This window comes from Poecile atricapillus, chromosome 3 (assembly GCF_030490865.1).
Source record: "Poecile atricapillus isolate bPoeAtr1 chromosome 3, bPoeAtr1.hap1, whole genome shotgun sequence".
Classification (NCBI taxonomy): Eukaryota; Metazoa; Chordata; class Aves; order Passeriformes; family Paridae; genus Poecile; species Poecile atricapillus.
The window spans coordinates 57,697,344-57,828,443 of NC_081251.1; the positions used below are offsets into that span (position 1 = coordinate 57,697,344).

Genomic DNA, 131,100 nt, shown 5'->3' on the forward strand with positions numbered 1-131,100 from the left:
AAAAATTTCAGTATTTGACCTCTGTTATGTTGAATGAAGATGGGAAAACATCATCAGTGTTTTGAGTGATGTCTTATCAAGGGACCAGGGATTCTGGAAAAATCGAAAGAAAATGTGTATTGAATGGATGTATATAAAAAAGTTTTCCATAGTTTCATGGTTTAACTGATTTCCAGGTCTTCTGTCTTTAATAAATGGCTTCATTTCATTGCAATTCCCCCTATGAGATCATCTGCATTTGAATCAAAGTACTGAAATATGTTTTGACCAACATGACTATTTTGAGATATATTTACAGAGTACATTGACAGAGGCATGTTCTTAACTTGGGTTTTGGCACTATAACATGTTCATAGAGAGGAGAGAAGCAGAAAAGTTTCCACACCATTATTGGCAAGGGGAAGATAGAAGGAAAAAGGGCTAAAGTATCTCCTCACAAATGAATAACTTCAGGCAGAGCTTTGGGACTTGACTGGCCCTGCCAGTCTTTTTGTGCTGGGATATGATTTGGGATCCCTGATCCTCAAAAGAAGGTGCTTGTAGCTGGACCATTGTCTATACACTGCTACAGTGGCTCTGTAGCATAAAGAAAAGTTCTCCCTGATGGCAGGATGTTTTCTCCTTGAGGAGAAAACATAGAGAGGTTAGGCAACTTGTCTAAGACTTAGGAATATCTTCAACAGGTCCAGAACTAGCTGACATCTGTAAAATAAGAGAGAGTGAGAGCATCTGCAATGTACTGGTCTTGTCTGTAGGAAAGGGTTCAGCCTCAGCAGATAATGATTTGACATGAGCAGCCTTGTGGACTCCCTGTTTTGTTTGTGCTCTCTGAGCCTGTAGAGTGTCTTCTGGACCTGGTCACCTTCCCTCTGCAGCCCAGCCTGGCCCCAACGGGACCCTCCATCGCCTTATCTTCCTGGTATGAAGTTAGCTGCATCGCAGACTGCTCAGGCTTGTTGATAACCATGTGGAAAAAATCAACTGCTACAAGCAGCCTTTGGCACAGCAAGAGCTGCTGTTCAATACACAAACTAAAACCAGCTTTCCTTGTGAGAAATGCTTAGGGCTCAGCCCTTACCAAACTAGGCTTAAGATGAGTGCAGCAAAGGGCAGAGTTACTTGTAGGTGATGAGAAATAGTGCTGTGACACCTTTTTCTCTCTGGCACGTAGCCAGTCAGAGACTAAAGTGGCTTCCAGCACTAATCAGGGGGCTGGCAAACCTCTGCTCATACATCTGCTATCTCCCCTCTCTGTGAGCCTGCTTGAAGTTGCAGCTGCTGAGGCGCACCTGGTTCTGCCAGCCATCATCATTTGCCATTTATGAACCACCTGCAGCCATCCCTTAGCACAGGGTTTCTGCTTTCAATCCAGGATAGAGACCTTGGTCTTCCTCTGTACCAGGGCTTCATGAAGATTTTAGCTGTCCTGCCTCCCTTGTACAAGAACGCAATCTGATTCCTGGAGAAAGAGCTACCAGTCCAGTTAGAAAATGTCAAAGGGAGGTGGCACACCATCACACTATATTAGAGGGGGGAGCCACACAGTCTGTATTTAGAAATTTTTTGAGTAAATTTCAAAACCTAAAGGTGTTTCACTAATAGGTGCCAAAGTCCCGACTCATTCACACAGTGCCTTAAATCAATAATTGTTTCCTGTGGGCAGAATGTGTCATATGAAGGTCACCATTGCTTCACTGAGTTTCAAAGTCCTATATAAGCTCATATATGGGCAAGCAGAAAAGAAGTAATTTGAATGGCAATTTCTGTCCAAATAATTCAGGGCTCTGGGAAAAAGTGCTGTGGGAAGACATCTATGTTCTTTTGTGTTGCTTTCTGTTAACACAGAAAACTGAAATTTACGGCACTGCGTGCAAACACATGCTTGCCAACATTTGTTTTTCAGAAAGCAACAGTCTGATTTTAGTCAGTTTTGGTCCATCACTGAGGCACATCTCACTCCTCAGGTGTACTAGGAACAGTATATCCCATGTGGAGTTGCACAAAGGAGAAAGGAGAGGCACAAGCAAGAGCTCCTTGGTGCTGTAGTTTTGGAGGTGTGAACCAGTCAGTCTGTAGGAAGTGGCACACGGGGCCTCAGGGTCCTGAAGAGACACAGGCAGGGGAGAGATACAATAATGAACTTTCCTCTGTCACCTCTGCAAGGAGAAGATTTAGGGCAGAGGTGACCATATGAAGAGAGTGTTTTAAGCAATCTGGGGAGCAGAGCTCCCCACATGTTATGCCCCAGAGCATGGGGAGGGAGGGTAAAAAAGTGGAGGAAGAGGGAGAGGGGCGAGGGCCAAGTGGCTTGTGGAGGCAGCTGGCACCTCCAAAAGGGCTAGAGCTGGCAGGTCAGCAGGTTTATTAGGACTCCATCTCCCTAAGGGTGAGCTTTGATCCCATGCTGTTAATTTATGTACTCTTGTGAAAACATTTACGCAGACCAGTTTTCATTCTTCCTTCTTGGAAATATGTTGGACCAGACCCCTTCAATTTAGACAGCATTTCCATTCCTGAGGCATCCTGTGATGGGGAGTATCAGCTCTCTTGGTCTCATGAGACCAAGGGTTAGCTGTGTTTTGCTGCTTAAAGAGAGCCAAGTTCTATAGCTTGCTTTTTCCTTTCAGCTCTGTACACAAAGAGCAGATACAGATGGGTTCTGACATATCAGTCCCAGCTGTTGTGCATGATAGGCAGGAGAAGGAAGGGACCAGCAATCATTCTGCCAGCAAGGAGTTTCTACATAAGAAAATCTTACTTCTAGAGCACTAGGAATTGTAGTTTTTCCCACTACAGTAGGAAAACGGAGTGTTTTTCTTTCTTGTACAAAAGCGGGAAGGAGAGAAAGGAACATATTTTGTCACATATCCCAAAGCTGAGGGTTAAATTGTGATCTTCATGGTATTTCCCACACGTACAATCCTGTTGATAGGACAAACCACGTGATTACTGCAGCACTTATGAAGACTGGATGACTGCACCCAACCCTTGGGTTGCATACTGGATATTTCAGTATTGTCTTCATGGAGGAAGATATATTTAAGTGTCCCAGCCTGGGGCATACGAGAGGCTCCCACAGTAAGGCAACATTTAAGAAGAGCAGACATTATTTCTACCAGTATGCTAAAGGAAAGAGCATTTTGGGAAACACTTGAGGAAAGTGATCTTGTGTTGTAGGAGTCCTCTGATACAGCAAAGCCAAATAAAACAGATGAGGACAGGTACAGCTGTTACTGAATAAGTGGGGCTTCTGGTGAATGAAGAGTTTTCATTGCTATTGTTCATCAAGAAAACATTACTCATGATTGTATGACATGTTTTAATCAGAAATGAGAGATTTTGGGGGGGGCAGTGTGGCACTATATTAATTACAGAAAAAACTGCTGAAATCTTTAGAAGTTCAGCTTCTGCATGGAATACAGCATAGAAGTTTTGCACTTTCATCTGTTTAATCAAGTATCTACTTGCTCTTTTGAATATCTCTAAAAACATAGCAACACATTCCTCAGTGTTAGAAAAAAAAATTGACTTAATCTATCCCAGAAAGTTTACTTTGGGGCTTCTTCAAATGATTTAGAACAAACTGAGTCTATTTCTTGACCAAGATGCTCAGTACTTAACTAGGAAAAGACATTAGGAATAACTTTTCAGCATAATGGACAGTGAAGCTTTGGAACACATTTCCCAGGGAGCCCATAGAGTTTCCATGACTTCAGGTCTGTAGGAAGGGGCTGGACAAGTGCCAGTCAGCCATTACTTAGCTCCTCTACCCAAGGGTATGGGAATGGAATGGTCATTCTGCTCTCCTTCTACAAGGGCCACACGTGTTCGTCCAGAAACAAATAGGACAGAGCTTTCATGTGTTGTTCTCATCAATGATCTCATTGCTGAAAAGGTCCTGAATAAGCAAGAGGATTATTTTAATGAGTGTAAAACATAACTTTAACGTAGCTGAGCTAAGTCAATAAGTATTCTTTAAAAGTTGCTAGAATTCATTCTGTGTGATGGGATCCTTAGGGAAATTTTGCTCACATGCTTGATCAAGCATCATAGAGTCTAAACAGGCTTTTGAGTGGGTTCAGTTGAAAATCGTGAAATATAGTGAGGTTAGAAGAGACTTGGGGCCATATTTTATGAAATGAGCCTGAAGTTTATGTAAGTGGCCAACAAATCTGAGGGAGTAATTCATCAGGTTTTCCCTTTGCCTGTTTTCTGTGTCCTCATGTGAGGGGAAAAAAACTGACGTGATCCAGATGGATTGAACATGCTACTCAGATTATCCCTGTGGATGCCCTTCATCTGCTTACACTGCTTAGTCAAAAAAAAAACATCTGGCACATCATATCACATTCAGAAAAGCAGGAAAATGTATACAGGTCAGCTATAATTGAATCTTTTTTCTGAACCAAAAATATGCAGGGTAGGTGACTTTTCAGGTAAACATACTGTTCAAATATTGGCTGTGATGTCTAAAGAGGAAAGGTTTCTAATTCTCTATTATTTTAAAATACCTGATCTATTAAAAAATTACATTTAAAAATAACTTATAGTTAGTTTATTTTATTTATTCTCTTCTCTCTTCATCCCTCCAATCAAAATTGTAGACAAGTCTCTGAAGGGAGTCACCCTAAAGAAATCTTTGTTTGAAGATTTCATATGGCCCCACATATCAGATTTTATCTTGCTCTTACCTGGGAGCTAGGTTGTTTTTTCCTGTATCACCTCTAAGAAATCCTGATCAATGAGAGAGATATGAGGATTTTTTCTTAATATTTATATTCTTATTTTACTAGTATTTATACCCAGAAATCAATCTTGGGGACAAGAAACCAGCTGTTGGCCTTTTATACGTTTATACTACTTTAGCTGCTGAATTTAATTTTAAAGTGCCAACAGAATAATGTCATAACCTGTACTGAATGAATTGTTGCCTCTTTCAGAAGGGCCGGTTTAGACCATTGGATCTTCAAATGATGGAAAATTAAGCACCTCTATAGCTTAGATCATAGTTTTAGTATTTTCCACCAACAAAGAAGGTAGTGCAGTTTATGCTATATAAAAATAAAGATAAAAATAAAAACTAAACAATTTGTATTTGTATTTGAATATCTGTTTCACAATGGATGAAACCATGAGAACATGAAACTCTCCAAGATCACCAGAAAGGGTGCATTTTTCCCCACTTGATTGCTGGATCTGAGCAGAGAGGTTTGTCTGCTCCTCTGGGAAGGCAGCTGGTCTGCCTCTGCTGGGGCAAAGACCAGTTTGGCCCATCCAATCTCCTTACAGAGAAGATTCCCCTGGAAATGATGGGTGTTGACCTAAGATTGCATATGTCTGTTCTGCCATTTTTGGCTTGGCATTCATTGAGGACTGTCAAGAAGAGTTGCTCCAGACTTGATAGGACCCTTGGTGGACATGCTGAATTGCTGTATGTTTCTGGGGGATAGAAGAAGTCTAACCAAATGCAACAGCTATTATTGAAGTTAATAGCTTTTCCTTCCTGTGTAGTTATACAGAACATGTGTCTGTACATCAGGTTTAAGAGTTTAACTCTTCCATTAGCACTGCATGGCTTAAAGATAAAAGGACTTTCTGGTCCAGTGAAACTGCATGTGTGGCTTTTCATTAAAACCTAAGAGGATGGCCAGCAGAAGGCTGGCTAACTCATTGGCATAGTTTTATGATAAGGACTTGCATCCTTATGGCCAGTTTTATGATATGGATTTGCTAGAATGCTGTGGTCTCTGGGAGAGTGATCACAACAGGTTGTAGGAGAATGAATTAATGGGAGTGCTCAAAGTTGAGCGCTGGAAGGTATAGATCACTGAATATTCTCTCTGAGGCCTCTAGAGACAGGAGGAGACTGCAAAGCAGAGACATTTACTCCAAGGAAGTGGCCTGGACAGTAGAGTTGAGCATCATCAGTTTGCAGAGCAATGAACGCTTTAGAGTTCAAAAGCTGTGCAGTCCTGAGCAGCATCCAGACCCTCATAGGGATAAGGTGAGACTGCCATATCTTAAACACATGCTTAATTTTAAGAATGTGAACAATCCCACTGACTATGTGGTTAGAGTGTACTCCAGTTTGCTGTGTTCTGCCTGCTGAACAGGCAAACCAGAGGGGAGCAGTGCATTTCCACCCCTGCTACTCACTGGAGAGTGGCACATCTGTCTATGGCTGGGCTGGCACCAATATTGTGCACCAGTTGTGCCTCCCTGTCTGCACACACAGCAGTTTACAGGAGCATCGCTGCAACAACACAGTGGTTTAGTTTAAAAAGCAACCCTGCTGGCAAGCTGAAGGGGTAATCTCCTCTCTCTCTCCCATTTGTCTTTCAGCTGGAGGGAACCATGCCAGTCAGTATGTTGTAGATTATTCAGATCCTGGCAGGAACATTCAAAATGAAAAGGCAAGTGAATAGGGGTGGAATGGGAAGGCTTTGATTTGAATATACTCTGTCCTTTTTACTATGTGCCAAGAGCTCTTGTGATCTGAGTGAAAGCTGTTATTACTCATACCCTTACTCCAAGTCCTCCAGACCTTTCTCTACACCTGGTAATAGGATGGGTGGAGGTTTATCTACCAAAAATTAGCCATCTAAACCCAGGTCAGTTCCCTCTAGTCTCTTGGGAAGAAAATGCCTCCTCAAGGTATAATTCCTCATGCCTTTAAGGCACCTGGATACCCATTTTTCCTCACTGGGTGTAGAAGAATGCTTGGGGGAATAGAGGTTTGGGTGTTTAGTGTCTCAGACCACTGTACTTTTAAGTGTCTGAAGTTAATAAAACATTTTCCTTAACAAACTGTGGTTTTAACAAACATGCTGGATCAGACCCAAATTTCACCTCACAGATAGACTATTATGTGCCTATGCCCAATGTCAGTGGCTGGGAAGGACACAGAAGCAGGGTGAGAGTTCAGAATACTTTCATTTCACTGTAATTTTTCACTTAGCACTTTATGTCAGCAGGATCCTGAATCTAATCTTTCATCAAGAAGTTAAAAATCAATAACCCCAAGACAGAAACTGTTTGCTCCCAATTTGCTTTCAAGTACCTGTTTCTGATATTAATCCAGAGGTCCATAAGTAGCTTTGCATGTACCCTGAAAGAAACTGGCAACTCCAGTGATAGTGCTAAACCACATGTTGCTTTTTGATTCATTTGGTTTTAAAGATTAATTAGGAAATGAAGATAAAAGTTGTATAGTTAAAATATGAACAAACTGAAAAAAATATATTAAAAAAGGGTACAGCCAGTAGTGTTAAATTTACAAGGCTGTTTAAAAAGGTCAATTCCAGACATCATGTGCACAGATGCATCCCTGTTCAATTATGCTAATTTAAAGGAGACTTGAATTTAATCCTGCATGATCCTGATCCTTGCATTTCCCTTCCATGTCACTAAGCAGCTCCATATTCCACTGCTTATACACCATGAACATTTACCACCTGTGCACTCCATCTTCATGCTGTGTGACTCTGCACTGCTGCTTGAACCTTCCCAACATCTGCAGGAAGGGGATTTTACTTCCCCCACCTCGACTTTGTGCTAATGCTTTGAGCAGTATCTGCTGCTCTCCCTTGCTCTCTGCGGGTGAGCCCAAGAGCTGGAGAAGGGGGGCAGCAGAGAAGGGAGGCAGACAGAATCTCACTGATGGTTGGGTTGATCTCATGCTGCTCTGTCTAAAGGGAAACTTGGCTACAAGTTCTGTTAGTGTGACTTGTCAGCATCCAAGTGGTTCAGATATAAGAATGAACATTATCTTCTTCTTATCTCCCAGAGTCAACACAGGACTTTTTAAGGGTTTTGTTTTCCAGAACTCCCCAGGTTTCAGCACATAGCCAGACGTGGACTTTATTTTTACTTGATTTTTCTAATATACTAGGAGCTGATCTCTTCATCTACAATTTTTTTTATTACATCTTGCCTCCTCTGTTTCCTCATTAAGACTCTAAAATCTGTTTAATTTGAAAAGAACCCACATTTCTTGTTGGATGACATTTCTTCAAGCTAAGTAAAGAAACAGTGTTATATTCAAGAGAATCATCTAAAGGTTGATCCAGTATAGCAGAGTTTGTCAGCTGACACAGAAGTGGTTGTGTCAGGTTTGCTCACAGAACTGCTGGAGCAACACAAGCCAACTCTCCTTTTATCTGTTTAACTTTGCCTTTCTAAGCTGAAGATGCTTACGTGCAATGTAAGTGTATATGTGCATTATAAACATTCAGACATCTGCTGGGAAAAACAATTGTACTGAAAATTACTATAATATGTTTGGGATTTCCAGTTTTCATTTTATCAAGAAAACTGCAGTCTTCAAAGCAAGGACCTCTGTATGAAGGTTTTATGCAGTGTTCAGAATCGAGTGTCTGGAAAACAGAAGTCAGGACACCATGAACAGATAATTCCAATGTACTAATTCATTAGCCTCTGTTCAATGAAAATCAATGGTCCCTTAATTTCACACAGATTTATTCATCTGGAGTTCTTCTCCTCATCTTGTTTAAGTCTTTTTTGCCAAGAATTATAGGGAAAAGACAGAAAATCTAACGAGGTCCAAAAAATTTATCCTGAAACAAAAACAAACTTTTCTTTCCCACATTCCTCATCCCCCCAGAAAATTCAGCTATCCATTACAAAATTAAGTAAACTATCTTTTTCTGGTTTTGCTCCTGCAAAAATAAGAACAGTGTGAGGGGTAGAGGAAGGGTAGAGGGTATCTACATGTAAATGGAGGAGTGGACAAAGAAACTTAGGCCATATGTCTGGAAAGAGTTTTTCACTCTTCCAGGGAGAGATGTGTAAAAGAGGCTTTTCCAAGACCAAGAACAGCGGGGTGTTCTCATCTGTGAAGGATCTTCTCCAGTGTGGTGTTAGTGCAGAGCAGGGTTCTCTGTGTGTGGGCTGGACTGCCTTCCCACACCCCAAGTCCCCCAGCAGGGTGTGCAGCCAGGCCTCCCAGGCTCTCTGATGGGGCAGGGGATGGTGGCCGTAAGGGCAACGTGACTTTTGGCACAGGCTCTACAAGTCTGCCTGAAGCCTCTGTGCCTTCTTGGGGGGTCCTCAGGCTCTGCCCCCCAACTCACTCTTCTCTACAGTGAGCTGGACTAAAGTTGCCTCTCTGGGACACAGGGACACTTAGGTGTATGTCCAAAGCCAATAGTCCCAAGCACAAATGGAGCTTGGGACTGCTGGAATGAAGCCTTTGCTGCATTAGAGGGAGGGTAAGATCCACCTCACCAAAGAGCTGAACTTGCAGCCAAGTTGCCCTTTAGACAGAGCAGCATGAGATCAACCATCAGTGAGATGCTGTCTGCCTCCCTTCTCTGCTGCCTCCCTTCTCCAGCTCTTGGGCTCACCCACAGAGAGCAAGGGAGAGCAGCAGAGATAGGGCTCAAAGCATTGGCACAAAGCTGGTCAGGCTGCCTTCACACAGAGAGAAATGGGCACAGCTTAAGTCCTCCTAAAACAGAGATGATTGGCTCTGGGAAAATGCACTGTGGACATCTAAGGCAAGGGGAAACAAACACAGGTCAAGAAGTCCAGCTTTTCACATCTGTTTCCTAAACTGTAGCTGGAGTTTGCACACACTGATCCATGTTACACTGGATTCAGTCCATCTATTTTCAACCACCACAGACTCCAAGGGGAGGAAATGTGTTACAAACAACCCAGTCCAACATGCTTTGCTCATTCTTATTCTCAACCACTTCAGATTTTTACACTGTTATTTAAAATTCTAAGCATGGAAGAGTAGGAAACTTGAGTGTCACTTCAAGTACATGAGATCACAAGAGCAACAGCAAAGATCGCTGGAAACCTTACTGGTGTCTGAAACTAGGTGCATGTTTCTCTGTAATTAACAGGTTTGTCTGTAAACAAGGTATCTCTGTTTACATACAATCTCTAAAAAAATCATAAATCTATTTAGATTATATTTAATTGATTCTATGTAGCTAGGATCTCTCTGTCCTTTTCAGTTAAAAGCCGCGAGTTCCTCTCTTTGAGCTGTATATAAACTCATCTCAAATAATTAAGTCCCCTTCACAAGGCATCTGCCTTAGCTTCACATGTATGTACCACATGAACAAAACCAGTAATCATGAAATTCACTTGGAGATTGATAATTTTTCATAAAAACACACATCTAAAATAAACAGTAAATATTTGTCTTGTGGAAGAAGTTTACATTCTTATTTTCTTAAGTATAAATAAATTGGGTCGAAAGAGGCTATTACATTAACAACTGGCAAGCTGTTCTCTTAGTCCCTCATGCTTCCATAACTGCAGATCCCATAAAGCAAGGGCAGACACAGGGCACTAACAGCCCTTCCTCTCTCAGTTGGGATCTTATGTGCAAATGTCTGTGGATATAACCCTTGTGTAAAGCATATTTTATCTACAGAGCTTGCTTAGCCCCCTGGGCAAAGCCAAAGTCTGCTCTGGGGCATAATGTACATGTTCTATATCACATCCCTTTTATCAATGGACTTGCATGGGATATTCACCCAAGTCAGGGGGGCAAAAAATCTCCACTGACCACAGTTCAGGTCAGAGCTCTAAGTTCTGCTGGGTATGGTGAAACATAACTTCTTGACTTTTCCCTCTCTGAATTTTTATTGTTTTAATTCATTGTTGCATCTTACAAAAGCCATGTATCCAAACATGTTTGTGGCAGCAATGTTTTTATAAATACTGCCCATAACGTGTTAACATGGCACTAAACAACAAGGACTAAATTTGCCTTTGAAAGGCTTGGTCAAAAACCTCTTTTCCACATTTTGTCTGTTACATCTTCACAGGTTCATTGCAGATCTTAATTCAGGAGGCGTTTGCTCCATTTGTTCTGTTTTGAAATATGTGGAACAAACATTCCAGTGAGAATTCAAGCCAAACAGTAGAAATACAGCTCATGGTTTTAATTTTTCAGAGCTTTCACCTTCACACCCAAAGGGTGTTGCAAGATGAACTGAGGTCCTTGAGGCTGACAACCTTCTTTAACTTAGGTCTTAAATCTTTTATCTTTTTGCATAGTTGAAGCAAGAAAAATCTGAAAATCTATAGTGCTGGTGGAGGTACATACCACCACTAGTGAGTCCTTGCTTTGGAAAAGGAAGCCACACCTAGATTGGGCAGCTCACTTGAAAACTATGAACAGGGGTTTTCATATGCATTGCACATGTCTTTATCCTCTGAGAAGTTTGCAGAATCCTCAGGCAGAAAGCACAGGAACAACACTGCCTGAAAAACTAACAGGAAGGAAACAAGTATTTTGATAAATGAAAAGGGCAATAAGTGCATGTTATAATGAACAAAAAAAAATGTTTTGCAGTTTAGTCTCCTCTAAGTCAACACCACACTTCAGCTCTTTCAGCTGATAAGTTATATATAATTAGGCTTTGTCTTCCATCACTGAGTATAATTATCTCATAGATAGTACTTGCATGTCTTATTTTCTAGTGGGATTAGCACCATCCTGTCAGTGAACAGAAATGATCCTCCAAGTGCTGCTCAGTCCTCATATCTGTTAGCAAACACCTCCTAGAGAATGCTATTCCAATGGCATTTGTTTTGGAAGCGCCTGCACAGAAATACTTCTGCCTGTCAAAGGGTTAGGGCTTGAATTTGCACAAAAAATTGATACTTGGTGGCCAGTATTTTTTTATCTTTTGAGGTTTTCATCAACAAAGATACACAATGGATTTATTTAGATTGTGTATCATTTGATTTTTATATAATAAATAGAAACCACATAGACACCTTCATATACACTCTGAAATTCCCTTTTGTTTTGGCCTAAAACCGATCAGTAAGCAATGCAAAGAAGTTCTCGGGCCAAGTTAGGAGATCTGAACCACCAGGTTCGGCTCAGCCAGGATCCTGTGTTGTGAGATGTTGGGCACCTTCCACCAGCACCTTCCTGCGCAGCATCCCACCAGCCAAGCCTCTTGGCCAGACCTGCGCAGCAAGGCTCCTGCTCGGGACACCGCCGCAGGCAGCAGGAGATGGCACGAGGCTCGTGCTGTCCCTCTGTCCGTCCTCCAGCCACTGGCAGCCATGGCACAACAGGAGCCAGGGCTTGCAAACACAGCCCGGCAGCACCGCAGAGCAGAGAAGGCAGGCAGGGTGCCAAGAGCCCGCGCTCTCCATGCCATTATCCCAAATACCCTATTCCCATCTGCCGGCAGATGGCACTCAGTGCATGCTCGGCTGGTCCGCAGCCCAGGTGCACTTCCCAGAGCTCAGTGAACAAAGGTGGCACGGACACTCGCTGTCCTCTCAGGTCTCACGGGCCGCTTGTCACCTTTCACTCATTTATCTCATAGCAAGGGCCATGATTTCAGCAGGGCCCGTACTCCAAGGGAAGCTAGAAAGGGGAGGAAATGATGGACAGAAATGTCCCTTGGTGGCTGTGGCATGGGCTGCAGGGAGGCTGGGACAACCATTTGCCTGTGTGTCAGGAGCTGCCAGCCATGGCACACCACCTCCAAGCTCTATACACCCATCCCACAGCTGAAGTAGCCCTGGGAAAGTGGCCATGGGGCGAGAGGTGACCAGTGTGGCACGTATTGGTGAAGGAAGGCTGCTCCTCCCAAGAAGGGTCTGTACCAGCCCAGTGACACTGCTTACTACTGGGCTTGAACCATCTGCACACACAGGTGGCATAAATATCTTGATTTATCCTGCATCAAAGCACAGCTCTTAGAAAAACACCCAATCTCTTCTTCAAGAAGCTGGGCAATAAAAAAGCTGCACTGTAGTTACCTTCCTGCTTCAAAAAGTAGGAACTTCTTTACTTCAAATATGAATTAGTCGGCTTCCAACTTCCAGCCACTGGTTTTTGTTACGCCCCACCAGAAAGGCAGAATACGCTCATCTCCCATCACAGGGATCACATCCAGCCTTCAGACTTCTGTGGCTATCTACACTGTTCCTGCTTCCTTCTCTCAGGAATGCTTTGGATGCATGCAGAGCTCAGGGCATTGCACTGCCATGGACCACCTGCTGTCTATCCCCATGGCACTGCTCTGGCAGGGTCACCTGGATGCACTTGTCTCCACTGGCCCTTCAATGTTGTTTATGGAGAGGACTGCCCACTCACTCTTGGTTTCTGAAGCAGGGAACTTCTTGTTCAGTTTTCACAAGAAACATCCTGAGTGGAGGGACATTGATAAGAACATCTGATCCCCATGAAAAGAAAATTTTAAAACACAAACCGGAAAGTTTTCTGGATCTCCTCAAGGAAAACTGGAGAAATTGCACCTTTTACAAAACAAAGTACTGAAGACCTAAATCACTTCAACTCCTTTCCTACAGGAATTGCTGTACCAGAAGGTACTTTTTGCTATATGCAGCAGTTGGTTGGAGAAGGAGCAGATCATACAGCTATCTGGGACAGCAAGCCCTGTATGATGTGTGCTAATCCTTGCCAATATTTTTAGGAGCTACAGGAATCCTGGTATTTAGAAAGGTGCTGGTTAATTGTAGCTAGACTTGAGGCAACAGGAGACTTGTGTCCATCCCTACAGCTTACATTTTGCTTCCCAAGTTGTTCCCCTTTTCCATCAGTTCACACCTCTGCTCCAAGTTGTTAAGATCATTTTGAACTCTTACCCTGTCTTGAAGTATTTTTGAAAGTTGGCATCAGATATAAATTTAATAAGCACGCTCTTTCTTTCACTCTTTCTTTCATCTTTCTGGTCATTGACAAAAGCAGTGAATACTGCATTAGAACCCAGCTTCTAACGCAGTGTTGCACCACTGACAGCTACTCCTTGTATATGGCTTCCAAACCAGTTTTGAAACCGCTTGGCTCCTGCTTTCCAAGCTGTCTTATGTCTTGCAAAACACGGGGAGAGAACCATACAAAGCCATGATGTCTTGCATCTGTGCTTCACCTCCTTCTCAAGACCTGCTATTCTGTCCTTGAAAGGATGAGGGGTGGTTTGAAATTGTCTTTGAGTTATCTGTATTAATCGCTCATGTACCCCATATAGGAGATAGAAAAGTGCTTTCCTTCCATTTTCTTTACCAGACCTCTTCAAAGTTCAATAAGCTGACCCAAGTCATTGTGCTAATGCTTCAGAATTTTTTTATCTGGACAACCAGCTCTCTTGGTGGTCTGTGGATTCCATGCTGTCTATTCCCATCTGCTGCTTTGTTTGTCAGTTAAGCACACCCACTTCCTTGCTGTGGGGCTCCCCAGCTGAAGGGCTACCAGCATATTCCACACACTGTGTGCTGGCAGGGAGCACAAGGGAATTACAATCTTGCAACAGCTAGAGTGGCTTTTTACTGAAGGAAAAAATGTCTGTAGATGCTATGAACAAGATAGCACACAGAGCAAGTACATGAAAGCTGACTTCCTATTTCCCAATAAATCAATCCCATTTTGATTCCATGCAAGCTGTTGTGCTCTAGAGGCACTCAGAAACCCAGGTCAGAGTGTCCTCCAGTTGGGGGTGGCCTAATATTGAGGTTCCTTGGTTTAAACCAGCTCATCTGGTATTTGACTCCATTTCACAGCATCCATCTTTGCATGGCTGAGAGAGTTTGTGCACAGGAACCAAGACAGTCCTCATAAATCATATTATTTGTTAAGGAAATACTCAGTAGCTTCAGAGTTGTACAGACAGTTATGAAGGGAGCTTGTGAAGCTGACGCCTAAATAAATAGCCCTCTTAAATACTTCACTCAGTCAGTTCCTTGGGATGGCTCAGGTTCAGCAGTGAGTAGTTTTACAGCCACTTCATAAGAGAGGAGGGAGGAAAACAGTAATTAAACCACCTCCTTTTGGCAGCACAGCCTCTGTCCCTCAAAGTAACGAGGATGTTTGGTGCCAGACAGGAAAGCACATTGGAGCACAGGCTCTGCAGCACTCCCCTGGCATGCCCTGCCTTCAGATACCTTTAAAGGACAGGCTGTACCTGAACTGAATTCAGTCTCACATCTCTCCTGCCGAGCCTGAGGAGGAAGCAGGTGTTGGGGCTCTGAAGGAGAGAAAAGTCATGCATACATGCATACACACACACTTCCAGTTTTCTGGGAAAAAGCTCTGTGCAGTTCATTTTGGCTGGACTCTCCAATCTCACAATTATTTTATATCATTTAGAAATTTTTGAGGCTTAGTAATTTGTGTTTTTCTCAGAGAGCTGCCATCGTACTGAGAAATCTTGATCAGGTTTCCAAGAGCTGATGTTTCACTGACACTCTTCTAGCCCCCTCACAGCCTGCTTCCCAATCAGCCATACCCCTGGCCAGCTCTGGGTTACAGGAGTGTTTTGGTGGCTACACAAACCAGTAGACAGGGAGATGTTGGACTGGGACACCCGTAGAGGCAAACCAGTGCATGGACAGCCACTGGGGCTCTCCAGGAGCACAGGACACTACCACTTGGACAGTGTTTGGCTGAAGGGTGTTTGTTTGAGCTGTATGGGGCCCATGCCTGGGACCACAGTCACCATCCATCACAGTAATGCTGACAGCACTCCCACAAGAATTTCCTATTTGACTTTCCTTAGTTTACTAGTTGTGCCTGGAAGGGTTTTGTCTTTTGTCTTCACCCAGAAGTGTACGCTGAGCTCAGGTCTGCTCCTTCCACTGGCATAAGTAACACCATGTACCAGCAGGGTGTTACTTATGCCAGTAACACCATTCTGGGTGTTGTTTGCTTTCTGTTTGTCTTAGCAGCCAAGCCAGCTCTGCTGGAACTTCAGCGAGGGAACTGAACCACCTCCTGCCACCTCTTCTTGCTGTTTCTCCGATCTGCAGCCAAGCCCCAATGCCCAGGTCTGATCAGTTTAGGAGATGATAGGAATTCAGAAATAATATATATGGTGGTTTGCTTTTGTTTCCTTGCCTCAAGGTTTTTGAGTCTTCAAGACTGTATTTTACTAGCCTGCATTGATCTGGATCACCTTTTAATGAAGATCTAGGCCAGAATTCCCTCTCATGGAACAGTGTCTTGAAAAAAATTACATCGTATATCGCACTAAAGTAGTAAAGTGCTCTTGCTGCCTCCTCTACTCATTTTTCACTGTGGAGTTGTGGGACATATTTGTGGAAGGTTAGTCACATTCTTCTAGTCAGATGAAACCTCTGATATTTGTCATCATTGGCATGAATAAAGTTGGCCAAAAGGAAAACCTTTGTTCTGAGGTCTTCACCCAGCAAACCTGCCTAATTTACTGCAACTGGCAGTCCTGCTAAAACAAAAGACAAAGAAGACAAAGAGGTTTCTAACATTTCAGTAACAAGTTTATCCAAAAAGCACAAACTAGTTTTCATTTTATGAGACATTAACTTGTCTGTGACTAGTCCAGCACCCTCTATCATTGCAACAGCCTGGTCAACACCCATGAATCCCAAATGACTCCTGTTTAAATCCACACAGAGTGGGAATACTGGTTTTTTTCTTGGCTCCAGTCACAAGCTGCATGGTTTTAGAGACACTTGAGTACCAATGTTTGTTTTCAGTTTTGCTGTTAATGTTTTTCAGAGTGCATATACAGTTAAAGTGCCAATAAATGTAATATTTTTCAAGTCTGTCTTTCTCATTACACAGTAAGATACAAGCTGAAACCATATCATCTATGAGAAGGCCATGTGTCTTCTGGTATTGGGTGATGAAGCATGCTGAAGGTACTTGCGTGTTGCCAAAAACAGCAGCAAAACTAAGAGACAGTGTGTCACATATCCCATATATACTGATCCAACGTTCTGGAAAATCACAAGCATGAGCAGCCACAATAGTTAGTTTCATCAATGCTACTAATTTGAACCAGCCCATATGAACCTTTGATAGCTCTGTTTTACAGGCAGGGAAATGAGAAGTGGCCTAAACTGTCTTGAAGAGTGCACGGTTTGTCTCCCACCTGACCCAGCCCTCTTGCATGAAAACAAGAGCAGGAAGGAGGTGGCATCCATTCATTTTGCCCCAGGCTGGCCCCACCTGGGGAGTGCTTTTGGACTTTTCCAGTGAAGAATAACATGTGGTGGGCTGAGCATCCTGGTGGTGTTCTCACCTCTGTTCCATATCCCAAATTCCTTTTATCCTTCAAGGGGAAGATCTTTCAAAGGGCTTCTCATTTCATGGATGGCCATGAATTTTGGCAACATCCATGAACTGCAGAATCTTCTGCCCTCCTACCCCAAGGCTCTTGTTGCCAGCAACATTTTTTTATTTACAGTGATTCTGCAGCCAACCAGCATCCTGACACCTACAGTTGACTATTTTTATTACATGGCTACATGAGTTTTGTCCTTCACAACACAAAAAACATCAACAGAAACTTGAGAAATGTACTGAGGAAAGTAGGGTCTCCCTGGCTGGGCAACAGCTACTGCTGGCAGAGCAAGTGGTGCAGCCTGCCAAGAAGTCCCAGCCAGGCTCCTGTTAGAGAGAAGCTTCCATGGAAAGCACAAGGTAAGGATGTTCCTACTTAAACTGAACAGCCACTTTGTGATCAACTGTGAGTTGCCACGGTTTGGCAAACCTATGCAATATCATTAGCATTATTTGGACATGCTTCAATCTCCTGCTCTTACTAATTTCCTTCCCAAGTTTTGAGAGACTTCACCAAGAACCTGTCAACCAGCACAGGTCAAGAAAAGTAACATGCTTACCACACTCTTGAGAAAAGATAAAATTGAACAAACTCATGCATAGTTACTAATACATCAAGAAGAGGTATATGTGTTGGAGCTTTTTAAAAGAAAAGCTCTGCAACCCAGATTAGCCAGTTCTCCATTTATTTTCAATTAGAGTTGGAAACCAATTCAGACTAAACATTTTAATTGATGAATATAGTCCCTTCATGCCAGAAATTGCCTGTAAACAGACTATGACTTCTCCAGAAATACGTACTATTAGCTGGAAGTTTTCCACAAGTAAACATCTGTCTGTGACTGGCTCACAAGTTGTTCACCACAGCTATTTGTTCATACATCTGAGCTCCAATATTTGAGTGACCCGATTAGTCAGCCAAAGTCACATGGCATCGTGTGTCTCATCAGCCAATGCTTATTGAAAATATTTCAACATATATTCAACATATCATATTTACATGATTAATCAGCACTGGCTTGCAGCAACTGCTGTTAAAAACAAAAGCTCACCCCACCAGTGACTACAATATTAGGGAACATAGTAAAATCGTAATAGATGAAGCATTGACCAAAATCTTAGAATTCTTCACTCAATTGGTTTCAGCCTAATTTTCCAGGCTTTTAACCTATGTTCATAAATAAGTAAGGCTCCTGTAGTCATAGCAAATTAGGAGCATACCTTTGCATATGTATCCCTAATAAACCTTGAATCCCCTAGCCAGTTTTTTTCAGATTTGATAGAGGAGAGATGCAGACATAAATTTAATATTTCAGGGAAAGACATGACTGTACCAGAGCTGCTGAATTTATTAGTGCCACCAAAAAAGGACAAGACTTAAGTATAGCCCTTCTGTTACTAGAAAGAGCCCAGAAACTCCAAGTTTGAGCCTCAGCAATTTGAAGCAAATCAAGTTTCACTGGTGCTATTACCCACCAACTCATGGATTATCTTCATTTGTAGCATACAAACTAAATGCAAACTTGGACTTAATTTAGAAAAGGGAAATATGTTCTGTTTCAGATTATTTATTTTTTTTTTTATAATGTCCCAGCCTTTACATATTCTTTTTCTAGTTAACCTTCTTTGCCAATATCACATGCATCCTCTCATCCATGGGCTTTCAGCAATACACCTTGAGCAACCTTGTAATAAAAGCCTTTATGAAGAATGGAGACTTGTCTTTCTTGTCCTTTCAAGTGCCGCAAGCAGAAGATGAAGGAGCAGGGGTATGAAACTCCTGTGGTCTTGCAGTATTGGTGAGATGAGGTTATGTTTCAGAAATTGTGTTTAAGTTTGAAGTAAAATGCTGAGTAATTATCATCTGAGCATTTTTTTCCATCCAGCATCCACTTTAGTGATAGGAAGTGCAAGATAACATTTCTTTTCAGCCAAAATAGGCTTGCTTTCAATCAGCATGATTAAAATACATGATTTTACATTCTGTAGATAAGAAAGTGTATTATTTTCCTACTTGGGAGCACTGAAACTAAAGGCTAGAGAAAAGATGAAGGACTTTTCAAAATCCTTGTCTGGCTCTGACGTGTTTTGCATCAAAATGCAATGCAATACAGGAAGGAACTCTGCTAAGCCCTGTTCAAGTATTTTTGAAAACCTCACCCACATTTTTATAGTGTTAGTTTATATTACTCCAGTTTGCCTAAAAACTTAAAACAACTTTTTGGTAATTACACAAGTCTCAGGACATCCTGACCTATGAAATGAACTATTGAACCTCCTTCGTTGTTAAATACTGCCTTTAAAGATTTTTTAAATTTCACGTTGGAATCTGCTGTCCCAGTTTCCCAGCCTTCTCTAAATGGTTTTACCATGCCTATGGTGATAATAAGGCATACACTTATTTGGACAGGACCCTTGGGTGGTTTTCTTGAACTGCTGGAACTGCCAATAGGACAGACTGGCATTTCTCTGTTCTTCAAAGTCTATGTTCTGAAAACAAGAGTTTAATTTGGTTTGCAGGGGGCAGACCTGTGCCCATTGCAGCCTATCAAAATTAGTAGAACAGATGATGATATAAATAGAGAAGAACTTGGCCCAGAAACTGTTTCAAGAAGGTAGAATGATAGAATGATTAAGACTGGAGAAGACTTTTAAGACATACAAGTCCAACCATCAATCTAACACCACCACTATATTCACCATTAAACCATGTCCTTAAGTGCCATATCCATTAATTTTTGAACAATTCCAGGGATAGTGACTCCACCACATCCCTGATCCAATGCTTTACAACCTTTTTCAGAAAAAATCTTTTCCTAATATCCTCTCCTGATGCAACTTTAGGCCATTTCTTCTTGTCCTGTCACTAGTTACCTCAGTGAAGAGACTGACACACACCTTTCAGGTAGTTGCGGAGAGCAACAACATCTTCCCTGAGCCTCCTTTTCTCCAGGCTAAACAACCTCAGCTGCCTCAGCCACTCCTCATAAGACTTGTGCTTCAGACCCCTCCCCAGCTTTGTTGTCCTGCTCTGGACTCACACCAGTGCCTCAGTGAGGAGCCCAGAAGTGGACACAGGAGATGAGGTGTGGTCTCAGTAGTGCATAATCAGTGCCCTGTTCCTGCTGGTCACACTATTTCTGTCACAGACCAGGATACCATTGGCCTTTTGGCCACCTGAGCATGCACCAGCTCATGTTCAGCCATCTGCCAACTAGCACTCCCAGGTCCTTTTCCCCCAGGCAGGTTTCCAGCCATCCATCCCCCAGCCTGTAGTGCTTCACAGGATTGCTGTGACCCAAGTGCAGGACTCAGCTAATTCTATAATTTAACCTCCTACACTTGGCCCTGGCTCATTGATCCAGCCTTCCAGATCCCTCTGCAGAGACTTCCTACCCTCCAGCAGATGGACACTCCCACCAACCATGGTGTTGTCTGTGAACTTGCTGAAGGTGCACACAATCCCCTCATCAGGGTCATCAATGAAGATGTTAAACAGGACTGGCCCCAGTACACAGCCTCAGGGAGCCCCTCTGGGGACTGCCCACCAGCTGGATTTAGCTCCATCCACAATCTCTGGGCCCAGCTATGTACTGAGAGAAGAATACATCCATCTATAACATCTCCTGTCTCCAGGAGAATGGTGTGGGAAATGGTGTCAAGTGCTTTACTAAAGTCCAGGCTGATAACAGCCACAGCCTTTCCCTCATCCACTAGGTGGGTCACCTGGCTGTAAAAGGAGAGCAGGTCAGCCAAGCAGGACCTGCCTTTCACAAGCCCATGCTGGCTGGGCCTGACCTCCTGGTTGTCCTGTATTTGTTGCATGACGGCACTTGACATGATTTGCTCTGTGACCTTATCTGGCATCGAGATCAGGCTGACAGGACTGTAGTGCTATGGATCCTTCTTCCAATACCTCTAATAGACAGGCATCACATTTGCCAGCTTCCACTCACATGGGACCTACATGGTTGACCGGGACTGCTAGCAAATGATTGAAAGTGGCTTAGTGAGCTCTTCTGCCAGCTCTCTCAGTACTCTTGGTGAATCCCATCCAGCCCTGTGGACTTGTGCTGGTCTAAGTTGCATAGCAGTTCACTTCTCTCCTGGATTACGAAGGCGTCATTTTGCTCCCTGTCTGTCTTGCAGCTCAGGGAGCTGAGTATCTTGATGATGATGGGCCTTATTATTATATGCTGATGTTAGCACCTGAGGGCAAAGGTTTTGTAACAGTTTCAGGACAATGTTTATAGAAACCTCCAAGCATAAATTGGACCTCCAGCTTCTTCATGACTAAGTAATTATGAGTGAACATCAGTAAAATTACTGTTTGAAAGATCAGCAATTTTATTTTGAATGTGCTCCTCATTTTAGTATTCCTCTTGGAAAGACACTGGATTAATTTCATCTGCATCAGAGAATCTATTAATCAAGAAAATCTTAGAGAACTCTGTGGAGACGTGTCTCCAGGAGCCCTCAGTACCAGAATTTGACACCCCTAGAGACATCTTATTTGTTTTGTTTTTGTTTTCTCTAGGTTCTGTTCCCATTCTCTCCACACCCATGAAGGCATTTGCTTCTGAGTCATTTTGAAAAGTCTGGATTTCAGTTATTAAACATTTCTGGTTTTTATCCTCTGAGACATTTGCCAAGGTGCTGGCAGCCTGAAAGCCAGTCATTCAACTTCACTGTTCAGCCTCATCAAACAACAAGTGACAGAGAGTATTTTCCAGCTATAAGCCTTTGGGAGTCCAAACTTCTCTTGCTCATGTCTTGTTCTGTGCTGAATGGGAAAGCAGTCCTGTCCAGTCTGGAGTGTCCCCATCTACAGATCTGGTATATTCTGCTCCCCTTGGTCTGAGAGAAGGACACAGGCAGAACCTGGGCAGAAAGGCATGCTCTCACAGCCCCATCCAAATACATTTAGTCATTCCAGCTCCTCCAGGAGCCCCAGTGGGACAGGAAGGGAAAGTCACCTGAGGGACAACCTTACTGCTTGGAAAGAGAGGGCAGAGGCCAGTGGGCCAGCCCCAGCCCCACTGCACCTCACTTTCCTTCTTATCATGGGGACCAGGAGCATGCTGAGCCTTCCCCACGGCTCAGGATGTACAGTGCTGAGTTGGATAAGTGTGCTGTACTGGGATGACTCAGAGAACATGTCATCTGTGGCATGAAAAATTGTGTTTACTGAGAGACACTGCCCAAGACAGCATCCATCTGGAGAGAACTCACCAGTTTGGAAGGACACTCACAGAATGCTTGGGATGCCACACAAGAACGTGTTAAGATCCTCTCTGATGTTCATTTAAGCTGTGGCTTTTTGCTGAAGTAAAGAGCAGTCATGCTCTGGGTTTTATTAATTTTCTGGTGCAGGATACAGCCACATGCATTGTTCTATCCCCTCCTGCTCTTCTGGCAGGTGCTTCACAACCATCTGTTGTCTTAGACCCAGAGGACCCAGACCCCTTCATCAAAGGACAGCAGTGGGAAGCAGACAATTATATGCTCTTTCCATGACTCAGACATCAGCATGATGTCCATTGCACCACGGTTGTTAACAAAACAATTAATAAGGGTGGAAAGAGAATGATGGGATATAAAAGCATCAGCATGACCTTGTCAAGAACCGCCTGCCTCAGACCAATCCAGTTTCCTCCTCTGAAGGGATAAACCATCTGGAGAATAAAGGGGAAACAAGCAAAATTTTCTTCCTTTGAGGTTTTTACACCCTCCACCCTGATTTGTTTTTGTGAAAAAAAGTGAGATAGTCTCTGTTGAACCACCATGCACAACCAGTTTTAGAACCATGTGCAAGGAGCAGTCATCTGTGTATCATGCTGTCCAATGAAAGAGATATCTTCAAAAAGGAAATCCTAAGGTCTGATCTGTATATTTTTCTATTTTCTATTTGGATCTTTGCATAGAGAGAACTGCTGTGAAATTTATTCACAAGACAGACAAGAGCAGGCAACAAATCTAAAATTATTTTTATAAAAAAGAGAGACTACCAAAATTGCTTTAGACTCTTGTTTTTTGGGTTTTTTTTGGTTGTGTGTAGCTATTTGACCTTTCTCTGTTACATTCTTGCCTGGATGAATGCATTCTTCTGTGTATCTGTGCCTTTCACTTCTGCCTCATAACACTTTCTCTTTCACAAGTTCTCTATATTACTTAAAGAGTAGGACAAGAAGAAATCCACTTGATTTGTGGCAAAGGAGGTTTTGGGTCAATATGAGAGAAGATTGTGATGGAGAGATGGTGGGATCTTGTCTACTGGAAGCTCTGAAGAGCAGATGTGATGAACATCTGTCAGGCTTGATCTCCCAGGGCTAAATCAGTCCCACATTCCAATGGGTAACATTAAGAGAACAGCTGCGGATCCAACAGTTGCAGCAAGGACATGTGTCTCTTGAAGCTGCAAAGCTATTGACTGTATTATAAAATCAACAGCTGGATTTTATTGAAAAAAAAGACAATATTCCCCTTCTCTCCTTGCACAGAGGCAAACAAATCATGCTGCATCTGTGCTTCTGTAAAAGAGAAAAGCTTCTGCTATTAGAAATTCTTCACAGGCATATTCATGTCTATACATGGCTCTAGGTATATTTCTAATTGACATTTAAAGATAAAATAATAAAAGTGGATGTTTTGCACACCCCACTGACCTTCTCAGGACAGCTGTAGAGGTGGAGCAAATCAGCTTAGACAGTGTTTTCACTAGCTGAACTATTCATGCCAAAGCTTGTGCTGGGCTTCCTAGCAGTGGAGGAAAATTCAAAGCGGTTGCCACAAGAAGGAGGGGCAGGTCTGGAGACCTTATCATGACTGTTACAGGAGAGAAAAAGGGAAGGAGAAGGAATGGCAAACAATTATCCCCACATCTGTTACATTCCCATCCCTCCTCTCACATCCCCTCAGAGGTGGCAGACTCAGCACTGAAAAAAATACACAATGGAGCCTTGACCACTTGGCTGCAGTCTTCACTTGACTGCTGCACTCCATTACTTGTGTCCAGAGTCTGACTTGTCCCACTTTCTTGTTTGGTGAATTATGAGTTATCCCAATTAAAACCTACTGGAACATTTGTATGACCAGAGCCCAGCTGCAGGCTACAGTGCCAAGTGCTGGCTCTCTGAAAGCTCCCAATGGGACACCAGAAACAAATGCTGCAAATAGCATGATTCTCTGTGTGAGATGCCTGGCTGAGTAGCTTCCAAGTGCTGTATCCCACTCTGAAGGAATGGTGTCTCTTCATTGGGCTGTCAGCGTCCTCAAATAGGAAATTCTGCTACAGCAGGTTTTGGCAACTTGCGTCCTGGGTAGTGGCAAGAGCCCTGCCATGCAGGACAGACACCATAGCTTTAACCTTTAACTGTAGAAACTAGGAATTCCTTTATTTCCTGATGAGGAAAACTCCAACTGTCAGCTTGTGGTGGCTCAGAAGAGATTAATACAACTCATTGTCATTTTACCTCTCTTAATGGTAAACCATTCCCATGCTGCTAGGACTGGTGCTGTATAAAACTCCACAGAACTGAATCATTACAGCAACACAAATAAGGCTGTGAAGACCATTTATCTATTTCATTAAGTTTATAGCACAAGAAAGCAAGCTTTACCTATATAAATCTCTGTGTTCTTAAATTAACAAAAGTTTAATTTATTTTGTGGGCCTTTATGGATCTGGCGATAATACTCCTTTAGTATTAATCTTTCCTTGTCTGCCAGTAAAATATTCAAAAAGCATTTTAAAAATGAGAGCAAACTGGCTGAAGGAAAGCACATCAGGCCAATCTCACCTGTTAAAAAGGTTTCTTTACAACTTGAATGTGTCCAATACTGTGCAATCCATTTTTGATATCTGAAGATGCTTGTTCATTAATTCAGAGCTAAGTTTTTCGAGTTTATATAAAACTTGGCAGCACACTAAAATACTCTAATTTAATGGCATTTATTTCCTGGTCTGCCAGCTTGAAATTTAAAGAGGGTGGCATCTCCATGGCTGTGCCTTCAGGTGGCTGAGTGTCTCAAGGAACTTGCCAGGAGATGACACAAACTCCTCATGTCTGGAGCTCAGCTCATCACTGAAGCTGGAGTTACAGGAGAACCATTCGGTGGCTGTCACTAGCTGGAGGAGCACCAAAGATGTTGTAATGTGGGTTTGCAGGAAATCATGTGGGATTTGGTCAACATTCGCTCTAAGATAAGCTATGGAGGAGATGCTAATTACTGTTTATGCAGCCTCTTGGCAAACTTGGCAGACTGCTCTGAACCAGTCCTGCAAGCTGACCGCTCCTGATAGAGGCAGTACAAGCCCAGCCTGAGTCAGACACAGCATGTGTTCCCTCCCTTTGAGACCACGCTGGTGCCTCTGCTCCTGCCTGGCCAGGTGGTGGTTGCTGTGCACTGCTTGTCACCATCTGCTTTGGATTTTGGAGCCCCACATGCTTGTCTTCCTTAGTCTGAGGATTTTCAAGCTGAGACCAGCAGGGACACCCGCAGGAAAAGCTGTAGCCTGTGAGCCCTAGACGGGGGAGAAAATTGCAGAACTTTCTTCTGAAACAACCATCATCTGCCCTTTCACTCCGTGGTCCTTTGCATATGGACTGCAGGGGCTTATTGCCAAAAGGAAGGCACTTCTCATACCCAGCTAGGCCACCTCCAGCACATCTTAACACTCCACCTCAGCTGCACACTTCTCCTCCGTTATTCTGCTGGTATCAGCAAATGGAGAGGTTTACAGAGAGATGATTGTCGCTGACCCAACACACAAACCAGTGTATTTTAGAGGGCTGCTATTAACTCTGTGGTTCAACATTGGCGGCCAGAAAGGCAGACAAAAAAATGAAGAGGATTATTTCCAAGTGAATTCCCAAGAGCACATTCAATTAGAGATGTTGTTTTTTGACCTTTCACAGGCTTCATTAAAGCCCCTATCACTTTTCCAGAAAAAACAATCTTGGAAATAGATGGGACTAAATGAAAAATTTATTCCTGCAATGCCACACAGCCCAAAATGAGCAGTCTTGAGTGATCTCTGCTGAGTACCAGTGCTCAATTAAAAGGATGCTTATGAAGTCTTCATACTGTGAAACACAAATACTTGCCTACAACCTACTGGGAGCTGCCTCATGAGAAAAAATACATGCACTCTATTAACTCAGCTGGTATGAAGTTTAGCATGTAGGCTATAAAGAAAGGGGAGTTTATGGACACTGGTATTAATCACTATGTGATGACACAAAGTGAGAGAAAACAGGAAAGAATTATTCCTTAGAAACAGCTTTAAAATACAAAGGAAAATTCCAAGAAAAAGTAGGAATTAGGTTTGGAAAAGACCTGAAAATTTATTTCAAGGGCCTAAAATCTGAGAAGTTCTGGGGGAAAAAGACAGTTTCCAGGTCAGTAGTGCAGGCTGGTACTCAGAAGGGCTCCCATTACTTACAAAACTGAAATACTCCTTAATAGGAACATACAATCCTGTGTTGGTTTTTAGCCCATGAGTGACTTTGTTTAAATCCTTTTTGGATCTAGCCTAGAGGGCTTTCTGATATCAGGAAGAGTTGTTTTCCAGTTCAAAGAGCTGGAATATTTTCTTGGAAGCACTCTACATCCCACCTGTGTGGTGTTGTTGCTGCACCTGTCACACATTGACAGCCTTCTGATATCCAGAAGAGTTGTTTTCTAGCTTGGAGAGCTGGAATGCTTCTTTGGAAGCACTCTACATCCCACCTGTGTAATGCTGGCTGTTGTGGCTGTCACACATTGATGGCTGGGCAACACTCCTCAGTGTATGCCACGACAAGCTGTCCCCACTAAAAATTACTGCAGCCCAGTTCTACATCTTCGTTTTGAGACAAATGTAACTAAACACTTTAGACCAGGGAATAAATTTAGATTAGGTTCCTTTAATTAATGGTATCTCTATTTCTGTCATATGCTTAATACCCTATTTTTGTAATAAGCTGTGGCAGAAATAATTACAGTAATTTGAACCAGCTCTCCTGACAAACTTTCTCTAAGCTATTTGAAAGGTGAGAGAGTGAAAATGCTTACAGTCTGTTGCATTTCAGCTAACTACTGAAGAGCTTTTGCACATCAGAGCAGGAGCAAAATGCAGTTCTCCTTGTGGAAATCAGTGTGATCAGACTGATATAAACTGCAGGTGACCTGCAGTCAGTGCTCACTGAGCAAGCTCAGAAGTTCAGCTCTCTGGAAAACATATGAACCGATTTCCTTGTAATCAGCTGCTTGCTTTATTTCTCTGCAAATATTCTTTTGGAGACATTAGTGCCCATATGATGGAAGGCTCAGCTAACATTATGACTTAAACTGAGTTTCATCTGGAATGAGAATAGCTGTGGTTATTTTATCAGGCCAGTCGCAGTTCATTTCTATTGGGTGAGATGTGTTTACTGGTTCTGTCATGACCAACATTACTTCACACAGTCCTGAAACTCTTGACATTTTCAGCTGTGTATACTTCTAAATGTCTGTTCTAAATAAATAAATAAGCCCAAACCATGTCTTCCTATGGAAAAAGATACCTCTTAAAGATTGCATTTTTAAAGCTCTTCACTTTGTTTAATGTGTGAACACTTGAAAAGCATTTTCTGACCTATGACTTTGTGTTCTTTACAAAAATTTCTTAAATAAATTTTAGTGAGAACAAGAGAATAGGGCTTAGAGTTGATCCAAGCACCTTATTTTACTGCTTATATGAGGTGAATCACACCAAATGAACACACACTCATCTCTGCTTATAAACATCCACTTTTAACTGAAAGGCAGTGACAGGAAAGAGGGAAGGAGGAATATTTGAAGCTGCTTGTGGAGACTGACGATTTCAAGCAAAGCTTTTAAGCTTATAATAATTTCCTGCTGCTTCTAAATATCTCCTTATAAATTATCCTTTAAAAGGAAACAAACAACAATAACAACATAAGTTTATAATTGACACCATCAGTGAAATCTGCTCCTCTGGAGATGCTACAGGCATGCTCTCCCTTCCTCAGCTCTGCAAGTACTCAGGCACTTTCAGCCTCTCTAATCTGATCCCAGGATGCTGACACAGGGCTGCTCAGGCATAAGGTGTGCTACAGCTGGAGGTGCTTTGGTTGCATCTCAAACTAAATTCATAGAATCATAGAATGGCTTGGATTGGGAGTGATCTTAGTGATCCTTAGTGATCAGCTAGTGTCAACCCCACCGCTATGGTCGGGGTTCCACTAGACCAGGCTGCTCAGAGCCGCATCCAACTTGACCTTGAACACTTCCAGGGACATCCACAACCTCTCCAGGCAACCTGCTCCAGTGCTTCACTACCCTCACAGTGGAAGAATTCCCAAGATCTTCCTCAACCACTGTGTCTCTGGTTCCAGGAGTTTACCCCAAGGAGAAAAATCTGCATCTGGGCAGAGCAGACCTAGAAGAACACCCTTGTTGTTCTCAATGGATCTATCCAGAGGCTTGACACTTCAAAACTTTTTCCAGCATGTTCCTCGTTAGGCCTTTGTGTGTCAGAAGCCATCCAGCAGACAGAAAATATGAAGAAAATCATTAAAAGATGTACCCAAGGTCTTAGAGGAAAGCCAAGTCAGTATTAAAATTTACACAACCAAGCAACTTCCTACTCCATCCCCATTGCTTTTCAGAACAATATGTGTTGCAGTTTAAGAAGGAACAGCAGCCACTACAGAGCAAGAAAAGGAAATTGCTTGTTGGTAGATGAAATGAGCAATTGAAATTGCAGGAAGGTGGAAGGACGAAACATGAATTGTCTCTGGTGAGATCAAATCCCCCTCAACTGCAGCAAGTTCCCACTGAAGCAGGAAATGTACCCTTGCCCACAGCTGAAGCTGCTTGCAGTGATGTTCACTTCTGTAGCCTTTAGAAACCACTAGCCCAGTCTCTTCTCCTGGAGGAAAGCATGTGTAGCCAGCAGAGATGCAAAGCTATTTAAAGAAACACTTTAAATAAAAAAAATGAGGAAAAAGATGAGGAAAACATTTATTCTGTGCATCTAACCATTCAGCCTCTTCTGTTTACATTAGCCAGGACTTTGGGGAAATACATAAAAATGGGGATTTATAGCTGCATTAAGTCCAACAGTGCATCAGTGAGCAGCATAAAGTTAGTAACACTTCATACCACTGTTCCCCTCCTTCAAATGTTTCTTCCTGGTGATCCAGAAGCTTTGGGACAATCACTGCATTTCCGTTTTCAAAGAAATGATAGGTTATATAGTTCTTATTACACTGGTACTGCTTACTGTTGATTCACTTAGTAATTCTTGTGTTGAACTGAAACAGATGGAATTAGCCCAAATATGGTGTTGTCAAGGTTCGGCATTTGGCAAACTAAGGTGGTTTGTTGCTAGGGAGCAACTTCTAACAGCACATTTTTGAAACAAAAATTAATGTTTTACCCTTCACATGTTGATATCCAGTGTCATGTGTCTCTAGTAATCCACTTCTTTCCTCACAGCAAAATATTCCACTCCCAGAGTCCAAACTTTCCTGTCTGCTTGGGAGCTATGAGAATACAGCATACAGGAAAAAGCGATGCTCATCCAGAAACCAGCCATTCCTCAATGTTAAGGCTGGATATTGATTGTCCTCATGCTGAAACAACTCTACAAAAACCAGCATCCTTTGTTAGTGAGGAATCCAAGCCCCATGTCTCTGATCCAAGGGTGTCTTGCTGGGATAACTATTGGCCCATAATTGAATGTGTCCAACAAAAGATACTTGTGAGAAGAACTGGAAGAAGTAATGTCACTCTCCTGTGGGCTCTTTGGAAAACAGCCATGAAAAACTGACAGATCAAATCTAATTATGCTCCCCAGAACTGAGATCAGTGAATCTGCTGACAGGACATGATGAAGGCAGGAAAGTGCTTACCATGTACCAGCTAGGCTGAGGAGAAAATGGGTTAAACAGACATACCCATGCATGGATTTATCTCAGAAACCAGAGATCTGACTCCAGGACTGCCACCGAAGGCCATGTGGTCACGCAGCACTGAGAGAGTATGAGTTCTGCAACAAGCACCTTAAACAGCTTTGTGATAAATGGCTGACACTAGCAGGCAAAGCTAGTCACTCAAACACTTCTGGAAACAAGTCCTGCTGACAAATAACAATATACCTGTCAACAAAATGAAATCAGGGAGGAAAATCGTCTCCCATAACACACATGCAATAATGCCCAAGGGGCAGTACAGCTTTCAGAGCTGAGCTGTTCCCTGGCCATGGCAAGTGGGAGTGCAAAGCATCTCACTGAACTGGGCTTCAGCATCAGCCACAGCTCAGCCCCTGCTGGGAGATTACTGGGGCTGGCTTTTCTCCCCTGAACACCTCTGTGCCAGAGCACCTCAGCTACAAGCAGATTTAAACTAGAGGCAACCTCCTGCTGCCCCTCAAAGTATGTCCCCCATCTCCATTTTCCTGGGAGTAATAACAGGACAGCTGTTCATATGGAGAACTGCTAGAACACCTGCTTGCTGGAGCTGGCGAAACCGAGGCCCAGGGGTTTGGTCCAAATCTGCCTTGCATGGGGCAGCTCCAGCCTGCAGTGCCACTGCCGTGCAAGCAAAGAGCAAACTCATGGTTTTAACATGAGAACAGAGGGTACTTCACCCACCAAGGTGGAACAGGGCAGGCATGGAAAAGCCTTGTTACCACAAGTGTGTTCTGTTCCTGGTCTGCAGGATGGCTGACACCTTCAAACTTAGGCACTAGCCCAGGGAAACATCCACACAAGCCCAAACGGCAATAGAAACAGCCACCCTGTCAATAGCACAGGTCATGGCACAGGAGTGGAATCCTGTCTGCCTTGTACTGCCAGGTCTGTGTGTGATGCTGCCCATAAAATGCCTTGCCAAGTGACATAGCTGGTTAAGCCCCTTTCCACACTCCCTCTTCTCCTCAGCTCCTAGTTTGTCTCTGTTCTTTGAAGTCCTGGGGGCTTGAACAACATTAACTCTGCACCTGTCAGCTCAGCTGGTACCTTTCATCTCAAAGGCTCCAGAGCATCCTCCTTGCTCTGAAACTGTGAGAGCTTATAATGCAAAAGTCAGACCCTACAGGGATATTTTCGTTACACTGTTATTATACAAAAGGCCCAGAAGGAAAAATAAAAATTAGGCACCTGCACAAGCCTAGCTTAGCCTGGTAGACAGGCTGGAAGTCTCGGAAGATCTGTGTCAAGCAGTGCATTTGCAATCATTATGGTGCAATTCAGTGTACCTGAGCAAACAAACCATCAACAGGTCTCAGCACTGAGACTGCCAGGGCCTGATTGAACAAAGAAATTTGCAGAGTTCCTTAAAATGTTGTCTTGCCCAGTAAATTACAGCACTAGGCCATTGGGACGGGAGCAGAAAGCAGCATTTCCCAAAATGCAACCAGCAACATGACTGTCGCTCTAAAAACTAAAGCCTTCTGATAATGTTTTCATAGTTTTAGTTACTTTCCCATGAAAGTTCTATAAACATGGGTTGTTTATCACATTCCTTCTAAGAAACATCTTTTGATGGATGTTTCACATGACCAGTGTGCTTGGGAAGGTGGTAACATGATTGTCCAATCCCTGGTCATTGTCGAGGATCTATAAGTACTGGAGTAAGAGAATAAAGGTTACTTCTTTCCTGTTCTAACGCTGAAAGGTGTTCATGTGAATCGTTTTGTGTCCTTTAGCAACATGTGACCAGTAGCACACCAGCCCACCATGAAAGCTGTGGGTGCTCTGTGGCCTCTGATGGCAGAGGAGAACCCTGTGTTCAGCTCTGCCTACCATGCTGTGCCTCAGCACTGCCCCAGCTGCTTTCCTGAGGGCTTTTGATGCAAGACAGCCCCAAACCAGACACAGACCTGCTTCTCACTTTGCCAGAGCACAGTAAAGCATAGTTTGGCAGTTGACCCTGCATATGAAATTATCTTTTCTGCTCTGATAACCTGCTTCAAGCAGAATTAATTTTTTTCTTTTCTGTGAGGAATTCTCTCTTCTAAAAATCATTTCAGGGCAAATAAACCCCATGAGGGAATGGGCCTGATGTAGAAGTAGACTGATATCAACACATAGTCATGCAAGTCCTCGTAGTTGGCAGATTTTCTCTAAGACCATATCCAGAACATCACAAGTTTTGTGAAAGTTGGCTCCATTTTGCTGAGACATCTTTCTTTTCTGTCATGAAGTGGCAGAGTTTGAGGCTCTGACACAGCAGAGCACTTAATCACTTCTCTGACTTGAAGTACCTTTGTAATGGCTTCACTGAGCTGAAACTGTGCTCTGCACTTGGAAAGGCTCCTGGCCTTCCTTGGGCTGCTGCTTAACAGCACAAGTCTTCTCTGCTATGGAACTGTGCCTGTGTAATTCAGTCAGATTGAAAAATGAAAGCAATTTAAAAATCTCCTCAGCCTGACATCTCCCGTTTGGCTGACCTGGCTCTGCAGACAGGGCTATTGGCCCCAGTACGGCCAGTGCCCAGCTCCCACTGCATGCCCTGGGCTGGGGCTGTGCTGCGAGGGCAGTGCACCAGGCACGGAGGGAGATGGCATCTGGTACCACTAGGAAAGAGTGTAGGGGAAATTTGGCATTATGGGAGGCAGGGGCAAGGAGAGCCATATGGAGCTCTGCAGGAGGGTGAGGTGGAGCCTGCAGCCGATGAGAAGTAGAAGAAAGTCACAGTTGAGACGCTGTGGGAGAGGAAGAGGGAGGTTGATCTGACAGGCAATATAAAGACCTCTTCTTTTCCTATCCAATTACTGGCTGCTTCTACAGTCCAAAATGAACAACTGTAGTCCATAACAATTACAGGCCTCATTAAAGCCAGGGAAGAATGAGCTGTCAGACCGAAGAGCTGTCAAGCCCTTTCGTCTAAGGGAAAGAGTCAGGGGCCCAGGCTGGTGCAAACCACACCACAGACAGCCTCAGCTAACAGGCAGAGATTTTCTCTGGAAACAGGCCCGGGGTGTGTATTGGAAAGGCAAAGCCAGGGGGATTTGTGCCCAATGTGGGTGGCAGCTTGAGTTTGACAAGCTGCCGTGCTAGCAAGTTTGGGAACGGCTGAGTTGGAAGCGCTTCTACTACTCCTGCCTCTTTGGGAAATGGGGCTGCCATACTTCCCTATGGGGACTGTGATGGGGGCGTGTTGGGTATCCTCCATTTGTATAACTGGTTCTTGCCCTAAGAGAAACTGTCCTCCAAGTGACTTCCTTCAGTCACATCAACTGGACAGTGTCTCTGGCTGGGCCATGCAATGCAATGCCCTTCAGATGTGTTCATTCATTCATTCATTCATTCATTCATTCATTCAGATGTGTTTCAGCCTACAAGAATATAGATGGTATGTACCTTGGAGTGTGGAAAGGAAGGCAAGACTGCTCACATATGCTATGCCAAGGCTGCCATGTACAAATGGTTCTGCATGCTGGCATGAACACAGTTGCTTCAGAATTCAGCCCCACGGCCTGTGCCTGCCAGATAAGAAGTTAAACAGCGTGTACTCAACACAGTATCTCTGATCACTGTGCAAAGGTCTCCTTGCAACCAGATTGCAAGTCACCAGTTCCATCTCCTCCATCTTCCCAGCATTTGGCCTGTTTATATTTCCTCTTTTCTGGGAGATGGAATGAGATTTGAAGATTATTTAATGCTTAAAAAATCTATGCAGCAGTATGCTACTTAACAGAGAAGTTTTATATGGAAAATGTGTTGTTTTTTCCATTATGTTAACTTCTCACAGCTCTGCCTGCCAGTGGTAGCTCTTTGCTTTCAAGCTACTGATGAGCCTCAGCATCTGTTCTTCTGGCCATCCAGACCATTTGCAGAGTCTTAAAAGCAGAAGCCGTGACATGCTCTTCTTAGAAATGCCTGGATGTCTTCCAGGGTTGGAATCAATCAGTGAAACAGGCCCTCAATCTATTGCTGATATGATATTGCAAGAAGAGTAGGTTGACACCTTGTCCATTCACTCTAAGGCTACTACTAGTTGAAAAAATAATTCTGAGTAGTGCTGACAGCCTAGATGCTCTCAGACCTGCATTAGAACAAGGCCTTCTGACTCAGAAGACAAATCAAACTTAGGCAAAACTGCAAACAAAATCTCTGCATAAAACCTTGATGGCATTTCCTAGCTGATAGAACTAGAACCTTACATTTTATGTCTGGAAAGGAAAGTTTTCTTCTTTCTGTATGGGAATGAAGCCTAAGTTTTGTTAGTAACAAAGATTGTTACTCCTTCACTGTCCAGCCAAGTTTTACCCATGGAGCTTTTTGACAATATAATTTAGTAATTTAGTAATTTTTAGTAGTATTATTTTTAGCAAATCTCGCACAGAAAGAGCACACCTTATCCATTGCTATTAATATCCAGGCAAGCAGTAGAGTCCACAATGAGAGATTGTCTTTTGCTAATCTTCTCCAAATGAAGGCTCAGAATTTCTCCTAAGAAAAGACAGCAGAATTTTACTAAGCAATGCACAGAGCTCTGCACTGTTGTCACTGCTGAGGTGTTGTTTTTTCATTCTACTTCCAAGTCTGGAAAAGAGACAGTATGATGCCTAAATGTGAGTGAGAAGCAGCTTTCTGTGACTGCAAAGTTTTCACTTCATTACTTGCTGTAATAGTTTTGACTGCTCATCCTGGGCCATAGTCACTTTAGGGGTACAAGAAACTGGAAACTAGTGTGACAGGAATAGAGACGTAGCACAAAAATTTATCAGTCTGCTTCCCATCCCTGTCCAGATCCTTCTTGAGAGAGTCAAGGAAAGAGAGAGGGCAAGGCAACATGAGTCTGTGTAAATCTCATCACTGCTGGTGCAGTGTCAGTGTGCACGTGGTGTAAGCCAGCCAAGCTCTACCTCAGTGTGCCTCAAAATGGGAAAGGGACAGGAATAAGCCACTTGACCTAGATGCAAGTCCATTAGTCAGGCTCCTTTTTGATCTTTTTTTTCCCCCTTTTCATCAAGCTGGTCTTCCAATGACATTTTGTCTCTTTCCCCCTTTTAATCATGCTAACAACAGTGCTAAGATGGATGTGTTTACAGCCTAGGGCTGGGCAGGTATCTCAAATTCCTCTGTGCTGCAGACAATTGCATGACTTTACCCACCAGTCACACAGCAGAAGGCCAAGGGGCTGCCAGGCAGCAATGTCCAGCAGCGTGCAGGAGTGGCTGTTCCCAGTTCACTGGCACCTGAAGAGATGAAATGCAGCAAGGGATAGAGAGGCAGCATACCTCTGGCAAGAGGAAAACCAGAGGGAGCAGGTTGGGGATGGACTGTGCCTGTGTGTTACTCCAGCCCCTCAGTTCATCCATCTGGGGAGACTAAGCAGGCTGAGATGCACGTGGGTGAATTTGCACTACACCTGGCTAACCACAGTCTGGCACATGTGTGCACTCACAGTGTGTGTCACACCCTGCCCCAGGGCAGTTTAATGTGGAGTTAAGTCTTGCTCCTGTCTCTGCAGGACAGCCCTAGCAACTATTTCTGATGTCTGAGGCAAAGAGAGGGAAAAAAGCCCCATTCTGAGCAGAGCACTGTGGGGCCAGCTCGGTGAGCATCAGTATCACAGCCTTGCTTTCCCCAGGTTTGACATTTAGATGCGGCAGAAGGGTAACTCCAGTTGTTTTACAGACTGTTTCGTTGCAACTATGGAGAAAGGTGAAATGCTCATCTTCATTTTAACTTCATAAATTCTCTGCTGTTAAATGGGCTAAGGACATTGACAGTATCTGATCTTGGCTTCTCCTTTCCTGGGGCATATGATGAATTTCTGGCTTTACCTGCTGAAGGTCTGATATTTGCTGTAAGGTGTTGGACAGTACTCTGTGGCTACCAGCACTCCGTGTTTGGGGTCTGCTACCTATCCCAGCACACACAGCCCAACCCTGGTCACCAGCCAGTCCCAGAGACAGGACCCAGAGGCCCAGGTGTTTCCTCACCCAACACTTGTCCCAGATAACAGCAGAGGTGGGTTTTAGTGTTTCAGAGTCCTCCAGAGATTTAGCAAGGCAAATCAAGTTGACTACTGCCATCCCAGTTTGGGAAAATGAAGACAATTTTATAAAGGGCATCATTTTTCTCCCACATCTTTCTTTAGAAATGTCCTCTAAAGCAATTTCACATTTCAAGTAGTTTAGGAATGCTCAGATTTCATCTCTGTTTTCAGACTTGCCACACTGAGGGAATATGGTGAAGGGTGGTTTGCAATGAGCCAAACTCAGACAGCTGAGGTGGGGATTTTTGCTGCCTTAAATAGACTTCCCCATCCCAAATTTCCCTGTGGAAATTTCCCTGTTTCCAAGCAAATCTTCTCTATGATGCATGATCTTGAGACAGGTTGTTTTTTTTTGCTTGGCTTTTTCCTGGTGATTTTGTGATTCGATGTGTGGACTGGTTGTGTGTTTCACCACAGTATTTAGTAGTTCATTTAGTATGAACTGCCACCTCAGGAGCACACTACTCAGGAGCTGCTCCCATAACTGACTTTTTGGATATTTTTCTCTTTTTCTCTTCCTGAAGCAGAGTTGGAACTCTTGCAGCGCCCACTTCTTAGACAGTCCCAGGCCAAATGCACATTTTAATGGATGTCACACAAATGCAGAAGGTAAACCATGTCATTATCAAGTGGCTCAATGTGTACTCTTTCCAACACTAGTTCTAATGCTGAATGTGGTGTGTGAAAATATGAAACAACCACAGAGAACAGAAACCAAAGCTCCGTGCAGATGTATGCTAGTAAAGGGGCCAAAACCAAGAAGCAACTTTGAACACCCTTCTCTCTCAACTTCTGTTACAACACTTAACTTCTTAACTTCTGTTACAGTACTTTAAATAACAGGAGAAACTCCTGTGATTTCACCTGATAAATTTCATCCTTTGTCCTGAGGATTTAAAGTGGTCACAGCTTGCATGGAAGAAGGATGTTCTAACAGGTATTATGAAAGAGATCTTTCCTACTCTGTTGTTTCCCAACAGGAAAGCTGTTGCAAATGGGTAATAAAGGAAAACTGAAACTTTGCATAAATAGGTGGAAAGGAAAGGAAAGGAAAGGAAAGGAAAGGAAAGGAAAGGAAAGGAAAGGAAAGGAAAGGAAAGGAAAGGAAAGGAAAGGAAAGGAAAGGAAAGGAAAGGAAAGGAAAGGAAAGGAAAGGAAAGGAAAGGAAAGGAAAGGAAAGGAAAGGAAAGGAAAGGAAAGGAAAGGAAAGGAAAGGAAAGGAAAGGAAAGGAAAGGAAAGGAAAGGAAAGGAAAGGAAAGGAAAGGAAAGGAAAGGAAAGGAAAGGAAAGGAAAGGAAAGGAAAGGAAAGGAAAGGAAAGGAAAGGAAAGGAAAGGAAAGGAAAGGAAAGGAAAGGAAAGGAAAGGAAAGGAAAGGAAAGGGGTGCCTGGAGTCAAAGAGCTACAGGGCTACATGGCTTTTCATAGATTTTTCCTCCACTATTGTGCAGAACCATCACCTCCACCACCCCTGAGGGCAGCTAAAATTGTTTATAAGCCATTTTGGTACTAGGGAACACAGAACTCTCACACAGAAGAGGTCAAATCCCAGCACGAAAATCCTTGATAGCACACTGTGATTAAAGTAAGCATCTATATTAAAATGTGCATAATTCCAAATTGTTGTACATGTCAACAAATTATAGACACCCTGCTGATAATGTCTCTCTAATGCCCCTGTAACAAATTGTAATTTGTAATTCAAAAGAACACTGTCATTTCTAATCTGATCTCTTCCAAGTTTTCTTTTCATATCCAGAGCATAAAATGAGAAGAATTAAATCTGGGAGAGATGAGGGTCTTTTTTTTTTTTTTGTGCACTTTATCATCTTTTCTTTAGATACCCAAATCATAGCTGCTTTGCAAATTGAGCTTTTTGCATCATTAAAATAAGTGGGACCCATAACACAGTGAGCTAAACAGTGCTGTTTCTAGTGGGAATGCCACAAAAAAATGAGAGGTGATGATCAATATTTTAAGGTTCAGATGAGCTAGGCAAAACAACAGTCCCAGCAGCAAAGAACTTCACTGCTGTGTTTGCATCCTGTAATTACAACCCTTCCCAGGGACCTTTGCACAGAAAAGTCTGGTGTCCACACCTCAGCCTCTGCTTTTGGGGAAGGGGCTGATGGGACTGAAGTGGAGTATGTTTGCACCAGAGGTCATGGGGAAGGGGGAGACAGCCACCTTCACCTCAGCTGAGCCAGGCATCTCCAAAGCAATTGATGGCAACCTTTGTGCTGCAGTGGCTGCCCTGTTTCTGGTATTCAGGTCACCTTGCTCAAGATAATCTTTTGTATCTCTGTACTTACTCTGTTATAGAATCATTATTCAACCACAGCATGCCCTAAGTTGGAAGGGACCCACAAGGAACACTAATTGAGTCCAGCTCCTGGCCTGCACAGAACAATCCCAGGAATCACACCATGTTCCTGACAGCTTCTTGAAAAACTTCTTGAACTCTGTCAGGTTTGGTGCTATAACCATATCCCCAGGGAGCCTATTCAGTGCCAAAGCACCTTCTGGGTGAAGAACCTTTTCCTAACGTCCCCTGACAGAGTTTCATATCATTCCCTCAGGTCTTACAGCTGGTGGCTGGAGAGAAGGAGACCTACCCCCTCTTCCCCTTGTGAGGAAGCTGTAGACTGGTATGAGTTTTCCCCTTAATCTTCTCTTCTCTAGGCTGAATAAACCAAGGTCTATGTAGACATTCTCATGGATATCTAATTTTCTGACTTAGGAGAACAAAAACAGAAGCCAGACTTAAACTTTTCTGAAATTTACTCCCTCCTGAATTAGTTTTGCAAACACTCATCTGAATCTGCAGTTACACTCCATGACCCCTCCAAGGAAAGAAAACCAAACCAGAAAAACTATCCTTTGAAATTTCTGCCTCCTTCAAGGGTTTGGCAGGGCTAGGTCTTGCTTGTGAAATGTACCAGTCTCCCAGTGTAGGACCACTCATTTGTTACCACCTTCTCCTCTAGGACTGTGGAAGGTTTAAAAAGATCAGGGAAGTCCATCAATATAACTTTTTCTCCCCAGCATTAATTTCCTGTTCTCTTTTCATGTGAAAAGTTACCTAAACAAAGGACAGTGAATGATCTGTGTGCCTTTCCACATTATTGTGGAAAATTTAATCAGATCAGAAGCTATTTAGGGTGGATTAATACCAAGCAAAAACTAAGGTTTACTGTGGAGAGCATCCAATAGAAATTTCCTTCTTCTCACCACAATTTTATATGGGATTAAAATCATATTCATCAGCACTTTTGCATATATTTTTCACTGACATTGCAACTGATGTTTTCTCTTACTATTTTAAACAGCTTAATCAATTACCAAGCACAGTAAGTTCCTAGTAATCCCATCTGTGTTATAAGAAGGAAGGTGTTTTACTAAGGTTTGGACATTTCTGTTTACCACAGACATATGTTCAACACAGCCCTTCCAAGAGTTTTGGAGCCACAGTCGTTCATTTTCTTCTTCCTTGGAAGGATGCCTGGTCATAACTGAGGTTCTTTTGCTTGTTGCAGTGTTGTTGCATGTAAGAATGAACACTTCTTGTATAGATTTGTGAAAAAATAAAGTTTGGAAAGGAATGGGAGGAGAGTGAGGTGGTGAGCAGGAGCAGGGTATCCATTGCAAGGAAAGGGAGAAAGCTCAGCTACTTTTTTAATGCAAAAATGTTCTGGTCCTTCCCCTGTAGAGCTTGTTTCTAAGCATCTGAAGTCGTCTCTCTGGGACTGTTGCTTCTCAGTGGCCACATGGGTAAAATGTGAAAGCAAATGACATTATTTCCACTTACCAGCAGCATCAGCAAATGCCTGGTTTCACTTCAGCTGTTCAGATGGAGGGGTGGGAGCCAAGTTTTCCCTCCACTTCTGTGCACCAGACTATCTGGTAAGGGAGAGAGTTACACTGGGCATCTGAAGGTGTCACACTGTCCTCCTGTCTTCTAGTTTGTGTGAGATGATACAGTTGGGTCAGGCTTCAGGACAACTTCACTGTGAGACAAATTTATGACAGCAGGTTTGAATGCATGCTGGGCTTCTGGCTTCCCTCCACATTCTCCTGGATGTTGAAATATTTATGGGGAAAACAATCTTATGAGTTGAAAGAAGGAGATAATAAGCTACAAGACTGCTGATTGCTATAAGTACTCATCCTCCTCTGCTGGACTTGAGTTTCTCCTGCTTACTTGCAGAGATAAGCTTTCTGGAATGGAAATGACTGCAGTCCAGTACTTCACTTGTTTGAAATGGAAATAAACACCTCATAGCCAGTAGCTCTTTCCAAAATTCATTCTGTCATTATTGTCCTTTCCAGTTCAGAAGGGTGAAGTATTGTGACATAAACTGGGTGAGATTTTCCTTAAATCTCCAATCTATACTTGCTTTCAAAGTCACAAAACTTTCCAAATTTTACTGTTATCCCCTATTTTTTACCGTTTATATTCCCTTTTCATCTTCTTTTTTTCTTTCCCTTTTCCATTTCTCTTCTTTCCTTTTCTTTTTCTTGTTTTTCACAATAGCAGTAAAATATTCCTTTGATTGATAGCAGAACTCAGACTCCATCAAGGTTCAAGCCACAGATTCCCTGTGGCAGCCAAAACCACTAAGTAAGGGAGCCCAGCTTGGAAGGATTTAAGGGAGAGCAGTTCTGGGAACTCAGATTTGGGATGCCTGGAAGATGCTGGGAATGCGATGCAACTCAATTTAGGGCTTTCAAGATGTCATGAATTGTACTTCAGAGGAGGCAGGCTGGAGAGCCATTGATTCTGGTAGGCAGGTGGATAAAAACAATGAAATTGTTCTACATATCTTTCTGAGATGCAATCCTAAAGCTAAGAAATCCCATTCTAGGATCAGTTCAGAAAGCCTTTCATATCATTAAAACCCTTCAGGTACCTACTTTTCCCTGAGAACCAAGAATATTTCCCTGGCAGCTTTACATGGTTCTGCTGGCTGCCAGGCCATTCTGCCCCAATTTTCTCTGAAATTCTACAATGGCAGGCAGTGTGAGCAGAGAAGCCCCCATCCCTACAGAGAGTGAACATGTGGGTTGTGTCTGAAAAGAACAGGATGTAACACCTGTCTTTTAAGAGGGATTGATGTGGTCAAAAGCAAACTGGAACAAAATGGGGCTGTTGAAGACTGTAAGTGTCTCCAGCTGTCCTTGCTGACACAGCTGCTGGAAGGAAGACAAATCTTTAATAGCTTTAGGGCAAAACCTCACTCATACATACCTTCTGCATGGAGTGGGAGGCCACATGGGTGGTGGGTAAGGGTCCTTTTGAATCTGGCCTGTGTGGGAGCAGCCCACACCAGCCTGGCCACCAAAGCCATGCCATGGGCAAACCTGTCTCTGCCTTCCCCACATCTTGACAGGGAGCTGCCACTGCACAGAGTCCTCACACCCCTGTACGACTCAGTGCAAAAAGGAAAGTTGGGGGATAGTTAGAACATTTGGATTCTCTGGCATCCCAAGGATTTCCTTTCTAGCATTTGAAATGGCATTCCCTTTTGAAAGATTTGTTATTTGAAAAAAACAAAAACATTTGGAAACATTTTTAAAAGGTCAAAATCAAAATAAAGATTTGGAAAATAGAGAATCCAGTCACTCAGTGTGAAATGTTAATTTCCTTTGGAATTGTTATGCATAATTTTTCTTTTTTCCCAGACTTCAACATTTCTTATTTTCTAGTCAGAAAAGAATGTCAGATCCTGACAATCCTTATGGGGCTGGAGGAGCCTCTTCCACCCAGCCCTTGTGTGCACACATCATTCATATCAGGGACGGGCCCTTGGACCATAAACCACTTGAGCAATTTGCTTCCAAAAGGAAACCACCACCAGAGTAAAAAAATATGCTGAGAACAAAAGTTATTGTTTAATGTCTTCAAGAAAATCAGTGTTGAAAACAATTTCCACTGTATTCCATTTCCTACAGGTTTGTCATTCAAGAGCAAAGATTCTACTCTCTCTACCACCGGCCTGACCTAAAGCTTATCTTTCTCTGTTATGTGTCGCCTGAATTCTGTCAATTTTACACTCCCTCTCTGCTTTCTTGGGGCCACAGAGCAGGGACACATTTGTTATCCACTTTGCAAAGCACAGCAGGCTACTGCTCCCTGATGCAGGCACTATACCAGTACAGATAATAAACAAAGGGGAATGTGCCAAGCCATACAAGTGTTAGAACTTTGAAGTTTTCTCTCTCTGTTTTTCTCATTGCAATTTTTATGGAGTTATTTAGAAGTTAATATATTTCACCCTTGCTGCTCACTAAATATCCTTGACTCAGCAGAGAGGTAGAGCTGCTGAACATGCTTAAAGTGAGGAGAAATTGATTGCCAAACATGCAGAACATTATTACTAATTTCTTGGTTTTCATCATTTCTCTCCAGTCAAGAAAAAAAAATCAAATCACTGAAGCCTGAAACTGGTAAAAAACCTTATGGCATTTGGATTCTGAAATAAAAGAGAAAACCTGTGTCTGTAATCATCCAGCAATTTGTCCTTTAGCCTAAATGCGTTCGTTGTCCTTGGCACTAATTTTAAGACATCTCTATTTCAAAAGTGATCCTCTGACAAGTGAGGATTTCTAAGGTATTGGTGGTGCTCTCTCTCTGACCCTGTGGAGGCAACAGTCTGGGATATCTTTTGGTTTCACTGACCAGGCTACTGGCAAATTACCCTGCCTTTATTCTCACTGTGCATCTGATACACCACACGTGATAAAGCCATGACAAATATTTTGGTCCTACCATAGTGCAGGTTTCACAGTGATGCTCCCTGAGTGTTAGGGGTGCTGCCAGAAAGAATTTTGGCTTTGCAGACTCCATGCATTCACCTTCACTCCCTTGCCTTAATATAGGTGCCTAAGGATGGGCACCCTGTGGGGCTGGGGGGTAAAACACCAGACCTACAGGTGACCCACAGCTTCCCACGATCATGTCTAGGGACCACACAAGATAAACTACTGCACCTTAGGGAGAGGCCTGTGTTTGTGTCTGAGTCCTACTTCTAGGAAAAAGCAGGCACCAACACTCAGGTGTTTGCCTAGAGCTACATCCCTCCCCCACTGCAGGGTGAAATGAGTCTTTCCACAAAACCTGTCAATTTTTTTCTTTGACTGAAGTCCACCCAGCTGTGCTGCAGGTGCTGGAGACCCTCTGTCCAGGAATATGCTGTGACCACCACCACCACACAGGTGAACATGGAGGGGTTCTTCATGTCTGTGTGGCAAAATTCTTTGGAAGTATTGACTCCCTTCCAAAGAAATGTTTTAGCCATTTAAGGTGGGGAGAGCAGACCAAAATGATTTTGTTTGTTCTAAAATAAATATAAGGTTGACAAATTTCTTTAACACTGACTAACATGCATTTCTTTCCCATTTTAGTTTCGAAGTCTGCTAAAACCTTTGTGACTGCACTTTCATTCCTCACAGTGAGGTTAAAGGCAAGCAGTGCTGCAGGCTGAAACCTCATCCAGCCAAAAAGTGATGAAAAGTCTCCTATGAACATCAGTAAGGGCAAGATTTTACCTCTAATTTTTGTGGTCAAAATATTTCCATGGACTCTAATTCTCCAGTGTATGATTGTTAGCTGGACTAGATCAGGCGCCACAGCGAAAATTCAGACAAGTTGATCTGAGATCTTAAAGTGGGGCAGAAATACCCTCAAAGATCATGTGCTTGCACAGAGATGCTACAAGGAGATTTTAAAGCAGTAGAGCAATAAAAAGCTGCAGGAGGCTCTCAGGAGTAGAAGTGGTTCTGGAGGAGGTCAGAGGAGGGCAAGGTGAAGACATTTCTCTGAACTGTGTGAGACTGCAGCTTGAAACTCGGTGAAAGTTCAGGGCTGTGCTGCCTTTATCCAAACCAGATTTCCCAGATTCACTCTCTGTGTGCAGGATTATTTTTCAGTTATTATTTCCTAGCTTTCCTGTTGCTGTATGTAATTTGCTCTGAGGAATGCTCAGCCATCTTCAAAACTCTGTGCTTACTGACTAAGGTGGATTTTTGAGGTGGCCATGACTTTGTCTGCACCACCATGCACACCACCATGTAGCACAGTTGGAATAGGTCTGGGAGTGGGTCAGTGCTGAGGACCCACCTCACATCACTCAGCTCTCCTGGTTCAGATGCCCATAAAGATGTGGCACATCCTACAAGGACTCCCAGGGACCCTTTTCCGCCTCATTTCACCTGCCAGTCTGAGTTCCCTGAGGCCAGTCTGCAGTACAGATCTTTGCAGGTTGTGCTTGGGGAAGGCAGATTCCTCAAAAACACACTCCTGCTGCAGCTGGGTGCTGGTGCCAGCACAGCCCCAGGTTTCTGTAATGCAGAGTAACTTCCCTCTTTGCCCCCATTACAGCAGGCATTTCCACAGTGCTCCTAGGCACAGCCACACTGCTCAGGAAGTGTCAGTGGCACCAGAAGTGAAATGAGCCTGCAGGGCTGGATATGGCTGCTATTAGGATGTTAACTATATTCAGCTCCAACTATTTTTTCCACAAGCCACAGCAAACCATGCAAAACATCTGTGAGTACATAAATTAGGAAGTGGTTAACACTTAGTTAAACATTAAGCTGTCATTGTTAAGAAAGGGAGAGAACTCCTTTCCGGAAACCTCTCACAGCTCAGTGCTAACAAGCTGAGCTAAAACGGCAACAGCTCACCTTGCACTCAGGTGCTGAGAGCTACCTGTTGGGATGTGAGTAACACCTGCCAGGATGCTTGCAGTTCATCCAGCCTGTAAAAACATAAATCACCTAATCTCTGGACTGAGCTCAAAGGGAGTCAGTAGTTCAGGCTCATTTTAATTGTGATTTATATGACTATTCCTGCTTGTAGGATCAGGCACCAAAGAGGGCACTGCAGCCCTGTCCTTTTTGTGATCACTGACCCATCTCTACCCCTACAGGGATGACAGATGCAGTTAGTTCAGTGGAAGATGGAGCTGTCATGCAAGGGCACAGTGCTGCCCAAATGCAGAACTGTCAGCTCTTAGGGACAAGTTTGCCATCTTTGAGGACAATTCTTGCAGTTCTTGGTGTTCTGCTTGCCCTCTCACTTCTGAAATCAAAGTAGCAGAAGTGTATCAGAGGTATTCTATTTCTTGAGCCCAGCTTTTGCAATCTCATGGGAAAAATTGTGAGAGCAAAATGCTCCAGTTCAAGAATGCAAATGAAGAGAACTCTAAATTTGTTGTTTAAAAAAATCTTTAATTTACACAACTATCTTTGGGGTGAAAAGTAGACTAACATTTGGTGATTTTGTGTGAGTTGCAATATTTAAATAGCACACTCTAAGGCTAAGGGCTAGCTAAGCTCTTTTCTCTTTCCAATCTCTCTTCTAAATTAAGTCAGTACTTCATATGTGTTTGTGGTCTCCTTGTCCAGGAATGGATTGTCATCCCTGAAAAGAGTTCAGAATCTTGAATAACCTGAAACATTTTCCAGGATCCACAAAGATATAGCTCCTTCATTTAAGTTGGAAATTTGTTAAATACAAATGTTTAATGATCTGATCCTGCAAATGCCCATAACTAAATAAATCATAGAATCACTGGATATGCTGAGTTGGAAGGGACCCATCAGGATCATCGAGTCCAACTCCTGGCCCTGCACAGGACACCCCAGGAGTCACGCCATGTACCTGAGAGCATTGTCCAAACACTTCTTGAACTCTGTCAGGTTTGGTGCTGTCACCACATCCCTGGGGAACCTGTTCCAGTGCCCAGCCACCCTCTGAGTGAGAAGCTTCTTCCTGATACCTGTACTGAACCTCCTCTGGCTCAGCTTCATGCTGTTTCCTCAAGTCCTCTCACTGGTCACGAGAGTGAAGAGATCGGTACCTGCCCTTCTGCTTCCCCTCGTGAGGATGTTGAAGACCACAATGGGGTCTGCCCTCAGTCTCCTCTTCTCCAAGCTGAACAAACCAAGTGACCTCAGCCCCTCCTCATAAGGCTTCCTCCTTCTTTCCGTTCTTGAAAACCGGGACAATGTTCACCACCTTCCAGTCAGCTGGAACCTCTCCAGATTCCCAAGACCACTCAGAAATCACCTGTGGAAATTGCTCTTGTGTGTAAGTGTTTCAGATGATTTATTTACCTAAAAGGATATTTTCAGCAATGGTCAGCAAAATGCTGGTTGTATTTGCATAAACCTTGTGGATTGACAATGCTTGGCTGCAAATACAAGCAATAAGAAAGTGGAAAGAATTGTAACATTTCTGCTATTAGTCAGACCCCTGAAGTGCAAAGAGAATAATGAAGAAGAAAAAAACACTGGAAAATAAATTAACCTAACTTTGCTGAAATTGCAGTCTGTAGTTGCAGATGGAAAGAATATGATGCATTACCAGAAATGGCCAACCTTTCCAGGTTCATTGCCATCAGCCCTTCAGCAGGTTTGTAACTTCAGTCTTCTTGTTTTCTGAAATGCAGCAGGTCACCACTCCAGGCTTCTGATCAGAGTAATGCCACCGTCCTGCTGGTGGTGGCAGCAGTCCTCCCAGGCCCCCAGGATCCTGTAGGCAGCTGACCTCAAGCCCGTGCAAGTGTTTCCCAAGCAGCACCATGACCATAAGTGCAAATGTGAAGAATTTCTGAATCTCTCTGAATTTCTGTATCAATTTCTTGTCTTGCAATGCTGGATACAGCTCCTCTATAAGCAGGAACTCAGTATAATCATACAGCTTAGTATATGACACACTTGCAAGGGAGCATGGGGGCCTCACAAGACAGAGCTTTGAGTGAAACACAGCGGGGTGGTGTAGGTCTCTTAAGTCCCAGAAAACTCATGGCTAGTGTTTTGTGCACCAGTCACATGGATGTGTATGAAAATGGGTGAACAGTTAAAGATTCAGGCTGACAGCGCCATAGACCTTGGTCTTGTGCTAGTCAGGGAGGAGGTGCCTGCCCAGAAAGGTTTTGGTGTAGGGCTGGGATGTGAATTTAGCTGTGTGAATCAGATAAACAGCAGTTTCCTCTACATTCATCCCTCAAAGTTTTAGTAGTTAGCAGTTTACAGATTCATTGGGTTTTGTAGTTCAAAGTATTTTAGCTCTTTTTTTTAAAATTGGTTTCTGCATCCCCCTGTTTCTCCTCTCCTTAGCTCATGATGGGAGACAAAGCCCGAGTACTGAGGCTGAAAGTTGTTTACTCTGATCCAAATTCTGCTCTCAGGCCTGCCAGAATAAAATTAATGACTAATTTAAGCATGAGCAAAATCAGGACTGTTCTCCTGTCCTTTCTGTCCAAAGGCAGCCGAGAAGGCCAGCAGCTCCCTGGGCTGTGTGAGCAGAAGCACAGCCAGCAGATCAAGGGAAGTGTCTGCTTTTTCCACTCAGCACTGAACAGACCATGTGCAGAATACCACATGGAATTCTGAAGTTCCCAATACTAGGAACACATCAATAAGCTGGAGAAATTTCAAAACAAGGCCACCAGAATGGTCAGGACTAAAGCACTTGCCTTGTGAGTAGAAGCTGAGGGAGCTGGGTTTGCTCAGCCTGCAGAAGAGAGTTTCAGTGAGACCTGAGAGCAGCCCCCCATACCTTCTGGCCTAAATTGTGAAGGACAGTATGGCTGACCAGGTTGGCTGGGGAACAGCTGTGGTCAGTGACATCAGTCTCATGGTGCCCAGCCGTCTGACTTCCCTCCATCCTCATGGCATTCTGTCACTGGACATCATTAAGGGACCTGGCCTGCCAGAGTGCTTGGGTCTACTTGGCTCTCAGCAAGGAACACGTTCCTCACCCCTGCTCTGAAGGAAACATCACATTTCAAAAGTGTTCAAATAGCTCAGCATTTCCTTGACAGAAGATGCTAAATTCTGAACAAGTCTTTGTAAACACTGGGTTTGTAGTGAGACTTAATAGAGATGGTAACGCTGGGGCCCTTTTGGTGATTGCTGCACTCCACAAATTTTTAAGGGGCTTGTTATAGTACCTCAAAGTGCCAAACAGGGTATTTAACATGGGTCTGCATTTCAATAGCATTCTAGTTTCAACATTGTATTTATAAAATGGCAACAGAGCTACAGTTGTAAAAACTACTTATTACAGCAAACTTACCTGTGACTTGCAGGAGGAAAGGGAGGCCTGGACCTGGAATAGGATGTCTCAGTCACAGGGGAAAGTGATTTGGCTTGAAAAGCACAGCATTAGAGCTGCCCCATACCATTACTCTGTGCTGTACTGGCAGTACAGAGCAGACACGAACTCATCCTGGCCAGCCACGGTCTGGCTGTAACATAGATACCCACCTCAGAATGTTCTGGTTCTTTTAGGGCTTTGCACTTTCCACTCTTGGCCCTTTCTCCTACTTCATATATTTGGGAGGACTATTTAAAATATGGGTGAGGGAGTAGTGTTCTGGCAGTGGCATTAGCAGGAGCTGTGTACTTTGGAATGCCTTTGCAGCACAGGCTAAACAGTGAAACCACTGAAACCCCAAACCATGTTGATGACTTTTCATTTCTTGAGGGATTTTTATCCCTGTCCCCAACATCTTGGAAATGGTAAGGAATGCAAAATTCTTTTTCAGTGTAAGATATTAAGGACTTTTGCAATGTTCTTTAGGAAAAAATTCTGATGCTTCAGTGCTTTGAAATGTTTAATAGTGGGGGATGGGGTGGAAAGAGCAAATGTCGGCATATGAATAATGTGTAGATTACAAAAAGGGGAATATAAATTGGATTAAATACTTTTTCTTATCTTTAGATCACTGCACTTTTGTGCTCTTTCCAGCTCAGCAGGACTTTTAGCTAGCTCAGATGTTGCCTCAGAGACCCATAAAAGTTCTACAGCCCAGAAAAAGCCCCATAAAATAAGTAAAACCTCCCAGTGTGAAGTTCTGCCTCCCTCCCACTCAGCAATTAACTCTTCTTCCTCCCACTTTCATAGAAGCTGGCTTTTCACACACTGGATGCCAAGTTTTCTGCTACTTCTTTTTCACACCAACCTCAAGAGAAGGACAACTGAATTTTAACCAACCTGTCCTTGGACTGTGCTGTGTTCTTCTCATCTCCAAATCTTTCCTGGGACAGCTGCAGTCTGCTATGGGCCTGTCCCAATTTTATTGGCCATTGAAGGACACTCAAATCTTGCTTTCAACTGTTTCACCTGGGGGAATATGTCTTAACCATACCTAAATATCTTCCTCTTTCTTACTACCATCTGTGCTACCAGCTTAGAGAAACACTCTGGCCACTGGAAGCAAAGTTCTGGTGAAGGTCTTGGCATTTGGCAGCTCTTTTGCCTTGTGTCAGGCACACAGAGATGTTATGGTAAAACAAAGTCCATTGGTCTCAGGTAACTCCCACATCTCCCTGTGACATAACCCCATCACTGCCCTAGCTCACATCTCTCCTTTGTTAGTAGCAGACCTCCAGAAGGTCTCTTTTAACACCCACATTCACATTCTTAATTTGTTTTGTTCCCCTTTTATTTTCTGCAGGATGAGAAAGCATTTTTATCCTCAATTTCCTTTTCCTGCAGCTCTAGATTATAGTTACTTACTGTCTGAGCATGTTTGCTCAGAAACCCTGGAAGCACAGTACAGTTTGTTTCAAAGACCATTTGCAAGTGGAAAATACCAAATGTTGGTAGTGGTGCCAACATTTATTATATGGAGTTTCCCCTGTAGCTGGTTCATATGTAGTATTCATCATACAGCACTGAAAAAAGCATGTGATTGATTGACTGGCTGTTTTCAGGAACAGTAGAGTCTGTTCTGTAGCTGGCTCCCAGCACCTCAACAGCTGGCTAGCTTCTGCTAGCTTCATAGGGACAAACTGGATAAGCAAATTCATGTGTCTGAATGTGGCTACTTGAGCTCTGTACAAAAAGTTGACAGCTCTGGAATACAAGTCTAAGCAAACAGGGCATATTCAGATGTGGCTGCACCATTGCTTGAGTGTTTCCTGAAATTCAAGAGCAGGTTAAGCTGTCCATGTCAACACAGACATCAACAAGACCATCCGCACATCAAGGGAGCCAAATGTAAACCTGGCATTGCTCTGTTGGCTTCTCTGTGGGTCCATTTCCTACCCAAGTGCAAGAACTGCAATTCCTCTGAGGGTTGACAGGTTCTGTCAAACCATGCCTGTATGTTCTGGCATGCATTTCTCATTAGATCTATTCAGATACCATCAGATATCCAGTTCAACATCATGAAACACAAAGGAACATAACAGTAGTCAAATAAACATTTCTCATAAAACAGGGAAATGCAGCAATAGTATGCATGTAGAGAAAGCCACATTAGCTGTGTGACTAAAATTCTAGGCATCAGTCAGGAAGGGAGGAAATGCTAAACAGACCCGTATGTGGAACTGGATATTATTAATAAAATATTAATTTATCTTTAGTTACTTTTGGCCTCAAAGTAATGACCCTCTCAGGTGAAGCTCAACAGAGGCATCTCTGCTGACCCACAGCATGAGTTTGTGGTCACAGCTGCTCTGCTCTCCTGCCAGCACATGGGGGCAGAAACTACAACGTGAGACCAAACAAAAGCATTCAATTTATTGCATCTGTAAGCAGCTAGTTGTCCAATTTTATGTACCAATTTAAAGATATACCAAAGATCTCTAAGTGTTCTTCTGTGGAGGCTGGCAACTGGAATGTAACTACAACTTGTCCCCAGTCCAGTACTGAGTCAACTAACTGCTGATTAATGCCCCCTTTTTTTTATAGGAAACCTCAGCTTTTCAGAAGGAAGATTTTATATTTTCAAGAAGTGAGAAGGTCTTCTACTGCAATATAGGGAAGGAGGTGAGAATTAATCATCTGGTCTGAAGCCTCCAGGTCCAGACTGTCTCCTTGCAGCTGTTGGCAGCTGGCTAACCCACACCCTGATGACCCAAATGAAGGAGGAAGTTGCAATTCCAGCTGTTAGTTGGTTAGTTGAGACCCTGAAAAGGACTACAGATCCATCTGTGTGAAATGTGTGGAGTCTGTACCGAAGTGTCTTTTTACAAAGTTTTTTCAGGCTTAGTGACAACAACAGAAACAAAAGCTTGTGGAAAAGATGCAAGATTAAAAACAAGACCCCATACCGAGGGTCTTTTCCTATCTGGGCTTCCTAAACAATGCACAAGTCTCTATGGAGCAGTGAAACTTAGAGAAACCCATGACCAAATTTTGTCCCATGCTGAGAGATGCTGAAGATATCTGAAGTCCAGTCCTGTGAAGCATCAGGAGTCAGTGAGGATTCCAGAGAGTCCCTTTTATACTTCCGTAATTGCATGAAGCAACATTAAGACAAGGATAATATTTATCAGGGGATTTTCCTGTAGAGGAAAACCTTCAGAGACTGTTCCACTGACATTCTTGCAATCTCCTTTCCTGTTTTTCTTTGGCAGAGTGAGAATCGAGAGGATCAAACCAGCGTCGGTTTGTTGTACTGCTATTGAATGAAATGCGATGTGTTTAACCTAAGGAGATCTTAGGTTTAGTTCCATGCAAGGGATGAACAGGGGAGACTTGGCAATGTTAGCAAAACCCCAGAGAGCACCAGGCCATCATACTGATTCTTGCCTCTTTTTCTGTTTGTAAAACAAATGTGTTGGTTTTGATGTGGCTGATGGAAGATAACAGCTATAGAAAAGTGAATGCCCACCATGTAGAAGCACACTCACCTCCACAATAATTGGAGCCAACAACCAAAGCCTTGAATGGAGAGAGGCAAATTAGGAAATCTCACTTGTTTTACACAACAGCTCTAAAAAAATCTCAACATTCTACATGGTGCAGATATTAATCCACACCACAACATTTTTACCTCACAAGTGACATATTACAGGATTATTTCAAGAAAATGTTTTTCACAAGGCAGAAGCTCTTCTTCAGATCTGTGACCTCTCAGGTGAACAGAATGTTTGTAAAAATGACAATTTGGAGGACGAGAAAGGAAATCTGCAGTTATACGCCAAGATGACAGGAACACCCCCCAAGCACAGAGAAACTAGACACCTGTCTTCAGCAGCTTGCTTTTGCTACACAGCAAAGATCCCTGAACCAAGAAAGTTTCCATTAGCAGACTGTGGTCTGTCTCTTTTTGTAAAGGAAGCCAAGGCCTGGAAATCTCAGAAGTTTGAGGGATCACAAAAAGTACATCACATTTTGATCACTCAGCTTAATTAACCCCAAGCTGTTTGGAGTAACTGGCAGTACCAAGGGACATTCAGCCTCTTGAGAGTGCTGTAAAAGGTGAACCAGTGAAAGTTTTCCAAATGTTTTCAGAATTTTTGAAATCATAAGCATCATAATTCTTCTAATACCTACTTAATCCATTTGTTAGAAATATCAGCATATCTCTAGAACTCACTAAAAGTTTATTATGTACCATGTGTTGTTCATATTATATCCTTCAGTGCCATACATTTTTCTCCTCAAATGCAACTCAAACAACCCTTATAAAACACTTTGTCCCTGTATCTCATATGCTGTCTTTTTGAAGCAATTCTGTTTTCAGTACAGGTTACTCAAATGTCTTGTGATATATTCATCGGTGTATAAAATGTTATAATATACTAATAATTAGCATAAGAATTCACTAACTATATGAATAATGGCATGTCAGTTACTCTGGGCAACACGGGTTTTTTTCTGATTTCTGAACCTTTGATGTTTTAAGGAAAAACAGTCCAAGCGGATTTCTCAGCTTGATTCCAGATATTCAGAAGAAAATTTCAAAAGGAAGAAACTAGAGCAAAGTTGGGGGTTTTTGTGATAAAAGATCTTAAAACATATTTCTAGTAGGGGAGTTGAAAATCCAGAAAAAGAATATAACCTTAAAATGTAAAATAAGAGCTGCAGCAGCAGTAAAGGTAACTGGGAAATGGTTGGTCAGCCCTCACCTAACCTAGATCATTTCTGTGCAAAAAGCAATCAGTATAACTAGGAATCACCAGCCTTCCCATCAGAGGAAGATTCCCCATCATCTTGAAAGTCATTCCATGTTTGTTGGCAAGATCAGTTTGGAGCCTTTGCAGGCTGAGTTCCAGCAGGTAGGAGAGCAAAGGGGCTGCAGCATCACCACGGATGATCTGCAAAGGAGCCAGCCTGATGCAGCACAGTGGACAAGGATGTCAGTGTGCAATTTTGCAAGGTAAAGTTTCAGAGCAGGACAGTACCAAAAAATGAAGAGTAGATGTAATAATAACCCATAATGCTACTTGAAATGAATGGGCAAGTCCTCATTCTGGTTGGTTACTTCTCTGTTTTGTTTAGGTTGCACTCTCTAAAGCTGTTGTTGACAATACTGTTCATTTTGTAGGTTTTGTTTTTTATCACACTTAGGGAGAGGAAATTGTAATATACTCAGAGCTTGGAACAATTTTTTCTTGTTTATTCACTGCTGATTATCAGCAAAAGCTAAACGGACCTGATCTGACTTGTATTTACATACTCTGCTTTTCAGTAGAGAATAAAAGATACAGAGTGTATCTGCTCTGGGCAGCCTCTCCTGTGTGTGTTCTTGCCTTTGGGCAGTTCTGTCTGTATGGGTCACCATGGCACAGGTTTGGGCTCCCACCCTGCCCTTCCCTGGGGGAAGGGACTCCCAGTATCTGCCCACAGATATCTGTCAGGGTGACAGGTGCAGATGGCCTCTGCCTTTCTCAAGGTTGTCCCAGCCAAAGAGCAGGGCTGCTGCAACACTCTGGAGAGCCATTTCGAGCAGCCCCTTCCCTCCTCTCCAAAGCTGATCCATGAATGCTGACCTTCCAAGGCTGCCCAAAATGATCCTCATCACCCAGTGAAGTGGCATGTGTAGTCTGGGAGAAGGTGACTCACTAGTGGCAGACTCACCAAGCTCCTGAGCCTGCCACAAGCAAGACCTGCAATGCAGGCACTCCAAGCACAAGAAGGGCTCACATAGGAGAGAGAGGTTTTGCAGCCTGGACCAGGCAAGACAAGGGCCAGCATGAAGAGAAAGATGCTGGATGAGGTGGAGGAGCAGAGAAGATCTGAACCCAGGTCCTCTGTGGTGTTTTATTGCCTCCATTTTTTTCCCTCATGCTGCTACTGACCAGGGGGAAGGGGAAAATGCTGCTACATTTGTTTTGGAGTTTGTGGCATTAACATCTGCTGTTTATGCAGGAGATAAATGTGTGAGCAAGGCAGGTTAAACACCTGCTAGCAGACATTGAGTGGGACAATACAGATCATGCCCATGGATGCCAGGGAGGAACACCAACCTCTGAGTGAAATATTTTTGGATATACATTAGATCATACTTTCAAGACATAGTGCTTCATGAAAGACACTCGGCTACAAGAAAGAATCTCCAATTACCAAAAGAAGAAAGTAAATGACAGGGGAAAATAGAACTAAATGATGGAGAACCAACAAAAATTTCTGGGACTTTATCAGCAGTTTAAACAAATGCAGCCCATATTTTTAATGATGAAGAAGACCTTCATATAACAAAAACCTTTAGAAGTATGGAAGTGTGGAAAGCAATTAGGTGGGCAGAAACACTCTTGCTATTACAGTCAAGAAGACCTTGAAAGCCTCCTGGAAATAGTCAGTAATGGTTTTATTCCTGCAAGATAAACTGGTTCTTGTTGCCAACAGTACTCCTGAGAAAATCACACTGCATGCAACCTTAAGAAAGTTAGGACCTGTGAAAGCCCAGGAGGATCACACAGTGTTTTTGTACTTGTTTCAACTTAGAACCTTCCAAAGCTTCAGACAGAGCAGGCTGCAAGTTTTGCCTTGTGAGGGATGGACTTCTTCCTGAAGATTCTCTCTAAGAATGGACTTTGCTGCTCCTGAACAAAAACTGTGCCTTCATTAAAAGAATTTTCTCACAATGTGTGTGAAGTGATGAATGCACACAGAACAGAATCACAAAATATGCTGAGTTTGAAGGGGTCCATAAGGATCTTCAAATCTAACTCCTGGCTCTGCACAGGACATCCCAGGAGTCACACCATGTGCCTGAGAGCATTGTCTTCTTGAGCTCACTTCTTGAACTCTGTCAGGCTTGGTGCTGTGACCACTGCCCTGGGGAGCCTGTTCCAGTGCCCAACCACCCTCTGGGTGAAAAATATTTTCCCTGATATCCAGCCTAGACCTCCATTCCTCAGCATGGACCTGCTCTAAGGCCTGGCCAAACAGTATCTCCTGCCATCTAGAGGCTTTCTGCAAAGTCATGAGGCTATTGCCTCCAGTCATGCATGACCTGATCCTCAGGCTCAGTTGAGAGCTTCCACAAGTCACATCTGGAAAGCATGTGCAGGAACTACTCACAATAGGAAACTGGGGTCAGAAATTCTTCATGGGAGTCTAGGAGACTACACTCCTTCCCTGCTTTTGCCCTCAGAGCTTCCCTCACTTCCTCACAAATGATCATGTATTATCTGGAAGTCAGCTTGCATTTACGGAAAAAAAAGTTTTTTGGGTTTTTTTTCCTCTTTTTTCTTTTTTTCTTCTTTTTTTTTTTTTTTTTTTAATCGAAGATGTTTATTTCTCCTTTATTCAGTGTTCCACACCTCTGTGTTCAATTACAGGTTCTCCAGTACAAGACAGATATGAACATAATGAAGAAAATCCAATGAATGACCATGAAGGGAATGAGGGAACACGAGCACTTCTGATACAAGGAAAGGCTGTGACTTTTTTAGTCTGAAAAAGGAAAGCACAGTGGAATCATATCCCTGATGTGATGGAGCCGGGACCTTCTCAATGGTATCCAGTTGCAGACAGAAATCAATGGGCATAAACTCAAATGCAGGAAAATCCATTTAAACAAAACTAAAATATTTTTTTATTATGGGATGGTGGTTAAACACTGAGCCAGGCTGCAGAGAAACTGTGGAGTTTACATCATTAGAGATATTTAAAATGCAAGAGGACATGGTCTTGCTATAGCTAACCTGGCTTTCAGCAGGTTTGGACTAGATGTTTCTCAATGGCCTCTTCCCACCTTAGCCATTCTGTGAATTTATGATTATTTTTGTCCAATAAATAAATCCACTGTGGAAAATGTGTGGAGATTGAACTTTGTTTTTTGTGAAATTTTGGTTCTGGTTTTGTTTGGCTGCATAATACAGTGGTTGGCATCATTCATAGACTTAAATTCTCCAGGTTGAAGGAAGCCTTGAAAATCAGATCCAAAACACTTGAACTTCAAAGCAAGGCCAGCATCAAAATTAGATCGGGTTACTCATGGACCTGTCCAGGCCAGTTATAAGCACCTTCAGGGATGAAGTTTTCCCTGCCTTTCTGGGCTGCTGTCCCTGTATTTGATAAATTTGATGATACACACATTTTCTTAATATTTCTTGGAATTCCTCCTGTTGCAGTCTGTGTTCATTGCCCTTCAGCCTTTCAGTGTATTGCTCAAAAAAGTGTGGGTTTGTCTTCTTTATGATTCCATTAGCCCATCTGAGATAATCAAATCAAGCCTTCCCTTCCCAAGTCTGAACAGCACTCAGCCTTTCCCTGTGCGTCCTCTGCACCAGTCCCCTAACCATCATGGTCATCCTCTCGTTGGTGTTCTCCAGTTGGCCCTGTACAGGAGGGCAGAAGATACTCCATGTGCTGGCTCTCCTCTCCTGAAGAGAGAAGTACATCCCTGAGCCCACTGACGGTGTCCTTGCTCGTGCAGCTCAGTCTGTGGCTCAGCTTCACTAACACAAAATATGTGCTTCCTTGCCATATGACAAGTGTAGGTTCTCCAGCTCTTCTTCTTCTGGTCAGGCCATGTTTGGAGCTGAGAGACACTGGCACTGGTGACACAACTGGCCCTGAGGAACTATGGCAACTGATGGTACCTGAGGACCTGGCCCCCACCTGCTGCCTTTGACACTTGACTTGCCAGTGTTGACACCAGGATTTTTGCACTCAGACACAATTCCGGTATTTTTCTCTCCGAGTGCTCATTCTCACCAGGGCTATACATTTCACTGACTGTTGTGATGCAGTTGGCAGGGTGATGTGGCAGAAGTCCTGTGGGAGTGCTTCCTCCTTAATGGGACACACAAGCGTGATGAGAAAGGGAGCAGCAGTACAAGGCATGGCTTTGTTTTCAAATGTTACCAGCTAGGGGCCCTCAGGCAGGCTGGCAGGGCTCTGTGGGTGGGACTTTAAACATCCATGGATGCCAGTTTTGCCTTAGCAAGCAGAGCTGGGCTACTGCCACATTGACCTCATTCCCTTCTGCATTTACCTCCCTCTCTTCTGCCAGAGGAAGACAGCTCTTCACTCGAATAACATCTATCTGCCTGGTAGGAAAAGAGGACATGGGTTCTGCAGACAGAAAACTGTATAGTTCCTCATAGAGAGGAACCGCAAGGATTATTTCACATTGCTCAGAGGATGGGGTTACCTCCCACAAAGGCCTTCTATCATCTTTCCAAATGACACTCAGTGCTTCCTTCATCACCAAAGAGTTCCTCTGTTCACATGCTGGGTCCACATGCAGGGCTTTGGCTGCCCCTGAGAACCCTTGGCATTTGTCACATGTTGGCAATTGTTCCTGCTGCCTTTGAGGCACTAATCCAAATTCTCACAAAAATATGGAACAGTGATCAGAGATTAGCATCTGGAACTGACCAGGCCAGACAATGCTTGAAGCAGCTTGCTTGTCTTTTCCTCCCCACCCCTTCCTCTGCTGTGTTTTTATCCTTTTCTTTTTCAACTCTACAATTCCCCACTAGGCAGGACCCTGGCATCCCTCCACCCCTGAGAGACTTGGACCGGAGGCGATGCAGACCCAAGCTGTGTGAATTTTCTCTCTGTGGGGATCCGCCTTCTCCTCCATCCTGTTCCCTCAAGGTCACTTAGACAAGAAAGCAAGGGTGGTGCAACACCCCTCAGAGCCTCTGAAGGGACATGGCATTCTCTGAGCTGGCGCCAAGAGCTTGAAAACCAGATGCAGATGTGGTGTTGCCATTAAGAAGGGCATGGGAGGAGAGCTGAGAGAGGAAAAGACCCATTCCTCTCCCATTAGCACTATTCAAAGTTGTATGATACTCCCTAATATGCAGGGCAGCGACAAAGCTGTACAGCTACTTCAATTGAGAGGCAGTTTAGCTCCCAAGTGGGTGTGCTGCTTCTCCTATGCTGGCATGGCAGGACCAGCGTGTCATGGGGACAGCAGGGAAGTAGGGAAGGAAAGGAGAGGGTTGCCTGTTGTTCAGGACACTGGCAGAGCCTTCGAGAGAGGATCTGGATTGGGACATGGCTTTCCTGACCCACACGGCTTTTAGTCACCTCTGGAATCCCACCACCTCTTAGATGAACAAGATCAGCATCATCTCTTCAAGAAACTACCTTGTATCACAATAATATGTTTACCCTACACACAGGGAAAAGGATGTAAATGTGTCAACCAGATCACCTCGTACAGCACAGAGGACTTATCCAGACCTCAAAGTGAAGGCAACAGACTGCATACCATTGTACTTCATGTGTTTCCCTGCTGTACCCTACTGCTGACTCTGCCCTGGTTGGTTTAGCCTCAGAGAGTCACACTGGAGGGGGAGAGTGCACAATGCTGTCCACCCCTACCCCAGCACTGCTCAGTTCCTCCTCAGCTGAGGCTGCAGAAAAAACAGCTGTCTCAGATCTTTGTCCCTAGTGACATCTCTGAACGGGACTGTCCCACCCCAAAGGTATTTCCAGCAGGGAATGAAGGAACCATGTCTCCTCAGATGAACAAATTGGAATTTATCTGAAGGTACAATGCAGCTCTTCTGCAGAGCTGCTCTCTGGACAGTCATCCCAGCCTGTATTGCCACAAGGACCAACATGTGGGACTTTTCACTTCCCTTTGCCAAACTTCATGAGTTTCCTGGCGTCTCATTTCTCCAGCCCATAGAAATCCCTCTTTTGAGGAACTCTCAGCACATAGACCACTCCCCAGACCCAGTTTAGTATCAGTAGCATGTTTGCTGATGGTGCACTCCATCCATGCACTCCATCCATGCACTCCATCCCACTGTCCAGATCATTAGACCATACTGCACCCAGTACTTGCCCCTGAGGATGGTGCTTGCAACCAGCTGTCATTTGGACTTTGTGCTATTTTTGATCACAACCTTTTGAGCCTCACAACACAGTTAATTTCACATCCACCTTAAAGACCAACTCCCCAAGCCATATTCCACCAGCTTCTCTACAAGCAGACAGTGTGAGGCCATGCCAAGTGCTTTATGGAGGCCAATGACATTCCCTTTTCTCCACGGTGCACAGCAGCAGTCATTTCAACAGACAATGATCAGGCTGGTCAGACATGATTTGCCCTTGGTAACCCCACACTAGCTGCTAACCATCTTTGAAAGAGAGCAACACATTCACATGCTTCCAGTCTCCTACAAAAAGTTGACACTTAGCCGTGTCCCAAGGGAGACTTTCAGAAAGCTGACAGTGTGTCACTTAGATTACTTGACACAGATGACCAGAAAGGATGAAATAGGAATGGAACCATGTATCATAGGTTTATTAGGGAAAAAAGTTATACTTCAAGACCATATATTTGGCACTGTCCTGAAGCAAAAATATGTGAGAAAAATTAAAATGTTAAAACCCAAATCTCCGTAAAAAATAAAACGCTCATTTAATTACTTTAATTCCCTTTTTTGGCCCCATACAATTTAAAATAACTACAGGAAGCAACTCAAGAGTTGTTAGACCTACGCTACATGTAAGCTGGAACAAGAGTGAAAGATGGACCAGAGAGTGGATCTGTCCTCCAGACACTACTGCTACTCTCCCAGACTGCCAGAACAGATGAGTCTTACTAACATGAGCAAAGGCTGTTGAGGTGTTACCACAAAACATTATTGCAAGCTTCCAAATGCGTTCTGAAAAAATTATCATTACATTTTTCATTCATGTCACTTTCTGCTTTCTGGGCTGCTTGGAAGAGATGTTGGTAGTATTGAAAAAGAAGTGTATCCCAGTTTGTCCCCGTGGTAAAATGCGCTTCCTGCTAGTTGATTCATGTATTGGTGGCTTGGGCTTCTTTTTGGAGAGCAAATAAGTTAAAAGCAGTTACTAATTTCCAAATTACTCATCCTATGCCTCTGCACATTAACATGAAAGATACTGACAAGGAATAAATAACATACAAAATAAGATGAGAATGGATTGAAGGAAGTTGCACTAAAACTTTTAAATAGTAAAGGATAGAAAGCTTAACTGATGCTGATGAGCTGCTGTGTATGTGTTTTTGCTGGACTATACACTGCCACTCTAACATGGATAGAGGGGTAGAATCCCATTGAATGTCCAGTCCAAAGGTTGCCAAGGAAGTGGGACACAGGTCTTGATTAATAATTCAAATGTTACATCAACAGTACTCACAAGAAGAATACAGCTCTTTCCTCGGTTAATATATTGTGCATAGCAATATTTCAAAGAATTAACAGCACCTTTTACATAAAAATTCCAAACATATTTATCTAATGAACAAGAAGATCTCAGCATCTCTAAGAAGTATTTCTGCAGATGTACAGTACCATATTTATATAGATATAGATACAGATATATCTCAAAGTGAATTTACACTGTGACCTGGTGATTAGTCCAGCTGTGGGTGAACCCACAGGGTAAGTCTTCAGGAGAATATACTGCCTTTGGTGGGTGGCCAGTTACACGGCATGATTGCATAGGGGAGCCCCATTGGGCAGCAAAAGACAGTTTAGCATCCCATTAAGCAAGCACAGCATGCTTAGGTCGTTCCTCTAAGATATAATAAACTTCCAAATTTTCATAGCTAATACAGTTCTAATTTTCACAGGTTGCACACATTGCAACCTTCTCTTTGTGCCTTAAAGACACAGAAGAGGAAGGCAGGATGTCAAACTTATACCCTACCCCTGCTTCCAAGCAGAAATCAAGTAGCACCACAGATTTAGGCTGGTGAAAGGTGTCCATGTTTGTCTTCAAGAGGTTTCTTGAGCAGCTGGTCTTCACTGGTTTTCCCTATTTATCTTTTTTCTTTTCCTCTTCCAAATCAGTTGCTCACAGTCCTCTGGCAGAAATAATCTGAAAAGCATGGTCCACCGAAGACAGGAAAGCAGGCTGCTACCATTTCCCTGGGATGGGCACACCACACTCATACCAGCCCACATAGTAGTAGGGTGTTGTGTATCCAATGCGTCCAAACGATACAGGCTCCTGGCGGTACTGGCGGTAATACCCTGTCAGGAGAAAAACACCCATTTGTATTCCAGAACACAGACACAGCAATTTAACTAAAGTAACAGGTGCAGTGAGAGTCAACCTCACAGCGCAAATGCAAATTTATAAACTGTCTGGCAGGGAGTTGTATCAAAGAGGGTATTGGCTGCCCTGGTATTTGGCTGAGATCTTTCTTGAATGATCTAACTATGGTCCTTCATATTTCTTTTAGATTTGATTGGTTTTACTGCTCAAAATCTCTTTAAGTATTGTGTAATCCTGTGGTCTGCCAAAGAGCTTCTGCATTTCAATCCAAAAGGTGGGCATATTTCAGCTGTGTTTATGAAGTTTCTAAGTCAGTTGAAATATATTAAGGAATCTGGGGCAAAAAAATACCATCAAATCACATTATCTCACAGGGCTTAAGAGACTATCAGCAAAAATCAGCTTTTCACAAAACAGAAAGGTATCATTTCATGCAGCAAATACTGAGTTAAGCCCTCCCTTCCCCTTTTAATTCATCTGCAAAAAGAATGTGACTGCTTAAAGCATTAGAAGAGGTGCAGCATTCTTGTCTGCATAGCTCGAGCATTGGAACATCTGAAACACCCATGGCTTGTGCCAATAATAAAACTTCTGTGTGCTCTCTATCTCTGTCTTCTAGACCTAGTATACATACATCTGGATTAATCATCTGTCTTCTGAGCTACAAAATGCAGTACTTCACAATGATACATAACTATCAGTTACGATTTCAGTTTCTTCCTGGTAATGCCACTATGCAAAGAATATCAACACATAATCTAATATTGAAACTACTAAAGTTAACTGAATAATTTAAACCAATAGACTTACTGAAAAGATTGGCTGACTTCCATGATTTGTTTCATTTTGTGAAGCAACCTGTCTTCTGCCTGGTTATGTTAAGTGAGAAACTTCCTCAGAGGAATTCCTTCAAGGTATGAATTTTCCCTCTGAGACAGGTATCTACCAGACCAGAATAAAAGTACTGACCTTAAGTCACTAGACATATTCCCTTGTGTTTTGCACTGAATGAACTAATAGAAGTCATTCACAGAAGCTATATTTGCAAAGATGTAGCTGGTCCCTTTAGGCACATGGGTTTTGCATGTCGATTCAATGGAGTAGGTCTTATCAATAAGAGAAAGGTTTCATAGACCTCCACAGTTATTTTTTGTTTTCTTTTTGCATTTTTTTGCTGCACAGTATTTGCATCATATGCCCCTCTCTTTCTGTCTGTCTCTCTCTCTCTGCACCCACAAGTCCTCTGGGACTTGCATAATGTGTTCTCAGCTACTGCATCAGCTGGACTCCTCGGAGAGCTATCAGCAGCTGTGGACAGAGCTGCACTCTGTGCTCTGCTCCTAACCCCTTAATCCTACAGATGGGATAACAGGCTCCTGGCCAGCATCCCACTCCCCCATTGCTGTACCTCGGATCGTGGGCAGGGCTTCAATGTACGACTGAGGTCCTGTCCTTCCATCCAGGTGTGAATCCACAAATTGGCAGTGGTCCTCACCCCTTCCCCAGCTATCCCCAATGCTGTAGAAGGTATCTGAAGAGAGATACAGACAGATTACTTAACTCAGCAAAACTTATGTTTGGGATACTCTTTACCACCAGGAAAGTAGGTGTGGAAGAAAGCAGGAAGAACGTTGCAGTGACACACACAGTCTTACCAATGAACAAACAGTGACCAGAAAGAGGGAGAATGGTACCTTCACAGTTTGGAAGCAGAAATAATGGAAAATAAATGGGTTACAGCTGAGTAAGGAGTAGTCTCCATTTTGCAAGTCCATGAGCAGTGCATCACAGAAGACAGGTGAAGAGAATTTCAACTGGATTAGTTGAAATATATAATTTGAAAGTAAAAATCTCTCAATATGTGAATATCATTAGTTTGACTTCAGTCTCAAATGAAAATGAAAAACTGTGGAGCTCTCTTTTTCAAACAGACAGGGCTTTTTGTCTCTTATTATTCACTGTATTGAAACTATACCAAGGCACTACAATAGTCATTAGCATAGTCTGAAAGGCCATTGAGATGATCCCACTAACCCAGCTCAACAATATGGAAAGTTTTTTTCACTATCTCTCAGGCAATGGACCTGTGTAAGAGCTACTGCTAATCCTTCTTGAGGACTCTCACATAATGGTCACACAATTCTGACACATATGAAATGAAGAAAGCCAGAAGATGAAGAGACAAGTAATCACGTAGCAGGAAATCAATGCCTACCTTTCAGGTCATCACTGAGGTAAATTTTGTACCTTAAGGAGTTGCAAAGAACCACTCCTACAAACTTGCGGTACCAAGTTCGTTTCACGTACTGCTTGCCAGTGCAGTCTGAGTAGGTGGGGTCATATTTAAAAGTGAATGGGATCCAGATAGGCTCACCACCTTGGAGAAAAAAATAAATTCCACATTAGGGACAGACTTTAACACATCAATCCAAGTTTTGCAGAGTTTAACATCTAATAATGTGTTTCACAAGATATGCTGCAACAGATTAACGCATGACTTTTTTATATTTGTAAGTAGTACTTCAAGAAAAAATATTATTAAAAATAAAGTTTGAGACTTTATTAAATCCCTCCTATGCAGTAGACAAAAATAACTGTCAAAATTATTAAAATATGATATCATGTACTGAACCACAGATTTAAGTAAACAGTCTTAATTGTTTCAGTAAGACTTCTTCTCTACTTAGTATTACACAGCTTCTATTAACACAGCCTGATCTCAGGTCTGACAGTGACTTGCATTTTAAGACTATAAAACATAACCCTTATTCACAAGAACAGATGTTAAGAACTCTGTGGTGAGCAACAGCCTGTGAAGTCTCTTCTTGCTATTTCGTTTAAGAGATCATATCACAAATGTACTTTTCTTTTTTGTTTTCCCAGATTACATCAAAACAGATAAGTTTCCAATAATAGACAAGTAAGACCTTTCCTGGGGAACTCTGTTCTGAGCATTGCTGCAGACAAGACTGCTTAATTGTATTGCAAAAAAATAAATATTCCTACTAGCTTACCTAAATATTTGATTTGTACTACCAAGACAATATAATTTATTTTTAAATTGCTGCTGTATTAATGTATACAGAATGATACAAGAAACTTCCAGTGTGATAATTGGTATTTTTTTATCTAGCTAGACCCTAAAGCCATGTTTTTACTCTGCTATTTCTAGGTGGTTTACAAATGAGATTGGAAATTTCTTCTGTTAGTCATTCTTCCTCTTACTAGGCACAGGGAACAAATCCTGCAAACGCTTGCATGTGAGAAGCAGTCACTGATCAGCAATCCCCAGAGGCCTCCCAGAACACAAAGACACCAGACTAGCAAGCACAATAAAATTGAGAAGGAAGTGATAAACTGGACACTGTTTTCATGAAAAGTGTAGCAAAAAATCCAGAACCAACCATTTTAACTCCTTAGGAAAGCTGATGGAGTGTAATAACCATGAGGTCTTTTTTCCTGTGTCTCTTCTAGAGCACGTACTGCCTGGGGTTACATTACCAATGTTCATGTCAGCAAGGTTAGTCCCAGCCCTGGGAAATCAGATCTTCTGATTATGGGCTAAACTAGCTTATTGCAAATTTGGAAATACAAAGCAAGCTAAACAGCTTTGTGGCATATTATTCAGGTCAGAAACAAATCCTTGAATTTTTTAGCATTTATAAGGGCATGATGATTTGTACAGATGAGCACCAGAACTAGAGAGAGAGAAACCTGATCCTGCTATTCAAGTTATGCTTAGGCAACTGAAGGACACAGATACTGAAGTAACATAGTTTACTGCTTTTTTACCAAGCAAGTAAAGCTGTTGTAGCAGGGAAAAAGATAGGCCAAAATCAAGTGCTTATCTGAATATATCTTTACAAGATTTCTTTTCAGAAAATAGAATTAGGGGTCCTAAGACAAAAAATGTTTTATTAATTAGTCCCATTAATTACTACCTGTTCCTACTTAAAACTGTACCTAAAAATGCATGTTTAAATGTTTCTAATTCCTATATTCTGTTTTGCACAGGCTTTATGCATTTCATTAATGAAAAAACAGAGAAAGACTTACCAGGTGGCCTGACAATGAGAAGAGGATTGTCTAGAAGAAAAAAAACACATAGAAAATTTAGTATTTTGTTCCAAACCTTGTTTTATAACGTTTATGGAGTCGCTGATTGAACATTTTCAATAATGTGCTTCATCCTATGATGGTATTCTTTATTGAATATTACCGGCAGGTCAAACCTTACACTTGCATTAGAAGAGCACTCTGAATTGCCAATTTCTTTCTCTTATAAACTTATCACTGTAACTATACCACCTGGCCTTGCATTTAGCAACTGGTTTTTATACTTGTGCCAGTTCCAAAGACACCTTTGGCCATGACAAATGAAAGATCACTGCTGCAAACAAAGCTTTAAATTTGGTGTATTTAACAGGTTAAATAAAGCTCAGAAATGGGCTGATTTTGGATGGGAAAACTAGGCATTCAGGCCCATATGCTGGCAGCAGGAAAACGATCTGCAAGAGACAGCATAGAATAATGGAATTGTTTAGGTTGGAAAAAGGTCTTTAAGATCAGTGAGTCCACTGTCAACCCAGCATTGCCAAGTCCTCCACTAAACCATGTCCCTCAGTGCCACACCTATACATCTTTAAATACTTTAAGGGATGGGGACTCCCCTGGGCAGCCTGTTCCTTGACAGCCCTTCTCTAGACACGTTCCAGCATCTCAAAGTCTTCCTTGTAATGAGGGGCCCAAAACTGAACAAAGGACGTGAGGTGTGGCCTCACTAGTGCCCAGTACAGGGGCACAGTCACTGCCCTGCTCCTGCTGGCCACACCACTGCTGATACAGGCCAAGATGCCATTGGCCTTCTTGGCCAGTGGGGCAATGTTGAATACTATGCTTGGATTAATACTTGAGCGTCTTATTCGTTTAATGAAAATCTGAATATGTTATCCAGGACCATTGACTGATCTCGCATTTCTGTCTCCTTTCTGTGATGATTTACTTCAGTGGTTTTTAGTGGAGCTTCCGAAGGGAGCACTACACAGTGAAGTCAAATGAGAAAGGGCAGAGACTGCAGAAACCCCATGCCACTGAAAGGGCAAAATTTGCAAGAAACAACAAGACCGTTCACTCAAAGTAAAGACTGAAAAATTTGTTCTTTACTATTTAGTGGAGTCACTAGCCTCTGGCTCCATGGAAGTAGAAGAAGAAACAGGCAAAAAATAGTTCCTTGACCTACTATTTTTAGAAGGGGGTGTTGCTCTTGAATGTACTATTAGCCCTCTGAAAGAGCAGCATGCCTTGTCAAAAGAAAAAAAGAATAGAGAACTTTGCCTGTCTGATGGAACTACTGCATTCTGCATTTCTTCCAGAAACTGCTTCCAACTGTTTAGCTGTTCACAATTAGGAAACTAATTTATGGCTAAACTAATTATGGCTATGACTAAATATTTGGTCAATCTATCAAAGAACGTAAAGTTCCATTGCTTCTGTATTGTTGAATATCAGTAGCCCTTTGTATTTGAAATTCAGCTTCCTGTTCCCCTGGAGCTGATTTTAACATCACTTACATTTTCATAGTGGCATTAGGAGTGCGTATTATTTTCCTAGCTTAACTGAAAACAAATAATTAAAGTTTAAAAAACCCCAACATAATATGAAAGCAGCAAGTCCAGAATAACCGCTGTTATTGGCATGCTGGTTTCATAATTGCCCTGCCGCATCTGTTATTATGAGTTTTGAGATGAAAATAAAAAGAAAACTATACCAGATTCTGTGATAAATGAAACTGAAGAGCTAACAGGTCCATAACCAAAGGGATTCTTTGCTTGGACTTTGAAATAATACCTGAAACAAGAAGAGAGGGGAAATAATATTGAAACAGATTCCACAGCAACGGCTAAATTATAAATAATACTAAACCAGGGTAAGAATCAAAGCAGAAGAATTACACTGAGTATACTTTGCATTAAATGGAGTTGGATACTGAGCCAGAGTATGAGCTGGCTGTTACAGACAAATGTCTCCTTTTTGCAATTGCTCCCATGTATATTTTTGGAACACGTATTTATATATCATCTCCCTTCCAAAAACCACATACAACAACATCCACTTTCTACGAAACAACTAATAGCAAAAGACTAAAAGAAAAAGTTGCAAGAAAATCAAATTTTGATCTCAGGAATAGCTTTAAACCAGATTAACTCCTGGGGAAGCAGTGTTGCAAACTGAAAACTGAAACTGCATCAGATTTATATGAGATCAGAAGCTAAGCTTTTGACCTTTCTGTAAAAACTCCAGCAGCATTAAGCTCACAATACTTGGGTAAAAGAAGAAAGCATCACATGATATCTTATTGATTCCTCCAAAGTATTTAAATCACATGCTTAACTCAAAGCACATGAATCACTACTAGAACTCCATTCTTTGTTCAATAGAAGCAAATTTATCCTCACCCTTAGAGAATACATGTAAGTATTTTAGTTCATTTTTTAGTTCATTTCCAAATACAATGACTTTTAGTTGATGCCTACCCTGAATTTTTTCTTCAGATGAATGTTTTCTTCTTTTTCTTTTGTATTTGTATCAGTCCAACAGAAACAAACTAGAATGGAAGATTACTTAAAAATTTCCAGCACAGCAATTTTGAAATTCCTGAGTTTAGGTTTTCCTTTCTTGCCTGCTTGCTCAATTTTATTCTTGTAAATAAATTAATAAAAAACATTAAAAATTATTGTGCCTCTGTAATATCCACATAGCATTTGGATCTTGATTTAGCCTCTCATCAAAAAGCAGATATGTCCAAAAGCTGTACACAGTTAACAGGACAAGTGCTTACTTGCATGGTTGCCACCAAGCACTGATTACCTCACCTGACAGTGTCCCACCTGAATGGCAGGCCTGATATATCACAGCTGGTGAAAGGGAGTCTACTCCATCAAAAACATCAGGCTGCTCTTCCTGGTGAAGGTCTCTCCATCCTGCACAAAAGCCTGCCAGTGCTGCTTCATTGGCACAGGCCACACTGGGCTGAGACACGATGCTCATGCTTTACCAGGCAGCAGGTAAACTCAACACAATCCTGTTGCAAGGACTTTGGTTGTTTTAGTCTGCCACTCAGTATTTACCATGTGCACTGTCCTGTACCATCAGCTGCATCTGCTCCTCTCAGACTTAACCACATAGCAGGGCCGGGGGGCTCCTGAAAGGCCCCTCTCTGGCCTAAGCACAGCTAAGCACACATGAAAGTATTCACAATGATGTAACAGTGGGGACACAGTTGAACTGTCCCTTTAGCAAAACTGTTTGGGTTTTTTTCATTAAAAAGAATATCTTTTGTCAAGTCAGGTGAACTGCTTTGCCTTAAAATGAAACTAATCTTTATGAAAAGGTAGGAAAGATGTACAAAACCTTCTTTGGCCAAACATTGGGTTTTGCCAAGAAGCAAGGTGATTATCTCCAGGGTATGGGCCAGGCCATCTTGTTTATTCCTTAAAAATTACAGGTAGGTTATCTAGGTGAAATCAATGTGGAAGCTACTAGAATTGAAATATTCTTCATCCATGGCACCAAATTTACCTGGTATCTGTGTTGGACCTGGAGCACATGCATTGTCAGACCCTCTGTGGGACACCTTCCCATATCTGCATGAGGGACATGTCTCCTGTCCCTGCTGTGTCCCGCAGCTGATACCAGAAAACTACTCCACTATTTGCTTTCTGCAGCCAGCTCTGCCTTCAGTTAATGATGCTCACAAATAGCTCACAGGTTTTTTTAAAAAGACACTTATGCTGTGGCAAAAAGAAAACATGATAAATAACAGAACTCAGCAAGGCTGGGCTTTTTGCTCATGCCCAGCACAATCCTTTTGCTGGCAATAAAGATTGCCCCTGTTTTTAACTGCTGATAGATTTTTTTGTATAAAAGAGCATTTAGCATGTTTGGGCAAAGAAGAGAGGGAAGGCAAAAAGCCTTCCCTGTGCTTCTCCTCTCTGGCCACCCAAGCAGAGCATGTCAGCCTGAGCACTGTTTTAATCCCAAATTGCCAGTGCTCTCATGGGGCACCTGCATTCCTCCACACCTCCTTCACTAGCACTTTTGTCACCTGGATTGGGACAGGGGTGAGCAGCACAAGCCTGTCCACTGCACCAAGCAGTGTTTGCTGTAACTGCTTCAGAAGAGCAGGAGAAAAATGCTTTCCAGCCCACACCTTTCCCATACTGCTTCAAAGCATAGTGGAAAGTATGGATGCCTGACTTCCCACTGCCTCCAAAGAAGTACAATCAGATACCACCTTTCAACACAGTGGCACTGAGTAACCCTTTAAATACACTTAAGACATGTGTATTCCTGATAGCCTCAAAGCATTCCCACCAGACATATGCATGCCATAATCCCCCTCAAAACAGGAGAGACAGCAGCCCAAGAACCTTGTGCAACTCTTTAAATTGGGAAAACCATGCAGATTTGTATCCAATGCATAATGCAGGAACTGATTACCTATGCAACCAGGACAACTGTGCATTCAGCTGTCCTGTTACACACACAGAAGCCCATCTAGGGCATATAATAATTCATGTTGCCTGCCTGCCTGTCTAATAAAAAACCCACAGTGATGAGGTCATGAGTACATTTTTCTTCACTAAACTGGAAAAATTATTCCTAAGCCTTTATATACACAAGAAGGCTCTAGTCGTACCAGAAAGAGAGCCAGATCTCATGACTTGCTGACCTGTGATTTAAACATAGACAATGCTATGACTGCTGTATTAAGAACATCAATAAAATAATGCAGTTGGGATATATTTCTTTCTTAGACATGACAAATAAAAAAAGAAATTGCCAAAGCCATTCTAGGTCCAGGAATCTGACATTTTCATTAGTCAGAATCTTTCAGTTGATGAATTTGCCAGGAAATCTCAAATCAGTATAACTCAACTGGTTTTCATCACATAAATACATGAACAAAATTTTCAATATATAATTTGATTTACATTTTGCTTAGGCAGAACTGTATAAATTGTTACCATGAGGCACAGAAGAATCACAACAGATGCAGTACCATTTGTTGTTCATTTTCAATACAAACAAGAAAAAAGCTTTTTCTCCTAAGAATTAACTTTCTTTGAGATTTTGTATACCAATTCTAGTGATATATCAAGAAATGACATGGTGAACTGTAACGGCATTCAATATATAATGTTTTTTCATTTAGGCTACATGAGTAATTGTTCAACATACCTGTCATTTGGAGTAGAATTATTCTTTGACTTAATTCAAGGTGTCTCCCTTCTGTTGGAATTAAATAGCTGGCACTCCCAGTGCAAAGTGAGATAATCACTCAGCATGATAATTAGGGAAGCAGCTTTTAAAAAAAAAAAAAATTAGCTAGCTGCAAATTCTTTCTTCCAGACTTTCCAAAGGCATGCCTGCATGGATCCTTAGCCCTGCACTCTGTTCAGCGGCAGGCTGAGATGGCAGCAAGGGCTAAAATCCTCTTCCTACAACTACACCATTCCTCCATAAGAAAAATGTGTAAATCAGTGCCTGCAGGTTCACAGGCAAAGTGTCTCTCTCCATCTAAAGCGTCCCACCACTACATCCCTCGTCAATATTTACAACTAATTTTATAATAAGACATTAAAGCCAAGCTGGCAGAGGAGCTTCCTATAGAGCTGGTGTGAGGCAGGTATGTGCCACACAGGTTTACCATTGCTCAAGACAATGATTCCATGGGCATCTTAGCTCTTCTGTGTGGCCCTGGTGGCACAAAGCAGCCACCTGTGGTTGATGCTGCTTGTTGGCCATATTGTGGCTTTGTTTTAATGGAGATATAGAAAAGAAATAGAAATTTTTTGTGCATCTGACTCCCTGAAACAGAAGATCCAAGCTCTGTCTGCAGTTGAAAGCCCTAAGTAAATATTTAAGAAACTCCTATGAAATACTCTGTGCAACACTGGAATCGGTAGCAGGCACTGTGGGATCAAAATATTCCCAGATGGAACAAAGCCCAAGTGAACAGAGAGAAAGATTTCAGGAGACATGGAGATATGGGGGTGAAGGATGATGTTGTAAATGATGAGTCTCATGAGACTATCTAGCTACTCCCATCAGGCACTGACACAGCTTTCCTGAAAACAGCAGGAAAAAGTCTAACCATGCTCAGGAAGGGGACTGAAATGTTTATGGCAAGGATTATAATGTTTCTGACTGCAGAAGACTGGATTTGGTGGTTGAGAAGATTCTGTCCAGCCCTTTGCATCATCTTTTGTGACAGCTGAGAATTAAAGTTAGGGAAGGGATCTTGTCAAAACTACTGGTTTCAAGATTTAATATGATTTAAAGTAATTTTAGTGTTTACAATCACACATCACAAGGAAGCAGCTCCTATGCCCACTGAAGCGGAGCAGAGTTTCACTAATGGAAAAACTTCCACTTCTCAGATGGAGGTCAGACCAGGCCTCAGAAGAAAATTTATGACATGGATTAAACATAGATTTCTGTTTTGTTTGTAAAACCTAAATAACAGGCAGATGTTTTCCAGGATATGTTAACAGCTTGAATTCTTCTCTGGTGCTAACTTCAGCCAAGATGCCAACCTGCTTCTCATACACTGCACATGCTGCAAGGCTGCACCACCCATAGCCCCTTGTGGGACGCCCAGTAGCCAACAGTGTCTGCTTACAGTAAATGACTTAGACATTTCTCACAAAATGAACTAACAATGCAGACACAAAATTTTTAGACTAACTTCAGCTTTTCTGCTGTATTTTCTTAGGCATGGTATCTTTTTCTAGTGGTTAGGGAGTTATTTTTATAACAAAAGGTATGCGATCAATTCCGTCTGTGGGTCTGAAGAATGTAAATGAGAATGGCTGATACATACAATTTCTCTGTTATAAAGATCCTTCGTTCTCCACCACAGACCCCACATGAAGCCTTTATTGCCTTGACAGAGCATACAATAGGGGCCAATGGATTATACTATCTTCAGGAAGATGCTGCTAAAACAATACACTTAAATAAATAGCACTTGCTTGAACCTCTCTATCATGAAACAGAACCTTAATTCTACAAGACAGTCACCAGGTTCATGGAGATGCATGACACTGTTTCTTTCTCCTGTGTTGTCCTAGCACAAACCCTATGTGCCTCTCCAAGCAGTCAATCCTCAAATCTGCAGCTCACCATCAAGTAAGGCATGTTAATTCCAGCCCACAATCCCAGTGAATCTCTCCACTGCATGAGCAACACCTTCCACCAGTGCCTAAAAGACTGCAGACAGCAGCATGTGAAGGGCCTATCCCAAGGGAGCACCAAAAGAATTTTGGGCTCAGGATTTGAGAGACAAGTATGTGAGACACTGAGTATCTCTCTAAAGGAGTAATTTGAATGCAGTCCCTCTGTAGCTGCTTACTTTCCCCCCAGTCACCACAAATTATTCCAGGATCATGTGAAGCATGCATTCTTGTTCTGCCACTTCAGTCAGATTTTTTGTAAGATAAAAACCTAAAGCTCCACAGCCTCACTTTATACCACCAAGCCTTCTCTTCCAGCACTATTCATGAGAACAGAAAGCAAAAACAAACCAGTGGGCAGCACTTCCCCAGCAGCCTTTAGGCATCAAATCTTGGCCACATATATGTTGGAATGGCCCACATCACATCAAATCACATCATGGGTATATTTTAGTATATTTTGTATATTTTAGTGTACTTCCCCCCCCAACATTTGATTCAGTTATGCAAAAGACTAGAAAATGCATTTTAGAACAAGGTTTTCTTTGTTACTGATAAGTGTTTTCATACACACAAACATATATACATGTACACACTGCCATCTGCTCCAGAGTTAATATGGTAAATAAATATGTTGTTGTACAGTTTATAGAACAATTTGCTGTCCAACAGAATGAGTAAAATCTAAATCAGATGTAAACATTTATACTAAGACCAAGAAAAACAACTGATAATTCTCAAATTTTTTTTTATTTCCTTAACAGAGCTGAAAAGGAGTGGATCAAATCCTTACCGTGTGTTTGGCTTCAGGTTCTCAATTGGCAAATGAGTAGACCCTGCAGTCCTGGTTGACCACTTATTCTTTAAAAAGTCATCATAGGATGCACTATAAACCAGATAGCCTGTAAACAGAAGTATTTGTGAGGATTATAATTAAATTTTAAATCAATGATATCTCTAGGTGTCATGGTAAATTTTTAGGATTAAAAGGAGCTGAAACATCTTTGAATACGAAAATGATTCCATGCCTAACTCCTGGAAAATCCTGGCCTATAAGAATTTCCTACCAATAGCTAATAAGGATGGAGCATTACATCAGAGGCACCCAGTTGTGAATTCTGATTTAAAAAACAGTGAAGGCAAAAAGATGACAGAGGTAACCTGTCATTCACTGTTTTAAGTGACACATTGACTGTGTAGACACTAGTACAAATGGTCATTCAGGAAAACTTCCCCTTCTCCACTCTCCCATCAGGAGAGAAACCCTCAGGAGCATACCTGTTACCGTGTCTCCTTGAGCAGGTTTGGCCCAGTCCACAATGACAAAGGAGTGACAGCCTTCAACTGCCACAACTGTGATGTTGTGAGGGGCTTTCAGGGGACGCTGATCTTTCTCTCTGAAGTCATTGGGAATGATTTCATCAAGGCTCTCCACTTGGAAATGCTCCAGGGCCTCTGTCAAGGAGCAGGGGGCTGCTGGATCCTTATTGAGATAGGTCACATACGGAGCTAGAAAAGACAGGGAAGGCAGCATTTAATTAGCAGTTTGAGGTATCCCAGAGTAGCACACAGGCTGGCAATTTCCTAAAGGGAGTCAAGTTTTGTGGTGCATTTTAAAATTTCTCACTGTCCACGTCCAGTCCAGAGACCACTGCCAACAAAGCATGGCGTACAGCCAATTTGATCGATGAGCAGGGGGAATGTGATGCCAACATTCAGGTTTGCCTACCCCACACTCCCAACTGTACCAAATTATGCAAAGAAGGAAGGACTTTCTTTGCTACAAGAGGCAGATGAGAGCAGTCTGACTGCAGCACCCTCTGCACGCTACCTCCAGCTGCTCTGGAAGGTGGGATGAAATGTCACCCAAATTCTGCCTTTCCAGCATGGGAACAGATCCCTGCCAGGGCTTTCAATCATCAAAGACTTTACAGGTCTAAGTGGTTGGTTCTTACACAAACATCCTGGAGCTGGATCAAAACAAGAAAAGAAACATGAAGAGTAATTCCAAGGTGAAGTCCAGCCAGTTTAAAGGGATTGTTGTGGTCCCCTGGGTACTAAGGGACCAGGAGCCATAAGTCCCTACCGTCCAGGCATTCCAGGCTCCCAACCTGTAAGTTCTATTTTTAAAAGCTTTATACTGACTGGAATTTCACTTCAGTTCAGGAAAAGATTAAACCATCTTTTTATTGCCTTAAAAGTCACCGTAACATTCAAAGTAAGGACTATAAAACTTGCTTTGGAAATGTTTATTCAGTTGCAATAATACAATTCATTGAAATGGTAATATTATTTCCCTAGTGCCTTGAAATGTTCATAAACCAACGTTTCTTGGTTTATCTTACTGGATTTCGTGCCCTAAAGGAATTTTTTCCAGATCTTGCAATGAAGTTAATTTTAGCCTCTCCAGCTAAATGAATCAAGAAGCACTGTCAGCAAGAGAGCCGAATAGAAATATCATGAAATTGTTTGGACAGGGAAACTGAAGATGCACTGGAAAAAGTTTTGGCATCTATAAAAACAAATCTTTTACTCCAGCAGCAGAGAGTTCCACTCTAAGCCACATGAAGCTTGGGGATATTGGAAGGGAAGCCAAGACATGTCAAAGATGATTCTCCATCCCCTGAACTCTTTTCTGAAATTCCAGGTGAGGCAGCAGCTGACCTGACCTCAGTTCAAGTGCCAGAAATATGTAAAGGGCTGCAGGGGGTGTCACCAGTCTGGGGTGGAGGCTGGAATGCGCTGCCCTACAGTCTCCAAATCCCTCTGTTCTGACCCCCAGCTGCTTCTCTGACAAAGAAGCAGAGCAACTCTGAAGTCAATGCTGCAACACCAACCTATACACTTGAATGGCTCATGTACACAGGAGACATGGCTCATGTAATGGGGGTTCCTTCACCAAATGCCTTCTACCAAGAAAACATTCAAATACCAGAATCATATTTATCTCTATTGAATTTATTGTTTGGAAAGTTCATGTCCAAAATACCATTCATTCCTTGACTTTGAAGCACCCTTTTGACATACATGCTTGTGCAAAGTGGATGAAATCACTGGGGTTGAACAGATCAGTGTAAAAGAATCAGGTCCCCCAGAGGAAGACTCACACCTAGGTGGAGACTTGCCCTGCTGGAACTATTGGTGTGAGGTTAGATGCAGTTAAGCTGAATTGAGCACTGGTGTAGACACTCTTGCTCTCTTACTAACTTCAGCTAGACCACACAAAATGCAGAACACAGAGCAGAGCACTTACAATGAAAGAGTATGAAGAGGTTTTTACTGGTTCAACAAAATTATTGTGGGCCCACACATAGACATGCAAGCACAGAAGCAAGGAAAAAAGTACTGCTGTTCGTGTTTCCAAGGTGGCAATCCTTAAAAGGACCACATACACATCTACTGGATGTGTTTGTGCAATGGTCTGAGCTTAAGGACTGGCCTTGCTGGAACAAGAATTCTTTGTAGCACAAGTAGTAAGCTACATAAACCAAAGGACATCCTTACCCGTGAAGCGTTTCTTCCCAGCAATATCATATTCTGACACAGGGCCAGTGCCAACAACACTGGTCTCTGGATAGATGACCTCCAATTCTGTTGTTGTAGAAGCAGTGGTAGTGGTGACAGTGGTGGTGGTCGGCGGCAAAGTGCTCTCAAAAAACTCATAGTCTTCAGAGGAAACATAAGATGAAAATGTTAGCATGCTTCATCTAATTTTGGCTTAACTATGAGAAGGGAAACAATTCTTCACCAGCCACAGTCCCAGAGAAGTGCTACACAGCCCGCCCTGGCTACTGCACACTCCTTACGGAACTCTAGGTCAAGGTTGGTCACACTTCAGCCTTGCAATGGTTTCTACCAAGCTGATGGATATGGAAAACATCTTTGTCCCAGAATACTCATATCGCTGCTAATTTAGACCTCACTCACACAGTTAAACAGGATGAAAATTAACAAATGTATTTGTACAGCAATATCCTGAATGTGCATCTGCCATCTCCTCTCACAAAACCCAGGAGAAGATGGCACAGTAATTGAATCCCTGGCCAAAGCCCTCAGATGCTGAAGGAATTAGAGAAGGGAGAGAAAAAAATGGCTAAGGAAACTCTGTGTTGCAATTTTAAAGCCCTAGAGGTGGTTCATATTGCTCTCAAACCCTCCTGTGACTGGAGGCGTAGAGCCCAGTACTTCCCATTTGTGGTCCCTGCAGGGCCATGAAGGAAGGCAAACTGTCCCACATGAATCTCATAATGTTCAGTCCTATTAAATTCAGTGCTCTTTCAAAAGCTACTGTGTTACCTGATAGGCACACAAAATGAAGGGAAAGTAGCATTTGCATCCCTGCCATGACTTCATGCAGGCAGGGGAACTCAGCTCCTGTCTTTGAGTGTTTTGTGCTTAAACTGCTACAGCGTGTATTTTCTGCAGGTGAGCTGTGCCTAAGGGGAGACCTGGCAAAAGACCTGTGCACTGAGGATCTTCTGCATCCATGGAGATGTAAAGAATATGGGATGTATGTCTTGTGCTGTTTCTAGTTCATCCCCTCCTCGCACATTCTAAATGTCAGTTTCAGTATGAAGTGATTGGAATTAAAAGTACAAATCTCTATATCTTTCACTCCACTGCTGCGCTCTCTTTTAAAATGTTTTTCTGTTGTTGGTTAGACTTAAGATCCCATAACTACAACCACAAGTTAAAAAAAATGACATTGTTCTAGAGCCATATATTCTACTAAAAAACTTTTTGTTTCACTGAGGTCTGTACTTATCCACTTCCATATGTGGAGGCAGAAGTGGGAACTTGAGGACTAAAAGAGATAGAACATCAGATGTCACTGATGGCAGAAAGTGAATTTCAGTTCCAGTAATTGAGAATTTGCATTCCCTGTGCAAACTTACAATTAAATGCTGTGATTTGACACTTCCTCTTCAGCTAAATTTTGTATGTCCTTGATTCTAATACCAACATGGCATGAATATAATCCTGAAAAAAATATTTCCCTCTTTTCCTTTCATTTGATTTCACATCTCTTTGATTTGAATTACACATTAATTAAGCAGATTAATTACTTTACATGCAGGTGATCTCATTCAGTATGAGCATGCTTAATTGTCTAAATGCAGACTACACATTAAAGAAAGAACTCGCTAAGGTATTTCAAAATGTTCAGGGCTTGAATGTTATTTGGGTTTTGTATTTTAGAGGAGGTAATTGACTTTGACTGGGAAGGAGTTAGAAGTTGCACCAGAGAAAGTGAATCTGGGATCAAAGCAGTGTCTGTATGACACAGCTCTGAAAAGTAATTTATTTCCTCAATAGGAAATTCCTGATAGATTGCAGGAGAGATAGAAAGGGATTTTTATGTCCAGTAACAGATGGTTTTGGACCCCTTTTCTTCACATGGGATGCAGCTCACCATTTTCCAGCTCACCACCACTTGCTTAAGCTCCCATTTACCAATCTGCCTCCTTGAACACAGTTCCAAAGAAAAAAAGAGAAAAAAGCAACATGCCACTTGCAATAGACCTCTACAGTTAAACCATACCATCATCATATATCACATATGCTTCTGGAGTTGCTGTCACGTCTGAATCCAGTCCTGAGAATGTATCTATTGACAGAGAAAGAAAAAGATGCTATAAGAATTCAATAAAAGAATTCTGGAATAAAGTTTAAAATAAAAATATTTAGCCAGTTGAATTGTAAAGAAAACAGATAACTTCCTGGTTTCCAAATAATGCAGTGACAGTCCACTCTGCACAATGGGAATAACAGATGAGAAGCTAAGTACAGTAGTCAGGAGTTCTTCTGGGGGAAAATGTTTTTAGGGCTGCTACACAAAATTAAGAGTAACCACCTTCCAGAAGCTCTGCCCCAGGCCCCAGCTGCTCTGGTGAAAGATAGAACTGCCAGCAACTACATAGTGATCACATCTGGATTTGACAATATTTTATAGTCTCAGAAGCAGCAGATGTGAAAACATATGCCAAAGAAACCAACCAAACAATTAAATATTTTTACCCAAATATTTTTGTGGAGGTATAAAAACAAACAGCCCACAGAGCCATGACATTTATAAACCATGTCAATGGTCTTGCAAGGAATGCAGCCTAAAAGGAATGGATTAGTAGAATGAAGTAATTAGGGCTGGATTTTCTGGGATTTTACTCTGCACTAGCTCTACCCTGGTCCTATGGAATGGCTGCCCATTACAGGTTGGGCCACATAGATGAGGCACTCTTTCTGCATTAGTTTCATCCAACATGAATTCAGTTCAGGAAATCAGATTGCTCCAGGATGCAAATGAAAGCACAGCAAGGACAGATGATTATAAGATGCACATGAAAAACACTCTGCTGATCCACCACAAAATCCAATGCAGCTGCACCAATAGACCTCCCAGCTGACTATTCCTTTATATTATCTCATTATCTCTGCAGGACATGACTCCAGTACCAGATACATCAGCCATCAAGTACATCTGATGAATCCCAAAGCCTTTCCTACACACTCTGAGGAAAGCATTTCTCCAAGTTATTCAGGGAAGCCAAAGACTACACAAAGCTCAGCACAGTCACAAAAAGCCATGCAAACAAAGCAAAAGCACGTTGGCGTAACCTGTGCTGCAGGTACCATCAGAAGTCTCCAGTGCCATGCTGGGGCTGGGGAGTTGCCAGCATGTGAACAAAGACAAGAGAAAGACAGCTTTGACCTCAGGACACTTCACATACATTGGTTACATTCCTGTAACACTCCATATGGAAGCAATAGTGTTATTTTTACTAAACCAGAACTGCAAACAGTGCAAAGTTTCAACTGCTGGTGTTAAATAGTTCACGAATATAATTTGAATGATACATTTTTATTTTGCTGATTTTTTTTTAGAACCAACAATTACTGTATAACTGCTTTTTTCTCATAAAATAATTTTCTTTTAATACACTGTGTGATTTTAATGCCAAAATAAACTTTAAAACATAGGAAATGGGTTTACTCTTGTCAGACTTTCATATATTAGAATCTGACATTTCCTCATGGTAGACTTCTGCAGCCAGTCTTCAGGAGATGATCCCCTTGGAAGTCACTTGACTTCTCTGAGGTTAGTCAGTCACAAAGTAGATTCTTTGCTGAATTCTTCAGATCTACCCACAACTGGCCAACATCAACCAACATCTATAATGTATGCACTTACCTTTGCCTACATCCAAGTAATCAAGAGGATCAGATATGCAGAAATTTGAAATCTTTCATGGGCAGATTTCAGCTCATCCATGCTTATTAGCTAGTAAGTCTTTGGCCTACCTACAGTCCAGCAAAGCCAAATTTCATTTTCTATTTTTGTACTCAATTTCAGTGTCTGTTCTTGTTTAGCTCTAGCTCTGTCATGGTGATGATAAGAGTACTTCCCAACAGACCTCTCATTTTATTATTTTCTGTACATACTCCAGCAGCAGTTCTTCACCTTGCTCCATCACCCTTTGCTGAAGCTCTTGAGTAAACCCTGCCTGTAACAAATGGGGCCAAATCTTCCTATGACCACTTGCCACTTTTGGCATCTATAAGGACGGTCTTGTTGTCTTTACTTGTCTTACAAAATCCATCACTTGATTTTACCACATGTAATGAGTGCTTAAGTCTCCACCTGTTCTTTTCTTTGTGAGTTCATGAATAAAGTTTAGTTGATTTCACTGACAAATCATGCCTCTGTGGCCAAACTCCTCCTTGAAAGTTAAAGACTGCTGAATCTAGTGAAAAGCTGACAGTTAATTTTGCTGGATGGAGAAAAAATCCTGCCAGAGATAAAAGAATTTGCCAAGGCTGAAGAAGAACATTTGGAGTTGGGTTTTGGCACTTACAGCCCCTCTCTGTTTGTGAGTAAAGTACTTAGCAACAAATATCAAGCTTTGGCAGAAAAAGTATTTCACTAAACAGTGTGGAATAGACTCAGATTAAAGGGAAAGACAAGATAAAAATATAATTTAATATAATTTGGAAATGATCAAATGAAAAATTGCATTGTTTTGATAATTCAAGTAATAGTTGATTACCCCCCTTGAAATATACACTTCCCTTGTTAAACAATAATAGCCATCATTAAATAAATGCCAAAAAGATATTTTCTTTTCAAGCAAGTTCCTTTGTGGAACAGGCAGGCTATTTTGCTATGTTTATCTAATACTGAAGCAGGTCACTAGGATTTAAAAAAAAAACTTTAAAAAGACTCTTTAGAGAAGTTTTCAGAATTCCCAGGTAGGGACTAATATTGCTCAAGCTATAAGGTAAGAAGCCTTAAGAATCAGGTAAGAAGCATAAATCCAGCATCATCTTGTCCTTTCAGGCTGCCACCATGAGGCATTTGCATATATACTGTCAAAATGACAGGCAGCATATGAGTTACTTTAAAGGCATTCTCATTGAACACACAGCCTGAATATAAACTCAGTTTTCATTCGTGCCTCTATCAAGTTCAAAGATTCAGCAAGCCCATCTGGTAGAAGGCAAAAAACCCAAGCAGAATTTTTTATGTGTTCAGAAAATCACATGAAAATTCCCCAGCCCACAACTCTGCTAAACATAACACCACAAAGGATTTTGTTGCTCAGCTTCTGGAGCCTACTTTCAGTTTCATCCCAGATATACATCATGAACTTCTACTGTTCTTACAAGGTGTATTCTCAGAAGAGGTCCTCCAGGTACCAAACAGCACAGGGCAAATAAGAGGAAACATTACAGGATATAATCAACATTTAAGATAAGCAAAAGGAGCTGAGGGTGTGTGGGAGGGATTCTAACTACCAAAAATCATGGTTCCCTTTAGGCAACTTTGAAAGTATGGGAGTGACTACATATAACAATATTTGTAACACTTCTGTAACTACAATTAATAACTTTGAACTTTCTATAGGGAAAAGCAAAACTCTTCATATTAGTATTTAATGATGATATGATTTTTACATACATATGCTTGTGTGTGTACACATCTGAGCATATCGACACATGCAAGCACACTTCTATAACTGCACACTGTCAAACGTGGCTAATTGTTAATAAATACTAACACTATAACTCATTGTAATTTCACCTGCACAAGGAACTGATATCTCTGACTCATTAGTTACCTAGGGCCACTGGTAAGGGAATTTTGTTTTCTGCTACTGAGATCTTCGCCCAAGATGCCATCCTTACACTCACTGTGAGTTGCTGAAGCCACACCTTTCTATATCACTGCCCTTTTTCAAAGTGATAGCTCAGCTTCCTAGGCCATGGTTACGTGACCTATGTGTAAATCTGCTTTGACTTAAAAGATACAGGTGTATGGGAGAAAGGTAAAGGGGCTTCATTACCCATTAAAACTGGCTGCTGCAGTTGTCAGATGTCTGACTGCCAACATGCTGGTAAAGTTATGGCTGTGCTGCTATTGCCCATTAGTAGACGGAGTTGAGGATTACCTACAAATGGGAAGGGTAAGGGCTACCATGGTGGTCCCTGATCTGGTTTGGCAAAATAAGCAGCTAATTTACTTGCAATGCAACATCCAGGTGCTGAAAGCATAAAACATGATAGGGAACAGGCTCAATACCCAAAGACTCTAGAGTCTAATATGTGTTTACTTTGGATTTCAGTTTGGCATGACAACCTAAGCTTATATAACTGCAACAGGAAAAAATGACACACACTGACATTGGTTTGTATCTTCATATATTAAAGAAATCAGTGTACAACTCTCTGCCTTATCTGTGCAGAACCTGGATTGCCTTTCACCAGCTTCATCTGTGCTGTGCTGGATTCCTGCTAGACAATCTATCTCCAAAGGCTGGCAGGAGAACAAGAATGTCACTTTGCAAATGCTGTTTCCACCATGGCTCAAAAGAGAGACTTTTCAGAATTCATTGTGATAAGTGAACACAAAATAGACAAAATATATAGCTCCTCCGGGTCCTACTCTGGCCTGAAATGGAATGACAAAAACTTATATGTAAGTGCTTTGACCACAAAGCTACTGCCTATACTTGTACCCCTGTGAGTGAACATATGCAATAAAAATGGATCCAACATAATGTAAGAAATTTGTTGAAAACAACACAATTCCATAAAAAACTTCAGCTTTGGTGAAAGTTGGCATTTTCCAGTGGAAGTCCATTTAACACCCAAACCCCTCTTCACATGCTATATTGTCAGCTCCTACCTTATCAAAAGGACCAAAATATTCAGAGGCAGATTCTCCACCATTCCACATCTGTTACAAACAGCACAGCCATGGAAACTCAAACAGCACAAAAGGAAATTACCTTCTGCATTGCACTCTGGCAGGCCATCAAACCCCAGGAGCAAGTTGCCTTCATCATCATACTGCCCGTAGGTGCCTGGAGGACAGCTTGGTGTGGGTTTCTCGGTGGGTGGGTCAGTGGTGGTCGGCTCAGGAGTGGTGGTGGTGGTGGTTGTAGCAACAGTTGTTGTAGTGGTTGTGGTAGTTGTCGTGGTAGTTGTTGTTGGTATTGTTGTAGTAGTAGTTGAGGGAGTGGTTGTTTTCTTAATCATTTCAAGACCAATCAGAGGCTTTCCTCCAAGGCTTATTATTGGCTTATCTTGTGCACTCGCTACAGGTTTATTAAATCTGCTATGTCCAAACAAAGGCAGTCCATCAGGACTCACCACTGGAGCGCCCTTTTCATCTAAGAGAGAAGAGCAAAACCAAAAAATCTCACCATTAATATAAGCCATTTCAGGATTATAGCACTAAGCATTGCTGTGATTTATCACATTAGATGCCACAGAAGCACTGAATACAGTGAATATAGCCTCCTGTAACTAAACTGACAGAGAAGGAAAGAGCCATGGCTAAGGGAGCTGGAAAACGGTTCAGAGGAACCTCAGAGAAACCACAGTGGTGTTCACATTTTTCAGCTGTTTGATAAACACTGCAGGGAGGTTTCATTGCAGAATCACAATGTGCAATGAAGGCATTTCATCTAAGTCACTCTCATAACTGTTGATGAAATGTATGATGAATCCATATTCTGCTCCTTAATGTCAAACATGTGCAAGGAAAAACTGGGATGAGCTGGCAAGATGCTGCCACTGTAGATAAACTTGTGTGCCAGATTCTTGGCCAGCTTAACAACAGGCACTGAATTTGTATTTGAGAGATCTGTACAGATGGACTGACATGCAAACAGCAGTCTCTTCAGAGAACACAAACAGGGTTTCTTACTATTTGTGGTTGTTTTTAGAAGAAAGAAATGACATAAACATATCCATATGGCTGATACAGTGCTAGCAGTGGGGAATAATTATTTCTATGTATACAAAGCTATAAGTAATCATCAATCCTTATTCTATCATCAGCCTTTATTCTGGCTCAGTTCTGCAGTCCTTTCTAATGCTGATACAAGTGATATGGACTTGAGTGATTCTTGTTGCCTCTCTGGAGGACTCTGGAGTCCCAAAGGGTGACTCAAAGCCTCCCCACATCCCACAATGTGCTTGAGGTACAAGCAACTCCAAATGGCTTGCATGGGACCTGGGGAATGCCTGAAGCATTCAACAGCTCAAAGATTTGTAAGTGTACAAAAACTGTAGAGCTTTTTTCTGTAAGAAGGAAGTTGTAACTTACCAACAATTGTACGTCCATCCCCTCCTAATTTCACTCGGAGAGGGTTGCCTTGGGAGTCTTGAAGGTATTTTCCTTCAGCATTTAACACTAGCCCTCGGTCAAGATCTACAATCTAAAAGCAATAGATGGACTCAAGTTTAGCTAACCCAAGAGGAGGTGAAATTAAATTTCACAACAACAGGAATCCTGGGGAAATTCAGACAGTAAGTGTGATGTTCAGGAATAGCTACAACACACTTGAACTTTTAAAACTAACTAAGTGTATAGTAATCACTGAGATATCATTGCTGAAGAGAGCAGACTCCCAGGAACTGGGTCCAGAGCTGCACAGCCAAATTCATATCACCTACTGTAGCTCTCATGTGCAAATGAGCAAATCCCTTGATTTTCTTGGGCTGTGTGACTGCTAAGGTGAATTCCTGTAATAGTGATTTCACTACGATGAGCTGAGTTATTTTGAAGATGGGATTTAGAATTATGTCTAACTAAAAAAAAAACCCTAAATATTAGACTAGTTACTTTATATTGAAATGGCAGTGAAAACAAAGTAGCTAAGGTTTTAATTGGGGTAGGAGACTGAAGAAAAGCGTCTGTCACATAAAGCAAATATGTCTGAGAGCTTGGACTGAATTCCAGAGCTAACTGCAATTAGAATTCAGTCCTTGTTGCTATTTCAACCCCAAACAGCTGAACTGTATGCTGTTTTAACCTGAGGTAACAGACACTGAGTCAAAAACCAGCACAAGGGACAGAAGCATCAATTCCAGGTTGGCAAGACAGACTTATATCTGGTGCTAAGGAAGACTGCAGCAGGAAGGACAGATGATGAGCAGATGATGAGATCAGTCTATGAAGCCCTCCAGGCCCCAGATTTGGCATAGATCCTCTTTCTTTACAAGGTGTTCATCCTGCTTGCAGCAATGCCTTCCCCTTGAGAGGCAGAGAAATGCCCCACAGCATTGCAAGGACTTTTCTAGCCCACTTTCTGGAGTCCATTTGAAGGACTTTGGGCAGGCTTTTCAAAACGCCTCCTTTGAATGTGACACACCTAATGCACCTTTCAATGTTGCTCTAATGAAAATGGTACCATTGAAGAGGCCATAAAATAAATGTCATTATGTGTCATGCCATGTGCAAGCAGCTCTACTGATGCCAAGGAGGCTGATCACAGACTCCTACTGCTCAGGACTTGGGAAAACATGCAGGAAGCACCAGGTCCTTCCCTTACTTTCCTTGGTTAAAAATTCGATGTAAAGGATTTCAAAAGACAGGGTGTGGACATATATGCAGCTTGTGGGGCTGTCCTATCATTGGCATCTGAACTCTTCTGCATATACCTCTGGAAACACTGTCTGGAAGAGTGGCAAAAACTACATAAGCGCATTTAAAGCATCGTGACAGTTATGGAGTCACTTTTTGTTCAGAAGTCTTGCTCAGGAGCTTCTACCTGGAGCACGAGTCTGGGAGAAGCATTGCTGAACACATCTTTCACAGCACCTATCCCAGGCAGTCTCCACTCACTCTGCACAGCAGACAAGAGCCCACTGTGTCAAGAGTCTCTGAGTCACTGGGGAGCACAAATCTCACTGACTCTGATGATAAAATGTTTCTCTAAATTTTACAGGAGTAATGTTATAGTTTAAAATTCAACCCATCAGGCTTTAAATTTAAAATGTTAAAACCCAAAATTTGTCATTAGATTTCAGTGGAACAGTGGAAACTAAACCACTAAGGATAGCTTCACATAATAGCTGCATTGACTAAGGACACTGCTTGCCTGTCTTTTCTTAATAAAAATACAAGTAAAATAAAAGGCCAAAACATCTTGAATTTAAAGAGAAGGTCACCCTACCCACTTTGCTCCTTGAGGGCCATTGATTACTTTCTGTCCGCTTGGTTTTCCATTATTACCAGGGATTACTTTTCCATTTCCATTTTTTGTTGTAAGATTTGGTCTGCCATTATAACCTGAAACAGGGAAGAAAACACTATTCTGAAGAAAGCTGTGCAACCTACATGCCATATTTTAAATTGCAAGTAAATACATTTTCTGGCTGATCTGAATATAAACAAGAACAGAAAGAGGCCTCACCATACTGCACAAACCAGGCACTCCATTTCTTCTTGGAGCAACTGCTGTGACACTGTCAGATTTTTGCAGCTGATACGAATTTGAAATTGCTTTTTCTGAAGAGGTTAAACACTCATTGTTCATCTCTGTCATTTGCTTATTTCTCTATTCCCTCTATTTTTTTTTTAAGAAAGCAGGGCAACATTTCTTCATGGCACTACAGTCATTAAAATGTTTGTGATCTTTGTAAGCATTTCAGAAATGGGATGGAGGAAGAAACCATTATTAAACACAACCCTTGTGCAATCCTATCCTTATACAAAGCTGTAGTGACAAACTGAAAGGAGAGAGCATGGGACTTTTCTCTACACCTATTTTTTTTAACCTGGAAAAGGAAGGAATCTCCTTCTCTAGCTGAAAAACCACTGCTAAACAGAAGCACACTCAGATTGCAAGTGGACAAGCAGTACCACTGAGCTGTAGGCCCCCCAGCTCTGAAAGGGCAGCAATTTTCATCTTATCTCAGAGACATGCCTTCAGAAAAATACAATGGGAAAAAAATATAGACTGGGAAAAAAAAAAAAACTGAATACTTGTGGGCTTATAACTTTACAACTGCATTGCTAGTAGTAACCTTAAATAACCTCCATACAGAAATCTGTTATTTTTTTCATGCCATACATCTCATCCCCCATGGTATTATTCAAGGTCTACTCCCATCATAAAGCTCTTTAATCTGGTGAACCTCTACACAACACAGAGTCTGACTTAAACATATCAGATGCAACAGCCCAGCTGCACAGCCCTCATTGTGTAACAGTGAGGCCACTTAAAACATTACTATCTACAGATAACACAGAAGGTATTTACTAAAACACTTAGGTCACTAAATATTATTTTGAATGTCCATGCATTGGAGGGAGAAAAGGTATTTCTACCTAGCCAAGTCACTGAGGCTGTCAGGGATTTTCCATAGGTGACATGAGGAATCAATACCTTGATGTGTAGTGGACCCTCTATTCTACTACCCAGGTCCACAGATATTCTGTCAGAAAGCAAGTCTCTAACTTTTGGGGTAAATCACAGCCATAAAGGTATTAGATGGTCTGGCTGTGATGGGTACAGTCCTCAACAGGTATGGGCAACCCCGAGCTGTCACTTAGAAAAAAGAGGAAAGTGGCTTAAAAACTCATCAAAAAAAACATGGAATGCCAGGGCATCATGAGGAAACGCCTCACTAGGCATGGGCAACTTTGGAACCTACAAAGGCCTTTTTGCAATGCACGATGAAGAGCTACATACCTGAGAGGTTGTCATATTCTGAGTACAAATGGGCTTTCAACAAGCATTTGGTGAAATAATTTCTTGATAAGGAACTTTTCCAGTTTAGCACCTAACTCTGTCACCCTCTCTGTGGATCATGGGATCCCATGCAGATCAGATTACAGGAGAAAGGGCTTGGGGCACCACATTACACCAAACAGGCAATGTCCTCAAGGACTGGGCTTCCCAGAAACCACCAAAATAAAAAGCAACACATTATACTAAGTAACTGAACCTGCATCCTGCTGGAGGACTTTTCATCTAACTGCTGATCTTGGGAAAAACACAATTAATGACATTAGTACAATAAAGGCAGGATACCTGATCTATAAGGAGGTCTAACAAATTGCCGCTGAGAAGGGCTTCCTAGCCTGGAGTTCAGTAGTCGCTGACGAGGAGATAAAGTAGAAGAAACTGCTGGAGAAATGGTGTGTGTGGTGGTAGATGCAGAAGAACGTGGCCAGACAAAGTTTGGTTTAGATGGGGTATGTTTGTTTGAGGACTGAGTAATCTGTGATGCTATGTCAGAGCTTCTTGGTAATTCTGGAGAAGACAATTTTAATATAGAAGGTTTTCCCATCTCTTCTTCTTCAGAACTTACTTTGTGAAGTAGAAGACTGTCCATAGATTTTCTTTTATTGTTAGCAGTGTCTTCATATACATTTTTGTTACCTCTAGAAACAGAAGGGGACCGTTTTGCTGCCAAAGATGTAGGTTTCTCTTCCATTTCTTTCTGGTCATATTCACTGTAATAATCATCTTCTTCATTAGAAACTGACTGATGAGATTTAGATGAAGAGGGGGAAGGAACTTTTTGAGGAAGTTCAGTGTTAGACAGTTTTGAGGGTAACAGGCCGTATTTTTTCTCTGTTTGGGATGCTGTTCTTGTAGCAGCTCCTGAGCGAGCAGGTAGTGAAGGATGAGCTTGTCTCAAAGTGGGTGACAACCTTTGATTATAGTGGTTGCCTTTTGCTGTATCACTGGCAGAACTGGAGTCTGGCCCAGTATGTTTTGGCTTGTTGGAAGGTACCTGAGAACCTGGATGCTGTTGCTTTGATTGAGATGAACTTGAGCTTCCCTGAGAGAAAGATGCAGATAATCCCCTAGAAGAGGACACCTCTTTAAGAAACACAGAGTGCCTGCTTGCTCTGTCACTGCCCTCTGTTCCATCCTCATCATCATCTTCCTGTAACTCTTCATTACTTTGGGATGAGACATGAGATGGGAGGCGCCGGCCCCTTGAATGCAGTATGGAAGGAGTGGTTTGTGCCCTCTGTGGAGGCTCTGAGTGGGAGGTCTTCTCCACTGGAAGATGAGAAGATAATGTCTTTCTAGGCAAAAATTCCCTTGGTTTTGAGCGAGCAAGTGTTTCTTTCATCTCTCGATTGCCCTGCTCTTCAGGTTTGTATTTGGAAAGAGAAGACTGCAAAAGAGAATGCTTTTCTGGAGCAGCTGTTTGACTTTGTTGTTCTTCTGAGTCAGAGTGGGGTGATTTTTCACCATGTGTGTCTCTGGGGTGAGAATTGGAATCGACCTGAGGATTTCTTCTCTTGGAATAGATTGCTGAAGAAGACTGCCTGGAAGAGGGCAAAGAAGGAAATAAGGGGTTTTCATCTTGTGAGTCTTCCCTATAATTCTTATCAACATCCTTTCCCTTGGATTTGGCATTGGTGGAGGAGCGAGAGTGAGGTGAAGTGTAACCAGGAACAGCAGACCTTGATGAGACTGCCACCGCAGCTGACTTTGAATTCTTCCATGCGTGGGAACTGGAGCCTGAGGATAGCCTTGTTTGCTGTGACCTAGAACTGGGCTGTCTTGCTCTGTCCTCTGCTTCTTCACTGTCAAACTCATTATGGGTGTCATGAGCATGGGAATCTGCTGATTTGGAAGCAGCTTGACGCGAATGACCTAGAGAGCCAGACCTACTGCGATGGCCCAAGACACCCTCATGAGAGACAGCAGACTGCCGATTCGATGGCAAGGACTGGTGACCAGGCTCTGAAGTTTTAGAAGACACTTTCACCAGCATGGGGTCAGGCATCTCTTCCACATTACTTGCAAGGCCATTATTTCTGGAGAGCAGAGGATGGGAAGAGGTCTTAGAAGGCACATTGTTGCTTTGCCTCAATTGCTTTGTTTCATTATCTGTGTATCTGGGAACGGACGAGGCAGAAGACTGTTGTGCTGATGATGGTAACAGTGCTGGTGGCTCACGTTTCTCTGTGCTCGTCTGTCTTGACATCTCAGATGTGTGGGTTCGAACAGATGTCCTCCCTGAGGCAAGGACAGGATGGACTGGCCGACTAGGGGACAAGGGTTTAACATTCCTCCTCTGATCCTGGGCTTTTGGCGGTGACGCTGTAGCTTCCTGGGAGGAATCGCTATTATCTGTCACCTCAGTGGATTGGAGATCAGGTTCCAGCTCTCCTGTCCTTCTAGAAGGTAACTGAGATTTACTTAGGACCCCTCGAGTCAAGATTTTATTCTTATATTCAGAAAGAAGATCCTTTTTATCACTAACAGCAGGTGAATGAACAGACAGCTGCTTAGAAGAAGGTGACAGCTGGGCTTTTGAAGAAACAGAAGAACTTTGAGGAGGAGATAAGCCAGCATTCCCAGTCTTTTTAGCCTCTGAATTATCTTGAATATTTGTCTTTTGCTGAGCAACTGAATCCTCCTGAGCAGCTAAGGGTAAAAAGAAAAATGTTTATTTATAACAATAGAAGATTCACAAAAACTGACCAAAAGCAGAAACCACCCAGGTAGCAATAACACAACAACTTACGAGAATATGAGACAATAATTATTTCTGTATTAACCAGGCTGTGGAGTCCAGCCAAGATAAGTTTTGGGTCGTAGGAAGGTATCTATGTGGAATTACTGTAGCTTGGATAAAACTTAGACCAATTAATATCAAATATCTAAAATCAGGGACTGCAACACCCTTTCAAGGGAACGAAATCTTCAGCAAAATTTAGTCATGTTGGTGGTATGGTGCTGTATTATCCCATGTGAGGCTGTGTCCCACCTTTTTAGCTAACGCAGCAAATATTCTGATCCAACAAGAGTAACTTTGGCAAGAGCCAAACACAAGGAGTAGTATCCAAGTAAGACACTAAGTGACATTCAAGAGTGAGAGCTGTCAGGAGCAGAGCAGCCAAAGACCCAAAGCATTACGTTTTTTGGCCTTTGGAAAATAAGAGCACATAATGTTGTCATAGATTATGGCATGCATTTATTTAAGAGGCTAAAATGTCCATAAAAATGTCCTTTTGCATGCTGCAGAGTGGTAAAGACTTATTTGGACAATATAATGATGAAAAGAGCAAGCAGAAACAATATTAAGGAAGTGAAATCCCATGGGTCAGACAGAGTTCAGAGGAGTTGAGTCAGTAAGAATTAACACAGCTGGGACCAAGGCAGGAGTGAGTGAACTACAGCATTGGTTCATGGCTTGGTGCTCACCTGCTGGGATGGCGACACTGAAGGCTTTTGACTGAGGACCCGGTCCCCTCCTGTTTGCTGCACGAATTTTGAAAATATAGCGCTCCCCGGCCTGCAGACCATCTATTATGGCTGATGTTGTAGCTCCAGAGTAGGTGATGGACTTTGCTCCAAATGGCTTGAGAGCCGGGGCGTATGAAAGAATGTATTCTGAAATGATTTGGCAGACGGTTGGAAGGAGGAAACTGAAAACAGTCCTGTTTCCAGCGGACAGACTGTATGGGTAGGATGAATTAGAACGTGCATTACTAAAATTAATACACTAGCAATGCACGCCAAGTCAACAGCTGGAGTATAAAGACATGAGAGAGAGATACATGTATATATGTAGGTTAAGTTGAATATCTGTTCTTATTTAGAAGAGATACTTCTACCAGAAAATATCAGCACTGCAGATTTGCCAAATGGTAGCAACATCACGCCTGTCCAACAAAATCAAAATATGACACACTGTGCTTAACCAGAGCTACAGCCAAACACCGCAGCAGACAGAGCAAAGCAAGGTCTGGTCACCACTTTGAAGCTCACCCTGCTCTCACCTTTGAGTTTTGAATTACTGTGATACCTGTGCTCTGCCTTAGCTTTCTGCATTGAGAGAAATTTTACCCCTATAGGAACGATTCTGGCCACAAAGAGAAATCTTCCCATTATACTCCCAAGGAGTACAGATGAGATCTCAGACACGTGCAAGCTGTATTCTTTTCAAATCCTCTGTAAGAGGCACAGGTATCAGACAAGACCAGGGTTTTGATAATAAATTTTATGGGCTTCCAGCTTTCTCTACACAAAACCCCACAATAATACCTGAGGAGCCACAGTGCCACAATGAGAAAACTCTAAAACATAATGGCATGGGGTTTTTTTCTTGAAAGTGAGCCCATATTCATTGTGTTAAGAAATAAGCCATGCACAGTTCATCAAAATCAAGGTAAAAAATCATCAATATTTTATATGCAAATGCATTTAATGCTTCATTGAAAAACAAATCAAGGCATCAGAAGGCATGAATCTTTTGTTTGAATCTTTTTTAGTTTTTTTTTTAGACAGGAATTGCTTTCATAGCAGAGACACTGGTGCAGCTTCTGATAACTATCAAATGGCTACTGGAGAACATTTTCCCCCATTATTTTTATACATGGTATAAATACATAAGAGGACAGGGTGAAAAACAAAAGGATCAAAAGACAAAAATTCCTGATTACCACAAGCTATCAAAATGACCACAAAATGCTAATTCAGTGATTTTAGTTAGCCAGTAAAAATATCTTGTCATTTATTTAGTTTAAAAATAAGACCTCTCCTGTAACACTTCATACTCAAACAATGATATATTAGATGCGTATAAGCATTCAGTCCTTGAATATTGGGTATCTTTAAAATGATTGCCTTGGATGAATCATCTAATAACAATGCAGACAAAACAGCACAAAGTGCTACAGATTGGTCAAAATTAGGAGCAGACTTGAAATATAAGATAATGTCCTTGCATGACCCTTCTTACAGAAATAATGATTCTTGGACACAACTGCAGCTCCATTGAAGCAATTGGCACGACTTCTACTGACTGCAAAACAAGAAGGAATTCCACCACTGCCCTGAAGAATACATAAAGTAGGTCTTCCAGACACGGTGTACCTCCCTCCAGGCCAATGATTTTTCAAGTCCTGAGATGCTGTAGTGGTGATAAGGGACCTCCAAAAACTTGTGTAATTTGAGAACACAATCCTGTTAACCACTGAAGAACAAGAGGATAAAAAATCAGCCTCGTTTTCAGAGGGAAACAGGAAAAAAAATCTCAGAAAAAGCTTTTTCTTTTTCTTTAATTCTATGCAAAACGTAGCCAACTGGCAAATTATGTTTATGACTGTGTACAATAACACTATAGTACATAAGATTTATGCATGATGTCTGCTGAAATCAGATTTGTGCTTGCTTCTTAAGCTGAGGATTTCCTTCCATGACAAACCAGAAATAAAACACAACATAAACCCACTCACTTTCTTGGCAACTACCCAACATTTTTTCCTCTTCAACTAATTCTTAAAAGTCTTTCTGGAAACTTCCTTCTCAAGCCTCATTTTTGACCTGCCTATTAATGGAAGAAGAGATAAAATGTGCATGCATGATACCCCAGGAACCTGTGTGATATCCCAGGCAGACAGTGACGGTGGCTTCTTGGTGGCACTGTGGAGACACTGGGCTGGAAACGTGAAAATCTTGCTTGGGTTTAATCAAGTGAACGAATCCCGGCACAGCCAAGGTTCCAGCTTACTGCAGGGCAGCAGCTGCCTTTGAGAACACCAGCTCCTTGAGGGAGTTAGAAACCAACAGTGAAGACTCACCTTTGACTTTTCCTTCGCTCTCTGGAAGAGCATCCCAGGATGCTGCTACAGAGGTTGGTTTCCCCTTCAATGGCCAAACATCCAAATTTTCAGGTGCACTGGCAGGAGCTGGGAAGCAGCCATACGCAAAAGTAGCAAGTCAGAACAACAGCCTACACCTTTTGCTCCATAGCAGAGATTCCTATACAGCTACTTCCAAGATAAACATGAAGAGTACACATGGCTCAGGTCCATGCTTGTTTCTGTCACATCTCTCTCTCAGACTGCCATAGTGAAATTTTATTCCATATTTTTAAGAACAGGAGGTCTGCACAAGACTGCTATTGTGGCTTAGCTGGAATGACACAATAATTTGGTTGTTATGGACCACTGCCCTGTACCAAAGGGGCTTGACAGCTTCTCCAAGGAGGAGGGCGGATTTAAATTTGCTCTCCACAGAAAGGAATGGAAGCCAGGTTACTCTTCTCAAAGGAAGGGGCACATCTAGCTGTAGGGGTCCAAGGACTCATCCCACAAAAATCCCACCTAAGCCGCCTCCCCTTGCTTTCCTTGTACCACAAGAGCAGTTGGGTGTGCTCCCCTGGTGTGCTTCACCATCACAGGGATGCAGGCAGCAGCACTGAGGCCTTTCCCATACTCTCAACCCTCTGCTGCCCCAATCAATCACTTGGCTCATTCTGGCCTTAAGTCAGCCCTACTCCACAGCTCAAACACTACAACTTTGTGTTACCCCAATGGCCCTTTGAATGCATACCTGCCTCTGGGGTCCGCTGGTAAACAGACACACTCCATTTGCCTTCCTTTTCTCCCTCCAAGATTTGGATGGCAAACTCGTACATAGTGTCTGGCACTAGGTTCTCCACCAGTGCCCGCCGGTTGGACACCTGCTTGTAATCCCACCTTGCCGATTCCCCCTTTTCCCGATAGCGAACATTATACTGCCTGGCATCAGAAACACAGGAAAATTAAAGTTCACATGTGGAAGCTTAGCATTAGCAGAACCAGAGCAGGACAGGGATGCTTTGACCTCAAGTAGCCTTGTGGGGCTTAGGGAGGAACCTATTGAAATGCAAACAACAAAGTACCAACAACAAAACCTACTGTATTTTTTCCTTCCTCTAACAGAGTATGATTGTTTTCATCCCAAAGGATGGACCGCTCTTTCAAGACTCAAAAACCACCCTCTTCCCTGGGGGAAAGCTGCAGGATTTTGTGAACTGAGGCAGGCATCCTTGGGGGTTCCACACCACCATCTCACTGCCTCGTGGCCATGAGCATGGCTGGATTGCTGGCAGGCCCTTGCTCCCACAACAGCACCAGTGGCTCAGTTCCCACTTGTCTGCCTAGATAACTGCTTCCACAAAGAAATAGCGAACATCTAAAATTGCAAGCTTTCCTGCTCTGACTCTCAGGGTATTTCAGCGCCAGTTTGCACAGCTCTTCAGTGTTCCCAGGCTGAGCAACACAACCCAGTACTTTCAGATCTTTGGCAGTTTCCAGACTATGTCTTTGTTTGTTTTGGTCTCCAACTGCTGCAGCATGCTGCCATAAGCCAAGTTCTCACTCACAGGAGCCCCAGCCTGTTCAGCCTCAGCTGCATGGGGCTTCTGGGGGGTCAGAGGATGCAGGGTGCAATGATGGGTGTCTTTCCCACTGCAGTGATGCTTCCTCCACTCACAGTATAGTCATCTCAAAGCTTAGTCTGTTTTGACAACTCAACTCAACACTCTGTGGGCTCTGCCTTGTTCCCCACTCCTTCTTTTCCCATGCATCTTTGGGGATTTGCTGGCTGTGGTGGTATACAAGCACTGAAACAGCCAAATACCTGAGCTGGTGCTGGCAACACTTCAGAAGAGATGTAAACCCCTGTAGTACAACACTCATACAGATCTCTAAATGCTAAGGAGCAGGGCGCTAGGAGGCAAGCTAAATTATTCTCATGACCAACAGCAATTAAATAAATGCAAAAGCATTCAGTAGAGCATTGGCAGCAGTTTCCCTCCAGCACCCATTTAAATAACCCAGGGCTAAGTACCTATTTGCTGCAACCTTCCGCTTTTCATACAGTGGGTCTGTCCAAGTAACAAGCACAGACTGAGAGGACATAACTCGAACAGTTATGTCTTGTGCCACCTCCACCTCCTCCTCCTCTGAAATGGCAAAACAGAACAGTATATCACTAACAACATTGGAGTTCTCATAAAAAACAACAAATGTCTTCAAATGACACTATAAAATTCACAGTGCACAGTTGATTTAGAAATACAGGTGGGAGTGGAAAACTAATTACGTTGATTACTGATAGTATTTCATGGAAAGATAATTTCTTTTGTTAGCTGTGTACCTGCTAGACCACAGTACTAATACATTCTCCAGTCCTTCAAAATTCTATTAATCCCCAAACTGTTACTCACAGCAAATGTTATATTAACATACTGATATTCATAATCTCTGGAGAATGTGCTGCTAGGGGTACCTGGAGAGCAGAATTTTTGTCTCAAAGAAAATTCTGAGATTTTAAAATCAGGTTTCATTTTGAAGGGCAATAAAATCTTCTTCAAAAAAATTTTACAAGGGAAAATTAGTATATATTTTATGTTTTTGAGTGCTTCAAACAGGTTGTTTGAATTCAGCTTTATTTTTTTTATGGTATACAAGATAAAAAGAAAATAAAAAATCATTGAAGTGAGCTGTTTTGACATATCAGAGTACCTTCTGAAAATAATTTACAAAATTTTAAAATTAAGTGAAATTAATTTGATATTTTGAATTTTTATAAGGTTCCCTTTTCTATCTGTCAATCAGAATTGTTTTAGTAGTCTATCTACTAGCCAATGAAAGATTTATTGCTTTTCCTTACTAGTATAATAGTAACTATATCCAAGTCTCCCAAAGGCACAGAATGTACAAGGCATGACCTTCCAGACAGAGTTTTATAGACAAGTAACATTGGAAAAAATATTGATGTCTCAGGAAAGGAAAGGAGCCAGTAAACTCTGGAGGATGATCTCATTCTCTAGGGATCTTACTCATATATGACTGAAATTCAGGGAGAGATTGCCCTTCTCTTCAGCAAGTGTCACATTAGCCCAAAACCCAGCACTGCCTGCACAGATGACAGCAGATGTGAAAGAAACGTACCTGTGACTTTTCTTTTAGTTAAAGATGACCTATAGACAGGTTGGCTCCGTCCTTGTGAGCTCCTTGATGGCAGCGAAACCACGTGAACTGATTCAGAGGCTGTGCATGCAGGGAAAAACAGAAGGTTTCCTGTAACCTTCTTCATTTAAAAGAAGGAATGGATTTCAGAGTGGTCCCACCACATGCAGGCAGAATCCGAGCTATGGCTCTTCTCTCCACCCTTTCCCTCCGCTGTTAATATGACAAACTTGCACATGGTGTGTCTTTGAAACAGCATCAAATTCTCCTACAATTTCTACCCTATTCTCTGTGTAATGCCCTCCCTCTGCTAAGATACAGATCATAATTATAACAAGTATTTTCATTTATAGGAAGAAGGGTTTTTGATAGCTAGGACAGCATATGACGTGCACGCCTAGCAGCCACAAGGGACTACAGAAGTGTGCTAGCTCAGCCACGTGCTATCAGGGAAATTCAACTCACCTAGTTTTCTTGCTTCCTGGTTTTGTCGCTCTTGTGGCATTGGGGCATAGCTCATCCTTCGGTTGCTTTCTCCATATCCACGGGGATAACCTTGGGATCTGCTGCGTGGACCTCTGAAGCCTGCTCCATAAGGCGGTTTCCACCGAAAAGGTAACTTGCCATCTGGAGACTGGGCTCGCACTCTCAGAGGTCTGCTTGGCATGTCTTATGCCAAAGACACACAAAATAAACAAACACACACACAAACCTCATGACAGTTACTATGAAGCACATGACACGCACATCAGTCCACATATGTCTGTTGTAAACACATCTTGTGTAAATCATGTAAAGATCAGAATAAAGGGCATGATTCTATAGCTTTTTATTTTTTCCTGTAAAACCAAATTGGAGTAACAACAAGCTTTCCAAGGAAGATGTACAATACTCAACAAGTGTTTTTTCCCAGGCCCTTCAGACAGACTGGTGCAAGACCTTGAATGTGAAAACATATCGTAATACAAGGACTCCTGCCAGAAACTGGGGATGTCTTGTAGCTTTCCTTTCCTTTTCCTTCTTTAAACCCCCTTTCCCTAGCTCAGGCACACCGGTACATTACTTTTGGGGAAGAGCTAAAGTTAAGTGTAAAATGAAGCACAGAACAGTTTTACTCTTTAAACCAGGTTCTTTTCTCCTAAACCCATGGAGAAATGGGTTTCCCCAATGGTTCTGCTCCCAAACAGACTCATACCTAAAATGTCTGCTCTGTCTCAACTCCTGACTTCCCAAACTCCCATTATATGATCCCTTGAGCACTGTAGAAGGTACCTAATGCAAGTTGGGTATTTTTTATCATTTGCTGACAAGTTAGCAGCATTTTTCTAAGAAGTGACACTGATGCAAGTCTTGAAAGATCTTTCAGTGAAAAAAAAATCCCTAGTATCCAATCTAAACCTCTTGGGCAACTTGAGACCATTTCCTTTTGTTCTGTCACCTGAAAGATGGGAGAAGAGACTGACTCCCACCATGCTACAACCTTCTTTCAAGCAGTTGTAGAGATTAACAAGGTGTCCCCTGAGACCTTTTCTCCAGGCTGACAACAACTCCTGTTCCCACAACGTTCCTTTCAAAGACCTGTGCTCCAGATCCTTCCCAGCCTTGTTGCCTTTCTCTGGACTTCCTCTAATACTTCAATATCTTTCTTGTAGTGAGGGGCCCAAAACTGGAAGTATCACCAGTCCAAGTACAGGATCCCTTTCCTGGTCCTGCTGGCCACACTATTTCTCATACATTTTCCTCATGTCCAACCCAAACCTCCCAAACAGCTACCTGCAGCTTCTGCACAGTGTTACAGCAGTACATGTGCCTTGCTCCCACCAAAAAGTGACTTTCTTGCAGCCTCCCAACAAGGAGCAGCTGGCTGCTGAGAGATGTTTCCCTGTCCTCCTGTTTGTCAGACTTGGCCAGCCTCACTCCCTTAGGCTCTCTCTGGAGCCCATGTGCCACTGGTAGCCTCTACATGCCCAGATCTCAATATTTCTCCTGAGTGTCCCAGCCCTGGCTGAGGGGAGTAAAATCTCCTGTCAACCAACCACGCTCTCCCAGGTGCCTGCAGTTTTCTAGGCTGCAGTGGAAGCACACTGTGCTGGATTTCTTTCAGCAGCCCTGTATGTTCTGGGAAGAACACTGCAGCCCAACAGCTCTGCTTCCCCAGTCAAAGCTGCAGCTTTCATCTGCAATTAAAATAGAGAATTGCAAGGGATAAAGGATACAAAAGGAACCAGCTCAGCCAGAGAGCCATATGGAAAGTATTCAACCTAAAACAAATGTGGTTTTAGGCAAAGAGAATTGTATTGACCCTAAGGCTGAATGCAGGGATCAGCTGAGATTTTAAAACCAGGGCTTTCCAAGGCTTTAATTTCTTCATGGTAGCACCACACTCTACTACCCCTTGTTCCCATTTCACTAGTTAGTTCCAGTTTCTATTTATCATTCCTCATCACAGTTTGACCGGCAGGAATCTGAAGGCACCCAAGATGGAGTTTTCACCAATGCTTAAGATGGAGTTATCAGCAATGGTTAAAATGGCATTGCTGATAACTGCTGATCCATCAAAACCAGCGTTTTTGTCTGAAGCCTGTGCCAGGCTTTATAAGAAAGGGACTTCTCATTAAAAATGAAGAGCAGGAGCTTACCACAGCCCAGGAGCCATCAGTCTGGTCTGGGATAAGGCTGAAGGCCCTGACCTCAGTCACACAGAGGAAGATAAAGCTGAGTTCACACCTCCCCAAAGAAGTATGTACCAAGTTGCTGTCCCACCAGGTTTAACCATGCCAAAGGGTGGGCACTCCCCAATCAGAAGGACATTTCATGTTCCTTAAGACCCCAAGAGCCACTGTCTTCTGCAGTCACAGCCCCTGTACCTCAGCATCCCCTTGTCCTGGTCTCCTGCTCTCATCTTGGCTCTGGGAAAAAAAATCTGAATTCCACAGAGAGGATAACCCTAGGACTGTAGACAGTGATCAACAAGAAAAACTCATTGTATCCTAAAGACTAGAGTTTTGTCCTTCTGGGCAGGCTCATTCATGTTCAAAAAAATTCCTCAGAACCAACAACAACAACAACAATCACACCAAAAAAATTAGAACTGTCCTAAACAAGTTACACTCACTAGAGAAGGGATGGGAGGAGGAAGTAATAAATCCCATGCATCATTTAAGTCATTCAAATCCCAGTGTAGTCCCTTCCTGTAGGGATACTGAATTCCCCAGGAACTGTTTTAAACAGTCTTAAAAGAATTAGCTATCAAGTACTTGACTGATTTTAAGGTTGAGTTTTCCTCATTTTCCCACTATTTATCCCTGTAAGCATCTCTAAGTATTTTTTGTCTTTTGTTCCAAAACTGATTTAACAGCTTTCTGGACTTCCACTCTGGTCAAATTAAATCAACCGGTAATCATCTTCAGAAATAATCTAAAGAGCTACCTGCAATTACATTAAAATAAAATGCTTTTCTAAATTCTGGAAAACGAGAAAGAGTCATCTTAAAAGTACTCCCTTGTAGTCTCTTCAGTCTAGAAATCCAACATTACTTAGAACTGCAGGAATCTGTGTACAGTATCTTGACCCCAAAAATTCAGGGCTGATTAAAGCCTTGGTACTGACTTCACAGATGAAACGTCCGCTAGTATTGCCAAAATTTCTCTCTGTGTCAGTACTGGAGGAAAGCATTTTACAAATTATGTAAGCCCAAAGCACAAGGTCTAAGCTGAGGGTAAAACATCCTCTGAACAACCACACAAGAAGGCAGCTTGCACTTGCCAAATCATACAGATTTCTTCAGAGGGTCTCATCAATTATCTAGCAAAGGAAAACACAAAATAGTTCCAGAAGAAAAGGGAAGTACTGACCCCTAGCAATCAATCTATAACTGCATGGAAAAACATACCAAACAACTCAAACCTATTAAGATACAAGCAGAAAAAGTAGTTGAAACTTGAGGTTACAAAAAATCAGGCACTTCAATTTACCACTACAGGTCTAGGTACAAATTTTTCTTTTTGCCTTCCATAGCGAACAAAAACTTCTTTACACTTTGTGTGCCATAACTTCAGGACTGGAAAACTGGACCTATAAAATGGCTTCTGCTGCAGAGATGACACATGACTTGGCACAGTCAGTAGACAACATCCATATAGTCTATAAACAACTATCAATCTCTCTTTTCACTTCAGGCGGAAGTCTGGGAGACTGAGTACAGTGACCCAGCCACGGCCAAAGTAACAGCTTAGAGGCAGAAATTGTAGCTGCTAGGAGATAAAGTCATCAGAAAAGACCAAAAATGGTAGCTGGTAAATGAAATCCTGAAATGGGCAACTTGACCAAAAATCATCAGAATCTGCACTGCAATAGCAAACTGGTGGGATTTTTGCAGGGCTTTTTTAAGGGGAAAGGTGGTGTTTCGGTTTTTTTTTTTATTTTAAATTAAGTTCCAGGCATCAAATGAGACTTACTGATTTTGAACCCTGTACTTGAGACCACTGCTGCTTTACCAGACAAAACAATATGAAATGTTAAAGAAAAAGTACTGAACTGCTCAGTTCAATCATCCTTCTCAAAAAGTAGATTCCTGTCTTAAGAAGTCTTTAACTGCTCCCTAAGCTCGCTCAACCAATTGTCCTCTGAGGTAAGAACCTTGCACCACAGACAATCTGCAATCCAGTTTCAGAGCTGAGAAACTCACTTTACAGACACCCTGCACTTTTCCACTCAAAACCACTACCAGGAATAGAAAAGTACCTCAGCCAGACGTGGTTCCTAGATCTCTGAGAAAGAAAGCAGAAATGAAAGCAGAGCTTTACCAGCAAAGTCAGGCATCTAAGCTCTGTAGTCCTATGTGCAACTTAAGGCTTTCAACCTTTTTTGATTATTCATTAACAGGAAAAGAAAAATGTCATTTTACCATAATTGAAAAGGATAGGGGAAAGAAAATATCTCACATTTCTGATCCAGCAATCCACCCAGGTGGCTGCTCTCCTCCTCACCGTCACATACTCTGACTGCTACCTGTCACCAAACAGCTATTCCCAAGCCACATCAGCAGGAAAGAAAGAGGAAAAACACAGTATTCCAGGAAGATAGTTTTCCACCCAAAAATTAATGTCCCGTGTCACTTTGGCTAAGTGTTAACCGGATTTTTTTTTGGAAGTTGATGGTTTGACCCAAGCTCGGTTAAGAAAATGTGAGCAATTCCACCAGCTTCGATGAGGGCTGGATTGGAGCCATCCCAAGAAGAGTTCACTCTGCAAAGGTATTTCCAGCAGTGGGTGAGCCAGCTTAAACAGTGCTGATGTGGCTCTCCAAACTGCGATGTGCTGACTGCTCCAAATGCACAAGACTCTGGGCTCAGTGATTTCCCTCAGACCTGCCCTGGCACAGAGCAGAACACAAGCTTTAGTTGGGATCTTCAGAATACTGCAGCAGTTAACACGTGTAAGAGCCTAAGTATATGACCAGAGACAGCACGACTGAAATGGAAAAACAAATCCACCCTGAGGCTTACTGGCTCGGTAGGTCCCCTAGCATCTTAAAATGCACTGATAAACTTTTCCCTGTGTGGGCTGATCAACTTGTAATGCCACTAATTTATATACTCAACACCAGATCTCCTCCTGGAAATTATCAGTTAAAGCAGTAGAGGCAAGCAACATAAAAATCCTTTGTTTCTTGCAGAAAAAAAAATTTAAAAAAATCATTTAGCACATTTCCACACACTTCTGCTTGGCACAGAAAGCAGGGACTGGAACGCTTTAGCTCCTGCAAAGCACAATGGAATCTGTGCCATAATTCATTGGGCTCTGGTCAGGAGTTTTGGGCAGAGGACCAGTATCCAACTGTAATGTCTGATTTAAGGAAAGCGATTCATTATACATCTGTAGAGGAGTTACCTGGCATCCAGAGGACATTCTTTAAATTGACAGCGTCAACAGAAGTTTCCAGTGCTCTCTTTGAAGAGCCTCTGAATGTTAAGCACAGTAGACCAGGGCATTTTTCAAACTCAGGAATGTAATTCTACATGATTAACACGTGTATTATGACTTAGGAAAAAACAACAGTGAGTTATTGAAGGCTTCACATCCTCCCATTGACATCAATGCACAGGCTTCCTTCTGCATCACTGACGTTTGAAGGGAGCCCACTGAGGCTGGGCTACGTCTGTCTCACACTCACTGGCTTTGGGCACCTCACATCTGGGCTTCTCCAGTGATCAAACCACTGTGCAAAGGCCCCCAGGAACCTCACAAAGGCTGTCAGAGCACACTGCAGCCACAGCCCTGGTCTGCAAGTGCCCATCCAGTTGTTGTCCAACACCTGACTGTTCACTGAGTTGGAGGAAAGGCAGTACTGGAGAGACAACAGCTTTGGGGGTTCCTTGTGAGGACAGAGCAGGTGAAACCAGTTGACAAAGGTACGGAGCTGCCCTCACCATTACTGGCTTCACCCACACACTGAGCTGGGGGACTCCTTTCCAATAACTTACTGGGCTATAATTGTCTGTCTGTTCTCCCTGAAGACTGCACCCTTGATATCTTGCCCTAGTCATGATGTTGCTCATCTACATCTGCTAGCGTATTTATACAGCCAAAACCTTTAAACTTCAAGATACCATCTGTGACCATATCACTCACCAGGTAGGTACGGGCACTACAAAGAACTCCAGCATCAAAAGAGATGAAGTGCACAGTCACTGCAACCACATGTGAGGTATGGACAACAGGTATGTGGTTGTGCACACTCCTTGGCAGGACATCCTCCTCTTGTCAGTCACCATAAGGAGAGAGCTGCCTTCTAACCCTACTGCCTTGTAGGTGTGACTGGTTGGCTTGAACAGGCATCTCAGGTGATAGAAAAGCATTGTTTGTATCAGTGCAACCATCCACAGCACATACCTGGGCAAGGGTCTGTCAGTCAAGACTTCCAGAGAAAACAAACAATGTACCACATAGAGAAATGCAAGAATGGATTAAGGCCCACCTGTGGTTCCCTCTAAAATGACAGCTACAAAGACATGGATAGCATCTCCAGCCAGCATGACAAGGGGGTAAAATCATGACACTTGGCAAGGGAGAACTGAGACTCAGTAAGCTGTGCTTTGCTGCATGCGTTAACCAAACAAGAAAATTTTATGGAAACAGTTCCTCCAACTGGGCCCAGAGCTGCAACAGCAAAAGCCATCCATGCTGAGCCATATAGCTCCCAGAACACTACTGTTATAATTTTAAAACTTGCAATTTCCATCTCTTTCCACATTCTTCTCAAGAGATGCTGTGAACAGCTATGCCTTAAAAACAGCCCCCTTGCTTTATTTTACATAGCTGTGCCACTACAGCATACATTTTCCACTTATAATTGTCACTTGAACACTGACATTAGTCTCATGAGCTCTTAAAAATATCCTTCACCCCATGCATTTTGACACAAGACTGCATTCAAAGCTTTTCACTGCTCCACAGCTTAAACCTTCATAGTTTCCAGCTGAAGCCTTGATAGCATACTTTGTCTCCAACTTACTTTGAAACCTACTCTGGCTCCAGAGGTAGAGGCATCAAGTCATTGCTCCTTTAGGTCCAGTGAGAAGAGTAACCCCTGACAGCCCAGAAGAGGTGAGCAGGTGGTTTTCAAGCTCTCCTGGCTGCACAGCTCTGGCCCTGGGGCTCCTTGTTGCCACGCACACTAATGTGCATGGGCTGGGCTCCAAAACACATGGTTTACCTCAGGCCACTGTTTCAGCTCCTGGAGAAATACAGCCCACAGCTCAACTCAGCAGCCACTTCTGGGAGAGCAAAACATGAAACCTATTCCAGCAGCAGGCCTCCTGAATGTTTCCAGATATCAGACAGTGAGATGGATATGGATGGATATAGCATAATCTGTAAATCAGGTGCAGTATGTAGGGGTGTGACCCTTCTAAAATAAAATCCTCAATCACTAACAGAAAAGGGAGCAGCATTTGTGATGAATGTACTTCGAATGTCATAAAAACTTTAATTATTCCCAATTCCCTAATAAGTAAAATACGGAAAAAGTTGAACACTTGGCAGACCTCTTTCGGAAGTGTTTTTAAAACCAGCTACTCCAAAACCAGCACTGAAAGGTGGCTTTTAAACCTGTCACTCAAACTATCCCTTTGCCTAGATACATTTCCTCCACCTGGCTGTCTAATACTAACTCACATTGATATTAGTCTATTTTTCTTTGGGATTCTCGACAATGCATCTTTCAAGGTCCTTATAATATTAGCTTGCTTACATTTGAAGTCTTAAAAGCTCTTCATCTGGTGTAAAGTATTTTGTTTCTGGTGGATTGTTCTCTTTTACATGGCTTAACCATATCAACCACAGATACTGCCAAAATGACTGACAGTATAAGGATTTTTCTTCCTATGCAGGACAGAGTCATAATTCTGACTCCAGTTGTTCCTTGAGAGTCCAGAAAACTGTCAGAGGATTAGGTGGTATCATCAGCAGAATTATAGACTTTAAGTTTTTGATAATGAATAAAAATCAGCTCTATAATATTTGACTAAGTTTCAAATGTTAATACAGCTATCCTTTCAATCTTCGTTTACTGACTTCAAGTCTAACCTTTTCTAAACTTAAAAGTGGAAGACTGTAAGGAGGGACTGGATGCCTGCGGTACTCCAGTTTGACCCAAATCTCCCTGGCTTCAGTGGAAACCTCACTGGAAATTTGACTTGCAAGACGGGGGACTCTCTGATTTTACAGAAAAACAAGTTTATAGCAAAGCTCACCTATTTCTTTAACATCAACAAGGAGGAATAGCTTGAGGTGTCAATGGATCTGATAAAGCCATTGATCCCAAATGATGCCATATACACCCCTTCAACTCCTCAGCTGCAGCATAAAGGGAATGTTAGTGCTTCTCTGCTAAATGCACCCGAAGTTTCCCAGTGCTGACACTACACTGCCTCACAAGACTCCTGCTTGAATCAACTGGCAGCTCCTGTGACACTCAGATTCTTCGTAGTGTGCAAGAAACTCACATTTCTTGGCTTCACTGGAGATTCAATTGTAGAAATGGCACAAATATCAACTTACAACATCTGAAGTCCTGCTTCTGAGATAAATCAGAGCCTGAGGCTGTTTTAAGTGGTGCGGTCTGAATTTCATTTGCTTGCAATCACAAACATGACAAAACACAAGATAAAGTTAGAACTGAGCTTGTTCTCTTCTAGATAATCCTTGTACAGGCTGTCCTCTAGCCCTAGTCAGAAGCTCAGTGACAGGAAGGGAACCTGCCTGAGAAAATTAGAACATGAACCCACACCAAGCAATTCATGCCACGGCAAGACATTGTCAGGAATAGAACATCCTTCAAAGTTTGTGTCTTTCCACACCCTGTTCATGACTGTAGTCACCACATTGTTTTCACCTACCTACACTTTGTTCTTTTCATATTAATGTACTTTATTTACCATAAACTGTGGTAACTTCTTTGTTTCTAACAGTCTAAGATGAAGCACACACCACATAAAAAATGCGTCAGGAAAGTTAACAGCAAACATAACATTGCCTCAAAGCTAACAGACCTAAAATTTTGGTTAGTTTCCTCTTTAAAATTAGGGACACCTGACTCATACTACTTTTTAATGTGCATTCTTGTTGTCAAAGAAGGTATTGAAAACACACTGTCCATTTAAGAGAAGTGAACAGCACAGAAGAGAAACCCACAACAAGACTTGGTCTTCCCAAAGACTTGGAAGCCACACCTTCCCTGGGACATCCCTGACTTCCACCTGTACACATGCACCATCCTCACACTCTCCCCACAGCCACCTCTACAAAAGCTGGGGCCTTCAGCAACATTGGCTCTGGAAACACAGCTTAGTCAATGCTAAAGAAGCCCATTGGTATTACAAGTGGTAACACTCTCCTTAGTGGGGAGAAGTGGGTTTTAAGTATAGTTCATATTTCTCCCTCTGACTGCAGGAGAAGAAATCCCTGGGAAATTCCAAAGGCAGCAGGATCCCCCTGAGCAGCTCCATGGCTCCCGAGGGCAGACCCAAGGGCACTCATGCATCCATCTGCTGCCTGGGGCAAACTCATGGGTTTCAATAGGCTCTTCCATGCAAGCTCCTGGAGAGAAGAGCTCCCCTTTGCTCACCCCTACCCCAGTCTACTGCTTGTCCCTCAAACATTTCAAAGCTCTGTCAGAGGCGTGGGGATACTCTAAGTGCCACTTGGAACCCAGGCAGGATTTTGGCTGCACAACCCATGATGAGCAGCAACACTCTTTTTCTCCTCTAACAACCTCACAATATTGTCCATGACAACAGCAGAAGGTGGCGTGAAAACAACAAAAAGCTTGCTGCAGGATGGAGCATTACCTCTTGTAAAGTATACTGACTCCCACACTGAGAGCTGCCAGCTCTGAGACACAATCTCTACAGGTGTTTCTATGCAAACTATTCTATTGACTTCTATTGATTCTATTGACTGCTGGTACAAATGCATGTGGTAAAATCCAGCATGGTAGTAAGAAGAAATAACATCAGCTGCTAGCACTACTCCATTTAACTGAAGTTTATGGTGGTTTTATGAAAACGTGGAATAAGACAGAATATTTGCTCAGACTGACTTAGACTCAGTGGCTTTCTTACATTCTGTGAAGCTGCCACCGAGGAAATGTCTAATTTCCACATGAGGAAATATATGCAGAGCTTTCTTTAAGCTGAAGGTGAAACTCTAGCCATAGCTAATGCCCACATGAGTATGGCTAGATGGGAGGGATGACAGGATTACAAGCCCACAAACGCCCTTCTCTCCAGCACTGACACCAGAGTGGAGCTTGCATGATGCTGCTCTGCCCAGACTGGACGTGAGTCCTGGGTGTGTGAATTACTGCACTGCAGCTTACCCACATTTATTGTCACCCCCACACAGGCTTGCAGATGAGACAACTTATTTCCCTCTAGCTGGACCTCAAAGGATGCCCAAAGGCAAGGTAGTAAAAGAAAGAGAGTATTGTTTCTAGGCTGTCAGGCATCCCCTCCACCACTGCTCCCTCCCCCTGTGCCCGCAGCCTGAGGTAGCTTTGAAGTGGGTTGGCAGGGGACACAAGTCAGAGCCAGAGCATGCACTCCTGTGAGCCAAGCTCTGTCCTGCTCCCCACAGCTATGGCCAGAGATCTCCAGTAAGGAAAACACACCTATTAAAATTGCACTGCTCATTAGGAGGCTAACTAAACCGTGGCAGCATCTTTATGCTGTGCACCTGGATCATTTCTTATGAACCTAAATCTTCACTCCACTGCTCTCCTTTCACATCCGTGCAATCTCATTAAAACCAGTGGCATGTTATAGAAGCACTCAAGTGAAGAATGAGGCCCTGCTCGTACAAAGGCTGAAAAAAACATTGTATATAATTATCCTGATGGAAGATATAGACTAGACTTATGGGAGGTCACGGCAGGAAGCACAGTTCTCTTTCTGCACCAGCTTTCATTCCAACCTCATCAGGCAGTGGTTACCAACATCCATAAAGCACAAAGCACAGAGCTTCGCATGCTTCTGCACCACTTTATCTGAGAATTTTATTTTTAATTAAATATTTCTATCCAAACACCCAATTTCCTTACAAATTTCTCTCAGCTGCTGGTTGCTGGGATGTTTCATGGCCATCTTCAAAGAGGGAGACAAATGGTAGCCTGCAGCCTACTCTGTATTGGGTTGTGACGGGTTGTGGGAGGAAAGTGACAACTCTCAGCCACCTTCACATCCCCTGAAAAACCTGTTAATCTCAGCTACCATAACACTCAGCAAATGGATTACATCAGTCATTTGTGGACAGCAACAAGTGTTAACCAAGCCACAGCTAGTAAAAAAATCTCATGGCTTCAACTGCTTCAAAAATCTAGGATTTTCAAAATTTCCAAAAATTTATTTTCACTTATTAAAAAAGAAAAAAAGAAAAGAAAAAAAAAAAAAGAAAAGTATGATCAATAAGATACTTCTGAAATGAAGATTGGGTTTGAATCCAAAACAATGACAATCTGGATGGTGTGGCTTTGCTTCTAGTTCATTCCTTTATGCATATCACAGATTTCAAGAAATCATCCTCAAACATCCTACTTACATTTGGAGTGGTTGGTTTACACCTCTCTCTGAAACCACCTCAATACAGATAGATTTGCTCCCTCACCCAGTGAAATAGCACAGATTTTTTAATCTAGTGGAGATTCGTATGTTTATGTAAAGTCTTTCCATTCCATCTCTAGCTGAAGTGCATGTTCAACTTTCCATTCAAAACTGCCAAAAATGCCTCAGACTCACAAAGTCAGAGAGTAGGAATTCAAGCTTCATCATGCATTGAAGGAAAATAAAATTTAAAACTCTTCATTTTTATTTCTCATTTCAAAGCCTTTTATAAATCAGAAAAGTTAGTTTCCCAAGGTGCAGATTTGCTAAGAACAAAACTCAGGCTCAACATTAGCCTCTGCTCTTTCATTAGCAGCTCTCTGGGATTAAGTTTCTTTACAGAGACTGGGGAACATAAATTTTAAAATAACATAGCCTTTTCTGCTTCCTCTTAATGGAAAATGCAAATAAAACCCACTAAAATATTATTTATCTATCTCTAATATAAAACTATTCACGACTCATGTCTTGAAATAATACCAACTCCGATTCTTCTAAGTTTATTCCACATTATTTATTGCAAAAGTTCTTTCGAAAAGTACACATGTAGCTTTGTACCCTAAAAGGGAAGCTGGTGGCACACCCTCCAAGGCTCCCAAACTGCAAAACTCATAGATCCTGGATAAAGTGCATGGTAGGGAAATGGAGAGAATACTATGATCGCTATTCTTAGGAGCTCTGTATTAGGTTGGGCTCAGATAGGCACATATCTTCATTGCTGATAAATTACTTTCTTATTTCATTTCTTTTCCAAAGAGCAACTTTCTGCAGACATATTCAAAGCAATGTCTTCATGCAAAACCCTGGGCTGTTTCACACATTATAATCAGTTCTATCACAGCTGAGCAGACACAACTGAGACACGTGGCAGCAGCCACTTGGATTCACCTCATCATGATTTGTCAAGTACTGGGACAGTTGGCAAAGATTTTACCCAATCAATAACCTTGAAAAGCATCTCAACAAATCAAACAGATGCAGTCACAGCTCTGCTGGTTTGTAAAAGAGAATCTATGCCATCTTCCTTGCGTTAGCCCAGGGATATCTAGAACTGAAAACTGAACTTCCAAGGTTGAGGTTCAAGACTTGCAGCTTCTCCCCACAGAACACAGAATATCCCTGACCAGTGGGATATACAGCAAGAGGAGCCTCTGGGAAAGAAAATCAATCCTTCCTGTTAACGAAGCCTCTGCAAAAATCAGGAGAGAAGTCTCAGGATGGACTTCCAGTGTCTTTAACATGCCATAACCAGCAGCCTGCTAGACCTATATACCAATGTACATGGACTCCTATTTTAGGGTATTCCTGTTTGGTATTTGAACAACCAAAGTGGAAGACTTGGAAGGAAGGATGCAGTGGAAGGGTGTATTGATGCAGCCCACTCTCTGACTGCTCCTAGGTGACCTGTGACACCAAGCTGGCACTGGTGCAGTTCAGAGGAATGAAGCTTTCTAATACCAAAGCACCCAGCCAGCACTGCCCATGTTTCTTGTGAGCTTTGACCCACCCATCACCAATGCTGGTGACCTATAATGATGTGGTGATGAACAATAATCCCCCCTCTCTTCAAACCTGAGCTTCTGATGAGAACCAACCCTTACTCCTGTGGCAGTGGTATCCTCTGCTGTCACAGAGCTTTGACTAGATATGCATGGCAAGACCAGGTTACCCAGCAGCGTTATGGGCAGCCTAAATCTGGGTGTTTTGTCTGTCTGGGGAAACAGTCCTACAGCAACAGCAGAGACAAGGTCCAAGCTTGGATCCCTCAAACCAAGGCTGACTGCTAAGAGCAAAGCAAGGAAATTTGCACTGTTTTACAAGTAGCTTAAGGAACTTGCTACCCTTTTGTGTGTTGGCCATCTGCTACCATTCAGTAGCACAAACATTTTGCTGAAGTGGCAAAGCTTCCTGAAACACAGAGATTTCCTTCCATACAAAGGGGCCCCAAATGGTTCAAAAGCTCCTACAGACTATTTTGAAGCTTCACTATTTGCCTTCTCTGTCTTCATAGGGACTACTTGCAAGCATAACAAAAGTTTGGGGGTTTTAAAAATATTTTTATACAGCACAAGCAGAGAAAAAATATATTTGCAAAAGGTCCAACTGCTGCAAAAGACAAATGGTTTGTTCCATACTGCCAAAAATTTTGCAAACTCTATGTCTAATTTTATGAGGCTCTTACGTCTGGATTCATAGGGTCTGTTTCTGCCACCCTTACTACAATTACTAGCAGATTGTTCTGTAACGGTCCAGTCCTAAGAAAAATCTTCTTTGGGAGCTTCTCTCCCAAAGGAATGCAACAGGTAGAATGGTAGGCATGAGCTAAAAATAATTCCCTCTGTCTTCAAACACACCACCCTCTTTCAGAAGGTGTGTTTGAAGACAGTATCTGATGTAACTCATCAGATACTCTGATGCATATGCCCACCAGACCCTGAGGTCCATCATTTACCTGAGCTTTCACTTCAGCTCTCTCCACTGGGCTGAATTCTTCCTCTTTCCCTGCTGGTGTTAGAAAAAAAAAAATCTTGTTTTTTCTTGTATGTCCTTCTCCCTTCCATCTGTTGACACCCACATGGATGGTTCCTTCCCTCTGCACCCAGAGGGAGTGTGGACACCATCCTCTCTCACTGTGCCGCGGTGCAGGTGCAGCTGTGCCCACACCACGCTGCCTGTGACTACCCTGTGCTAGCATTACATGGCACAGCTGGCTTGTCACCACCACAAGGAAAGACTTAAGGCAGTTCAAAGACATTTCTCTTTTAATTTCACTTAAGTAGTGGTTTGAAGTCTGTTTCCATCCCTCCAAGGTTTCACACTCATTCCCATTCCCACGTCACATCATTAGCTGCAGGTTTCAAGCCCGATCTGCACGCTGTAATACCAAACACAAGCAGAATCCCACAATGTCTCATACCACTCATCATCCTTCCCTGAGGGCAATTTAAACAGCTGGTTTTGCAGAGGAAAGAAAGTGTGCTTGCAGAGGTGTCTAGCCCTCAGCCATCGGCACTTCCAAGGAGCATGGCACATCCTGCACTGGGGGCTGACTGCTGGGAGGGCAGATGAGGAGCACATATGGTCTGAGACATCTTGTAGCAATAAATTTGTGCTCAGCAATTGAAACCCAGCAGCCCTGACCTGATGGGAAGGGCTTTCATGGAAACATGTACAGTGCCCACTGAGCATTCAGTCCTCTGAACTCCCATTTAAACATATAATCAGTCTCTTGGAGGGCCGGCTTGACTTACATTAGCCATTAAGAGTGAAGAAAAGGAACTCAGTTCCCTGGCAGAGCAATCACCACATTACAAACAAAATAATACATCACTGTACACATCTAACATGAAAAGTTGGTTTGCTAATATTGTTGTTTAAGGTTTAGACTTTCTAGGTTTTCAATACTGTTGCTGTGCTATCACAGTAGAGCTTTTCTGGTTAATTTCCTTTTCTTTGAGCTTTGTTTCTTTGTAAAGACAGCAATTTTTCAAACATTCAGCTTTGGGCAACTGGGCAATTCAAAAGACATCAGTCATTACTTCTTTTTGGAAAATTTCAAGTAGAAGAGAGTGGGGTCTTAGCTTGGGCAGCTCTTCAGCACTGCAGCATGGAAAAAACATTCAACTTGTTTTTAAAATGGGGCCAGTGGAGCTTGGGAAAGGTGAGATGTCACTTTCAACATTTGTCTTAGACGTTTGAATGAAACCAGGCCTTGTGATCCCCAACCCATCTCCCCAGTAACACAACCTCAGACACTTATCAAATATATATATTATGTATATAATCAGCCTGAAGTGGCAGACCAGCAAAGCTAAATGGAGCATTTCCATCACTGCCATTTGGTTTTAAATTGTTTATAGCACCTCTGCTTTGGGAGACCAGAAACATCAAACCAATGGCACAGCTGGGACAGAGGCTGACAGGAAGCTCAAGTGATGCAGACAGCAAGGCTGCAAGCACATAACCCAGAGCACCCACTCCTGCAAAGTGCAGCGAGCCCTCTGCCAAAACACCGGATCACTGTTGGCTTCACGCTGCTGCAGCCTCTTGGCACGTGAGCTGAGGGCCATCTGCAACGCATCCCATGCTAAAGACCACACCATTACGTCACTGAACTCAGCATGGCTTCAAAAGGTGATGAAAGGGAAAGATACAGACTGTGTTAAAGTGCAGCTCAGTTACTCATGCAGGGGCAGATTCTGATGCCATTGGGTACTTCCATGGGGTTGCCACATGAAGCAAGACACTACCCAGCAGGAGTTACAGCATCTAAATCCAGCCCTTCATCTATCTGGCTAGAGCCTGTGTCCTGCAGTGCTCAGACCTGCCCCAAGACCTCAGCAACAAAGGCAAAATTAAATGCTGTCTTCCTGAGGCTGAAAACATGAAGCCTGGCTACTTCTCAGGCTGCAGCATGGGTGCTAGGGTTGGGAACTGGGTGCTGCTCCCACACTCCCCTCCCTCAGCAGCAGGAGCATCCAGGGGCTCTGAGAGGGCTGGCCAGGCAGGTGGCAGGCCTTGGGCTGGTCTCTGGGTACCACAAGTTTCCAGCCACAGCAGCACATTTTGCCAGTTACATTTGCTGCTTTCCATTGCAGGAATTTTAAGGCACACTCAGTAGTTTTTCCCCATACCAGCTAAACCCTTCTGAACACCCTTCCAAGGACACCACTCTGAAAGAAAGGAGTAAGCACTTCATAACAGAATAACAAAACAAATTATATTGACTATTCAGTTTCTCTTATTTCTGTTTTTTTTTTTTAGAGACAAGGAAACACTAATATTCCAGCTCCAGAAGTCCTGCACTTTTTCCCCCAAAAAAAAGTTTTAGCCAAAATATAGGAGTCAGCTCTACCATTTGAAAAGTGGTCTCTTATTTTACAGCAAATGTATATATTAAGAACAACCAACTCCTCCAGTGGAAAAAAAATCAGTTTAGTGCAGGAAGAATACAAGTCAGAGAGATTTGCTGGAACCAGGACTATTGTAGGATGCCCAAGAGGACTTAATAACTATGTAATAGTGGAATAGCTGCATTGGAACTGTGAAATATGAACACACTCCACAGTCCTCAAAGAGTAATTTGCTCTGTTTAATGAAGAGCTGGTTTGATGACTAAGTTACTCACTGAAGAGGAGTGATTTAAAATGCACACTTCTCCAGAACACTTTTCAATGTGTACATAGCTAAATTTGGATGTACATTTTATGTGTGCTTCCAGGATGAGGAGAAGCTTGGACTGCCTTCCTTACCACTGGATTTCAGTATTACATTTGATGTAATTAACAATTTCTCTTTGTTTAGGAAAAGCTCTCTGTTTAGAGCACAAAATTTCTACATGTCTTGGGTCTTACACTTTTCCGTGCTTCTACACTCCTTAAGACTATTTGCTTTAAACACAGACCTGCCAAATGCAAGCACTTATACCAAAATGGAGACACATGCAGGCTGCTCAGAAGAGTGAAGAGTCCTCAGCTCTCACCACAGCACAGAGATGTGACACAGCCAGGGACAACCCAACCTGGCATGTGGGAAAAGCTGCTGTGTCCCACTGCACAGATGTCATTTATGAAGAGCTAACAGTGGGCCAGAGGTTACAAGTTCAGTGAGAGTGAGGTATAGTGACTGCTGCTTGAGAAAGGTACAATTTAACCCAGAGAGATTTTAACCATCCTGAATGTCCTGTGAACAGTACAAAATATGCAGAAGTTTAAACACACATTTACAGAAACTCTGAGTAGGAGAAAAGACCTTAAATGACATCCCAGACAGCAGTTCCAGGGAACTGGGGAGGAGAATTTGCCACTTCCAGAGCTACATGACCCAGCACCCACGTGCCTTAGGATGGGAGGACACATGACAAGAGGTCTGGAGAGAGGTGGGTACCAGGTCCCATCCAGCAGAGAGAAGGCAGAGGGAACTCAGCAGCGTGCACAGGTCTTGCTGGGGACCAGAAGCACATGAGCTGTCAGCACAACTTCTCATGTCCCCAGGCAAATTGAGACCATGCAATGAAGGGGACGCTGTATAAACACTGTTTGATGTTGATCTTGTTAACTCTGCTGCCAGTACAGCAGTTAAGCACTCAAACATGTGGTACACTATGGAAAAAGTTATTTTTCATTACAGGTTTGTCTAAAGTTTAAAGAGGAACCAAGGAAAGCAGACGCTTTCCAGGTGCTTGTACATCCCCCAAAGGAAATGAACCCAACTACAGAGGTGCTGCAGGCAAAAGCTCAAGTGAGAATAAATGTGAGAGCTGGGATCAGAGTGTCCATAGTCAATCTAGCCAGGTACAAGGGCAGTGCAAAATCCTGCTGGATTTTGCCTGGATAAATGCCCCTTTGGTAAGTGGCAAGTAGTGTAGATGCAGGACTAAAGCACACCACCCCTCTAAATCCCTAGGCATCCAGGGTGTGGAGGAAAGTTAAGAAACATGTGTCCTGAGACTCAGAGAACAGATAGCAAAGCAGAAGATCTCAGTAGTTCTTGGTTTTCTTTAAATCTTGTGCAATTTAAGCCACTGTCTTGATCTTGATGGTGCTTATTTTGGCACTTCAGTTTGTGAAATTCAACACAGACTGTAGGTTTTGCAGCCAACAATGCAGCAGAATAAGCAGCAGCATAGCAAACACATATAAGAAAATGCAAACATTATTTCAAAGGCTTTATATTGGGTCATGCATAGCAAAGGATCTTTCAGACAACCTCACATTTCTTCAAGACAACCATCACTTCTCTACTGACCTGAAAATGCAAGCTATAACACTCCTCAGGGGCTACGATACTAGTGCAAACATAGCCAAAATGGAAGTTCTCAATCCACATGGAAGCAAAATACTTGCGCTTCTCATGAGACAGAGGGAAAGGATCTCCCCAGCTTCAGTTTCTGCTGCTCTCCTCTGGATTTCACTGCCTCACAACCCAGCAGTTCATCCCTCCCTCTCTCCCTCTGAGTGCTGGACAGGGGCACTGGCTGCAGAGGTGAAGCCATCTTTTTCACCTTGGGGAATAATGAAAACACTCACAGTTTCAAGTGAATTAAATTTCATGTGCATTCAAAATTAAATGCATTCATGTGCATTCATGTGCAATCCCGCAGTGCAGTACACCAGTGAAAGTATTGCTGCTTTAGGGAGCTGTAAAAGAGAAATGACACGTGGCAATTTCAGGGGTAGAAAAAGACACCAGGGAATGCTGGCACCTGCCTGAAAGATCAGTACAGAGTCTGCAAGGCTGGTAGAACCCTCTCAAGGCTGCACAAAAGTGTGGTACATCTGCAGCTTGTGGGAGAAAATAGCAGCATGGAGCATCCCAATAGGAAGGCACATCAATATCCACACCATTTCCTCTGGAGAAGTGACAGCCATAGTGCATTAGCAGTCTGTGGGAGACATGCCTATCATCCATGCTCCCTCCTCTTTCCCAGCAGAAAGCACAACAAAAGGTAAATGTTCCCATGATACTTGCATGCATGTAGCTATGGTTCACTTGGGCAGGCAAAGGAATACTGATTTATGAAGACAGGTAACTCAAGTTAAACTAGATAAGCAGATCCTGACACTTCAAAACTAAGGGGGGGGGAGGGGAAGAAAATGTTGATTTGGCTGCATTTTTTTGCATATTTGGGATCATACCCAGGCTACTAAATACAGATTCACTCTAGAGGTCTTTGGTTAGGACTGGGTTCCAGTCCTGATTATATTTGAGCTACAACAGCATAAATTTAAGAGACCTAATGCCTGGTGCCAGCACATCCCAATGCCAACTTAGCCACATTCCTGAGCACCTCCTCAGTGACAGACAAAGACGCGTTACATAACTCCCAGCTAGAGAAACTATGGGTCCTAGACATGCACCAGAAACTGAACCTGGTGAAAATACTGCTATGCTTCCTTCATGTGAAGACAACAGCCCAATTGCAGACAGCTGCATACAATGTGAAGCACATATAAAGTCCAATCTAAGTTATCTTGAGAACTTAGAAGTCACATTTCAGTGTCCTACAGGGGAAATATGATCACTGAATGTGTCTGAGCTACATTTTTGGGCAACTGAATGCTCACTCAATATTCTAGATCATAGACGCAAGATCCTATTCCCCCTGCTGGAGTGTCTTTGTCTCGCTGCAACATCTACTCAGCCCCGCCTCTAATTTCTTTCTGTATAGATCAGCTTCTGAAAGCACCTTCTAAACCACACGTCCAGCCAAAATCAGTCCACGTGCTGTCTGAAGAGCTGGAATCACAGACTTGGACGGCACAGGAGCTTTCATACATCTGACACACCCAGAGGCTGGTACAGAGCTATACAGTTAAGACCATTACAGCACTGTCCTAAATAACTGAGAAGATACATTCCTTAGAGCTAAATGAAGTGGAAAATTCCCTTGGAGACCCTTCTGCTTTCTCTGTTTATGTCAGACAGTCTAGACAAGGAAGGAAAATGAGAGTTAGTGTTGCTGTCAGAAAGGCTCTTCCTCTGAGCATAGCCTCTTCCTAAAGTTTATCCCAAATTTCTTCCACTGGCTGCAGGTGGTGCTTGAATACTGTTTGTCTAAGCTAATAAGGTGGGTGGGTGACTGTTTTCTGTAGTCAGTATCCATTCTTCCACGCATGGGATCTGGCAGCAAGCAACAAATCTCTCCAGGCAATACACAAATGGGATCTGCCCCCTAAGCTGGCTCCAGCACAACACCCTACTCTTACACTTTCTTGGCCCAAGGACTGTCACAACAATCCTGGGCACAGGCCCCACACTGACTTTCTATTTTGATAAAGAAAACACAGTCAGTGACAGCACCAGCCCAATGCCAGACCCTTACTGGGGAAATAATCTTTCCTTTCTTTCCACAGACAAAAATTGAAGGACTCTTTCACTTCATTGGAGCCTGTCTGCTGAGCCAAGGCAGCCTCCCTGTCTCACAGACTTGGACAAAGGCTCCAAAGCGCAGAGTGAGTTTGGAACAGGTTCCCTAGACAGAGCACATGCAGTAAAGGTGGTCAGCAGGACCATTTCTAACACAGCTGGAGTGTGAGAAAGCAGGACCAAGGGCAGCAAAATTTCTCAGTAATGGCTTTTATGCTCTGAGAAAGAACTCCTGCTGAGACTGCACTTGCTCAGGACACAGCCTGTGCTTAGTAGCTTATAAACTACTCTCTAGACTAGAGAAAGAAAGTGGTGTCCACTCAATGTGGCCAGCACACCAACAAGGACAGGGAGCACACATGCAGCCCACATCCAGTCCTCCCCAGCCACTCTGGGGTTAACAGTGCATTATTCGCACTCCAGCAGGTTTTGGTGTGCTCCAGAGTTCCATAGCTGGGAAGCACGCAGAGAGCTCTGTGCAACACTGTGCCAACACATTTGGGTTTGTTCAGAAATTGGCCTAATTTTTACAGCACATTGGTGTGGGACTGCAAACAAGGAAAGACTACATGGATATTACATGCAAATTTTTTAGTGAAGTATCAGAATCTCCAAGACTCACTTTAGACATTACACAGTCGGGGAAGCAAGAGCGTGCATGCACTCAACAGCTAACACTTTTCCTCAGAGGCTATGACACTTCTCACATTTCCCTCACTAGCAGAATACAAACTCCCCTGCTCCCTTCCCTCCTCTCACTTGCCAGCAGGTAGCCCCAGAGATCCAGTTCCCCGCTCATTTACCATTGCCACAAGGGAGCACTATGATAAAACCGCTTCCAGGAGTGTGATCCCAAGCTTAACCTGGATGGGAACAGCAAGTTTTAGAGAGACTACAGTTCCAGGTTAGGCAGATCATTCCTTGAAGGATCACTTAGCTGCACGCTAAAGTTCACCAGGAGCCACGGGTGACATGAAGTCCCGAGCTTTGCCGCACAGCCCAGAGCTGCTGGGGAGGATGCTATCGTCCTCAGCTGGCTCCTCTGCGACTACAGCACGGGGCTGGAGATGGGACAGCCACCATGCGGGCAAGTGTCCCTGTGCCGCTCTGGCTACTGTAACCCCAGCAGATACAATCTGGCGCTGAAATGCCTCCGCACGTGTATCTATACCCTGTCTTTAGCCGCAATCTGGTGCAGACCTTGCGGCCACAAAGTGAGGAGATTGGGTTCGGCATCGTCTGCGGTGCAAAAAGTGCCGCGGGGGCTGCCGTGACCGCACACTGCTTCCACAAGGGAAAGGACAGGGCAGATCTGCCACTGCCTCCCACAACGCCACCTCCAGAGCAGCTTAAACTTGATCCGGAGGGCCCGGGGAACTCTGACAGCAGCGCCAGCCTCGCCCGGGCTGATACAGAGTTCGATCCACAGGACTCCGGCGGTGGGAACGAAGAAAAGAGAGATCTCTCCTGGCTTCCCGTGGAGATGCTGGGTTGCCCGCTTTCAGTGCCGCTAACCCCGCGAGCGGGGCTCCTCAGCAGAGACCAGACGGGACGAGGGAACCAGCGCGCGGTTCCAGTGGGGAAAGGCATCCACGGGCTGAAGGCTAACAGGAGGCTGTCACCCTGCGGCGCTCTCCGCTCGCGTCTGGCCAGGAGCGTCCTTGCAGGCTGCAGCCCTGCGCTGCGGAGCGGCAGAGCGCAGCAGAGCAAACCCACGGAGGGTCCCGGCCGCTCTCCGAGAGCCGGGTGACCCTCGGTGCCGAGGCTTGCCCGGCTTTGCATCTCCCCTCCCCGCTCGGGTCTCCCTCCGTCCCGCGGGGGGCACCGGCCGAGGGGTCCCCACACACCGGGGGCGGCGGCAGGTGCCTGCTCCGGGGCAGGGAAGCGCCGGCTCGGCCGGGGTGTCCCCGCGATGCCGCCGCGGCGCCTGTTCCCGTGCCGGGCAGGGGCAGAGAGCGGCGCCGCTGGGCATCCCCAAGCACCGAGTGGTCCCTGAGCCCCCCGCCCCGCGGGCCCCAGGCAGCCGGCAGCGACACGCGTGGCACGGCAGCCGCTCACCCCCGCGCGGGGCAGCTCCCGCCTACCTGGCAGGGCGGCGGGCAGCAGGGCGGCCAGCAGCAGCAGGGCGGCCCAGGGGGCGGCGGGCCCCGCCATGGGGCCGGGGGCGCGGGGCGCGGGCGGCGGGAGCGGCGGGGCGCGGAGCTGCCGCCCGCCCGGCGATCGTCTCGGCGGGGCTGCCCCGCTGCTGCCTGCGCGCCCCGCCGTCTCCTCCTCCCGGGCTGCCGGGACACTGCAGCGGGGCGGCCCCGCGGAGGCGGGAACCGGCCCTCCGCCCCCCGCGGCCCCGGCCCGCCCGGCGCCCCGGCCCGCCCGCCCCGGCGGCCGCTGCCCGCAGCATCCTCGGCCTTGGCGTGCGCGCACCTGGCTCCTCCGGGAAACATCTCCCCGAGGAGAGTACGGGCTCCGAGCCTGCCTCTCGGTACCTAGGGGAATTTCAGCTGGCCCACGCGTGTTACACGCACCCTCGTGTTGCCTTCTGTCCTCTCCCCTTGTGGCACTGTGTCCTCCCAGCTGGGGTGGGTATTCAGTCCTGCGTGGGCACAGGGTTCACTATACAGAACTTTCTATACCGGCTTGTCTTTCCTTCTCCACATCATCTTTTGCTCTTTCTGAACTTCCACCCCGTATCTGGCCGGGATCTTTCCTTCAGTAGCCTTGCATTGGAGAGATGCACTGTTAGATATACAAGGCACTTTGCAGTCCGACTTGTCTGGCTCTTCCCACAACCCTCCAACCCATATCCCCCATCTACCTTTTGCTGCATTGATGAAGGATATTTCTCTAACAATTAATAATTGATCCTCTGCTGTGGAAACTAAGCAAAAAGGAAAACAAAACTAAACTAAATGGGGCAAAGAAGTTCTTGCCTACTATGAAGGGAGAGGAAAGATACTGGGAAAAATAAACACCCTATTTTTTGGGAAAAACAGAGAAACACACAAAACAAAAGCACAAATCAAAGGAAGGCAAGTAACAGGGGCAGGCTTTGCACAGGAATCTTGGCTCCACACCTGCTTTTGGCATGCTGCCACTCGTCTCCATGGCTGAGCACTTGGAGGACTGGCACAGAGTGGCTCCAAAGTCTCAGGCTACATCTCTGCTGCTGGGTGTACTTGCTTCTGGGTCTCTGGTCCTACTCACCACTCTGGTCCTCCTGGCCAAGCTGCTCAGGGTCCCACAAGCCACAGGATCAGACTGGCCATGTGTTCACTGGTATCAGTGACTACATGGTATCCTTCATGTGTTACATATGTGCATTTTCATGGTTTGCAGAATCCAAAATGAGGCTAACAGGGTTAACTGATGAGCTGAATGTGTGTTCAGGACATAGGAAGCCAAACCTGACAGCTGTTCACCCATACTGGGTATGGGGCAGCCTCCTGCAGAATTACACCTGGGCTTTGTTCCATTGCAAGGTGAACACTGCACTCTGTAAGTAAGAAAGCCTGGGAGCAAGCTGAGATTGGAGCAGCCATGCACAAGGTAGGGACTGTAGTCCAGAACTGAAGCAGGAACCCTGGGACAAGCAAATGGAGTTGTGGGCATCTCCAGAAGGCTGTCTTTCACCACTCCTGGAACATTTCCTCCTAGAACTTGACTGCTACAGCCTGGGAGAGGCTTTTAAAAATAAAGCAGCATACCAAACAGAAGGAATCTCTAGATGACAGGGTTTCTGGAAGCTCAAGTTAAAGCACATCTGCAATACCACATTTTTAGTAGATTGCTGTCTGTTGCAGCCTCCTGGCTTTGCAGCACACCAGGCATCACTGGTCACTGTATCCCTCATTGCTCTGAACAGTGCCCCTCCTGCTTGAGCATCACAGCGTCGTTATCCCCTTTCAGCTCTGGCTCTCCCCTTCCTCAGTGGCATTCTCGAGGATGTGGTTCGCAGTGCAATAGCATCAGTCATACAGTGAGGAATGGAATGCCAAAGAGCAGCTTTGAAAGGCCTTTTCTGGATTATGAATCAAGGACTGACTTGAACATTGACTGGTTAAAGACATGTAATTCTCACATGTGACACCAGCTGTTTCTGAGCAAAAGTACACCTCACTAGCAAAGCATGACAGCTAGAGAAAAAAACCAAAAACAACCACACTGAGAGACCTGGATATTTGGGTCAAAAGTTTTAGCAAGTAAACCTGGGTGAAGAGTATCTATTAGAGCCAGGGATCTCAGCATCACAGAAATCCAAATCCTGCCTCTTATCTGCAGCAAGAGCTGTTTTGTGTGAGGAAGGTATCATTGTACATGGTGGGCATCTGAGAATTGCAGTGGATGTAGTTAGTGGAACAATGTGACTGTGCCAGTACTCCCTGACAAGGATGTCTGAGCTTGCCCTAAGAGAAAATGGTACCTGGCAAGGCAGTTGGAACAGCCTCAGCATGATGCCCCCTCCAGCATCCACACAGCCCCCCTCACCCCCACAGCTGGTCATAGGTGGCAGAGGAATCCCCCATGGAAGCTGACATTACTCAGCAAGCTGAAGCCCAATTGCTGCTTTTAAAATCACAGCTCTGAAAAGGGAAAAAACAAACAAACAAAAGAGGGTACTTACTAACTGGAGGCAAAATGGTATATAGGTGTATTGGAAAGAGTGAATCTTTGCAGAGTACATAAATCTGGAAGGGGTTTTATTTTCCTCAGTTGTTTCTTCATTGTTTGTTCTATGCTAGTGCATCCAGGAGAGACAGAGGGTTGAACATGCAGAGGTGCAGCCATCTGTCTGGATGAAACTGTACACCATGCTCACCTATATGGCCTGCGCAGTCTTGGAGGTTTTTCATTAAAAGACAGAATTCCATTGAGAATATGGATTGCTCAGGAAACAACCAAGATGCCATACTGCAACGAGTATGGACTTGTTCCTATGGCAATGTGAAATTTGTTTCTTTGCAGGAAAGGAATTTTCTGTAATTAGCCCAGGTGATATTAGTGTAACATTTAAGATTAAATTATAGCTTAAACCAAGACAAGGGATATTTGATATTGCTGATTCTTTCTCTCTTATTTATGCAAATGTTTCTCTTGAAGCCATATGAGGCCAGACAAATAATCACTATATGCTGGAAAATCCTGAGCAGAGAAGATGCAATTCACCAGCAGTTTGTTTTCAGGATTTCTAGAAAACTCATTGAAACAGGTCTTCAGCTGGCACAGTCTAGCAGAGCTTCTTGCCTCACCTCCTTTCATTCTCTGTGGAGCTCTTTTATTTATACCAGCTGATGGAACAGCTTTTTGCATTTGGCAAACAACTTACTGACTCTTGAATTCTAGAATGTTTGTCATTGATGCAAAGGGAATGGCAGCAGGCTGTGAAATAGAAATGATACTCCCAACAGTTTGTAGGGGAAGTTTTACAAATGGAAGACTCAGGCAGACAGAGACATATAAAGGAAGAATCTTAGTGAGCCAAATTGTCCAGATACTTATGAGCAATTTCAAGGGCTCTGCACAGAGTTTCTCTCCTCTGCAATTCTCTACAGTACTGCCTGCAGCTCACTTGGATACAAGCAAGCAGGATTCAACCCCAGCATCAGCCCAGGTATGGCAGCATGGGCTACAATACAGGCACGGGTCAGCACCCAACAGCTAAAGCCACATCTGCTGTGGAATGTCTTCTACATAATCTGTAATCACAGCTTCAGATCCAAGTGAAAACACTGCAGCCTTTTACTAAATTCCAGTGACATTTGCTTTATTTATGCACAAGGAAGGAGGAATGCCACATAAAACACTGCCAAGAAAGTTTCTGACCACTTACTCTAATGGCAACCACTGTTCCACATAATTTTGTTTAAATGATCTAAGACCCTTGTCTTGTAAATATTTTTCATCTGTTTAACACTAAACCTGCGCAAAATGAAAGAAATATTTAAATGCATAAGCCTTAGTGTCTGTTTTACTCCAAAATGAACAGAAGAAGTTTTAAGCATGTTAATTGTCTAATTCTTTTGAGTTGAAGTGTACAATTCTGTTGAAGGCCACTAACACAGAGAAAAGAGGCTGAAAGAGACCCAGGAAATACCTTCCAGCAATGTGAAACTACATGCACCTGGTAACCACTCCTTTTCCTTGCAGGTTGCCCTATTTCAGTGTGAGCTATAGGTTGGTAGAAGCACAAATTGCTGCATCATGTAAAATAAAGTCTCATTTTTTAAAAAAGAAGATAGCATAGAATATATACTTGTTATGGGAAAATCACGAGTAGCCAATAATTTATTTGCTGATTTTTTCCTTTTGTTCTGGTTTACTTGCCTGGAAACAGTTTCTTTTATGTATTTGTTAATGATTAACATTTATACGTTTTAGTAACCTTCCCACTTAAACCAAAAGAAAGATTTCTGTTTTTTTAATAACAAAATGGTTCAGACATGTGTTCTTAAAGATATGTGGAGTATTTACCCAATCCAGCTTCTAGGTAGAGGTTCAAAAAAAAAAAAACCTGCCAGAAGAAAATGAAAAGCTGCTTAAGTTAAATGAAATTGCCAGATGAGTGTCAGGGGAATCAGAATTGTTGTATGCCCATCTGGTAGACTCATTTAAACAAAAACTAAAGAAGAGGAGATTATGTCATTAAAGAATTCTGCAAACAAACAAGGAGTAACAGAAGTTTTTTAGGCAGCTGTAGAGCTGGTACGCCTTGTTTCCTGTGTTATGTCTGAAAACATGTATTTTCCATGCCATTCTTCTATAGCAATGTCAGTGTTTTGGCTTTGGTTGAACTCAATGATCTTACGGGTCTTTTCTAAACTAAATGAATCTCTGATTCTATTACTTTTATGGACAAAGTGCCCAGCACTACTTCTGTTGAGCTACATTTTAGCAGCTCCTGCTGGATGCCAGGTGCCCACCAGAGCCACTCTATCACTCCCTTCCTCAGCTGGAGAGGGGAGAGAAAATATAGCAAAAGGCTCATGGGTTGAGATGAGAGTAGGGAGAGATCACTCAACAATTACAGTCATGGGCAAACAGGCTTGGGAAAATTAATTTATTTATTACAAATCAAATCAGAGTAGGGTAATGAGACATAAAACTAAAACACCTTCCTCTACCTCTCTCTTCTTCACCAGCTTAGTTTACTCAGATTTTCTCTACCTCCTCCCCCACTGCAACACAGGGACACAGGGAATGGGGTTGTGGTCAGTTCAGCACGTTAGCTCTGCTATTCCTTCCTCTTTAAGAGATGGACTCCTCACACTCCTCTGCTCCAGTGTGGGGTCTCTCCCCCAGAAGATAGTGTTCCATTAACTTCTCCAATGTGAGTTCTTCCCATAGGCTGCATTAATTGCTCCATGGTGGATCCCCTCCACAGGACACAGTCCTTGAGGAACAGACTGCGCTCCAGTGTTCTGGGGCTGAGTCACAAGTCCTGCCAGCAAACCTGCTCCAGTGTGAGCTTCTCTCTCCCCATGGGTCCACAGTTTCTTCCAGGAGCCTGCTCCAGTGCTTGCTTCCCAAGGGGTCACAGCCTCCTTCACAGCATTCTGCTCTGGCATGGGGTCCAACATGGACCAACTTCATGACTAACACGGGGTCATCCATGGAGCAACTGGATCTCTGCTCCACTATGAACCTGCATCAACTGCAGTGGGACAGCAACCTCACCATGGTCTTCACCAGGGGCTTCAGGGGAATCTCTGCTCGGGTACTTGGTACCTTCACTGACCTGGGTGCCTGCAGAGCTGTTTCTCTCATATATTCTCATTTCTCTGGCTGAAGCTGCTGTTGTGCAATTTTTTCCCCTTCTAAAATATGTCATCCCAGAGGTGCTGCCACTGTCACTCGTGGGTTCAACCTAGACCACTGGCTGATCTGTTCTCGAGCTGGCTGGCATTGAATCTAACACACATGGGGAAGCTTCTAGCAGCTTCTCACAGAAGCTACACCTGTCATTCTCCCACTCCTTGTTACGTACCACAATAGGGGGTGGCAGTAATGCTGCTCCTCTCCATTAAATTTCTTCAGCTTCTGGAGCAAATTACTATTTTCCTTGAGTGTTTATGAACAGGGAGATAGCTATGTTATTCTACCATGCAGTTCTGTCAGAACAGTGAATGTAATAATGCCATGTCATGATCCCCCAGTCCTCATCTCTTGGTGAGACTGAGTTGATATAACTCAGCCATTGCAGCCTTGCCAAACACCTTTCAACACTGCAACAGTCAGCATTAAAATAGCAGAATATAAGAGTTATTTATGAAAGCCCTTGCAAAATTTGTATTTAAAGCCTCAAGAACAAGTTCCCTGTGTTCCTGCATGGTGTCCCAAAACTCAAATTCAACTTTGGAAATGACAACCTTATGAGAAGCAAGGTGGAGGACAGGCCTGAAGCATGTCAAACCTGGGTGCCATTAACTGCCTGAAGCACGCAATCTCCAGTGGTATGGGATCTCTGCAGTGTGATGCCTGGACATCAATGTTCACACCCTAGGAACTGTCAGGGTGATTGACACAGGCTTTGATGATGGGTGCCATCAGAGATACAACACTGTCTGTCCACGTTCCAGGCTATTTCAGCTGCTAAAGCTCAGTCAGCACAATGAAGTGTTGAGTCCTGAAAGCTTCATCATGGCAATCAGCAGTCTAATAAAAGGTGTGTCAGCTTGGCCCCTCTTACCATGGGTTCTTCCAAATAAAATACAATCGGAGCTGCTTGTAAAACAGGAAAAAATGCCTCATGCTTCTGTACTGAGCCCTCCACAGTGGAAGAGCACTGAACTGGAAAGGCATGTGGAGCAATTCTAAGCATCCCGCATGGTGCTTGTACCCACATGGCAGATGGTGGTAACTTTGAGAAATAGGGGAAAAAAAGCTTCCAATAGAGACTTGGTGAGTTTGAGGCTCTACATAAAACCTTGATCTTTGCCATTTTGTCAAAATAAACAGATTTTCGTGACAACTCCAGGGGGTAGAAGCCATCTGAGTTGCATGGACAGGCCCTACAGCACAGCCTGTCTACGTGATGGAGAGTTTAGGACTTCTAGACCCCCATTTTCACCCTCCTCTTCTTAAGACCTACAGCAGTCAGCTACTCTGACAGAAACTAGGAACATTAGAGACATAGTCCAGGAGGAGCTACCCTTACTGCTCCTCTTTGTCTGATGAGACCTCGGCCTTATGAGACCACATCTGATGAGAATCACAGCTACAGGCAGTGATTGCAGGGACACTTGTGCTGCTGGCCCAAGGACTGGGATGGGGAAAGAGACAGAGATGGGGAGATCTGGTCCTGTGGGGAAAAAGCTCTCACCACACTCAGCAGTCACAGGATTGTAAGAGGATGTGCTTTATGAATTTGAGAGCCTCAGAGGGTTAATCTCCCAACTAATAAATGTCTGCTGGGCCCACATAAACTCCACTGACTAACAAAGTTGTCCAAGCTTGTTTGCCCTAACACTCTTCTTGCCCCACCACTAAGAGCAAGTGACAGCCCATTCCTGATAGGCCCCTCCATGAAACTCATGTTCCTGGAAACTTAGGAGTGAGAAGAGAACTCTAATTTTACAGCAGTAGAGGAAATGTGTTCTCTGAGATCCTTCTGTTAAAGAGATGGCTATTGTTATGGTATTTGGCAAGAAAAGAACTAGGATTAATCAATGGCTTAGGCTTACTGTTTCCTTAATAACTACAGCTGCTTTGCTCTCACAGTGTTTTTTTAGGGATATTGTTTACTCCAGCTTCAGCCCTACTCAGGATACTTGGAATTCAAATAAACTCCATTGCACTGCATTTTCTGGCAGGCACCCAGTGCGATGAATTTCAAACTAGTGTTTGATTTTGACAGCTACAAGGCAGAGAGGCATCTCACTAGTCAAGACTAATTCTTCCAGTTGCTCCACAGCATGACCTTATGAATTTACTGTCAGTCACATTGCTGAGGTCACGTTACCCCTCAGTAACAGAACCCTGAAAACATGGTAAAGTGCAGATGGTGATCTGCAGAGTTAGGTGACTTTGCATCCATGGTATTTAAGACCTGAAATTAACTGTGGGTGTATCTATGATATTTGGAAGAAAGATAAAGGATTTTCAGCCTTTAGGGTGACTTGCATAGACTTAAAATATTTGGAGTTATTTGTGGTTGCAGATCTGAAACAGATAATTGAAAAAGTGTGGGACAGACATGACTTCTCATTAATTAAATAGAAAAGAAGAATAAATGAACTTTCTGAGGTCAATAAATCATCCCCAAAATATTATTCACCACACCCCTCCCCAATGTTATATATATTTTCAAGTCAGGGTTTCTCAAACAGCTTTGCAAAATGTTGCTTGATGAGCATAAAATCAAATAACAAAACCAAACCTATTAAATACTCTGGCCCATGCACAGAGCAGGATATTTCAGGCTATCTTTGATGGGGAATCCTGGCCAAGGCATCCTCCTTCCTGCTTGTTTTGCGTACAGGAATTAGCCAAAGCCCAACAGGTTCCTCACATGCTCCAAGCAAGACTCCAGCAGCACTGAGATGTTTGTGCTTCCTCTTCTTCTTCAGAAAGGGCCCTCCTGCTGAGCAGCTCCCTTGCCTAAATCTTCATGTCAGCCTGGTGACTGGAAACAATGCTGTCATTGCACAAGCAGACCCTCAAAACATTGAAGGGTTATGCCTAATTTCTTCATGAATGGTTTTCCTGTCACCAGGGCCATGAGGAAGGCCAGATCCATGCGCAGCCCTGGCTGCCACCCTACAAGAGCCGGCTGCTCCTGCTCCTGAGCTCAGCAGCAGGATGTTGATATTTGGCTCTTAAGGCTTATCACCTGAAGGTTTCCCTGAGATGGATGCCCCCAGAATGGCCCAGTGTTGCCTGGCTGATCTCATGGGGGCAGCTTGGAGGGAAGAACTGCCCCTGGGCACACCTGGGGCTGCCCAATGGGGCTCGACGACACTACCAAACCAGGCCAGCTGTGCCCTTGTCCCAGGCACAGAGGATGCTCTGCTGAATATGACACTACCATGCTGCGAGCAGCTCTCTTGCTGCTGCTTCAGAAGGAAGTTTTTTTCAATCTATGGTGGCTCTGCGTAGTTGAAGCACCAGTTTGGAAACACAGCACAGGGCAAAGCTCTTCTGGGGTATTTATGTCATTCAGGGTGTACTATCATTAAGCTTTACATTGATGAAGTTCTCTCTTTACTTCAGGGACAAGGTATTTTTATTTGAGACATGTGGCATGGGACTGTGGATTATGGACTGCTGGGATTCAGGTACCACAAAGGAAGAGGGAACTCAGCCTTTCACAGGAATAATCGTGATTTGAACACACTGCAACTGCCAGAGTCACCTCTAAGTCACAGAGGTCACTCCCCTTCTGTTCAGAATTGTAAGAACCCTGGAGTCCAAGTAGCATTTTCAAATGGTCTTTCCAATTGCACCTGCCTCCCTGTCCTCTCCAGCGCTATTGTTTTGTCTTCCCTCAGTTTTCCTTTGCCTAATCATATTTCCTCCCTTTTTATTAACTTTTCATTCCTTATCCTCAAATAGCATCTCACCATTTCTTCATTCTTGAGGTCACTGTACTCCTTCCTTTTCTTTCCCACATCTTTCTTAGCAATTAATTATTCCAGGGACAAAAAGTGGAAAGAAGTTGCTGGGTTTTTCTTTACATCATCAATAATTCCAGCACCTCCCTGCTCTTTCTCACCCTCTTCCCATCATTACCACTTCATCCAATTTCTCTACATGTCCCATCCTGACACTGCTGTGCCATGATAACTCTTGGATGACCTCTCTTGGAGGTCACAACTTGGAGGTCATCACCTTTCAACCTTTTAACCACAGCCTCACTAACTCACCTCCACACTGGTGCCCATCTGATTACCTGGCTTCTTTCTTTCATTTTGATTTACCCCATAGCTATGGCGTATATATCATACAGAAATTAAATAAATCCACTGGAATGGATCTTACCTTTGCCATGGACTACTCCCTCACTGGTCCGCTAGGCTGTGATGTTCATATCTGCTTTAGCACTGCCCTCTGTGTTTGAGTGGTCAAGACCAGATTCCTCTAAGTCCCCTCCACCCTTTTCCTGGATATCATCTTTCATTTATGCCATCCTCTGGATATGACTGTTTTTATGTGTTAGCTTTCTTACCTTCTTCAGCCTCTCTAAAATCTGTCATGTCTTCTCACATCCTTCCACAGCCCTTCTCCTTTCCAGTTCTGTCCTCTCTTGCACCCACTCCCTTAAGAGCATTACTCCCAATCATTTTCTTAGCTCTCTATTTTCGTCCTCTTGCTTCTTAGCACCCACTAGCTATACCTCATCAAAGGCTTCTCTTTTTACCTTTGAGACCTTCCCTAGGTGACCATTCTCAGCTTCTGTCAACCTGCAGCCTTTGATGTTGCCCTGCTTTCTCCTGTGTAGATTTTCTGCAAGTCACAAATTGCCCTGAAGGGATGATCTATCTCTGCTCAAACCTCATCTCTTTTACAAGGTACTCGGTTCTCTCATTTCTGACCTTAAGAAGAACTGTATCTCTTCCTTCTATCCTTCCTTCTTCCAGTCCAAGCTTGGAAAAGAGAACAGTACCATGATCTGTCTACCATGAAAAACTGCAAAAGAAAATCCAGTGGAACTAATGAAAATTGTGAAGTGAAACTGGTTTAATAGCATCAACCAGGTCATCTTCACTATGAACAAGAACACCTGAATGACAGACAGACAGAGATTAAATTTAACTAATTCCCTTTGCATTTATACTTCCAGGTAATCTAGTATTTGAAAACCCCTCACCACAACATGGTCATTTCTCAGCAGTGTCTGGTGCCTTGCTCTTGTATGCCTTTCCTTTTTCCGTCTGTATGTCTTGGCAGAGTTAATCTCTTTCCTCCTTCTGTATGACACCCAGAAGAACCAGACCTCCATCCCTGCTGGACTCTGGCAGCACCCCATCCAAGCCACACTGCAAGGGGAACAGCCATCCATTTTCTGGGCGATGAGGCTGTCTGGAGAAAAATTGCTGCTGCAAGTCAGATGCAGAATTCAGTATTTCCTCATACTTGGAATACTTGGCAGAGTGATTATGAAAATAAATGACAATCAATACTTTTTCTAAAGAAGTGGGTACAAAGATAATTTTGATGCAAATTCTTTTCAGAAACCAATTTTCCCCATGAGAATGCTGGCATTTAAATGCATTTTAAGAGCTAAGAAAAACACTTATTTTGTTCTTTGTTGCCAGACAAGAACACTGTGTTTCAGATTTGTCTCAAAAACTTCCTGAGCAAGTGGATTTTCCTTGTTAACCTCACTCTCAGTTGTGGTTAGCTTCTGCTAGGTGCCAGTAGTGCTCTGAGCCTATTGATTGTTTTTCAAGATAGGAAAGAGATGAATGTTTTGAACACACATCAGAACTTATCTTCACTGTTCAAAAAGGACATGTAATTAAAGTAGAGATAAGGCTATTGTTTTGAAATAAAATAGGCAGAAAAAAATTTTTCATTTATTCTTCATGAGACACTGAACCACTCATTCTGGTTCAATAGGTCAA

At 43.1% G+C, this 131,100-nt stretch overlaps 1 protein-coding gene across 1 annotated transcript; it reads right to left on the bottom strand.

The window, feature by feature from the left end:
* Window positions 1-60,977: 60,977 nt before the first annotated feature.
* Window positions 60,978-119,783, bottom strand: FNDC1 (fibronectin type III domain containing 1). Its single transcript, XM_058836548.1, has 20 exons — window positions 119,629-119,783; window positions 96,982-97,185; window positions 96,499-96,597; window positions 95,393-95,507; window positions 94,112-94,299; window positions 93,358-93,465; window positions 90,977-91,165; window positions 87,833-90,196; window positions 85,970-86,085; window positions 84,118-84,229; window positions 82,793-83,176; window positions 78,049-78,114; window positions 76,011-76,172; window positions 73,785-74,015; window positions 73,300-73,408; window positions 67,037-67,116; window positions 65,326-65,355; window positions 63,485-63,646; window positions 62,678-62,800; window positions 60,978-61,244 (listed from the first exon to the last, which is right to left on the bottom strand). The coding sequence occupies exons 1-20, from the start codon at window positions 119,696-119,698 to the stop codon at window positions 61,129-61,131; spliced, it is 5,028 nt and encodes a 1,675-aa protein (XP_058692531.1). The 5' UTR covers window positions 119,699-119,783; the 3' UTR covers window positions 60,978-61,128.
* Between the last annotated feature and the right edge of the window lie 11,317 nt (window positions 119,784-131,100).

Coding starts and splice junctions, on each gene's coding strand:
- FNDC1 (XM_058836548.1), bottom strand. CDS start 119,698: ATGGCGGGGCCCGCCGCCCCCTGGGCCGCCCTGCTGCTGCTGGCCGCC. Junction 90,197..90,976: donor CAGTGTCGCCATCCCAGCAG/GTGAGCACCAAG, acceptor TTTTACCCTTAG/CTGCTCAGGAGGATTCAGTT. Junction 84,230..85,969: donor GCCCTCAAGGAGCAAAGTGG/GTAGGGTGACCT, acceptor TATTGCTTTTAG/ATTGTAGATCTTGACCGAGG.